Source organism: Coregonus clupeaformis, chromosome 16, assembly GCF_020615455.1.
Source record: "Coregonus clupeaformis isolate EN_2021a chromosome 16, ASM2061545v1, whole genome shotgun sequence".
In the NCBI taxonomy this organism is placed as follows: domain Eukaryota; kingdom Metazoa; phylum Chordata; class Actinopteri; order Salmoniformes; family Salmonidae; genus Coregonus; species Coregonus clupeaformis.
In genome coordinates, this window is record NC_059207.1 from 28352328 (window position 1) to 28493474 (window position 141147).

The 141147-nt window shown below is 42.6% G+C and overlaps 10 protein-coding genes across 16 annotated transcripts; 6 read left to right on the forward strand and 4 right to left on the reverse strand.

Annotated features, from left to right (window-relative positions):
- Positions 1 to 8497: 8497 nt before the first annotated feature.
- Positions 8498 to 10623, forward strand: LOC121584103 (T-cell acute lymphocytic leukemia protein 2-like). Its single transcript, XM_041899934.2, has 2 exons — positions 8498 to 8684; positions 9293 to 10623. The coding sequence occupies exon 2, from the start codon at positions 9305 to 9307 to the stop codon at positions 9641 to 9643; it is 339 nt and encodes a 112-aa protein (XP_041755868.1). The 5' UTR covers positions 8498 to 8684; positions 9293 to 9304; the 3' UTR covers positions 9644 to 10623.
- A 5462-nt stretch (positions 10624 to 16085) lies between these two features.
- On the forward strand, positions 16086 to 20465 carry LOC121584308 (UDP-glucuronosyltransferase 2A1). Its single transcript, XM_041900126.1, has 6 exons — positions 16086 to 16806; positions 16954 to 17102; positions 19011 to 19142; positions 19331 to 19418; positions 19582 to 19801; positions 19940 to 20465. Exons 1-6 carry the CDS (start codon positions 16086 to 16088, stop codon positions 20220 to 20222), a joined length of 1593 nt encoding a protein of 530 aa, XP_041756060.1. The 3' UTR covers positions 20223 to 20465.
- Positions 20466 to 21102: 637 nt separating this feature from the next.
- zgc:152968 (uncharacterized protein LOC564848 homolog) lies at positions 21103 to 38898 on the reverse strand. 2 transcript variants are annotated; one of them, XM_041900665.1, is made up of 17 exons: positions 38849 to 38898; positions 27985 to 28088; positions 25965 to 27595; positions 25766 to 25864; positions 25394 to 25667; positions 24926 to 25119; positions 24597 to 24737; positions 24351 to 24465; positions 24047 to 24118; positions 23762 to 23905; positions 23139 to 23252; positions 22986 to 23059; positions 22784 to 22888; positions 22500 to 22615; positions 22248 to 22386; positions 21888 to 22008; positions 21103 to 21493 (listed from the first exon to the last, which is right to left on the reverse strand). In XM_041900665.1, the coding sequence occupies exons 1-17, from the start codon at positions 38896 to 38898 to the stop codon at positions 21402 to 21404; spliced, it is 3585 nt and encodes a 1194-aa protein (XP_041756599.1). In that variant the 3' UTR covers positions 21103 to 21401. The 2 variants fall into 2 exon arrangements, with proteins under 2 accessions (XP_041756599.1, XP_041756600.1); XM_041900666.1 differs by lacking the exon at positions 38849 to 38898 and adding an exon at positions 32168 to 32199.
- On the forward strand, positions 31559 to 42146 carry poli (polymerase (DNA directed) iota). The gene is made up of 10 exons (XM_041900668.1): positions 31559 to 31759; positions 38247 to 38381; positions 38520 to 38684; positions 38875 to 39021; positions 39280 to 39516; positions 39699 to 39877; positions 39989 to 40080; positions 40175 to 40308; positions 40554 to 40762; positions 40896 to 42146. Exons 1-10 carry the CDS (start codon positions 31666 to 31668, stop codon positions 41793 to 41795), a joined length of 2292 nt encoding a protein of 763 aa, XP_041756602.1. The 5' UTR covers positions 31559 to 31665; the 3' UTR covers positions 41796 to 42146.
- A 37-nt stretch (positions 42147 to 42183) lies between these two features.
- On the forward strand, positions 42184 to 51059 carry LOC121584653 (ras-related protein Rab-27B-like). The gene is made up of 6 exons (XM_041900669.1): positions 42184 to 42676; positions 46427 to 46610; positions 47632 to 47717; positions 47841 to 47944; positions 49783 to 49906; positions 50341 to 51059. Exons 2-6 carry the CDS (start codon positions 46452 to 46454, stop codon positions 50525 to 50527), a joined length of 660 nt encoding a protein of 219 aa, XP_041756603.1. The 5' UTR covers positions 42184 to 42676; positions 46427 to 46451; the 3' UTR covers positions 50528 to 51059.
- Positions 51060 to 58132: 7073 nt separating this feature from the next.
- Positions 58133 to 74187, reverse strand: LOC121584654 (sia-alpha-2,3-Gal-beta-1,4-GlcNAc-R:alpha 2,8-sialyltransferase-like). Its single transcript, XM_041900670.2, has 4 exons — positions 73661 to 74187; positions 71171 to 71293; positions 70420 to 70977; positions 58133 to 59476 (listed from the first exon to the last, which is right to left on the reverse strand). Exons 1-4 carry the CDS (start codon positions 73822 to 73824, stop codon positions 59194 to 59196), a joined length of 1128 nt encoding a protein of 375 aa, XP_041756604.1. The 5' UTR covers positions 73825 to 74187; the 3' UTR covers positions 58133 to 59193.
- A 3441-nt stretch (positions 74188 to 77628) lies between these two features.
- On the reverse strand, positions 77629 to 82876 carry LOC121584657 (cyclin-G2). The gene is made up of 8 exons (XM_041900678.2): positions 82620 to 82876; positions 81848 to 81977; positions 81615 to 81746; positions 79604 to 79854; positions 79387 to 79463; positions 79195 to 79295; positions 78543 to 78739; positions 77629 to 78291 (listed from the first exon to the last, which is right to left on the reverse strand). Exons 2-8 carry the CDS (start codon positions 81974 to 81976, stop codon positions 78177 to 78179), a joined length of 1002 nt encoding a protein of 333 aa, XP_041756612.1. The 5' UTR covers position 81977; positions 82620 to 82876; the 3' UTR covers positions 77629 to 78176.
- A 311-nt stretch (positions 82877 to 83187) lies between these two features.
- LOC121584655 (coiled-coil domain-containing protein 158) lies at positions 83188 to 93866 on the forward strand. 3 transcript variants are annotated; one of them, XM_045225645.1, is made up of 23 exons: positions 83196 to 83659; positions 85611 to 85665; positions 85829 to 85971; positions 86164 to 86351; positions 86511 to 86620; positions 86841 to 87147; positions 87352 to 87428; positions 87667 to 87777; positions 87958 to 88072; positions 88212 to 88331; positions 88707 to 89171; positions 89441 to 89609; positions 89965 to 90117; positions 90497 to 90609; positions 90808 to 90966; positions 91075 to 91167; positions 91429 to 91545; positions 91891 to 92045; positions 92335 to 92394; positions 92553 to 92623; positions 92831 to 93001; positions 93188 to 93292; positions 93718 to 93866. In XM_045225645.1, exons 1-23 carry the CDS (start codon positions 83554 to 83556, stop codon positions 93783 to 93785), a joined length of 3231 nt encoding a protein of 1076 aa, XP_045081580.1. In that variant the 5' UTR covers positions 83196 to 83553; the 3' UTR covers positions 93786 to 93866. The 3 variants fall into 3 exon arrangements, with proteins under 3 accessions (XP_045081582.1, XP_045081580.1, XP_045081581.1); XM_045225646.1 differs by having other exon boundaries at positions 83198 to 83659; positions 92574 to 92623; XM_045225647.1 differs by lacking the exons at positions 92553 to 92623; positions 93188 to 93292; positions 93718 to 93866 and having other exon boundaries at positions 83188 to 83659; positions 92831 to 92921.
- A 20-nt stretch (positions 93867 to 93886) lies between these two features.
- On the reverse strand, positions 93887 to 103359 carry zgc:158260 (uncharacterized protein LOC571389 homolog). Of its 2 annotated transcripts, none has more exons than XM_041900675.1 (8): positions 103150 to 103359; positions 98323 to 98698; positions 97817 to 97983; positions 97541 to 97703; positions 97164 to 97361; positions 94752 to 94895; positions 94532 to 94609; positions 93887 to 94374 (listed from the first exon to the last, which is right to left on the reverse strand). In XM_041900675.1, exons 1-8 carry the CDS (start codon positions 103212 to 103214, stop codon positions 94264 to 94266), a joined length of 1302 nt encoding a protein of 433 aa, XP_041756609.1. In that variant the 5' UTR covers positions 103215 to 103359; the 3' UTR covers positions 93887 to 94263. The 2 variants fall into 2 exon arrangements, with proteins under 2 accessions (XP_041756609.1, XP_041756608.1); XM_041900674.1 differs by having other exon boundaries at positions 97817 to 97995.
- Positions 103360 to 116993: 13634 nt separating this feature from the next.
- scarb2a (scavenger receptor class B, member 2a) lies at positions 116994 to 136826 on the forward strand. 3 transcript variants are annotated; one of them, XM_041900680.2, is made up of 14 exons: positions 116994 to 117068; positions 118024 to 118166; positions 125596 to 125753; positions 126135 to 126282; positions 126885 to 127079; positions 127932 to 128023; positions 128376 to 128495; positions 128994 to 129172; positions 130080 to 130198; positions 130458 to 130531; positions 130964 to 131015; positions 131237 to 131389; positions 132448 to 132495; positions 132821 to 136826. In XM_041900680.2, the coding sequence occupies exons 2-14, from the start codon at positions 118044 to 118046 to the stop codon at positions 132956 to 132958; spliced, it is 1599 nt and encodes a 532-aa protein (XP_041756614.1). In that variant the 5' UTR covers positions 116994 to 117068; positions 118024 to 118043; the 3' UTR covers positions 132959 to 136826. The 3 variants fall into 3 exon arrangements, with proteins under 3 accessions (XP_041756614.1, XP_041756615.1, XP_041756616.1); XM_041900681.2 differs by having other exon boundaries at positions 117034 to 117049; XM_041900682.2 differs by lacking the exon at positions 116994 to 117068 and adding an exon at positions 117103 to 117995 and having other exon boundaries at positions 118105 to 118166.
- The last annotated feature ends 4321 nt before the right edge of the window (positions 136827 to 141147 follow it).

Sequence of the window (141147 nt, forward strand, 5' to 3'; positions counted from 1 at the left end):
TGAGGCCAAGCTTCCTGCCATCCAGGACCTCTATACCAGGCAGTGTCAGAGGAAGGCCCTAAGAATTGTCAAAGACTCTAGCCACCCTCGTCATCGACTGTTCTCTCTGCTACCGCACAGCAAGCGGTACCGGAGCGCCAAGTCTAGGTCCAAAAGGCTTCTTAACAGCTTCTACCCCCAAGCAATAAGACTCCTGAACAGCTAATCATGGCTACCCGGACTATTTGCACTGCCCCCCACCCCACCCCATCCCCCTCTTTTACGCTGCTGCTACTCTGTTTATTATTTATGCATAGTCACTTTAACTCTACCCACATGTACATATTACCTAAATTACCTCGACTAACCGGTGCCCCCGCACATTGACTCTGTACCGGTACCCCCCTGTATATAGCCTCCCTACTGTTATTTTATTTTACTGCTGCTCTTTAGTTATGTGCTTTTATTTTTTTACTTTATTTTACTTTTTATTTATTTTTAAACTGCATTGTTGGTTAAGGGCTTGTAAGTAAGCATTTCACTGTAATGTCTACACCTGTTGTGATTTGATTTGAATATCTACATAGGCGTACAGAGGCCAATTATCAGCAAACATCAGTCCTGTGTTCCAATGGCACGTTGTGTTTGCTAATCCAAGTTTATCATTTTAAAAGGTGGTTCCCACTCCGTGGCCTCCCACTCCTCTTTCTATTCTGGTTAGAGCCAGTTTGCGCTGTTCTGTGAAGGGACTAGTACACAGCGTTGTACGAGATCTTCAGTTTCTTGGCAATTTCTCACATGGAATAGGCTTCATTTCTCAGAACAAGAATAGACTGACGAGTTTCATAAGAAAGTTATTTGTTTCTGGCCATTTTGATCCTGTAATCGAACCCACAATTGCTGATGCTCCAGATACTCAACTAGTCTCAAGAAGGCCAGTTTTATTGCTTCTTTAATCAGCACAACAGTTTTCAGCTGTGCTAACATAATTGCAAAAGGGTTTTCTAATGATCAATTAGCCTTTTAAAATGATAAACTTAGATAAGCAAACACAATGTGCCATTGGAACACAGGATTGATGGTTGCTGATAATTGGCCTCTGTACACCTATGTAGATATTCCATAAAAAATCAGCCGTTTCCAGCTACAATAGCCATTTACAATATTAACAATGTCTACACTGTATTTCTGATCAATTTTATGTTATTTTAATGGACAAAAAATTTGCTTTTCTTTAGAAAACAAGGACATTTCTAAGTGACCCCAAACTTTTGAACGGTAGTGTGTATGTATATATATATATACATATACAGTGGGGGGAAAAAAGTATTTAGTCAGCCACCAATTGTGCAAGTTCTCCCACTTAAAAAGATGAGAGAGGCCTGTAATTTTCATCATAGGTACACGTCAACTATGACAGACAAAATGAGAAAAAAAAATCCAGAAAATCACATTGTACGATTTTTAATGAATTTATTTGCAAATTATGGTGGAAAATAAGTATTTGGTTAATAACAAAAGTTTCTCAATACTTTGTTATATACCCTTTCTTGGCAATGACACAGGTCAAACGTTTTCTGTAAGTCTTCACAAGGTTTTCACACACTGTTGCTGGTATTTTGGCCCATTCCTCCATGCAGATCTCCTCTAGAGCAGTGATGTTTTGGGGCTGTCGCTGGGCAACACGGACTTTCAACTCCCTCCAAAGATTTTCTATGGGGTTGAGATCTGGAGACAGGCTAGGCCACTCCAGGACCTTGAAATGCTTCTTACGAAGCCACTCCTTCGTTGCCCGGGCGGTGTGTTTGGGATCATTGTCATGCTGAAAGACCCAGCCACGTTTCATCTTCAATGCCCTTGCTGATGGAAGGAGGTTTTCACTCAAAATCTCACGATACATGGCCCCATTCATTCTTTCCTTTACACGGATCAGTCGTCCTGGTCCCTTTGCAGAACAACAGCCCCAAAGCATGATGTTTCCACCCCCATGCTTCACAGTAGGTATGGTGTTCTTTGGATGCAACTCAGCATTCTTTGTCCTCCAAACACGACGAGTTGAGTTTTTACCAAAAAGTTATATTTTGGTTTCATCTGACCATATGACATTCTCCCAATCCTCTTCTGGATCATCCAAATGCACTCTAGCAAACTTCAGACGGGCCTGGACATGTACTGGCTTAAGCAGGGGGACACGTCTTGCACTGCAGGATTTGAGTCCCTGGCGGCGTAGTGTGTTACTGATGGTAGGCTTTGTTTTTGCTCACCGTTCTTGTGATCATTTTGACCCCACGGGGTGAGATCTTGCGTGGAGCCCCAGATCGAGGGAGATTATCAGTGGTCTTGTATGTCTTCCATTTCCTAATAATTGCTCCCATAGTTGATTTCTTCAAACCAAGCTGCTTACCTATTGCAGATTCAGTCTTCCCAGCCTGGTGCAGGTCTACAATTTTGTTTCTGGTGTCCTTTGACAGCTCTTTGGTCTTGGCCATAGTGGAGTTTGGAGTGTGACTGTTTGAGGTTGTGGACAGGTGTCTTTTATACTGATAACAAGTTCAAACAGGTGCCATTAATACAGGTAACGAGTGGAGGACAGAGGAGCCTCTTAAAGAAGAAGTTACAGGTCTGTGAGAGCCAGAAATCTTGCTTGTTTGTAGGTGACCAAATACTTATTTTCCACCATAATTTGCAAATCAATTCATAAAAAATCCTACAATGTGATTTTCTGGATTTCTTTTCCTCAATTTGTCTGTCATAGTTGACGTGTACCTATGATGAAAATTACAGGCCTCTCTCATTGTCACGCCCTGGCTCTGGGGACTCTGTTATGTTGAGCCAGGGTGTGTAGAGTCTATGTTTTGTGTTTCTATGTTCAGGATCTAGTTGATGGGTTTCTATGTTGGCCGGGGTGGTTCTCAATCAGAGGCAACGTTAATCAGCTGTTGCTTGTTGTCTCTGATTGGGAAACAAACTTAGGTAGTCGTTTGGCATTTGTGTGGTGTGGTATCTTGTTCCGTGTAGGTTTGTGTTGGGGAACCTGTGGACTTCACGTATCGTTTGTTGTTTTTGTTCGTGTGGTGAAATATAAATAAAAGATGTTCGCATTCCACGCTGCGCATTGGCCCGTTTCTTCAAATGACGATCGTGACAGAAGATACCACCTCGACTGGGTCAAGCAGCGTGAAGAGGAGAGAGGTTGGACTTGGGAGCAGAGGATGGAGAGTCTGGCGAGAGCCATGGAGGCCATAGCCACGGGGGAGAGACAAGCCCAATAAATTTTTAGGGGGGGGCTCACACCGTGGACGACGGGGCTGCTGGAGGCAGATAAGGGGCGGGTTTGTGGACAAGGAGAGAAGGCCACCGGGTTACGGGAGCCATTGGTGATTAGAGGGAAGGAAAGTGTAGAGGCACGGTGAGAGGTACTGAAGTGTGTTGCCAGTCCGGTCCGGCCCGTTCCTGATCCCCGTATAAGGCCAGTGGTGTGTGTTCCCAGTGCGGTCCGGCCTGTTCCTGTCCCTCGCACCAAGCCTGTGATGCACGTCGCCAGCCCGGCCTGTTCCTGCCCCTCGCACCAAGCCAATGGTGCACGTCGCCAGCCCGGCCCGGCCTGTTCCTGCCCCTCGCGCCAAGCCTATGGTGCGCGTCGCCAGCCCGGATCGGCCTGTTCCTGCTCCCCGCACCAAGTCAATGGTGCGCGTCGCCAGCCCGGCCCGGCCTGTTCCTGCTCCCCGCACCAAGCCTGTGGGGCGCATCGTCAGTCCGGTCCGGCCTGTTCCTGCTCCCCGCACCAAGCCTGTGGTGCGCGTCGCCAGCCCGGTCCGGCCCGTTCCTGCTCCCCGCACCAAGTCTATGGTGCGCGTCGTCAGCCCGGCCCGGCCCGTTCCTGCTCCCCGCACCAAGCCAATGGTGCGCGTCGCCAGCCCGGTCCGGCCCATTCCTGCTCCCCGCACCAAGCCAATGGTGCGCGTCGTCAGTCCGGTCCGGCCCGTCCCTGCTCCCCGCACCAAGCCTGTGGTGCGTGTCGTCAGTCCGGCACAGCCCGTGCCCGTTTCACCAGTGCCTGGTCAGGTACCGGTCAGCTGCTCCACACCGGAGCCTAAGCAATCCGCTCCACCGATGTCCAGTCCAGCTCGAGCCAGCGGGACCAGACCAGGGGCGCTACGGGGGGGTTGTTAGAGGGTGGTGGTCAAGCCCGGAGCCGGATCCGCCTCCGAGGAGGAATGCCCACCCGGCCCTCCCCTGTTCGGTTTATGTTTGGCGCGGTCGCAGTCCGCGCCTTTGGGGGGGGGTACTGTCACGCCCTGGCTCTGGGGACTCTGTTATGTTGAGCCAGGGTGTGTAGAGTCTATGTTTTGTGTTTCTATGTTCAGGATCTAGTTGATGGGTTTCTATGTTGGCCGGGGTGGTTCTCAATCAGAGGCAACGTTAATCAGCTGTTGCTTGTTGTCTCTGATTGGGAACCATCCTTAGGTAGTCGTTTGGCATTTGTGTGGTGTGGTATCTTGTTCCGTGTAGGTTTGTGTTGGGGAACCTGTGGACTTCACGTATCGTTTGTTGTTTTTGTTCGTATGGTGAAATATAAATAAAAGATGTTCGCATTCCACGCTGCGCACTGGCCCGTTTCTTCAAATGACGATCGTGACACTCATCTTTTTAAGTGGGAGAACTTGCACAATTGATGGCTGACTAAATACTTTTTTCCCCCACTGTATATATAAAATTGTAAATATATATTTCAAAAAATGTTTTAAATACAGTAGCTTTGCGAAAGTAGAGTGGAGGAAAAGCAGCCAACAAGTGCTCAGCATATGTGTGAACTCCTTCAAGACTGTTGGAAAAGCATTCCATGTGAGGCTGGTTGAGAGAATGCCAAGAGTGTGCAAAGCTGTCATCAAGGCAAAGGGTGGCTATTTGAAGAATCTCAAATATAAAATAGATTTTGATTTGTTTAACACTTTTTTGGTTACTACATGATTCTATATGTGTTATTTCATCAAAATAAAGAAGAACCCTGGAATGAGTCGGTGTGTCCAAACTTTTTACCTGTACTGTATATATATATTTTTTAACTCAAACCTCCCGCGGGCCGGATTGGACCCTGGCCGTATGTTTGACACCCCCTGCTCTAGTCTAATGCTGTCATCCCGTGACTTTTCTGTAGCAGTCCTGTTTCTCAATGGTTAGCGTTTCTAGCTGTGCTGCAGTGAGAAACAGCAGGTGGACTGGACATCAGAACTGCAGTAAAAGCTCCATTCACAATCATGGCAACCGTGTTTACCAACAATGAGAGACATTTCACTAAGACTATACTGGTCCCAAATACCTCAGTAACAACTTGTAAAAAGGCTCTATTATGTAGTCCGACAGACACTGCATTCCAATGTTGAATGGGTGCTGAGAGAAATGTTTTGCAGGGTTAGATGGAGAATGCCAAAATAAATACTACATACAAAGAAATGTTTAGATTAGAAAAATAACATTTGGTTTTGATATCTTAAACATTTGGAAATATGTGAGTGAAATAACCAATGGTAAAGTAAAACATGCTTTGTATTTGTTTTTGCTGGGAGTTCAGGTTGATATGGATTGTCCCTGCAATTAAAATAAGTATACTTTTTACTCTGTAATTGACCTGCAATTTAGTCCTTGTCATTCCGACTTGATACATAAATAATTTTACAGTCTAAAATGTGTCTGTTTACGAGCAAGGGTAGATGGAAAAACCTATGTACATTATTATTACGAATACAATATTTGACATGGAACACTCTCAATATTTCATAATCAAAATGCAATTTTTTTATGGAGGTTTTATTTTTCCAGCTAAAACGGATAGTCTCCCTCCCTCCATTTCGGAGCTCAAAAGGTCGTTTTTCATTTAGCGCAGCAATCCCCTTATCACCGTCTCTCAGAGTGTGGAGAGAGTGCTTATCTTCACGAGCCAGCAGACTGAAGCCTGCTCCCGCAGGAATTAGCCTCAGACAAGGAGCCCCCCAGGGCATTGATTCCTGCCAGCAGCAAACCTCCTATGTCCATAAGCTAACACACTCTCACACACACACACGCACACACACCATAAATAACCACCTAGCTAACCTTTAGTTTCGGTTATATGTCTCTGGCCACATTGCCTTAACAACAAGCCTAACAAAAGAGCCAAAAGGGGGTATTTTTAATGGCAGGCGAAACAAAAGCTGAGTGAGAAAATTGTTTAAAAGTCCAACACGTGGAGGCTAAATCAACATCAGTGTAATGGTCCAGTAATTGGTCCTGCCTGCCACACTTTGGCCCTGGAGTGAATAGCAGACATATTGTGAGAATTAACAGGCTGTTCAAACCTAACCTTTTAGAGTAGAATTCTTTCCTGACCACTGCTTCAAAGGTCAGGCTCCTACTGTTATTTTTTATATCACTCTTTACTTTGATTGGACAGGCTCTCAATGAGGACATCAGTTGAAAAGAGACGTTAAAATGTACCTTTGTAATTGTAGCATCTGCATAGTTGTTTCTTTAGCTACACTGATGTTTTTATTCTGTTGACAGCACTACAGTATGGCTCTCTTACTTCATTTGCTGTACTGACTAATGTATTGTTCCTCACTTCCCCATAGGTTGTTGTTGTTTTCCTCAGGGTTGACAAGCTGCTCAGCTCTATACCCCCCACACACTACCCTCCGTGACAGGAAAAACAAAGTTCAAGATGACCTGGCCCTGCTGAATGCGGCCGTGGTGTGTGTATGGGATGGGGATGGAGGGGCAGGCTGGCTGGCTGAATGGGCCTGCTGCCTGCTGTGAGTGTGTCTGCAGACCTGAGGCCGAGTAGAGTGGAGAGAGCAGGGGAGTGAGGACCCACCACTGCAGGTGCAGCCCCTTGGAAGTGCAGCAAGGCCCATGAATGGCAGCAATTCAGGGCCAGCCCCATTGGGCCTGTTCTCCAGGACCCAGCGCTAATCCCAGGCCCTAATCGGATTATGTACATTTCTACTCCACACAGAGAGACTTTTATGGAACGCTGCGTCTTTGAAACAACACTTGAAGGATGTAAAAAGAAAAGTAGCAATTGGTTAAATTAGACGTCGTTAAAATAAAACCCATCTGAAATGGAGGTTGAAAGTGGGAGGCAGAGAGAGGGGATATAGAAGAGGAGCGGCGAGGAGCGGTTTTAGAGAGATGGCTTGGTTTACGCTCGTGCTTGTGACTCAGGGAAGGACTCTGCTTGCACCCGCCTGGCTCGCTCCCCTTGCTCCCCCTGGAATGGCTCAACAAGATTACCATAGTCATAACAAAACCCACATTGTTAAACTGTCAATCTGGATATGGTATTTCTGGCCCAATCAGGGTGTATTGAATGGCAGCAGGACTGGCGATATCAAAGTTTTACTGAACCAGCTACCCATGGTTGATGTTTGACCATAGAAGGTAATAAGTTTCCAGAATTTTAAGGGAAGGATCAGGCAGGGAAACTTCTCAGTTTCATCTCAATAGGAATTTATTTGTAAGCGTAATGTAAACTTTAATAGTCACTTTACGTGTTAAACTTAATTAATAATTTAATGAAATTACTAGGGTTGCAAAGGGAGGGTATATTACTGGAAACGTTTTAAGTTTACCAGTTAACTACCAGAATGTTGGTATCTTTCAATGATTTGATGTAATCTATCACAAGATATCTAGTGGCCCTTTCCGGTACTTCAGATCATCACAGGTGTCTGTAATTATCTCTTGCCCTCTGTGTGGCCTTATCACATGTAAAATATATTTAATAATTTAATAAAATAGAATGACAAAGCTGTGAACATCCTAAATATAGACCATCAATTTAGTGAATGCCATTGGTGTTTAATATGAAGGTTTCAACATGAAAATGCCTTCCAATTCTTTTTTACACGCTTTTATTAATTTTACTATATCAATATGTGTTTGTTGTCAATGTTTTGGCATCAGACTGGTGGCAGTTGTGAATAAAGTCAATCATTGGAAGAGTTGCCATTGCTGATTAGATGCTTTTTTCATGAATTAGGCTATTTTCTCTTGAACCATATGGTCTATCTACCTCATAGACAATATTATGGATACAGTTATAAAAAATGAATACTATATATCGATATATTTTTTACAAAAGTTATTCAAGTACAAATTAGCAAAGTTACAATAGATTGCCATAGATTTTCTGTTGATTACCAAAATGACTGAAGACATCCGGTAGCTTTGGTAAATTACCGGTAGCTTTGCAACCCTAGACCCTGACTAAACAAAAAGTAATGGATGATATGAAAGCAAAGTTTCCAAATACTCTGAAATTATTAAACATTATTGTATGATATTACATCAGTATTTTCTATGTTTACCCTTAACCTCATTTGTCTAACCCATTGGTCATTTATTTGTTTACAGACAGAATAGAACACCCAATGGGAGACACAGTGGTCTGTGACTGGAAACATCTCTCTTGAGTTGAACACCTCACACAATGCAGCAGACTGAAGGAGAGGCTCAACGTCACACAATAGGGGCTCACCCTGCTATAAAATGTGAGAAGCGTGCGCTAGCCTTTCCCCTCTCTCCATCCCTCCCTCTCACACACAGTCATCAGAGAGAGTATGAGAAGGCTGGACTGCCTGGACTGACTATACACAGGACTGGGATACTGCAGCAGGAGTACACACTTCTACCTGATACCTCTGTCTGCACGCTACAGCACTTAACAGGTGAGATCACGGACAATAAGTGGATTCGTTTTTTCCTTTATTGAATTTCATGTTGTGGAATTGATGAAGTAAAGAATTGATGGAATTAAAGAATTTGGAAATCTTGTTGTTAAGATAGAATAAATGATTATCAGTTTGTATTTATGAGTGTACCATATTAGAAATAGATAGTTCTTCAAAACAGCCAATGTGTAATTATTTGTAGGTACGCTAATCATGCTGAAACACAGTAGCACAAGCATCATCTATGCATTGACTGAAGGTCAGATGTTTTCCACAAACATCTATTTTCATCATGGTATTTTTCATCTTCTAAAGATGAAACTGAATTCCAATATCAAATGCATTCTATTAGTCATACTTAAACTATATTTTACATCTATTTCTTACCATTACGGTGTTAATGCGTTATATTTCAGTTATCGTTGAGATTTAGATTCTCTGGTGCCATTTACATTTTATTACACCATATAGTGTTTCTGTCTGGGGTCTGCGCCAGAAACGGCGCCCTGCTGAACAGCACCTGCCTTGCATTAGAACAGCACCATGGGAGTTTGAATTGTGTGTACATTTCTCTCTAAAACGCTCCCCTCTCCTCCTCTCTCCAGGAGAGCAGCACCATGACCAGGAAGGTGTTCACCAACACACGGGAGCGCTGGCGGCAGCACAACGTCAACACTGCCTTTGCTGAGCTCCGCAAACTCATCCCCACCCACCCACCAGAGAAGAAGCTGAGCAAGAACGAGATCCTGCGGCTGGCCATGCGCTACATCAACTTCCTGGTGCAGCTGCTGGAGAGCCAGAGTGGTGAGCCGGCCTCGCACTCCCCCACAGCCCTGCTCACCTTCCTCAGGGGCAACGTGGAATGTCTCCACTCCTCCTCCCAGACCTGGGGCCTGGCCAGCGATACTGACGCCCTCTCCCCTGGATCAAGCTGTGACAGCACCGAGGCCTGGTAGTGTGCCTGCTGCAGTTTCCTCTGATGGGTGATCATCCACCACTCCCTTGGGTGAAACTGTCTGTCACAATGCCCCCATCCATAGACTCCATTTTGGCTCTGTTACACTTGAGGAGTACAGTGTTGGTGGTGATGGCAAGCGGAAGATGATTGTGGATGATGCCGTGCCTGCTGAATTAAATACATTGAGATGGATTTATTTAGCTACACTTTGATGTTGAAATTATGACAGGGGTGGATGGGAGCCTTGTGAAATGTCATCTGTAATCTGCATGGATGTAGCTTGGATGTATTCCCCCCTTCATGTCTGACATGTATTTTCATCTTGTCGGTGGGGAAAGATGTCCACATCAAAAAAGTTTAGTTTGGAAATAAGAAATAAGGATGCATTAAGGCCATGAAGCATAATTTAATGGAATTTATTTGGGAAAGACATTTCAGGAAAGATAAAGTCTTGTCCAATTCACCAAGGACTGCAATCTAATTACAAAAAGCTAAGGGCACTTTTTTTTGTTGAAATTACGATTTTATGATGAGACTGATTATGACCTTGCAAATCGATTTTATTATCAAAATCCTGCAATATGACCACATTCATTGATTGACACATTGCTGTTATATGCATTGATTGATTATTTATTGGGATGACAGGGATAGAGCTGTATGATAACACAATTGACAATCCTCTTTGAAATATGTGCCTATTGTAGGACTGTATTGTATGAACAGATAACAGGAATAGTTTTTGTTGTCTGTCCATTCAAGTATTTATTCATCTTTTTGTACAATAAGCATGTCATGTAACCAAAGATTATTATTTAACCATCTTTTGTCAAGGCTATTGTGATTATTTCCTTATGATGCTTTTTTGTAAATTATGTTGGTTAATATTAAGTTGTGAATATGTTATTTATTGGAACTATTTATTTAAAAATGATTGTTTGAATTTATCAAAAGTAATAAAGTACACATTAAGTACCATCCTCTTATTGTAATTAACCCTGGTATTCCATTGACACCATGCAACCATTTGTACTAATGTAACAAAAACCACAAAGTGCCGAGCCAGTAAGTCAACAGTACAGCTGCTCCCTGTGTGTTTGTACTGGTCCATTCTGGACCCCCTAGTCTAGTAATGCCCTTGTTTCCTCTCAATGGGGCCAGTGATGGCCGCCCCTCTGATTGTCCACTACAAACCCTCTGACCACTGTGTGGACACAGAGACGACCCCTGACCTCTGAACCCTTATCTAGTGTCCGAGTGCAGAGAGAGGGGAAGAGTAAAAGGACAACTTAACTTGTGCCCTGCAGTCACACAGGTCACCATGCAGTCAAACCCTGACCACTGACCCAACGGGCAGATGCAGCGCTGCTAGTCCTGAGGGGCTCCTATGGTGGGTTTTTATCCCCTTACTGAAGTCAGATGCCAGTGTAGTTTACACAGGCTTGGCCATTTCTCTGTCCAATAACTTTTGAATTGGAATCAGTCGTTATTTGGATATTTGCCCTTGGTATGGATACGCACATATTAGATTTGATAGACTTGAATTACTGAATTTCCCTCTAGGCTCTAATCATGGATTATTATGTAAGAACTGTGAAATTAGATTTAAAGACATACATAACCTTACAACACATTAAAAATATGTTTTTGAGAAAAAAGGCCATCTGTTAAATACACAAATTAACAGATCTATTTTGTCAAGTAAGTACCAGTAAGTACCCATTGTTACCCCCACATAATTTCCCAAAAATATATTTACGAAGAAAATACCAGTGGAAACAGTAATGTAAATGAAAGTGCCACCGATTTGTGAACAAACGTAAACAAAAAGAAAACAGTTTCCTTGTTTCACCCTTGTGTTGGCCATGATGTCATCAACTAAGAAGACGATTATACCCCAAGGTCACACATCTACAGCCCAAATCACTTAGCCTGGTTAAACCAGCCTGAATGCGGAGATCACCATTGTTTAACATTTAACCAGGCTACTAATCACCTATTGTCACTGTTTAAATCTGCCCCATGTCCTGCCAGTGCCAACAGGCTGCAACTACTGAGCTGAAGAGTAAACAGTGAGTTGGTTTAAGGCCTTTTCTCCACCACAATTAAACCTGCTAATGGTGTGTAAATGGAGCAATGTGCAGCTGCTGAACACAGGCATACAGCCCGTGGGAATGGACAGGTGACTGCTCTTAAAGGGATAGTTCACCCAAATGACAACATTATATTGGTTTCCTACCCTGTAAGAAGTCTATGGACAATGTATGACAGCAATCCATGCTTTGGTTTAGTTTCCCTGACACTGTCTACAAATGCTAACGTTTTAGCATTTGTGGTACAAATCCCATTCCCAAGGTACCGATATGAGCATTTTTCACGTATTATGTTCAAATCAGCTGTAAGTGATTTTATTTAGCTTCACAATCAATATGAGATACTTTTGGATGATTTAGAAATTATGTTTAAAAAAATGCATATATCAGTACCATGACTTGAATGGGATTTGTGCCACAAATTCTAAAATGTTAGCATTTGGAAACAGTGCCAGGGAAATAAAACCAAGGTATGGATTGCTGTCATAACTTGTCCATAGACTGCTTACAGGTTAAGGACACCAATGTGCCATTTTGTAATTTGGGTGATCTATCCCTTTAATCCATTGGGGATACACTAGACTAGAGTCATACTGCATTGGGACGATTGTACTACAGTACCAACAGGTTCTCTATACAGTTATCTCCCCATTAATCCATCCTCAATTACAATACAGTATTCAGGTTATTTACCATGTATCTACGTCCGTGCCTTTTTGTTGTGCTAGTATTAATATACTGAATGTACAAAACATTAGGAACACCTGCTCTTTCCATGACATAGACTGACCAGATGAATCCAGGTGAAAGTTATGATCCCTTATTGATGTGACTTGTTAAATCCACTTCAATCAGTGTATATGAAGGGGAGGAGACAGGTTAAAGAAGGATGTTTAAGCCTTGAGACAATTGAGACGTGGATTGTGTATGTGTGCCATTCAGAGGGTGAAGGGGCAATTCAAAAGTGCCTTTGAACAGGGTGTGGTAGTAGGTGCTTGTTTTTTTAAGCTCAACAGTTTCCTGTGAGTATCAAGAATGATCCACCACCCAAAGGACATCCAGCCAACTTGACACAACTGTGGGAAGCATTGGAGTCAACATGGGCCAGCATCCCTGTGCAATGCTTTCTTGTAGAGTCCATGCCCTGACAAATTGAGGGTGTTCTGAGGGCAAAAGGGGGTGCAACTCAATGTTAGGAAGGTGTTCCTAATGTTTTGTACGCTCAGTGTACATGGTAGGAAAATGCAGACATGATGCAGTACATGGATTTGTTGTTGCTCAGCAAACTATAGCACTCTTTTAAGGCCAAACAAATTAACATTTTAAACACAACACATAGGCCTTCAGTGTAATCATATTGAATCATTGTGTCATTTACAGTCATTTATGCACGTTATTGGCAGAAAACATCCAAACAAAGTAGATTTTTCTCGGACAACTTTTTAGCAGGATAATGTCAAACTCACTAGCTACTGAAAATCAAATCTGTATTCTGCTCATCTCCTCATCCAAGTATATTTGCCTGATTGACTATTCTCTCCCAAGTACGGAGGTAATGGTCTATTGAGAGCACATTTCCTTATCTACGTCTAGCACACTGCGTGAATCTGTTATCACAATGGACCAGATCAGTGCAGGCAAGCCCTCTCTCTCCTGGCTGAGGCGCCATGAAAATAATTTCTGGAGCTGGGTGCCAACCGATAGGCCCTGAGCTCTTTATCCCCTTAAACCAATTCACACTGCATGTTTAAATATTTCAGCCCCACCCCTCCTCCTTCCCCATCCCCTCCTTTCCTCACCCTCTTTTCTTCCTCTCCATTGCTCTGGTCTTCCCCCAGCGCGGACAGGGAGAGGAAGGCAGCCCAATGAGGGATGGATGCAGGTGCAGGCTCATCGGGGGAAGGGGCACCCCATTGTTGGCTGGACAGCACCCTCTCCTCTGGAGCACTTTCTTACATGGCCCGCCATTGACAATCCCACATTCTAATCAGATTATGCAAATGTAAACTTCAAAAAGCAACATGCTGTAACCCAAACCCAGACACTGAGAGAGAGAGAGAGAGAGAGAGAGAGAGAGAGAGAGAGAGAGAGAGAGAGAGAGAGAGAGAGAGAGGAAGGAGGGAGGGAGGGAGGGAGGGAGGGAGCGAGCGAGAGGGAGAGAGAGAGTTGGGAGGGAAGTACCAGGGATGGTTAGAGAGGAAGGACAGCAGAGGCAGCCGTTTAGAGAAGAACAACTTCCAGTAAATCTTGTTCACAAGTATATATCAAACACTCCGCGCTTGGTTAAGGAAAACTGTGATAAATAAAAAAGTATATCAGTTTCACTTAAGGACCAAAGGATTGACAGCCGTCCCATATAGATTGCAAAATAGTTGGGAAGAGATTTTTGACGTACCGATCCCATTGCATTGTGTTTATGAACTGACACGCAAAACGACACCGGATTCAAAAATTAGAATCTTTCAATTTAAATTATTATATAAAATTCTTGCTACCAAAAGAATGTTATTTATATGGGGGATACAATCTTCCCAGCTCTGCAGATTTTGCTGTGAAGAGACAGAATCATTAGATAATTTGTTTTGGTTCTGTCCATTTGTAGCTTGTTTTTGGACACAGGTCCAGGAATGGCTAAAGGATTGCAATATTTACCTGGAGCTAACCTTGCAGATAGCATTACTGTGTGATCTGAAAAGTCATAGTCAATCGATCAATAATATAATAATACTTTTAGCAAAAATGTTTATTTTTAATTCACAATCTGTAGAAGCCATGAGAATAGAAAGGTTTAGAACTTTTGTAAAACATCACAGTACGGTTGAAATATATATGGTGTCACGCCCTGGCTCTGGGGACACTTGTATGTTGAGCCAGGGTGTGAGTTTCCTTTGTCGATTCTAGTTGTTGTGTTTCTAGGTTGGCCAAAGTGGTTCTCAATCAGAGGCAACTAGTGTCAGCTGTTGCTGGTTGTCTCTGATTGGGAACCATATTTATTCAGTCTGTTTGCCACAGTGGGGTGTGGGATCTTGTTCCAATTAGGTTTGTGGTTAAACCGAGGACGTCACGTTATTGTTTGTTGTTTTGTTCGTGTGAGTAATCATTAAATAAAAAATATGTTCACCTTCCACGCTGCGCCTTGGTCCTCTGTTCCCGACGATCGTGACATATGGCAAATAGAAATCCTAAATGGATGGTGTTAAGAGATAGATGGGAGGTATTGAATAGAGTTGAAGGATGGGACTAATAACAAATAACAACAAATAATAACAAAGATAGCTAATAATGTAAGCATACTGTGTCCATAATAAGTATATAGGTTGTATGTTGGGATCTTTTGGAAAAGAGCACAGTTAGAAAGATATGGCATATAGAAGCAAACCGGATAGACATCATGCAAATGATCGGAGAGGTTGAGAGTAGAAGAAGTTCAGGAGCAAAAAAATAAATAAAATACATACATATATATATATAATAGAATTATTGTAAAATTAACTGTGTCCATAAGGTGTAGATAGTAAGTATAGGCCGGAAGTAGAGGCGTGGGCATTGTTGTTCACTAATTTACTCCAAGTAGGGAAAGGATGGCGGGGTTGAAAAGTAATAAAGGGGAGTATATGTAAAAAAAACATGGGGGATTGGAAATGATGCAGACAATTACATTGATACAATCTATCTGCAATATTAAGCTGATCCATCCCCCAGAAGAAGAAAAAATAAACAAAAATAATAATAAACACTGCGCTAAAAGCTCTGCAGACCACATGTACTGTATATAATACCTACATCCTTCACAACAACAGTAGCCGAGGACCATTATTTCCCAGAGAAAAACAGCCACAATACCACAGCTTCCTAAAGGCTGGTATACCCTGTCTATTCACCCAACCCTGACCCTGGGAGAACCCTGTGGCCCCACACTCAAACCAGCTGCCTAATTCACCTGACACTATGCTGCTACATCTCACTTGCTAAACAGAGATAGGGTCATATAAAATAAACTATACTGTAGTTAGTGAGGAAGTTAACCTAGTTTAGAAATATATATTCCCAATTATAATAGTTTGTCACTCACATAATAGTAACACATACATTTCAAATGATGACTTCTATACACTTTTATATTTGTTTTACTCTGTTGACTTTCTCTGTTTGTTAACTCTGTTTAGATTTACAATGTAGGCTTTTACCTTCCACCCCCAAAGTCCAGCGGTTTGCTCTTCTACCTAGTGGCATGACATAAGACGAGTACTACTATGATTCAGAGTTCAAGTTCTTCAGTTAATGATTGCTTGACTTGAATGACTAGTTTAAAAAGAATTGATTATAGACACTGTCTACACACTCACCATGAAGTTGGCAGAGTGCATACCGGTTTGTATAATCATACAGTTATGTATCATAGGGAGTATAGACTGTGGAAACATATTAGTTTGGCACACTGAAGGCAGTCACTGGATCAACCTCAAGCCTGTATTGGAGACTCTGACAGACAGAGGACACAATGTTACAGTACTGGTGCACAGTGCTTCTCTGTACATGGACCCCACCGAACGCTCTCGCTTCAGCTACCAACTCTTCAATGTCTCAGTCTCTGTGGAGGCCTTGGAGGATTGCCTTGAGGAGTTCATACACTTTTCCATGTACGAGATGGACCACCTGTACTACTGGCAGGTCCACTGGAGACTTTATGAACTTATACAAAGACAAATTCAGTTAAACATGCAGGTTTTGGATGGACTGTTAAAGTCGGAGAGCATCATGGGGAGACTGAGAGAGGCCAAGTATGACCTTCTGTTAGCTGATCCCATTTGGCCCGGCAGTGAGCTGGTGGCAGAGATGCTGGGACTTCCTCTGGTGTACACCCTGCGTTTCTCTATCGCCCACACCTGGGAGCGGCTCTGTGGGCAGCTTCCCGCCCCACCATCCTACGTCCCCGGTGCCATGGTAAAATTAACGGACAAAATGAGCCTTGCTGAGAGACTGCTGAATTTCCTGTTCTATGCGTCCCAGGACATGACAATATACAGTCTGTGGCGTGATATAGATGACTACTACAGTGAGGCTATGGGTGAGCTGTTACAATATCATTGGATGAGGTAGCCACAATTGATGATAACCACAGAATAACATAGCATAGTGTATTCATTTACATTTAAATTCCAATACTACTTACATTCTACTGATTTGTAGTCATTTGTAATGTCTGATTTTAAAGGAAAGCCAACAACAGCTTGTGAGATGATAGGCAACGCTGATCTCTGGCTGATCCGTACATACTGGGACTTTGAGTACCCCCGACCTTTCCTCCCAAACTTCAAGTTTGTTGGAGGAATCCACTGTAAGCCCGCCAAGCTCTTACCAGAGGTAGGCTATGGCAAAAGCACACTTACCTTAAATCAGTATCACTACAAAACACACTAAGTGTGTTTTTATATGTAGCATCCGTAACATTCACAATGTAATTCTAAGGCTACATAGTACATTATGGTCATGTTTTAGCCATGTCATGTCATAGTCATGTTAATGTCATTATGCTCGGGATAAGAGCGTCTGCTAAATTATTAACATGTACATGTTTGAAACAGAGCAATATAAAGAGCTAGATATACAGTAGGGTTCTATACAGTGAGGGAAAAAAGGATTTGATCCCCTGCTGATTTTATACGTTTGCCCACTGACAAAGAAATGATCAGTCTATAATTTTAATGGTAGGTTTATTTGAACAGTGAGCGACAGAATAACAACAACAAAATCCAGAAAAACGCATGTCAAAAATGTTATAAATTGATTTGCATTTTAATGAGGGAAATAAGTATTTGACCCCCTCTCAATCAGAAAGATTTCTGGCTCCCAGGTGTCTTTTATACAGGTAACGAGCTGAGATTAGGAGCACACTCTTAAAGGGAGTGCTCCTAATCTCAGTTTGTTAGCTGTATAAAAGACATCTGTCCACAGAAGCAATCAATCAATCAGATTCCAAACTCTCCACCATGGCCAAGACCAAAGAGCTCTCCAAGGATGTCAGGGACAAGATTGTAGACCTACACAAGGCTGGAATGGGCTACAAGACCATCGCCAAGCAGCTTGGTGAGAAGGTGACAACAGTTGGTGCGATTATTCGCAAATGGAAGAAACACAAAATAACTGTCAATCTCCCTCTGCCTGGGGCTCCATGCAAGATCTCACCTTGTGGAGTTGCAATGATCATGAGAATGGTGAGGAATCAGCCCAGAACTACACAGGAGGATCTTGTCAATGATCTCAAGGCAGCTGGGACCATAGTCACCAAGAAAACAATTGGTAACACACTACGCCGTGAAGGACTGAAATCCTGCAGCGCCCGCAAGGTCCCCCTGCTCAAGAAAGCACATATACAGGCCCGTCTGAAGTTTGCCAATGAACATCTGTATGATTCAGAGGAGAACTGGGTGAAAGTGTTGTGGTCAGATGAGACCAAAATCGAGCTCTTTGGCATCAACTCAACTCGCCGTGTTTGGAGGAGGAGGAATGCTGCCTATGATCCCAAGAACACTATCCCCACTGTCAAACATGGAGGTGGAAACATAATGCTTTGGGGGTGTTTTTCTGCTAAGGGGACAGGACAACTTCACCGCATCAAAGGGACGATGCACGGGGCCATGTACCATCAAATCTTGGGTGAGAACCTCCTTCCCTCAGCCAGGGCATTGCAAATGGGTCGTGGATGGGTATTCCAGCATGACAATGACCCAAAACACATGGCCAAGGCAACAAAGGAATGGCTCAAGAATAAGCACATTAAGGTCCTGGAGTGGCCTAGCCAGTCTCCAGACCTTAATCCCATAGAAAATCTGTGGAGGGAGCTGAAGGTTCGAGTTGCCAAACGTCAGCCTCGAAACCTTAATGACTTGGAGAAGATCTGCAAAGAGGAGTGGGACATAATCCCTCCTGAGATGTGTGCAAACCTGGTGGCCAACTACAAGAAACGTCTGACCTCTGTGATTGCCAACAAGGGTTTTGCCACCAAGTACTAAGTCATGTTTTGCAGAGGGGTCAAATACTTATTTCCCTCATTAAAATGCAAATCAATTTATAATATTTTTAACATGCGTTTTTCTGGATTTTGTTGTTGTTATTCTGTCTCTCACTGTTCAAATAAACCTACCATTAAAATTATAGACTGATCATGTCTTTGTCAGTGGGCAAACGTACAAAATCAGCAGGGGATCAAATACTTTTTTCCCACACTGTATATGGCCATGTGGTGAAGTGAGAGGACTATTGTTCCATCAGGACCTGCAGGAGTTTGTGCAGAGCTCTGGAGATCACGGCGTTGTTGTGTTCACTCTGGGGTCCATGATCAGGAACATGACCACAGAGAAGGCGAATATGATCGCCTCAGCCCTGGGACAGATACCACAGAAGGTCAGAGAGAACCTATAGACCTACTGTAGAACATTCCCTAACCATATTTGTTGAATTACTGGTTCTTATTTAGGGCAAACCAAGTAGACGTGTTGCATCTCTCTTGTGCAGCTTGTGTAACATACTTAAACAGTTCAATATAATAAAGTATCAATAATAACGTATAAATATGTCACTGTCATGGCCAGATTTTGTGGAGGCACAGTGGGGAGAAACCTGAGACTCTGGCTCCCAACACCAGAGTGTACAACTGGATCCCACAGAATGACCTGCTGGGTAGCTATAGGTTTTTTCTAACAAAAACAAGATTTCATAATTGTTCCTGTTTGGTATAGTGCATAAACCAATCCATTCACCAGTGTGATGTTGAACATCATTATTTGAGACTATCTTTGGAATGTCTAAATTTGGGATAACTTATCTATTTCTGTTCTATAAGGCCACCCAAAAACTAGAGCATTCATCACCCATGGTGGAACCAATGGAATCTATGAGGCTATTTACCACGGGGTCCCCATGGTGGGAATTCCTATGTTTGCTGACCAGCCAGACAATATGATCCATATGGAGGCCAAGGGAGCTGCTGTCATCATGGACTTCAACTCCATGCAAACCCAGGACCTTGTGGATGGACTCAATGCTGTGATCAATAACCCATCGTAAGTTGTCCTCATTTTCACAAACATTCATTTTGCTACAGAGTAAATGAGCACATGAATATTCACATGAATACTCTTCATTTATTAAATACATAGAAGGATCTATGTATTCTATGTAATCTAAGAATTGCTCAACAGGTACAAGGAGAACGCCATGAGGCTGTCCAGAATCCATCATGACAGACCGATCAGTCCTAAGGATGAGGCAGTGTTCTGGCTGGAGTTCACCATGAGAAACAGAGGGGCCAGGCACCTGAGGGTCCAGGCCCACCAGCTCACCTGGTACCAGTACCACAGCCTGGACGTGCTGGCACTGCTTCTGGCTGTCCTGCTGCTCCTCACCCTCCTCTTCATCAAAACAGGCCTCTTCTGCATCAGGAGTTGCTGTTATGGAACCAAGTCCAAAACGAAGGCAGAGTGACAGGTTCAGCCATAGAAATAGAATGAATAGAACGGTCATCTCTATTGAAGTTATTGATGGCATAATGGGTGGACTGGCAGCCATTGCGAGTGTACACATAGGAGCAAGAAATAAAAGCAGGAAGTAAAAACATCAACATGTGTTGTGATTTGTTGAATCAACTCAATTGACATTACAAAAAATAGTCCATTGCATGAGCCACATCAGTTAGCATCATTTGAATGAATATTCTACATTACCATGGAAATTAGGCAGCCATTGCGAGTGCACCCATGAGTTTATTAGTCAAATTGCCAGGGTTAGAGGTTCCATGCCCATTCTGTTCATTCTACTTTTATGGGTTCAGCACCAGGTAATATTATTTCAATACTGTGTTACTTGACTTTCTTCCTCATCAGGGAGAAGTGATGGCCACCAAACAGCATCATACTTTTTTTGTCTCATATTGTACATTTCTGTAGGATAGTTCTGTTTATTTTAGTTCAAGTTTGTGTTCATTCCCTGGTTGTAGAGGAAATGACACACTTCACACAATTTGAACCTATTCCTTCAAGAGAACAGTGTTCATAAATAATTATGGAAATAGTTTATCCTCAGTGACATTACGTGGTTTTATGTTGTCCATTTTGATGTATCATCACATATAACATCTGAAAGTGTTGAGGATTGTAGATATACTGGGGAGGGGACTGTTTCTTGTTCACGTAGAGTTAATTTGATGTTGGACTTGTTGACCCGAATCTCCTCAGTTGAAAATGTAAATAGTCTTCAGGTGTTTTTTTTTTCCCCCTTCTCAAATCTCACACATGGCTATGAAAGCATAATGCTGCAGTTCCCATCAACCATGATCATAATAATATTAATAAAACCCCACAACAGATTTCTTTACTGTGCTTTTACTTTCAATATATTATTATTTCCCAGTGTTCAGAGTGCATCCCCAAATAATAATTACATTGGCATAAGAGACTAAGAGAAGCATAACATAGTTAAAGATGAATTCCACCTAAATCAACACAAATTGACATAACAAATATAATTTCAGTCCCTCTCCAAGCCTACCCACACCATTTAAAGAAATGAGCCAACACTTCACCTTAATACAAATAAGTGACATTTTAACATACATCTCTGTGATTTCATGAATAACGAAGGTGGGCGATGCCAGTTTTATTCAGATCACCATCGTTTAGTTTTGCCATCTTCTTTGACCTTCCACAGCATGAGCTCCATACAGGCAGCAGCATCTTCTGCCGAGTCATGGCCACCCACTGGAAGAGACAGGAACAATGCCATACACACTGTTACTGCAAGACTAATGTAGGCCTGTATATCTTACATGTATCTGAAAGCCTTGGATTAGGAATGATTCTCACATTAGTGGATACACGTTTTATGACTGTAGCCTACTACACAACACAACATATGATCTCTCAGATTTTCCATCTCTACTGCAATGTTCCTTTTTTGATTAGTGTTCTAAGAACACATTTAAGTGTAAGCAGTGACTGGACAGAGTTGGGATTGTGAAATACATTTCATTAAAAACATTCATGCAACATCTTTCCCTGATTTCACCATGATCAGTTTGACGGTACAAAACTTTAATGACACAGTAGATGGACATCCTCCCCATTGCCAGAGACTTGTTTGTGTTTGACCCACCACTCTCCTGGATGATCCTCCTCAGGTAGTCTGCTGTCAGGTTGTGAAGGGTCATCTTATGAGGCAGGCCCAGGCGGTGGGGGAACGACACAGAGGTGTCCACCACGGTGCCGTGGAGCAGCTGAGACAGGCAGGGGACAAACTTTATGGGCCAGTTTCCCCAGACACAGATTAGGCCTAGTCCTGGACTAAAACGCATGCTCAAAGGAGATTGTCATTGGCAGTAGTAATATCGTTTTATTCTACAGTAGTTTTATTTGTTGTACTGATATTGTTTCGAAAAAGAAATTCTACTGATATAGACATTCCATAGTGTCCATTCACTAATAAATAGTTATCAAATAATGCAGCTCAACTCACCTTCAGTGCACAGAGGTCAGTTTCCAAGCCGTAGCCGATCAGTATAGTCTCTGCACTGACAAAGCTCAGTAGAGTCTCCTGAACATCACGTAGGGACGAGCTTGTTCCTTTCACATCAGCTTCATTGATGCCTGAAAACCTGGAGGAGCAGAGAGCATTAATGACTTCCTTGCATCCTCGTCTAAAATACTGGATTAAATAAAGCAGTCTGTCGAGATTCAATATTAATTCTGGAGTGTTGTGTGGCCTTACCTGGTGTTGTAGTCAATGACTTCATTATCAGGTTTCACAAAGGTGTCATAGATGACCTGCAAACTGGAGTTGACAACAGTCACTCTGGCCAGCTCCAGACCTTGAGTGGTGTAGCACTGAAAAAAAAAAAAAAACTCAATTTATTAGCCATACAATAAAACCTTTACCAGATCACTAGTGTGGCAGTGTGGACATTGATATCCAAAACACACTGGCCCAACCTTAATTGGCATGTCATGCAAAATGTTGCCTATGAATTCCATAATGTTACTGTTGAATCTCACCATTTCACAGTCGATTGAGAACACACCCGGGCAGATCTTGTCAGAGGCAGGCCTAGGAAGGGTACTGACAAAACCATCCAAGCGAACTGCATCATGGACATGCAACTGAGGGGGAAAACATATGTGAGCGATACAAAATGTTTCATGACATCTTTGAAGGGTATTATGGAAAATAAGTGTAATGCTCCATTCATCTTCTTACCTTGAAAACTTGGCATCCAGGGCATCCAGCCACACCCTCACAGCAGCTATAGCGTGTTTCCACTCCACCTGGAACTGTACAGTAATAGCAAGTTACGGAAACATAATTAAATATGTTTTGAGACATGTAGAACATACCATAATGTCCTCTCACCCTTCTTCTCAACTCCTTTCCCATAGTGGTAGTTGCACTCCTCCTTGCGAGTGTGCTTTCCCGCTTGGTTCACAGAGTAAGTTGCCCCACAACGACAGCAAATCCTCTTCAAAGCTTTTTTCCCCCAGAAACAAAACAAACACAAGTTGCCAATTCAGGAGTTAAACAGAGCCCTGAATGCAAAGACCTGATAAAAGCTGAAGTACGCCCTCTTCTGGAATGGGGAATGAAAAATAGAGCATGAACAGGCCCATGTTGACTACAATACCCGAGGTAGACCAGTCCTAGGAAAATGACATACCACAGCCAATTGCCCTCAAATTAAAATATGGACCATCGAAGCCAGTGCCACTGCTTTCTTTCAATGTTCCCCTCTAATCAGGGACTGATTTAGACCTGGGACACCAGGTGGGCGCAATTAATTATCAGGTACAACAGAAAACCAACAGTATTATGGACCTCCAGGGTAGGATTTGAATTACCCTGGCATATTGGATGTATTGCTTATGCCAAGCACGTAAAATACATGCTTATGACTAAATATGTCACATTCCAAGAGGTCAATTTTTGCAGTCGGTCAGCAATATACACCTGAACAATGCAGTTCTTCATACTGTACTCACGATCAGTGATTCCCTTCTTATAGTCTTCACGGTACAGTATGGCACTGCCTGATTTTTCTGGGTGCTGAAGAGGATAGTTGTTCTCCGTCAATATCTCCTCTGACAGAATGTGCTCCTTCAAACTGTCATACAATGCAGCATCTCCTTCAGCAGAAAATGAATAGGAAAGCTAAATTAGTCATGGAAGTGTCAGAAAAGCAGTAAAGATGATATGACGCATAGCATAAGAACTTGGGAAAAAATCGTATCCCTTAATAAAAATGTGTGTTGAGGGACGCATGATACCATTTGCCCAAAGTGCTTTTTCATTGAGTGGAATATTTCCTCTAGACATCTGGACATTGGTTTCATTTCCAGCTGCAAAAGAGCAGACAAATTTCAGCTAATAAAGACAACCATTACCTTGTCAAGACAAGAAACAATTAAACTTGAGTTGCAAAGCCCAAAATGTCAACATGTCCTTTGTTCACATCTTTGTCCTACCACTTTATATAGACTACAGAAGATATTTAACAATATAATATCATACTATTGCAAGTAATCAAAAAGCAATTTAGGATACAGTCACTCAGTCGCTGTAGATTCCCACCTTTGACAAAGACTGTGCTCTGGTTCTTCAGCCTCTTCAGTGCGTTCACGGCAACACTCAGATACTTGAGTTTGTTGATGCTGCGATCATACACAGTCTTCTCCTCAGCAAGTGCCTAAAGTTTAATCACACCGTCACAGCTTCCAACATAAAACACTGAAACAATAAGTAATGGAAACAACATGTATGACAATTCACATTTAATATAATCATGGATAAAATAATGTTGACTGCTCTGGTACATACCTTTTCAAAAGCATCTTGTACAGTGACAGATGTTTTGAGGAATTCCTCTACAAACAGGTTTACATAGCGCTGCCGTACGTCATGTGGGACTTTGGCGCCGACCTCAGGACGCGTCTTGGCTTTACGTTTGGTAGGAATGGGCTGGGAGGACAAAATCAAAATAATGATTGTTTTTTACTTGAGGAGAAACACAATACAAATTACCTTGCCATGCAGTTTTTTAGAAAACCAATATGAAAATAATCTGCTCAGTAAAGTCCTACTGTGTCAATATAAAGAAAAATCACTAAAGCCATTTCATTCCACCTCTACATTATGTTGGTCCTCACCTTAGCAGGGATATAGGCAGTAGGCTGAGGTTGTACAGGAACAGGGGTAACTGGGGTATGGACTGGGGTTTGGACTGGGGTGACTGGACAATTAGCTGAAGTGATGGGCAGAGTGTAGCTTCCCTCTGGGAGGATGAAGTGCAGGTTGTTGCCCACCTGGATGGCTGTTCCCACAGGTATGATGTTCACATAGGCTAGCAGGGAAAATATTTAACCAATGACTTGGTATCATGTACGGATGGAAATTAGATGCATTTAATATAGATGAAATCTTTTGATGCATAACACAGACAAAAAATATGTACAACAGGATATACATGCCAACTGACTGGAAGTGTGTGTTTTCATCCCAAGAGAAACATCACCCTGTTGTACTTTATCATTTCCAACTCAAATTGCAGTGATTGGTACATTCCTCACACATACAAAAGCATTGTTTACACATTACAGTTATGGACTCTTACTTACAATTTTGCATAGTAGTATGGTGATGAGTTGGCTGGTGAATGAGGTATTGAACTGGATGATGGGTGGCATGATGACTGGCCTGATGAGCAGGAGAAGCCAGCGTCACCATTTTTCTCTGTGAGTTGGAGGAGATGAACGCCTGGCCTCCTTTTAGAGCAGCGGACAACACGGAGGCCCTCTGCTGCAGCTGCTGGATCTTAGAGGGGTTGGACAACTGGGGGACTCCTCCTCGGAAAGGAACTATCACCTGGGCTTTGCTTTTGCCCACTGGCGGCTATAGGACAGGAAGGCAGTCAATTACAATAAGAACAGTTTCATGAATCACAGTAAAAAGTATATAATGTGCTTGAGTTGGAGTCTTCATTAGTGTACCTCAGTATATCTGGACACATGGGCCACCCTCTTCCTGGGTCCTGGCAACGGTTTGGGTTTCACTGCTAACCCTGGTGTCTCCACGTCCACAGCTCCTACCTAAAACACACAACGACAACATTTTCCTATCTCCATTGAACTGTCCAACTATCCCACCCAGTGTGTGTGTGTGTGTGTGTGTGTGTGTGTGTGCACTTACAGGTGTACTAGCCTGGTCTGTGGATCCCTCGTCACCCTTGTTGGCTTCCTCCATGAAGATGCGATAGCATTCCTCCATTGTGTCACTATCAGATAACTCAGAATACTCAAGCTCCTCAGAACTTGAATCAATAACAACTTGTTCATTCATTGCTTCCACGGTAGGCTGTTCAAAAGAAGCAGATTGTAATTCTACTCCATTAGTACCTGACGTAGTTGGCCCATATAACAGCTGGCATTGGGTGATACCCGCGGTAGTGGCCGCTTGCTCTACAAAGTTTGCTACCGGAACTGGACTAGGAAGGGCAAAATCAAGCCCTGGCCCTGGAGTTTGGCCTGGGATTTTCTGAAGACATGGCACTGATGATACACTTTGTACAGGTGACCAGTAACTCTGAGCAGAGCTCTGTGCTGCTGGCTGCTCACTTCTCTGGGTCTCAATGGGGTGTTTATGGGGGGAGGAGACAGAGGGAGGGACTAAAACATGATGAGGTAGTGAAGATACATGTTCATATAAGACTTCATTGGGTTGAAGATGGTTACTGTTCTCAACACAGTTGGAAGCAAGCTCACGTTCAAGCAATCCAGGCTCTGCCATCAGTAAGTTGACATCAGTCTTAACAACTGGATCATTATGGTAAAGTGTCTGTAAAGATGATACAGGTTCTGTGCCACCGTTGCTTTCCGCAGTGGCCTCAGCCTCTTGGTAACAAACTATTCTCTCACTTTCACTCCTCAGGTTTTCCAAGCATTTGGACAAGTCATCGAATACACTCACAGCACTGGGTTCACCTTCATTTTCCTGACTAGCAGAAACACTAGATAGGCCATAAGTGTTGAGGTTATCATCTTTCACAATCTCAGACACTGCAGGTGGGGATATGACTTTGACTACTTCAGGACCAGGAGTGGACACAGGAAGTGGAATAGTAAGTGGCGCATGAGCCACAGTAGGAACAGGAACAGGGTGGACTTCCTCTTTGATTTCCTGTGATTGGTTTGTGGTGGTCTTACAGGGCTTCTGAGCCCGACTCTTCTTTCTGTCGCTCTCCAGAGGTGGAATATCAATGATGAGGACCCCTTCTTCTTCTTCAGAGTCATCAACTAGCTTGTTACTACTAGCCGGTGAGGCAGTGAGCTCTTGAGAAGGTGGCTTAGTTTGGTCCTCCTTACAAACATTCTCTCTAGTCCTCTTCGCACCTTGCCTACCTCTCACTTTCTGCTCATTACCTTGTTTGTACTCAGAACAACCACTAGATCGCAAAGAAGCTGAGAAGTTGGACAAGGGGTCGTATTCCAAATCAGTCCTCGGTTTGGAGTTGTCAACCACATACTTCCTCCGGGCAGGAGAATAGACTGTAGTGGACTGCCGGTGTAAAGATTTTACGCTATTTCCATTCAGATCTTTACCTGGTGTTTCAGATTTGGCAATCAAGACTTTCTTGGACCCTGTTCTTTCACTGTCCACCTGCACAGTTTGGTAACGGGATAATCTCCTTTGCTCCTTCTCAACCTCATTCTTCACAGTCTCGATTTCTTTGTTGATCCTCTCCAACTCCAAAAGGCAAGGGTCTTTGGCTTCATTGACCTTTGGGGCTCCATTGATGGAAGTGGAATGAGTTTTCCAAACACCTGTTTATGGAGAAAAAGTCAATAGAAAACTGATTTGTCATTAAGAAGATCAAACAATCGAATAATGTAAATTGCTACACTTATACTACATACTATTTTAACAAAGTCAAAAAAATGCAGCCAACTAATTTGTCTTACATAATTCTTTACAACATGGTCTGGGCAGGTTGATGCACTTTACTGCAATTAGGTTATAGGCCGAATTGAAAATAAGTAATCAGGTTGCAAATTGATTTTATAAATTGATGACGGGCTACTGCCAATTTCCACTTGTGAATGGCATGTGGCAATTAAGTAGTATACCTACTATGGCAAAACTAAAGGCAAGCTGAAGAAGAGACACTTTGGGGAAATTGTATGTAAAGAAATTACAATAAAAGCAGACTGACCTGCTGCTGCTGTTACCGGTGATCCATACAGGGTGTTGTCAAACATTCCTCGCTCGTCTTTGACATGCTTGTACAGACAGTGGGGTCGCTTACAGAGGTCACGTCTGAAAAATGGACAGTCTATTTCAGCGAAGAACCCAATGGAAGGCAACATCGGCTAGTTATAATTTATCTGTACTCCGGCTATTTTTGATCAAATTCATTCACGTGTGAAAGCTTTCCATCAGTTGCCCACTCACAACACCATGTAACTGTCATGACGTCAGTGTTACGTGGGGTTTTATAGCATCCGTCGTGGCGGGACATGCTGTCAAAAAAAGTCTAGTGGCCTGCCATGCGCAATTATTTTAATTCATGATGATGATGATGATGATGATCATGTGAAATAAGTTCGCTTTGGTAAAGAGTCTAGCTAGCACATTTCAAATGAATTGACAGGGAATTCACCTGTAATTGATTAAACTTTCTTCAGGCATAAAATACAAATATGCCTAGCGGCTGGTGCCACCCAGTGGCCGTGCCTGTCTGCTACTCTGGAAGTACTTCAAAACTGTAGGTGGTGCTAATGCGCTTGTTATAGCTAAGAGTTCAGGGAGGAGGAGGAGGAAAGCAGTCCCGTGGTGGACAGAGGAGTGTGGGGCAATGGTGAGGAGTAGGCACAGGGCATTTAGAGTACTGAAAAGGACGCATAACTTCCAACATCTGATTCAGTATAAGCAGGCCCAGGCCATGGTGAGGAGAACTATCCGTCAGGCAAAGAGGTCATGTTGGCATCGGTTCTGTGACACCATTGGAAGGGCGACACCTGTGGGAGAAGTGTGGGGGATGATTAAGAGGATGAGTGGGGTCAGAAGAGAGTGGGATTATCCAGTGTTGACGAGTGGGGAGGATGTGGCAGTAACAGATGAGGACAAAGCAGAGATGATGGCCAAAGCATTTCTCCAAGTGCATAGCTCCGAAAATCTGTCAGAGGAGGGGTAGAGGGGGAGAGAGAACACGAGAGATGAGCATCCTGGAGTGGTGGATAGGAGGGAGGATGTAAATGATGCATTGAGTGCACCATTTATCAGGGCAGAGGTGAAAAGAGCAATAGGTAAGGGTGGGTTAACTTCACCTGGGAAAGATGAGGTGTGCTATGTTATGTTGGCCCATCTTAGTGATGAGGCACTGGATAAGGTATTGGTGTTGTACAACAGAGTGTGGGAGGAGAGGAAACTACCAGGCAGTTGGAAGGAGGCAGTAGTGGTACCAATCCGGATGCCCGGGAAGGATCCAACGAAGCCAACAAGCTATCGGCCAATAGCTTTAACATCACATGTATGTAAAATTATGGAACGTATGATTATGGAGAGGCTAACTTACTTCCTGGAGAGCAGAGGGCTATGTAGGGGAACTATGGATCCAGTGCTCTGCTTAGAAGCAGAGGTCAGGAAGGCTCAGGTGAACAAGGAGCCTGTTGTAGCTGTCTTTTTTGATGTGGAGAAGGCATATGATATGATGTGGAAGGAGGGGTTGTTAATCAAGCTTGATATTATGGGGGTAGGAGGAAGAATGTACAACTGGATAAAGGATTTCCTGTTTGGAAGGTCTATCCAGGTGAGAGTGGGGAAGTCTTTATCAGGCAGCTACTTGGTGGATAACGGTACACCACAGGGGAGCGTGATTAGTCCTCTGTTGTTCTCAATCATGATCAATGATGTTTACTCTCATGTACAGCCGGATATAGGGAGGTCGTTATTTGCAGATGATGGTGCCTTATGGAAGAGGGGAAGAAATGTGCCATACATAGTCAGGAAGGTACAGCAAGCAATTAATGAGGTAGAGTGTTTGGCATTAATGTGGGGATTCAGGTTCTCTGTAGAGAAAACTCAAACAGTGTTCTTTTCCAGGAGGAAGGTGGGAGATGAGGTATGCTTGAGGTTATATGGGAGAAACTTGGAGAGGGTGGGGGCCTTCAGGTTCCTTGGGGTATACTTTGACACTAGACTGACCTGGACAGAACACATTGAGAGTGGTGGGAAAGTGTAAGAAGGTGCTAAATGTGATGCGCTGTCTGATGGGGAAGGAATGGGGGGGCTGGGCGTTCCTCATTGAAGAACATGTATGTTGCATTGATCCGATCTGTAATAGACTATGGAAGTATAGCATATGGTTCAGCAGCCCGGACCTCACTGGAAAGGCTAGATGTCATACAGTGGCAAGGACTCAGAACATGTAGTGGGGAGTTTCGGATGTCCCCAGTGGCTGCATTACAGGTGGAGATGGGGGATATGCCATTGCAGATTAGGAGACAGCAGCTGGCAATGAATTATTGGGTCAACCTACAAGGACATGGGGTGTCTCATCCTGCGAAAGGGATTTTACAGGCATACTGGGAACATGAGCGAAGACCGAACACGAGCTTTGGGTGGGTGGGTAATACCCAGGCGAAGGAGATGGGACTGTATGGAAGGGAGTTTAGTCCAACGGTAGTTATTCCTGTAAATCCACCATGGCTACTCCCGTCTCCAGTAGTTGATCTAGAAGTGTTGGAGAGACTACAGAAAGATAGGGAGGGTGTTGATCCAGCTGATTTCTTTAACAGACGTCTGGAAACTGTGTATCAGGATTTTGTGGCCATTTACACAGATGGTTCAAAATATCCAAGGACAGGACGTACTGGGTCAGCTTTTGTAGTGCAGGAATGTGGGGTGGAAGTCAGGAAATGTATTACAGATCATCTGGCTGTATATACAGCGGAGCTGATGGCCATACTGTTGGCCTTGCAGTGGGTGGAGGAAGTCAAACAAGACAGAGTAGTTATTTGCTCTGATTCATGTGCAGTGTTAATGAGTCTCCAGTCCTTTAGCTCACATAGCAGACAAGACCTGCTTTATGAGGTGATACAAACCCATGGCAGGATTAAACAGATGGGTATTCAGATAAGATTTACTTGGGTCCCAGCCCATGTGGGGGTGGAGGGGAACGAGGCAGTAGATGAACAGGCTAAACAAGCACTTAGTAGTGGGGATGTTGATAATGAAGTTTCAATGAGCAAGGCAGAGGCAAAAATACTGATATAAACAGTGATGGTGTAGAGATGGCAGGAGCAGTGGAATAGAGATAATAAGGGAAGGCATTTATTTCAAGTACAGAGGAAAGTCGGGGAGGGGAGGACGGCATGAAGGGACAGAAGAGAGGAGGCTATTTTTACAAGATTAAGGGTGGGACACAGCCAGTTGAATAAGACATGAAATGTGATAGGAAAGCATCCAACAGGAAAGTGTGATTATTGTCAGGAAACAGAGACCGTGGAGCATGTATTGCTATAGTGTGGGCAGTATCAGAGGGAAAGAGAGAGGATGAGATCTAGTGTGAGGTAGAAGGGGATACAGGAAATTAGTTTAAAGAGTATATTGAGTAGAACGTCATTAGATATAGTCTCAAATATTTTGTTATCTTTTTTAAGAGAAACGGGGTAGGTTTTAGCTTCTCCCTGTCTCTGGCCCACACTCCAGTACAGTAGGTGGCGGTAATGCACCGTAACGTTGGATGCCAATCGCCGATAAACCCCACTGAAGAAGAAGAAGTAACGCGCTTGTTGGTGCTCAAAATAACGAACCCAGAATCAGAAGAAGACATCAAAGGGACGTTCATGTGTCGCATGGAAAATCGATATGAGAATTTTCTTGTTGTTTAGAAATGGACGTGGATGTTGAGGACATTGATGAGGATGAAACTGACTGGAACAACATTTGCTCGGACTTTGTTCAACCCCCCCAACACACCCCTGTTGGTAAGAAAACAAAGCAAGTGGCACCAAATGACGGAAGCAAATTACTTTCCATGTTAAATGTAGTGAATAATGAGTGTGCAATGCTATACTCTGTTTGTGTAATACAGTAGTTGCCAACCTTTTTCGGTCACTATACCACTCCTTGATCATTACTCTCAGTTCCATAATATTACTCATAAGAGTCATTGGACGAAGGCGTCTTCTGAAGGGGGAAGTTTTGTTAAGATCCCTGACGTTAGGTTTGAACATTAAATCAAATCAAATGTTATTTGCCACATACACGTGTTTAGCAGATGTTGTAGCGGGTGTAGCGAAATGCTTGCACTACGGTTTTGGAAGCATAAAGGACCTTACATTTCATATCAGCGATAAATAATTATCAAAAAACAAGGTTAAATTGATACACACCTTGTTAGGGTTAGTGTTCCCACACGGCAATATCTCCATGTTACAGCGCTTGTTTACGGAAGACATCTAGCATGCTCTGAACACCTGTGTGTAAGTCTATCTCGGGGAGTGTAGCGGAAGTGTAGTTTCCTCAGATGGATCTGTGCAAAACTGCTACAGTAAGTGTATTTTTTGTAAAAAAAAAAAAAAAAACATTGCTGATGAAAGATAAGGGCCATACGTTTCGAAAGCCATATTGCAAGCGATGATTATTGATGTTTCTAAACATTAAATCACAGCGTCTGGATTGTAATTCACATGAGACAGTTGTGGGTGAAGCTAATGGCTGAGAACTGTAGGGAGAAAGCAGAATGCCGCCTAGAGTTTTCGAGAGCTACTGTACGACTAACTTTGCTCTGCCCCGACTACCCTAGCCCAGTGGTTCCCAACCTTTTTAGTTTACTGTCCTAGCCCAGTGGTTCCCAACCTTTTTAGTTTACTGTACAACCAACTACATTTTGATCTGGCCTGAGTACCCTAGTCCAGTGGTTCTAGAAACATAAAGCCCTTTACTTTCATATAGCATCAAAAAGTGGTCAGATGAAGCAGATGCTAAGCTACAGGACTGTTTTGCTAGCACAGACTGGAATATGTTCCGGGATTCTTCCGATGGCATTGAGGAGTACACCACATCAGTCACAGGCTTCATCAATAAGTGCATCGATGACATCGGCCCCACAGTGACTGTACGTACATACCCCAACCAGAAGCCTAGAGCCGCCGCTTTCAAGGAGCGGGACACTAATCCGGACGCTTATACGAAATCCCATTACGCCCTCCGCCGAACCATCAAACAGGCAAAGCGTCAATACAGGACTAAGATCGAATCGTACAACACCGGCTCCGACGCTCGTCGGATGTGACAGGGCTTGCAAACTATTACAGACTACAAAGGGAAGCACAGCCGCGAGCTGCCCAGTGACACGAGCCTACCAGACGAGCTAAATTACTTATATGCTCGCTTTGAGGCAAGTAACATTGAAACATGCATGAGAGCATCAGCTGTTCCGGACGACTGTGTGATCACGCTCTCCATAGCCGATGTGAGTAAGACCTTTAAACAGTTCAACATTCACCAGGCCGCAAGGCCAGACGGATTACCAGGACATGTACTCCGAGCATGCGCTCACCAACTGGCAAGTGTCTTCATTGACATTTTCAACCTCTCCCTGTCTGAGTCTATAATACCAACATGTTTCAAGCAGACCACCATAGTCCCTGTGCCCAAGAACACTAAGGTAACCTGCCTAAATGACTACCGACCCGTAGCACTCACGTCTGTAGCCATGAAGTGCTTTGAAAGGCTGGTCATGGCTGACATCAACACCATTATCCCAGAAACCCTAGACCCACTCCAATTTGCGTACCGTCCCAACAGATCCACAGATGATGCAATGTCTACTGCGCTCCACACTGCCCTTTCACACCTGGACAAAAGGAACACCTATGTGAGAATGCTATTCATTAACTACAGCTCAGCATTCAACACCATAGTGCCCTCAAAGCTCATCACTAAGCTAAGGACCCTGGGACTAAACACCTCCCTCTGCAAGTGGATCCTGGACTTCCTGACGGCCGCCCCCAGGTGGTAAGGGTAGGTAACAACACATCCGCCACGTTGATCCTCAACACGGGGGCCCCTCAGGGGTGCGTGCTCAGTCTCCTCCTGTACTCCCTGTTCACCCATGACTGCATGGCCAGGCACGAATACCATCATTAAGTTTGCCGAAGACACAACAGTGGTAGGCCTGATCACCGACAACGACGAGACAGCCTATGGGGAGGAGGTCAGAGACCTGGCCGTGTGGTGCCAGGACAACAACCTCTCACTCAACGTGATCAAGACAAAGGAGATGATTGTGGACTACAGGAAAAATAAGAGGACCGAGCACACCCCCATTCTCAACGACGGGGCTGTAGTGGAGCAGGTTGAGAGCTTGAAGTTCCTTGGTGTCCACATCACCAACAAACTAACATGGTCCAAGCACACCAAGACAGTCGTGAAGAGGGCACAATAAAACCTATTCCCCCTAAGGAGACTGAAAAGATTTGGCATGGGTCCTCAGATCCTCAAAAGGTTCTACAGCTGCAACATCGAGAGCATCCTGACTGGTTGCATCACTGCCTGGTATGGCAACTGCTCGGCCTCAGACCGCCAGGCACTACAGAGGGTAGTGCGTACGGCCCAGTACTTCACTGGGGCCAAGCTTCCTGCCATCCAGGACCTCTATACCAGGCGGTGTCAGAGGAAGGCCCTAAAAATGGTCAAAGACTCCAGCCACCCTAGTCATAGACTGTTCTCTCTGCTACCGCACGGCAAGCAGTACCGGAGCGCCAAGTCTAGGTCCAAGAGGCTTCTAAACAGCTTCTACCCCCAAGCCATAAGACTCGTGAACATCTAATCAAATGGCTACCCAAACTCCCCTGCTGATTTTGTACGTTTGCCCACTGACAAAGAAATTATTAGTCTATAATTTTAATGATAGGTTTATTTGAACAGTGAAAGACAGAATAACAACAACAAAATCCAGAAAAACGCATGTCAAAAATGTTATAAATTGATTTGCATTTTAATGAGGGAAATAAGTATTTGACTCCTCTGCAAAACATGACTTAGTACTTGGTGGCAAAACCCTTGTTGGCAATCACAGAAGTCAGACTTTTCTTGTAGTTGGCCACCAGGTTTGCACACATCTCAGGAGGGATTTTGTCCCACTCCTCTTTGCAGATCTTCTCCAAGTCATTAAGGTTTCGAGGCTGATGTTTGGCAACTCGAACCTACAGCTCCCTCCACAGATTTTCTATGGGATTAAGGTCTGGAGACTGGCTAGGCCACTCCAGGAATTTAATGTGCTTCTTCTTGAGCCACTCCTTTGTTGCCTTGGCCGTGTGTTTTGGGTCATTGTCATGCTGGAATACCCATCCACGACCCATTTTCAGTGCCCTGGCTGAGGGAAGGAGGTTTTCACCCAAGATTTGACGGTACGTGGCCCCGTCCATCATCCCTTTGATGCGGTGAAGTTGTCCTGTCCCCTTAGCAGAAAAACACCCCCAAAGCATAATGTTTCCACCTCCATGTTTGACAGTGGGGATGGTGTTCTTGGGGTCAGAGGCAGCATTCCTCCTCCTCCAAACACGGCGAGTTGAGTTGATGCCAAAGAGCTCCATTTTGGTCTCATCTGACCACAACACTTTCACCCAGTTCTCCTCTGAATCATTCATATGTTAATTGGCAAACTTCAGACGGGTATATGTGCTTTCTTGAGCAGGGGGACCTTGCGGGCGCTGCAGGATTTCAGTCCTTCACGGCGTAGTGTGTTACCAATTGTTTTCTTGGTGACTATGGTCCCAGCTGCCTGACAAGATCCTCCCGTGTAGTTCTGGGCTGATTCCTCACCATTCTCATAATCATTGCAACTCCACGAGGTGAGATCTTGCATGGAGCCCCAGGCCGAGGGAGATTGACAGTTATTTTGTGTTTCTTCCATTTGCGAATAATCACACCAACTGTTGTCACCTTCTCGCCAAGCTGCTTGGCGATGGTCTTGTAGCCCATTCCAGCCTTTTGTAGGTCTACAATCTTGTCCCTGACATCCTTGGAGAGCTCTTTGGTCTTGGCCATGGTGGAGAGTTTGGAATCTGATTGATTGATTGCTTCTGTGGACAGGTGTCTTTGATACAGGTAACAAACTGAGATTAAGAGCACTCCCTTTAAGAGTGTGCTCCTAATCTCAGCTCGTTACCTGTATAAAAGACACCTGGGAGCCAGAAATCTTTGATTGAGAGGGGGTCAAATACTTATTTCCCTCATTAAAATGCAAATCAATTTCTAACGATTTTTTACATGTGTTTTTCTGGATTTTTTTGTTGTTATTCTGTCTCTCACTGTTCAAATAAACCTACCATTAAAATTATAGACTGATCATTTCTTTGTCAGTGGGCAAATGTACAAAATCAGCAGGGGATCAAATACTTTTTTCCCTCACTGTAAGTATATGTAAACTTCTGACTTGAACTGTATACCCCAACTGCACTTGAGTAGGGAGAGACTCCATATCAAAAAACAAAATAACAGATACTCTTCACTTTTTCACCATTCACCACACGATTCAGCCGACGTGCATCAATCACTCCAGGAATATTTTTCATCTCGTCAAAATCCGCTTCCCACGAGGTGCCAAATATAACCCCCTTAAGGGGTGCCCTGTTCCGAAGAGACACACGACACTTCAAACGTATCAAATCGGGTGAGACGCAACGCACGTTCCTTCTGATCCGCAGAAGCACAAAAAATCTAAACAAGCCCGCCTCTTGTGATCCTCACAGCCTTCACTTTACCCAGCACTCTCTCCACCAGTTTGGATATCTCAAATGGTTTCTTCAAGATTGGTGATCTGCTAAACTGCTCCTCATTAACAAACTGTACCCCAACTTGATACGAAGGGACATTCTCATCACTGTACACTAGTTTGCTCCGATTTCCATTATTTTGGACAATACTCCAATTCGCCTTGATAGCCCGTGTATCTGATGCTGTCTGGCCCAAAAATAGTATGACGTGCCATACTCTTTTTGTCCAGACAGCATCAGATACATGGACTACACATACATGTCCTCTGCCTCGACGACAATGGCAGTGTTATCAGCAGCACCTGTCTTTGTACTAAAGACATGCATATTGTATCCCCCTAGAATCTAAGGGCCCAAGGCTGGGTTTCTACTAAACTAGCCTCGTCTAGAACCAGGCTTCCCTAATACGGGTAAGCCTGCGGAAGTTCATGGTAGAAAAATTGCTAAATAGGGGTGGAGACCCGGTGTAAATCAGTGACGCCTCGCTACACGTCAAACCAATCAAATGCCTTGCTTGGGTGGAGCTCCAATAGTGCTCACTAGATTAGTATCGTAGGTGCAACAGTGTGTGACGATTCTTTTTACAGTCTATGGTGAGGCTGGCCAGGAAATCGCTGATTAAAACCCCATCAAAATATGTTGATGTATGTCAATTTTATGTATAGAGCACACTTATGACAAAACAGAAATACATTTTTTCTTCCAGGCTTTCTTCCATTTTCTGAAATGTTGCAAACTAGCATACAGAACAACTGTCTGAAAACAGTGGCGAACAGAACACGTAGCACCAACGGGCATGTGGGGGGAGCCAGCGAACCATTCAAACCGTTTTTGCAATAAAAAATATTAAATTTGGCCTTACTGCTATTAGCCCATAGAAACGCATTGAATAACAGATTCATACGTAGAAAAACAGTCAAAAATTGAAGTAAAAGGAAGTAGGTTTTGAAGTGTCTGTCCTATATCTGTTGCGTGGAATTACCTGTGTACCGTGGAAATGTACTATTCACTTTAGACGAGTCCCGTGACACTTGTGAGGGTCGTAGCGCGTGTTCGTGAGAGTCTCATCTTTCAATAGTCATGTTAATTTGTAGGCCAAACCGTTCGGACACTACAGACGTTTTTGTGGGAATACCAATTTTGTTGGAAGACTCCTGGTCTGACAAACACCGCTGTAGCTCTGCCACCTTCCACCGCAGATGCGGAAGGCCGACATCGGCGATATCTAGATTTGGATGGGGATTTTTTAACTATTTTTTTATTATGTCTCAAGTGGATAATTATTATTATTATTATATATTTGATGTGTATCAATAAAAAAAAATTAAGTTGTTTCTCCCTGATATGAAAGATAAGGTTCTTATGCTTCCAAAACTGTACCGCAAGCAGTGCGTATTAATGTTCAGACAGAGCAGCTGGGCTCTTAACAAAACTTCCCCGTAGAGAAGACGCCTTCGTCCAATGACTCTTATGTGTAATGTAATAGAACTGAGAGTCATGATCAAGGGCTAGGAGTGCCCCTGAAGTACCCCCTCATGTGCATTTTACCAGTAGGCGTATGGTCTCATGAGTCTTCTCAAGTACTCCCTATGGATAGGCCAAGGACCCCCAGGGGTCCTAGTACCCCTGGTTGGGAACCACTGGTGTAATAGCTCTTTCACCTGTATGAAACTGCGCTTCTCTCTTTCAGGGATCCATGGGGGCAAATACTGCAGTAAGGTACCTGTACCACCAGTACAGAGAGTCATCCTGCACTTTGACCTGGACTGTTTCTATGCCCAGGTTGAAATGATCCGCAACCCAGCACTGCGAAATGTGCCTTTAGGTGATTTATTTTACATACTATTTCTAGTTTGTCTCCTTTTTTGTGAATTTTGTGTGTCTAAGCGTATTACTGTATCATTTTTCAACATGTCAATGGAAGCACTAGTTGCGTAACAACTTCTCTCTGGACTCCTTGTAGGTATTCAGCAAAAGTACATCATCGTCACCTGTAACTACGTGGCCAGGGACCTTGGTTTGACAAAGCTGATGTTAGTGACAGATGCCAAAGAGAAGTGTCCTCAGCTCGTGCTGGTCAAGGGAGAGGACCTGACACACTACAGAGAGACATCTTACAAAGTCACAGGTAATCAACTCAGTAACTCTTGAAATGAGTTAACCACCACAAACAGCTAGAACAGTGATGATCTCACAAACATCAGATAAATCATTTTTTATAGCCACAGTGTTACGCTCTAATGAATTCTACCTTACTATCAGTTTTTTTATTTCTTATGGAAAAACTCTCACCTGTCTCTGTGCTGTCCCCCATTCAGAGTTGCTGATGTCGTTCTGTCCATTAGTAGAGCGGCTGGGGTTTGATGAGAACTTCATGGACATCACAGAGATGGTGGAGAGGAGGATGGAACAGACCCCAGAGTCTGCTCACTATTCATACAAAGGCCACGTTTACAATCATGACAGTGAGTAGCATAAGGTCTAGCAGCATTCCGCCTGGGGACTTATGAAACCAGGATATGGGTTGTGAAACAACCTGTGACGCTAAATGTATAAACATTTGCATTGCACTTTCAGTTTCCTACATTTAGAGCCACTGTGGGTTTGGATTCTTAACCTTAGCCTTTAGTTATAAGAAATTAAATGTCTACATACTAACAATCAGGTTGAGATTATGTGAAATTTTACCATGGATTGTGTATCTTTTTGTTTTGTCTACTCAGCCTCAGATGCCAAAGTCATGGACCACCCTAGACTAGCGGTGGGCTCACACATTGCAGCTGAACTGAGAGCAGACATCCACAGCAAGCTGGGCCTCACTGGCTGTGCGGGTGTTGCTACCAGTAAACTGCTGGCCAAACTGGTGTCAGGCACCTTCAAACCAAATCAACAAACCACACTTTTGCCAGAGAGTGTCAAAGACATCATGGGCAGTCTAAGTGGTTTACGTAAAGTACCAGGTATAGATCTACGTTTTATTTCTAATTTGACTCTCAGCAAGTTATCCAAATCACTACATGAAGTAGAGGATAGTGGTAGAGTATCCAGCCTGTTGATCCATGTAGCCCACAGCCGTAATCACCTCTGTAGCTGTTGTCATGCCATTCAGTGTTTTACCTTTACCCATTATGGCCCATTTCAGGAGTAGGCCACCAGACTGCTAAGAGGCTTCAGGCCCTGGGATTGGTTAGTGTACAGGACCTGCAGCTCTTCCCATTGGCTGACCTGGTGAGGGAGTTTGGAGCCTCCACTGCTCAGCGTCTCCAGAATCTGGCCTTGGGCATCGATGACACTGCAGTCACCCCCACTGGTGCTCCACAGGTGTGAGATGAAAACTGATCAATGAAATTACCAGTTTTCAGCTAATACTGTTACAGTGCACATATTGATATGTCTTTCTGTATTTTTCTCCCTATCTTCATAATATCCCAGTCTCTTAGCGATGAAGACTCCTTCAAGAAAATGTCCTCAACCAATGAAGTTAGGCAAAAGGTTGAGGATCTGTTGAGTAGCCTTTTAGACAGGTAATCATAAGGTTTGAATTGCAAGGTGCAGAAACGGTTGAATCTCCAAGTAGTGTTTCTGCTCTTGAGTTGAACTAAGCTGTCTTGGTTTTAGGATGCATAAAGATGGCAGGCAGCCTTTGACCCTTCGACTGACCATCAGGCGTTACTCTGCAACCAACAAGTGGTTCAGCCGGGAGAGCAGGCAGTGTCCCATCCCCAACCACATTGGGCAAAAGATAACCTCTGGTACCTGTTAAATAATTCTCATACAAATATGGAGTATATTTTGTCTGCAAGTCATTAGAAATTTAAAATGTACTGCCAATGGCATTGGCAAATATGCAGTAGCTATTGTTTAGTACCTAGTGTACTATGTATCTACATTTTAACAGTACATTAATTTCTAAGGATGGATTTCACAGATCTTGAATGGTAGATCAGTTACTGTGCATTTAGCAGCTAACCGTACTTAAATCTGCTGTGTTTATCAGGCAACAGTGATGCCTTGGCCCAGCTGGTCACCATGGCCATGAAGCTCTTCCACAAGATGGTGGACACCAGCACAGCCTTCCACCTCACCCTCCTCAACATGTGCTTCAGTAACCTGCAGGCCAGGTGTGCTGCTGTCAGCAAGGGATCCATCGCCTCCTTCTTCACACACAGATCTCCTGAGAAAACACAGGCCTCCTCTCGTTGTCAGGTAAGAAGACATGTGGATGCATTAGAAATCAACTAGTATCGCTGTCTAAGGCTTTACCCAGCCATGTGCACTCTGTATGTGCCATCTTTAGAATTCTGAAAATGTGCATCCTTGCTCTCTCCTTCCCCTCTAGGATGATCTGTCTCAAAGTGTGCTTGGTAACCTCACGGGACAGGCTGGATCTGATGTTGAAGGTAAGACTGAGGAGTTGACTGGTCAGGATGCATCACACTGGATACCAGACATACCTACCAGTCTTAAGATCAAGCCTTACACACAGTCAACATTGCATAGCCCTGAGGCCTCCCAGCAACAGCAGATGGTGGGTGAGTGCTGCATAGGTGGAAGAACAGTAGATGATAAAAGGACCAACAGTCCTGGGATGACAGATTTTCCTCGATTGCCACCCAACATTGACCCTGAGGTGTTTAGACTCCTGCCTGAGGACATCCAGAAGGAACTGTTATCACCTGCCTACCCAGAGACCGCCCATGGCCCCCTCAGCCATAGCACTCAGTCCGTCAGACCCACAGCATCTGAACCAGCAGACAGAGCCCACTCATCTCACCACAACTTTTCAGAACAGCCTGCCTCTCTCTCTCAGCCTGCTCCATGCAAACTTAATGACTCATTTCACAGCACTCCCATAGACCGAAAAGAAACTGTGAAGGGCTTTGACAGACAGCTCAATACACTGACAACCAACAACCAACAAGAACACTCAATCACCTCCCTGCAGTATTCACTCACAGACCTCTTGGAGGAGGGAAACTCCTCTACAGGCCTCGTGTCACAGAGGCATTCGGCTGACTGTGGTTTCCCAGGAAACGTGGACCCCAAGGTGTTCTCAGAACTACCTCCAGAGGTTCAGAGAGAGCTACTGTCTGAGTGGAGACAACAGAGACCTGTCCTTAAGATTTCCTCCTCTTCTAAAAAACAGGGCAAAAGCCCCCTGGCCAGAGAGGGGAAGGCTCCAGCTAAAAGCAGTCAGGCTAATAACTTATTGAAGTATTTCAAACCCAGCTCAGGTTAGAATGTGTCCGTTATATCAAAGGTCACTATGTGGTGATTTAGTATTTGGACAAATAATCAAATAACTCTCTTTTTATTTTTAGGATGTTCAGCAAGTGAGATTCATACAGCTATTTTAGTCAATGCAAATATAAGGAATTGAATGTTAAAATAGAAAATGTTTTAAATGTTTCAAACAGTGTTTTACGTTTTGTAAACATATGGTAATGTTCCAGGATATGTAAATAAAGATAATTTCCTTATTTTATTATACAGTTTTAAATTGATAAACATGGGAGTTAGTTTGCATTACATGTGATGTTTGCTGTTTAAGCCAGAGCCTTAAAACGTGGAACATTTCTGCTCCCAGGTGCACAATTCTCTGTGTCATATGATTATGATTAATATACAGTATATCTAGTGTAGACCTGGTATGAAAATGATTTACATACGGTGGATGACACAATACATGTTACCCCCACATGCCCCCAACAAGTTGACTTCATAATTATGTCCTAATACATACTTTTTAGACAGGAAAAACTCAGTTTAGAGTATTAGCCTACTTGTTGAGCTTCCAGAAGAATAAGTGGGAGAAGAGGCCTTTTAAGGGGTTTACGAAGCTTCCAGTTGGCTGAGTTCCACTGAAATCCACAGAAGCACATTATTTGTGGACAGGGCCACAATCCTTTTTCAAATACCTTTTTTTCTCATGAGAAATACCAGAAAGCACAAGGTCTGTGAACACTGCACTGTGTGGTTTTTTTGTAGCTGGAAACTCCTCCCTTATAGCATGTGAGAGGGGGAAATGTTCAAGCAATAGCATGTCTCCCCCCACTATTTGTTTACCAAGCACGGGTTGAGCTCCCTGAATGGAAGTTGGCAGTACCTCCGGCTAAATCGGTAAGACTGAATTTATTTCTTTTTTTTTGTCAAATCTTGGTAAAGTTCATCTAATTATCCAGCGGCATCAGTGTGTGACATATTGGCTTAATCATATTCAGGCATTTCATCAGGCATTGTGTTGTCTGTCACACTGTATTGTTGGAGGCTATATCATTGGCCTACATTTTCTGAAAAGGCTATGTGAGACTTTCCTTAAGTGCATAATGGCCATTTATCATCATTAGAATTTGCATACTGATTGATTTGTTCTAATTAATATTGTCCAATGTCTCTCAAATATTTCTGGCATCACAAACACATGCCACTGACAGAACTCAGGGTTTTTTTCTGGATCAAAAAGAGGCTGTGGTGGTGGGCGAGACAGGGGGTGTGGTAATAGCAACAGTTGGCTGCATTTAGTAGAACATTTTAGAGGCCCCCATCTTGGTGGGTTTTTTTTGTTGCATTTTCAAGCCAATTTCCTGCAATTCTCAGAATTCCTCCATGGAGCCGAGATGATACATTTTTGCACTTTTAACGTTAATTTCCTGCAGTTATACATATTTTGCCATGGAGCTGAGAGAAAATGTTGCAGTTTTAAGGATAATTTCCTGCAATTATATGCATTTTGCCATGGCTAATGCTGTGTTCTTTTGCTCAAACTCAATAACTAAATCAATACTGTTAAATTGTTGTTTTAGTCATTTTCAATTCCCCTGACTGTTTAGCTTTTATTTTGGTGATTGTTAGTTCTCAAAGATTATATTATAAAACAATATACAGTGCATTCGGAAAGTATTCAGATCCCTTGACTTTTCCACATTTTGTTACGTTACAGCTTTATTCTAAAATTGATTACATTGTTTTTTTCACCATCAATCTACAAACAATACCCCATAATGACAAAAAAATAACAGGTTTGTAGAAATATCACATTTACATAAGTATACAGACCCTTTATTCAGTACTTTGTTGAAGCACATTTTGCAGCGATTACAGCCTCAAGTCTTAAAAAAAAAAAAATTGGGGGTAGCCTCGAGTCTTGGGTATGACCCTACAAGCTTGGCACACCTGTATTTGGGGAGTTTCTCCCATTCTTCTCTGCAGATCCTCTCAAGCTCTGTCAGGTTGGATGGGGAGCGTCGCTGCACAACTATTTTCAGGTCTCTCCAGAGATGTTCAATTGGGTTCAAGTCTGGGCTCTGGCTGGGCCACTCAAGGACATTGAGACTTGTCCCGAAGCCAATCCTGCGTTGCCTTGTCTGTGTGCTTAGGGTTGTTGTCCTGTTGGAAGGTGAACCTTCGCCCCAGTCTGAGGTCCTGAGCGCTCTGGAGCAGGTTTTCATCAAGTATCTCTCTGTACTTTGCTCCGTTCATCTTTCCCTAGATCCTGACTAGTTTCCCAGCCCCTGCCACTGAAAAACATCCCCATAGCATGATTCTGCCACCACCACGCTTCACCATAGGGATGGTGCCAGGTTTCCTCCAGCTTGGCATTCAGGCCAAATAGTTCAATCTTGGTTTCATCAGACCAGAGAATCTTGTTTCTCATGGTTTGAGAGTCCTTTAGGTACCTTTCAGCAAACTCCAAGCGGGCTGTCATTTTACTGAGGAGTGGCTTCCGTCTGGTCACTCTACCATAAAGGCCTGATTGGTGGACTGCTGCAGAGATGGTTGTCCCTCTGTCAGAGTGACCATCGGGTTCTTGGTCACCTCCCTGACCAAGGCCCTTCTCCCCCGATTGCTTAGTTTGGCCGGGCGGCCAGCTCTAGGAGGACTCTCGGTGGTTCCAAACTTCATCAATTTTAGCATGATGGAGACCACTGTGTTCTTGGGGACTTTCAATACTGCAGAAATGTTTTGGTACGCTTCCCCAGATCTGTGCCTCGACACAATCCTGTCTCGGAGCTCTACGGACAATTGCTTCGACCTCATGGCTTGGTTTTTGCTCTGACATAAACTGTCAACTGTGGGACCTTATATAGACAGGTGTGTGCCTTTCCAAATCATGTCCAATCAATTGAATTTACCACAGGTGGACTCTAATCAAGTTGTAGAAACATCTCAAGGATTATCAATGGAAACATGAGGCTTCCTGAGCTCAATTTCGAGTGTCATAGCAAAGGGTCTGAATACTTATGTACAGTGCATTCGGAAAGTAATCAGACCCCTTCCCTTTTTCCACATTTTGTTACTTTACAGCCTTATTCTAAAATGGATTAAATAAATAAAAAGTCCTCATCAATCTACACACAATACACCATAATGACAAAGCGAAAACTGGTTTTTAGAAATCTTTGCAAATTTACAAAAAAAAAATTAAAAACATATCTTATTTACGTAAGTATTGGAGTCCACATGTGGTAAACAAAAAAAAAACATCTAAAAACCTGTTTATGCTTTGTCATTATGGGGTATTGTGTGTAGATTGAGGGGAAAAATACAATTTCATCTATTTTAGAATAAGGCTGTAACGTAACAAAATGTGGAAAAAGTCAAGGGGTCTGAATACTTTCCGAATGCACTGGTAGGTCCATTATCTTTTCTACATATTTTATATTTGGTTTTAGTCATTAAGTTTACACTGAAAGCGTTAATTAATAATAATAAAAAATAATAATATACATACAGTTTGGACTTCGGCATCCCGAAAAAACACTTAGGCGGCCCGCCCAAAGGTTTCTATGGCACAAAGATCCCTCATCTTGAAATGAGGATGAGACAACTGAGGAGAAATGTACTGTACATGTATACAGTAGGAACCTATACACAGTTGGGTGCCCTCTGTCTCCTAGCTGTGCTGACTATATAATCCCATACCTTTTTATAATCCACACGGGAAATGAGTCAGTATTTAATGAGGGCATCTCATTCCTTTTTCAGTGTTTAAGGAATCTGAGGCTCATGACAGGCCTCTTTCAAGTATGACCCAGATTGGAAATATACAAAACATTTGAAATAAACAAGAAGGTTGTCCTTTTAGACTGTTCTCAACTCAATAATGGATCAATTGATGTCCATGACAGTAATGATGTAAAAATTTAAATATCCTTTTAGATATTTTCTTCCACTTGATCTTTCTATCCATAGACTACAGTACACGATGCTTTGTCATGTCATTTCTCAAATAGAGAATTACCAGTGTAACTGAATAAGTTAGATGAGCACAAAGTCTTTGTGCTCCTTCTTATTGTCTCAGAACTATTTGAGAGCATACTGTATGTAGACAATGAAATAATTTCATTGCATCAATAGAAGCCACAGTTGAGTTTTCCTGCAGCTCACACAGGACAGCCACTTGACTGCTCATGTGAAAGCTGGGTCAAGTCATGTGCTAGCTCCTCTCTGATCAGCTTTTAATGACTCCAGTTATGACTGCCTACTAGGCCCCTGTGATCATGATGCCACTGACTGGGAATTTCAGCTATGTGTTCTGTTAGACCTGTGTTTGCCTGTTTCTAAATGTTAGGGCAATTTGCAGTATATTGGCTATATTAACAGTACTGTAATTACAATGTATATTTATGACAGTTTCCAAGTATATAATTAGTTAAGGGCACAAATCAAGCCAGCAATGTCCTCTGGGAGACCTGTGTAGAATCTTCTGAAGTCCTGGCAATGAAATAGTGACTCAACTTTATTTACTGTACTGTAATAATGGTGAATGTACCACTATTTACAGTAATTTAGTTGTGTTCTCTATGCAAAAGCATGTGACATGCAAGTAAGAATATGACCATAATACAGTACTTTTGTTTCATATTTTAGGGCAGGTTCAGCACAAGGCTGCACAATGACAACGACTGATTGGGATTATGACTATCTGATCAAGCTCCTGTCGTTAGGGGACTCTGGAGTAGGGAAGACCACATTCCTCTACAGGTACACAGACAACAAATTCAACCAGAAGTTCACCACCACATTGGGAATAGACTTCAGGGAAAAGAGAGTGGTGAGTTGTGATGCTTTACTTCAGTGTGTAGCCTATGACATTCATTTCAAAGATACAATTCATTTTCAGTCATCCTCGCTCCACAGCTTCCAATTCATGATAATTTGGTTATGCAAATCCAAAGGTTGAACAGTCGATTGTTTTTTGGAAGTAATAGTAGGGTATCAACTCAAATATAGCTGCAAGCAGCGATGACCCGGGGTCCAAGCCTTTTTCGCCTTGTCAAATATGATGCCTTATTTTACAAGTCATAAAATTCAGTTCAGGTACAACACCAACAATCCCTCACTGTCTAGGGATGTCTATCTGAAACCGGCAGTGGTGGGATTTGAACCATGTGGACAAGTGCGCACTTGAGGAAACATTGTAGAGTATTGAGATGAATGGCCAGCAGGGGGCTCTGTTCCCTCCAAGAGTGACTTGAATTGTCAGGCCCGACCTCACTGAACTTCATTGGCTCACAGCGGCCATGACGTTTAAGATATCAACTTCATTTATGGAGCATATAAAGATATTGGCCTATAGATGCTGTACACAAAGTTTAGGAGAAATCGGTTAAGCCGTGTCTGAGGAGATGTTGAAAGATTTGGGAAAATTTACATTTTCAAAATGTCAGATGATCCATCATGGTGACGTCATTGGTCCCAGAGGCAAATTTGTTTCTTGGGTAAAGACAAACCTTTGTACCAAATTCCGTGACTCTAGGTCAAACGAGGAGGCGGGGCTGACCTTTTTGAAGTCAAAGGTTGTTTATAGCGCCACCATTTGGCCGAATTGCACCTGTATTAACCAGATGAATTTTGGTCTCTGTAGATCTTACCATTTTTAAGAGCTATAGCGCTCCAAAAATGGGATAATAATAATAATCCTACCAATTATAAGGTTTACAGTCCCTTCGGGGCTTGGATCCCTAATTAAAACAGTACGTTGGATTGGTAAAACAAATTCCAGAGCCAAAGAGTATGCCTTCGGTCCTAGCTCTTAAGATGACACTTATTTGACAACTTTCTTGTGTCTTCAGATGTATTTGGGGATTGGCTCTGATGGAACGACAGAGAAGACTTTTAAAGTGCACCTACAGCTCTGGGACACAGCAGGGCAGGAGAGGTAGGCAACCTAAACAAGCAGACAGTACATTTTGTATCATTTGTAAGATGAGGATTTTCAATGATAGTCCACATCCATAGCTTTACCAGTGTTTGAACATTGTTGTAATTGTATAAATTCCAGGTTCAGAAGTCTCACCACAGCCTTCTTCAGAGACGCCATGGGCTTCCTGCTCATGTTTGATCTGACCAATCAGCAGAGTTTTTTGAATGTCAGGAACTGGATGAGTATGTCTCAGCACACTGATCTGCCAAAGCAGTTACAGTGAGGGAAAAAAGTATTTGATCCCCTGCTGATTTTGTACGTTTGCCCACTGACAAAGACATGATCAGTCTATAATGTTAATGGTAGGTTTATTTGAAAAGTGAGAGACAGAATAACAACAAAGAAATCCAGAAAAACGCATGTGAAAAATATTATAAATTGATTTGCATTTTAATGAGGGAAATAAGTATTTGACCCCTCTGCAAAACATGACTTAGTACTTGGTGGCAAAACACTTTTTGGCAATCACAGAGGTCAGACGTTTCTTGTAGTTGGCCACCAGGTTTGCACATATCTCAGGAGCGATTTTGTTCCACTCCTCTTTGCAGATCTTCTCCAAGTCATTAAGGTTTTGAGGCTGACGTTTGGCAACTCGAACTTTCAGCTCCCTCCACAGATTTTCTATGGGATTAAGGTCTGGAGACTGGCTAGGCCACTCCAGGACCTTAATGTGCTTCTTCTTGAGCCACTCCTTTGTTGCCTTGACCGTGTGTTTTGGGTCATTGTCATGCTGGAATACCCATCCACGACCCATTTTCAATGCCCTGGCTGAGGGAAGGAGGTTCTCACCCAAGATTTGACGGTATATGGCCCCGTCCATCGTCCCTTTGATGCAGTGAAGTTATCCTGTCCCCTTAGCAGAAAAACGCCCCCAAAGCATAATGTTTCCACCTCCATGTTTGACGGTGGGGATGGTGTTCTTGGGGTCATAGGCAGCATTCCTCCTCCTCCAAACACGGCGAGTTGAATTGATGCCAAGAGCTCGATTTCGGTCTCATCTGACCACAACACTTTCACCCAGTTCTCCTCTGAATCATTCAGATGTTCATTGGCAAACTTCAGACGGCCCTGTATATGTGCTTTCTTGAGCAGGGGGACCTTGCGGGCGCTGCAGGATTTCAGTCCTTCACGGCATAGTGTGTCACCAATTGTTTTCTTGGTGACTATGGTCCCAGCTGCCTTGAGATCATTGACAAGATCCTCCCGTGTAGTTCTGGGCTGATTCCTCACCGTTCTCATGATCATTGCAACTCCACGAGGTGAGATCTTGCATGGAGCCCCAGGCCGAGGGAGATTGACAGTTATTTTTTGTTTCTTCCATTTGCGAATAATCGCACCAACTGTTGTCACCTTCTCACCAAGCTGCTTGGCGATGGTCTTGTAGCCCATTCCAGCCTTGTGTAGGTCTACAATCTTGTCCCTGACATCCTTGGAGAGCTCTTTGGTCTTGGCCATGGTGGAGAGTTTGGAATGTGATTGATTGATTGCTTCTGTGAACAGGTGTCTTTTATACAGGTAACAAGCTGAGATTAGGAGCACTCCCTTTAAGAGTGTGTTCCTAATCTCAGCTCGTTATCTGTATAAAAGACACCTGGGAGCCAGAAATCTTTCTGATTGAGAGGGGTCAAATACTTATTTCCCTCATTAAAATGCAAATCAATTTATAACATTTTTTACATGCGTTTTTCTGGATTTCTTTGTTGTTATTCTGTCTCTCACTGTTCAAATAAACCTACCATTAAAATTATAGACTGATCATTTCTTTGTCAGTGGGCAAACGTGCAAAATCAGCAGGGGATGAAATACTTTTTTCCCTCACTGTAGATCAATATCTCTCAGCCTGTGAATCATCCATTTAGTACATCCTCTAAGAACCAGACCACATTGACCGGGTATTTCACTTTGTATTTGGCATTATAGTAAATTATCTCAGTAGCAGGGTAGCTTGCTGTGATTCAAATACGAATGTATATATCCATAAATAACTGACATTTTATTATGTCTTGTTATGATTGTTCAGTTCAGCTGCAGGCGAATGCCTATTGTGACAGTCCAGACATAGTCTTAGTTGGCACCAAAGCAGACCTCAAAGACCTGAGAGATGTACAAGGAAAACAAGCCAGAGACCTGGCGGACAGATATGGGTAAGCGAGATCAATACCTGCTTGCTCAGGACAAAATTCAGCTGCCTCTATGAAATCTGATCTGACAGTACAATGCAATAAAATGGCTGGCTAGTCCTCTTACCATTGGCACGGCTCACTTCTCCAGTGCCTTACCATGAACCGAGGTTGTTTGAGTTCATACCTTCAGCACCACTGTAAAGCATTTGAACCAATCCAGATCCAATGCTGGAAACAGGCTCACTATTTTAATACCTCTGTTAATTCACCAGGAAGGAATCAGTGAGCTACTACCAGCCAAGGTCTATGGATCCTCTTAAGCGTCTTTAAACTAGAAATGACCCTATTAGAAATAAACTGACCTTAATAATACATAAACCACAAGTTAACTGGCCTTTATTCATGCATTATTCAGTATAGTGTTCAGTATAATAAGTTCCTCCCTTCCTCCTTAGTATCCCCTACTTTGAGACGAGTAGTGCCACAGGGGCTGAGGTGGACCAGGCAGTGACCACTCTGCTGGACCTAGTGATGAGACGCATGGAGCAGAGCACAGAGGGGCCTGTGTCAGAGGCTGCCAATGGGAGCGCTGCCACTAATGACGAGGCTGAAACCTCCACCAGCAGGAAGTGTGCCTGTTAGGATGTAGGGATGTCAGACACATTTCATGGACATGTGGTTGGCTGCATTCAGAATGAAGGTCCATCCATTCAAATGTGTAACTATTGCATCAGGGGAGTTTTATTACATTGGAAAGTTCAATTATCCCATACAGTATTTAAAGGATGTGTAATATCCGCTTATGCATTGTGTGTTTATGTCTGGATTGATAACTGTCGCACTGTCAAGCTTTTTATTTCCAACCTGGTCATCATTACCTGCTGAGTCTGTACATGTGCTGTACTGTATGTTAATGACATGAGACGAGCAAAAGAACACACAATTCAGTTTTCTAATATTGTAAAATGATTCAAAGTAAATGAAAGCACCATGTGTATGTACATCTCAAACCGATATGTGTAATATGACTATGCTTTGCGTGATTCTAAATAGGTAAATACTATTTGGAAGTGTTAGAAGAAAGGTATGTCAGATTGACATATTGGCAGATTGATGCATTGATTGAAGGAAAATGCAGGCACATTTATCATTGACAATACAGTGGGGAAAAAAAGTATTTAGTCAGCCACCAATTGTGCAAGTTCTCCCACTTAAAAAGATGAGAGAGGCCTGTAATTTTCATCATAGGTACACGTCAACTATGACAGACAAATTGAGGGAAAAAAATCCAGAAAATCACATTGTAGGATTTTTAATGAATTTATTTGCAAATTATGGTGGAAAATAAGTATTTGGTCACCTACAAACAAGCAAGATTTCTGGCTCTCACAGACCTGTAACTTCTTCTTTAAGAGGCTCCTCTGTCCTCCACTCGTTACCTGTATTAATGGCACCTGTTTGAACTTGTTATCAGTATAAAAGACACCTGTCCACAACCTCAAACAGTCACACTCCAAACTCCACTATGGCCAAGACCAAAGAGCTGTCAAAGGACACCAGAAACAAAATTGTAGACCTGCACCAGGCTGGGAAGACTGAATCTGCAATAGGTAAGCAGCTTGGTTTGAAGAAATCAACTGTGGGCGCAATTATTAGGAAATGGAAGACATACAAGACCACTGATAATCTCCCTCGATCTGGGACTCCACGCAAGATCTCACCCCGTGGGGTCAAAATGATCACAAGAACGGTGAGCAAAAATCCCAGAACCACACGGGGGGACCTAGTGAATGACCTGCAGAGAGCTGGGACCAAAGTAACAAAGCCTACCATCAGTAACACACTACGCCGCCAGGGACTCAAATCCTGCAGTGCCAGACGTGTCCCCCCTGCTTAAGCCAGTACATGTCCAGGCCCGTCTGAAGTTTGCTAGAGTGCATTTGGATGATCCAGAAGAGGATTGGGAGAATGTCATATGGTCAGATGAAACCAAAATAGAACTTTTTGGTAAAAACTCAACTCGGTCGTGTTTGGAGGACAAAGAATGCTGAGTTGCATCCAAAGAACACCATACCTACTGTGAAGCATGGGGGTGGAAACATCATGCTTTGGGGCTGTTTTTCTGCAAAGGGACCAGGACGACTGATCCGTGTAAAGGAAAGAATGAATGGGGCCATGTATCGTGAGATTTTGAGTAAAAACCTCCTTCCATCAGCAAGGGCATTGAAGATGAAACGTGGCTGGGTCTTTCAGCATGACAATGATCCCAAACACACTGCCCGGCAACGAAGGAGTGGCTTCGTAAGAAGCATTTCAAGGTCCTGGAGTGGCCTAGCCAGTCTCCAGATCTCAACCCCATAGAAAATCTTTGGAGGGAGTTGAAAGTCCGTGTTGCCCAGCGACAGCCCCAAAACATCACTGCTCTAGAGGAGATCTGCATGGAGGAATGGGCCAAAATACCAGCAACAGTGTGTGAAAACCTTGTGAAGACTTACAGAAAACGTTTGACCTGTGTCATTGCCAACAAAGGGTATATAACAAAGTATTGAGAAACTTTTGTTATTGACCAAATACTTATTTTCCACCATAATTTGCAAATAAATTCATTAAAAATCCTACAATGTGATTTTCTGGATTTTTTTTTCTCATTTTGTCTGTCATAGTTGACGTGTACCTATGATGAAAATTACAGGCCTCTCTCATATTTTTAAGTGGGAGAACTTGCACAATTGGTGGCTGACTAAATACTTTTTTTCCCCACTGTATATAATCCTAACCAATTATGCAACATCTCATTAACATGCACATTCATGCACATTGAATAAAGTATAGAAAATGTTTAGAGCCCATAAATACTGTTAACCCAGACAAAAATGATTGAATATGTTTTAATACAAAGTCTTCAGAGTAAATGCTGTCATTTTAAATAAAGTTAATATCCGTTTTACCAATGATTGCCTTTTGACATGAAAATGGCTGGTTGCTTTGTCCTTATCAAATAAATACATACAAGCACAAACTTTGGATGATTTGCAATCCTATAGGAATTCAGGGGTTCTATTACTGGAATAGCCCACACCCCTGCAGCACACACCCCTGGGGGTGTCGGGCCACGCAGATGGTATTGAAAACATCATAAGCCATTAATTATAATTGTATTATTACAGGTAAATAGCTTTAATATGGCTAAATTCTCTCTCCGCCTCATGGCAGAATGTGTAGAATAGCAGGAAATTAGCTCAGGGATTCTTGAAAGTCGGGACAATCCTTGTCCGGCAGGGAAAGTTTTTTTTTTTTTTATAGTTGAAAAATACATGATTTGTTGCATTATTTGATATTAACATTTAGGTGAATTTTATACAGAAAAATACTTGTTTTGGGAATTTTCTAAATACTTTCAATATTATTTGTTTCCATGTCGGCTCTATGCCTGGAAATTCCCTTGTCCAGAGCAAAGGATCCCAATTTCAAACAACAAAAATAAGTGTTTAAAAAATAATGGATATTAACTGAAAACCTATCATGTTTCTTTCAATAGCCCTCTGTGACTTTAAATAATATTTATCTCAAAACTTTGATTCCTAAAAGATGTGTCTGGAGATTTGGTCAACTTTGTCAGATTTGTCTAAAATCCTGAATTAATTAGGAATGAGCAGGGTCAGCTATACCATAAGGACCCCTTGTTATAAGATGGTCATACCAAGGATCATTTAGCTATTTGATTTTGAATTTTAGGACCCCTTAAGGCACGTGTCAAACTCATTCCACGGCGGGCCGAGTGTCTGCGGGTTTTCGCTCCACCCTTGTACTTGATTGATGAATTAAGGCCTCCCCTCACCTGGTTATCTAGGTCTTAATTGAAAGGAAAAAACAAACACCTGCAGACACTCAGACCTCCGTGGAATGAGTTTGACACCTCTGCCTTAAGGTATCAAAATATACATACAGTCATGGCCAAAATTGTTGGCACCCCTGAAATTTTTCCAGAAAATGAAGTATTTCTCACAGAAAAGTATTGAAATTACACATGTTTTGCTATGCACATGTTTATTTCCTTTGTGTGTATTGGAATAACACAAAAAAAAACAGGAAAAAAGCAAATTTGACATAATTTCACACAAAACTAAAAAAATGGGCCGGACAAAGTTATTGGCACCCTTTCAAAATTGTGGATAAATAAGTTTGTTCCAAGCATGTGATGCTCCTTTAAACTCACCTGGGGCAAGTAACAGGTGTGGGCAATCTAAAAATCACACCTGAAAGCAGATAAAAAGGAGAGAAGTTGACTCAGTCTTTGCATTGTGTTTCTGTGTGTGCCACACTAAGCATGGAGAACAGAAAGAGGAAAAGAGAACTGTCTGAGGACTTGAGAACCAAAATTGTGGAAAAATATCAACAATCTCAAGGTTACAAGTCCATCTCCAGAGATCTAGATGTTCCTTTGTCCACAGTGCGCAACATGATCAAGAAGTTTGCAACCCATGGCACTGTAGCTAATCTCCCTGGACGTGGACGGAAGAGAAAAATTGATGAAAGGTTGCAACGCAGGATAGTCCGGATGGTGGATAAGCAGCCCCAAACAAGTTCCAAAGAAATTCAAGCTGTCCTGCAGGCTCAGGGTGCATCAGTGTCAGCGCGAACTATACGTCGAAATTTGAATGAAATGAAACGCTATGGCAGGAGACCCAGGAGGACCCCACTGCTGACACAGAGACATAAAAAAGCAAGACTACAGTTTGCCAAAATGTACATGAGTAAGCCAAATTCCTTCTGGGAGAACGTCTTATGGACAGATGAGACCAAGATAGAGCTTTTGGTAAAGCACATCGTTCTACTGTTTACCGAAAATGTAATGAAGCCTTCAAAGAAAAGAACACAGTACCTACAGTCAAATATGGTGGAGGTTCAAAGATGTTTTGGGGTTGTTTTGCTGCCTCTGGCACTGGGTGCCTTGACTGTGTGCAAGGCATCATGAAATCTGAGGATTACCAAAGGATTTTGGGTCGCAATGTAGGGCCCAGTGTCAGAAAGCTGGGTTTGCGTCCGAGATCATGGGTCTTCCAGCAGGACAATGACCCCAAACATACTTCAAAAAGCACCCAGAAATGGATGGCAACAAAGCGCTGGAGAGTTCTGAAGTGGCCAGCAATGAGTCCAGATCTTAATCCCATTGAACACCTGTGGAGAGATCTTAAAATTGCTGTTGGGAAAAGGCACCCATCCAATATGAGAGACCTGGAGCAGTTTGCAAAAGAAGAGTGGTCCAAAATTCCGGGTGAGAGGTGTAAGAAGCTTATTGATGGTTATAGGAAGCGACTGATTTCAGTAATTTTTTCCAAAGGGTGTGCAACTAAATATTAAGTTAAGGGTGCCAATCATTTTGTCCGGCCCATTTTTTGAGTTTTGTGTGAAATTATGTCAAATTTGCTTTTTTCCTGTTTTTTTTGTGTTATTCCAATACACACAAAGGAAATAAACATGTGCATAGCAAAACATGTGTAATTTCAATACTTTTCTGTGAGAAATACTTCATTTTCTGGAAAAATTTCAGGGGTGCCAACAATTTTGGCCATGACTGTATATATATTTGATGAAACATGGATAAACACATAATTTAAAAAAATTAAAAGGAAGATTGTTCTGAAGTGTCTCTCCTATATCTGAGAGATAGATAGATATAAGAAAGCTCAGGAAACTATTATTATTTAACCCCTTATTTTAGGCACTAAACTATCTCCATATATACACAGTACTTCCATTCATTTTTTAAACTGGTACCTGCTACCTTCAGACTAGTCTTGTGAGGCATGTGGGCATCCTACAGCCTCAACCAACAGGTATGTGTTCGTGAGAGACTCACCTTTCCATAGAGGGATCATATTAGTGTGTAGCCCAAACTGTTCCGACGCTACAGACAGAAGTTGGCAGATCGGCTGTACCGACTTCAGAGGACTCCTGTGATGCTTGTCGGGGTCAGAGCAAAACGGAGAACACCATTGTGTTTGTGACTCATCTTTCCATTGAGGGGTCATAATAATAGCCAAGACGTTTTTGTGAGAATAACGATTTTCGGGATATCTCTTGGTCTGACAAACACTGCTCTAGTTCTGCCACCTTTCACCGCAGATGTGGGAGGGCGACATCGGCCGATGCGGTGGATTGAGAAGCAGCCCATGTAAGAAAAAACATCAACTCTAGGGTTAAACACTTGTTGGACAATAATTGTGAAAATGAAATTCCTTTTATTGTGTCAGACGTAGTTAAATCCAGTTAGTTGTATTTTATGAAAAAATCTAAATTAGGTTGTTCCTTTATATGGTGTGCTAGCTGCTACTTTGTTCTATCAAAATATATATTTCAAATGTTAATATTAAGACAAATAATTGTGGGAAAAAGTTGAGATTTTCCCATCTTTCAAGAATCCCTGAGCTCTAAAACAGCAAAGTTTTCTCTCAGCCTCATGGAATAATGTGTAAAATAGCATGAAATTGGCTATAAAACTTACTCGAACCTTGTGGAGGGCCCGCAAAACTGCGCTATGGCACTGGGTTCTGTTGGTACCTTTCCTTTTGAATATAAAAGCGTGGGCACACACTAGCACACACATTGGACATTTTTCTCTAAGGAAATGTGGGGGAGAATATATTCCCTTCATTCATGTGAGCAGTACTATAGTCTTCTTTGGTGATGATCACTACATGGAAGCAGTCAAAGGAGGGCATTCATAGAGGTACAAACAGTATAATTCACCAACAGAACCTATTAGACGAGACTGAAAAGGCAAATATACCACACAACTATCCAAGTGTTTTCTATGTCAGGAAATTATTTGTCAACACATCATTAAAAAAACACCATCGAATTAAATATATTGTTGTACATTGGTTGCCATACTTAAGCCAACATTTCAAATCACGTCACATTCAGAAAAATTAGCATGTCTAGTTTTAATGGGCATTCTTTGGTATATTTACTTATATGAAATAAACATTCTAAAAGTGAAAAATCCATCAGGGTATGGACTAAGAGTAAAGTACTACCTAACAAACTAATGGCACATTTCTATCATATATTTGCATCATAATAATGATGACAGACAGACCTACGATGGGAAAACAAATTAGTATGTTCTAAAATACCTCTGTGGGCATACATCATCCATTTAGAACTGAAGAACTTGAAAAGAACCAATGATATGGTTCATGAGCATAGTAAATCTGAACTCATAAGCAGGGTCACTTCCTTCCCAATGAGTGCATGTGCTGTGAGTCATGTGGCTATCATGTGGTATCGCTTGAGCAAAGTAATTGTACAGACATCAATGGTTAAATAATGAAAATGACCAATCCATACCCAATCCTCTAACATAGTGGAGCTTGACTTTATATATTTTTCATATAACATTTATTTGAGAAGAGTAAAGATAATGTAGAGATATAAAAAATAAAGTTACATTAGTTATTTCAATTGTCAGTAAGGTAAACCTAATCATTTTGGTCCAAGTGGTTTGAAAGGAATTTCTGCCTTAAAACAACTTTCATACAAAGTTTCTGGTGATATTTCAATTAAAATATCAGCTCAAATACAAATAATAACAAAAAACACCCTTATCCCCTCTAAATGGAATCTTCTTCAAAAAGGCTGTATAAAACTAGCCTTGAACATTTGTTAGTCTCTTACATGCAATGCCATTCAACAGTGTATCATGCTCTTTGTACAAGATGCTATAATTATTCATCAAAACATTAATATCTGGTTTATGTCTCAAAAGTCAAAGTAATGTATATGTGGTAGAATGCAAAATGTTTCCCTGTGTTATTGACTAAAGATAGGAAGTAGTGTTCATTTGAGGTGGTTCAATAATAAAGAAAGAAAGAAATGCTATTACAGTATGCATCCCACTGATTCCCACAATGTGAAAAGTGATTGGTGAAATGCCTTTTACTGTTATCACCATGATGTTCTATGGTATTTTGAAAATAGATAAGGTTTGAAGTCATTTGAAACTAAAACAGAACTCAGACACTTTAAAAGACAAGCTGCGATATGTAACTTTTTGGGGACCCGACCAAATTCACATTGAAAAGCAAGTCTAAAAAGCTATTCTATGTGCTTCCCGTTCTTAAGTTTAGTTTTTGCGTCTTTTACTTTCGGTTTTGTACACCAGCTTCAAACAGCTGAAAATACAAAATGTTTGGTTATGGAAAATATATTTCACAGAGGTTTAGATGGTACAATGATTCTCTACACTATACTTGCTTGTTTTGTCACAAACTGAAATTAGGCGAACTATTATAATTTTTTGCAACCAGGAAATGATGGAGCCATTTCTCCACAGTGCCTCTTTAATTCTTAATGGTAATGATAACAACAATATACATGTAACTAAATTCACTCTATGGCTTGGTGTTGGAATGTAGATTATTCATCCTCAAGTTTAAATATTACCAGAGCTATCACCAGAATCCCAATAAAATAGTGGAACTAGGGCTATCAATGCAATATCTTTATCTATATAGGGCAGCAATTTACATACATAAAGAGGCATTGTAAACCGATCTCATACCAGTGCAGTGTGCTGGCTGGGCCCATTGTCTGTCTACTAGCACCTGTGGCGGTTCACTGTATGCTCAAAAGGGCTGGAAAATAGACAGTGTGTCTGTTTGCACCTCAGTGGAGGCATTTGAATCTGATTAGAAAAAAACACTGATCTCAACTCCTTCCCTGAGACTAAGCAGTGATATCAAAAGAACAATCAAATCCCTTTAAAATAAGGCTACAGCCTAATAACAATTACAGTATGCCCCCCACCCCACCCCTACACTAAACTATGAAAAACACTGTTTGGAAATAGTGATTATTTTTCATAAAATGTATTCCCTTGTGTGTTCTTGTTGAAATAGGTTATGTGTGTTTTATTGATCTATTTATCCACACAATTATGGTATCAATGCAAATTAAGTGATGTGAAATATTGTATGATAAGTACTATGATAGTGTGATATATTCAGCATAACATACATTGTAACGTCATCGTCAACCAGTAATCCACATCTGGAATATTCTGCCATATTCCTCGTAACCCAAAGTGTTAGTGTGAATTACATACATTGGACAAAGCTGAGGCAAGATGCAGTGGTGATATGATAGTGTGTTTCTAGAGTGAAGGCGTAATATAAAAGTTTTAATTCTAAATCATGCATTGTCTGCTTTGAGTCGCAAAATGTATTACGTGAGCGCAAGGTCAGCTGCTGTATTGGAGCGCCACCAAATGAATCTCTTAAGCCCGGTCACCCAGGATGGAATGTCTAAGAGCAGTGTGAAAGGCTCAGCTTGGTCACACCTTCTCCATGCATCTTGTAGAGCAGCTTAAACTCACTGGGCAGCTGGTGGGTCTCCTGCCACTTGGTGGTGAACTTGGTTCCTTTCTTGTCGAAGTAGTGGTAGGGCAGCTCCTTGCCTGTGTTGGGATCCCAGCCGAAGGGCCAGAAGCCATACAGATGGATCTCCTCACACATGGCCGAGGCCAGAGTGTACATGAGGATACCAGTGCTCAGTCGCTTTAGAGACAGGTTCTTGGTCTTCCAATATCTGTGGGAAAAGAGTAAACACAATAAAAACTATTATGTTTAAGCTATGGACAATTAATTGTTCATTTACACTCAAAAAAAAGTGGGGTTAAAAACAACCCAATTTATTAATTTTTTTGGTAACCCAGCGCTGGGTAAATATTGGACAGAACACATGCTGGGTTATTTTGACCCAGACAGTTGGGTTGCATAAATAACCCAACATGTTGGGTTGTTGGGATTAACTAAAACATGGGTTAATGTAACCATCAGATGGGTTTTATTCACTTTCATGCTGGGTCTTTTTTAATGTAATCCTTAGGTTAGTTTCAGGAGGTGTGGCTGTTACAGGTGTTGGTTTTTCCACGTATATTTCATTAGTCAGTATGTGTTACACCTGTGCTGGTTATTCATCTCGTTAGTGGGAAGGTGTTTCACCTGTGCTGGCCCAGGAGATATTTTAGAGTGGCTGGCCCAGTGCTCCAGCTGTCTTGAGAGATGTAGGTAGTTTATCTAGGTAGTTATCGTAGGTTATTGTAGGTAAGTATTGTATTCGGCTGAGCCCGGTGAAGCACGAGGCTAGCTAACCCACTACCTGGACTAGCTAGCGGGTAGCTACTGGTAACTATTAGCAACTGTGGATAGTTGTTTCCAATGTTATTTCACGCTTAAGAGTACCTGTAATTATGCCAGCTAGCTGCCTACCATTCAGCTGTTTTTCTAACCTCATTATCTGAAGCGTTAACGTTAGGTAGTTAGTAGCTACTGTACTCGAAATGTAGCTAGCTTGTTGCTACCTGGATAGCTAACTAGACAATAGCTGGAACGACCTAGCGAACAGACGCAAACTGGCTGAATCGATTCAGTGGCTAGCTTTGCACTTAACTGGCTAACAGTAGCTACTAAGGGTAAGTTATAACCTACATTTGTGTTTCGTTTTTACATACTGGTAACCAGAGTCGTTCAAGGGAATTCGGGACATGGGTGACTAGTTAACGTTAGCTTGGCTCTCTCTGTGTGTTCGTGCCGTGGGAGGAGGGTTTTTTTTGTTGGCAGAGAGCAATGGCTAGCTAGTATGCTAACTATTCTAGCTAACTAACTGGCTGAATAAGTTGACGATGGACTCACTCAAACTGTCAAAACTAACCCAAAACTTTACACAACGTTAGACACGGACACGAATGATCTGCTTTGCGTGGTAACACACTGGTGGTTTGTTGTAACCGAGTATTGGTGCTAAAGCTCTCTCTCTCCCGCTACTCTCTCCTCTTCCATCCTTTCTGCATCCTTTGACTCTCTATGTCCCCTATCCTCCCGGCCGGCTCGGTCCTCCCCTCCTGCTCCGTGGCTTGACGACTCATTGCGACCTCACAGAACAGGGCTCCGGGCAGCCGAGTGGAAATGGAGGAAAACTAGACTCCCTGCGGACCTGGCATCTTTTCACTCCCTCCTCTCTACATTTTCTTCCTCTGTTTCTGCTGGTAAAGCCACTTTCTACCACTCTAAATTCCAAGCATCTGCCTCTAACCCTAGGAAGCTCTTTGCCACCTTCTCTCTCCTCCCTGCTGAATCCTCCTCCCCCTCCCCCCCTCCTCCCTCTCTGTGGATGACTACGTCAACCATTTTGAAAAGAAGGTTGACGACATCCGATCCTCGTTTGTTAAGTCAAATGACACCGCTGGTCCTGCTCACACTGCCCTACCCTATGCTTTGACTTATTTCTCCCCTCTCTTGCGACTTGTGACGGCCGGCCGCCCAACAACTTGCCCGCTTGACCCTATCCCCTCCTCTCTTCTCCAGACAATTTCCGGAGACCTTCTCCCTTACCTCACCTCGCTCATCAACTCATCCTTGACCGCTGGCTATGTCCCTTCCGTCTTCAAGAGAGCGAGAGTTGCACCCCTTCTCAAAAAACCTACACTCGATCCCTCCGATGTCAACAACTACAGACCAGTATCCCTTCTTTCTTTTCTCTCCAAAACTCTTGAGCGTGCCGTCTTTAGCCAACTCTCTTGCTATCTCTCTCAGAATGACCTTCTTGATCCAAACCAGTCAGGTTTCAAGACTGGTCATTCAACTGAGACTGCTCATCTCTGTGTCACGGAGGCTCTCCGCACTGCTAAAGCTAACTCTCTCTCCTCTGCTCTCGTCCTTCTAGACCTATCTGCTGCCTTTGATACTGTGAACCATCAGATCCTCCTCTCCACCCTCTCCGAGTTGGGCATCTCCGGCGCGGCTCACTCTTGGATTGCGTCCTACCTGACAGGTCGCTCCTACCAGGTGGTGTGGCGAGAATCTGTCTCCGCATCACGTACTCTCACCACTGGTGTCCCCCAGGGCTCAGTTCTAGGCCCTCTCCTATTCTCGCTATACACCAAGTCACTTGGCTCTGTCATTTCCTCACATGGCCTCTCCTATCATTGCTACGCAGACGACACACAATTAATTTCTCCTTTCCCCCTTCTGATAACCAGGTGGCAAATCGCATCTCTGCATGTCTGGCAGACATATCAGTGTGGATGACGGATCACCACCTCAAGCTGAACCTCGGCAAGACGGAGCTGCTCTTCCTCCCGGGGAAGGACTGCCCGTTCCATGATCTCGCCATCACGGTTGACAACTCTGTTTCCTCCTCCCAGAGTGCAAAGAGCTTTGGCGTGACCCTGGACAACACCCTGTCGTTCTCCGCTAACATCAAGGCGGTGACCCGATCCTGTAGGTTCATGCTCTACAACATTCGCAGAGTACGACCCTGCCTTACACAGGAAGTGGCACAGGTCCTAATCCAGGCACTTGTCATCTCCCGTCTGGATTACTGCAACTCACTGTTGGCTGGGCTCCCTGCCTGTGCCATTAAACCCCTACAACTCATCCAGAACGCTGCAGCCCATCTGGTGTTCAACCTTCCCAAGTTCTCTCACGTCACCCCGCTCCTCCGCACACTCCACTGGCTTCCAGTTGAAGCTCGCATCTGCTACAAGACCATGGTGCTTGCCTACGGAGCTGTGAGGGGAACGGCACCTCCGTACCTTCAGGCTCTGATCAGTCCCTACACCCAAACGAGGGCATTGCGTTCATCCACCTCTGGCCTGCTGGCCCCCCTACCTCTGCGGAAGCACAGTTCCCGCTCAGCCCAGTCAAAACTGTTCGCTGCTCTGGCACCCCAATGGTGGAACAAGCTCTCTCACGATGCCAGGACAGCGGTGTCACTCACCACCTTCCAGAGACACTTGAAACCCCACCTCTTTAAGGAATACCTGGGATAGGATAAAGTAATCCTTCTACCCCCCCCTTACCCCACCCCAAAAAATATACATATATTGTAAAGTGGTTGTCCCACTGGCTATCATAAGGTGAATGCACCAATTTGTAAGTCGCTCTGGATAATAGCGTCTGCTAAATGACGAAAATGTAAAAATGTAAATGTAGAGAGTTCTCCCTGTTTGATTTCTAGAAAAACAATCCTTTATCTGATGTTCCCTGTTTTTGTCTTGCTCCACTTCCTGTCTTTAAGTTTGGTGTGGATTTTTATTTTGTTTGCCTGTTCTTGGGCAAATGTAGTGGGTGCTCATGGTGGGTGTCTTTTAGGTCCCAGTTGTTGTTGCTAGTCAACTTTCAGTGGACACCCCTATGAGTGTCTTTCAGAACCCCTCCTAAAACCCCACCTGTTTTGTTTTGGTTGTGGTCAGCGACTCTGGTAGTTCCCCCTTCTGTTTGGGCGACATTATTTGGTTTTCTAGCTGGGGAACATAACAAAATGGGGGCTTGTCCGGGATCTTCTTTCCCATGAGTATGGTAGTCGCTCTAACCACCTACTCTGAAGCTCTGCTGTGCCCAGATATTTGAGTGTTCAAAATACACTTTTGTGGCAGAATTTCTGTCACTGCCATCTGCCCTGCGGGGTTATAAGATTGGTGGAATCCTTTTGAAAGTTGCATAAACACACAGGCGAATAAAATAAAAATAAAAGCCATGGACTTTAATTTGGAAGCGTTTGTGGAAAACCCTACATGGGAGAAGCTAGATAAATGTACGAAGGTGAATCTGCTCATCAATGCAAAGCATTATGACATCAAAGTTGCACATGCCGATTCAAAAGCAGTGTTCAAAGAGTTAGTTGATGGAGGAGGAAATCTTTCCGGAGAGGGAGGATGATGAAAAGGGTCCTACGGGTGGTAGAGTACACCCCATAGAGATAGATATGGTAGAGTACACCCCATAGACATGCAACTGCGAGAGGTAGAACTAAAGGCAAAATGGGAACAACAGAAATTAGAGCACGAGCACAAGGAAAGGGAAAGGGAATGAGAATATGAAGCCAGACTAGAACAAGAACAAGAAGAACGTGCGCATGCCATTCGATTAAGAGAGATGGATCTGGAAGCGCTCCGAATCCAATCAGGCCATCCTGCACCCTCAACAGAGTTTGATCTTGGTCGGAACAGCCGACTTGTACCACCTTTCAATGAAAAGGAGGTGGATGTATATTTTACTCTGTTTGAGCAGATTGCCACATCCCTAAAATGGCCGCGAGAGATTTGGTCACTGCTCCTACAAAGTGTTCTTGTGGGAAAAGTCAGAAAGTGTACATCGCTTTATCTCTTGACCAGAGTTCAGATTATGAAACTTTTAAAGCTGCTATCCTTCGGGTTTACGAGTTGGTCCCAGAGGCATACAGACAACAGTTCTGTAAATTATGAAAGATAGAATCACAAAGCCATGTTGATTTAGCAAGTGAACAAGCAGGTCTTTTTGATCAGTGTTGTGGTTCTCAAGAGGTAAAGAACCTTGAGGATTTAAAGACACTCATTCTTCTCGAGCAGTTCAAAAATAGCCTTCACGAAAGGGTTGCTACCTACATTTATGAGTACAAGGATCTCACTCTTAAGAAGGCTGCAGTTCTGGCAGATGAGTTTGTGTTGACACATAAAACTACCTTCACAAATAAAGCACCCAGTACTTATCCTTACGCAAAAAGCAATCCAGAGAAGTCCCCTCCTACTGCGAGGTTTCAGTCCTTTTCTACAGTGCCCAAAGATAAAGATCAGCAGAAAACTATTTTTTTGTATCCGCCAGTTTTGTCATTACTGCCGTGAGAAAGGACACATTGTCTCTCAGTGTCCTAAGTTGAAGCAGAAGAATGAGAGAGAGGTTGGGACTGGTGTATCTCCTAAACAAGATTTTGTATCAGATGTGTATGAACCCTTTGTTTCAGACAGGTTTGTGTCTCTGCAGAGTGGCGATGCTGTTAAGCAGCCGGTGAAGATACTGCGAGACACTGCGGCAGCCCAGTTCTTCATTTTGGAGGGTGTTTTGCCTTTGTCTGACACTTCAGCAACTGGTTACAGTATGTTAGTACAAGCTGTTGAGATGGGTTGCATGGAAGTTCATTTGTATAATGTGGAACTCGAGTGTGATCTTATTTCTGGTTCCGTTGTCATTGGAGTGAGGCCTAGCCTACCGGGGAACGGGGTCTCATTCATTTTTGAAAACGATTTGGCTAGAGGGAAGGTAATGCCAAATCCTGTCGTTTGTAAGTAACCTAGAGTAGAGGAACCTGATGGGTTATCAGAAAAGTACCCTAGAATGTTCCCAGCATATGCCGTTACACGTGCTATGTCTAAGAAAGTCGCCGGGAGCAAGTCTAGTGTTGAGGAGGATGTCAGCAATCCCACCATGGTCAATCTGTCTGAAACGTTTGTGTGATCCTGATTTCTGTAAAACTCCTGAGTTGACCTCTCCTTTGAAAACCCCAAAGGTGGGCGAGTTTGTAGGACCGCTGAAGGAAGAGAGGGTCCCTACAGTTGATACTTTGATGTCTAGGAAGCAGCTGATTGCTGAACAGAGTAAAGCTGTTTCCCTCTCCCCTTTTTTTGCTGAGATACGTCCAGAGGAGGAGTTTGATTAAGTTTGTGAGGGTTACTTTGACAGAGGTGTTCTAATGAGGAAATGGCGTTCTCGCGCCACTTCTGGGCAAGACGATTGGCCCAGTGTATCTCAAATTGTCGTTCCAGTTATGCTTCGACAAGAGATACTGAGGTTGGCTCACAATGGTAGCGTGGCAGGCCATCTTGGAGTCAACAAGACGTATGACCGTATCTTACGTAACTTCTTCTGGCCTGGTCTGAAACAGGATGTTGTGTCTTACTGTAAATCCTGTCACGTTTGCCGGGTAAACTGAACCAAGCTGTGCCGGTTGCACCTTTGCAGCCTATTCCTGCTTTTGATGAACCTTTCAGCAGGGTTCTGTTGGATTGTGTTGGTCCTTTGCCCAAAGCAAAGAGTAGTAACCAGTTTCTCTTGACCAACATGTGCGCTGCCACTCGTTTCCCTGAGGCCATTCCACTGAGGAAAATCATGAGAGGAAAGTTACTACGGATATTGCAGGAGTTTCCCCTTGAAATCAGACATGTCCGTGGGAAGGAGAACTTGGTTGCTGATTGTCTTTCAAGGGTGGGCAGTCAATAGGTTTTGTGTTTTGTGTTTGGCCAGTGTGTAGCCCTAGCTCACAATTTATTTTGACTGCACGTTTTGCCGTTTTGGTGATTCGTTTTGTTTGGGATCGTTCCAAGGGGATGAGAGTTATAGAAACGTACTTGACTTTTCCTATGTCTCTCAAAAACTTCGGAGTTTTAGGCAATAAATAAATATATATATATATATATATATATATATATATATATATATATATATATACAGTGAGGGAAAAAAAGTATTTGATCCCCTGCTGATTTTGTACATTTGCCCACTGACAAAGAAATGATCAGTCTATAATTTTAATGGTAGGTTTATTTGAACAGTGAGAGACAGAATAACAACAAAAAAATCCAGAATAACGCATGTCAAAAATGTTATAAATTGATTTGCATTTTAATTAGGGAAATAAGTATTTGACCCCCTCTCAATCAGAAAGATTTCTGGCTCCCAGGTGTCTTTTATACAGGTAACGAGCTGAGATTAGGAGCACACTCTTAAAGGGAGTGCTCCTAATCTCCGTTTGTTACCTGTATAAAAGACACCTGTCCACAGAAGCAATCAATCAATCAGATTCCAAACTCTCCACCATGGCCAAGACCAAAGAGCTCTCCAAGGATGTCAGGGACAAGATTGTAGACCTACACAAGGCTGGAATGGGCTACAAGACCATCGCCAAGCAGCTTGGTGGAAGGTGACAACAGTTGGTGCGATTATTCACAAATGGAAGAAACACAAAATAAATGAAAATCTCCCTCGGCCTGGGGCTCCATGCAAGATCTCACCTCGTGGAGTTGCAATGATCATGAGAACGGTGAGGAATCAGCCCAGAACTACACGGGAGGATCTTGTCAATGATCTCAAGGCAGCTGGGACCATAGTCACCAAGAAAACAATTGGTAACACACTACGCCGTGAAGGACTGAAATCCTGCAGCGCCCGCAAGGTCCCCCTGCTCAAGAAAGCACATATACAGGACCGTCTGAAGTTTGCCAATGAACATCTGAATGATTCAGAGGAGAACTGGGTGAAAGTGTTGTGGTCAGATGAGACCAAAATGGAGCTCTTTGGCATCAACTCAACTCGCCGTGTTTGGAGGAGGAGGAATGCTGCCTATAACCCCAAGAACCCACCGTCAAAAATGGAGGTGGAAACATTATGCTTTGGGGGTGTTTTTCTGCTAAGGGGACAGGACAACTTCACCACATCAAAGGGACGATGGACGGGGCCATGTACCTCCTTCCCTCAGCCAGGGCATTGAAAATGGGTCGTGGATGGGTATTCCAGCATGACAATGACCCAAAACACACGGCCAAGGCAACAAAGGAGTGGCTCAAGAATAAGCACATTAAGGTCCTGGAGTGGCCTAGCCAGTCTCCAGACCTTAATCCCATAGAAAATCTGTGGAGGGAGTTGAAGGTTAGAGTTGCCAAACGTCAGCCTCGAAACCTTAATGACTTGGAGAAGATCTGCAAAGAGGAGTGGGAGAAAATCCCTCCTGAGATGTGTGCAAACCTGGTGGCCAACTACAAGAAACGTCTGACCTCTGTGATTGCCAACAAGGGTTTTGCCACCAAGTACTAAGTCATGTTTTGCAGAGGGGTCAAATACTCATTTCCCTCATTAAAATGCAAATCAATTTATAACATTTTTGACATGCGTTTTTCTGGATTTTTTTGTTGTCATTCTGTCTCTCACTGTTCAAATAAACATACCATTAAAATTATAGACTGATCATTTCTTTGTCAGTGGGCAAACATACAAAATCAGCAGGGGATCAAATACTTTTTTCCCTCACTGTATATATACTCTACCAGTCAAAGGTTTGGACACACCTACTCATTCAAGGGTTTATTTTTATTTTTACTATTTTTTACATTGTAGAATAATAGTGAAGACATCACAACTATGAAATAACACATATGGAATCATGTAGTAACCAAAAAAGTGTTAAACAAAACAAAATACCCACATATGCTGAGCACTTGTTGGCTGCTTTTCCTTCACTCTGCCGTCCGACTCATCCCAAACCATCTCAATTGGGTTGAGGTTGGGGTATTGTGGAGGCCAGGTCATCTGATGCAGCACTCCATCACTCTCCTTCTTGGTCAAATAGCCCTTACACAGCCTGGAGGTGTGTTGGGTCATTGTCCTGTTGAAAAACAAATGATAGTCCCACTAAGCCCAAACCAGATGGGATGGCGTATTGCTGCAGAATGCTGTGGTAGCCATGCTAGTTAAGTGTGCCTTGAATTCTAAATAAATCACAGACAGTGTCACCAGCAAAGCACCCCCACACCATAACACCTCCTCTTCCATGCTTTACGGTGGGAACTACACATGTGGAGATCATCCGTTCACCCACACCGCGTCTCACAAAGACAGGGCAGTTTGAACCAAAAATCTCCAATTTGGACTCCAGACCAAAGGACAAATTTCCACCGGTCTAATGTCCATTGCTCGTGTTTCTTGGCCCAAGCAGGTCTCTTCTTCTTATTGGTGTCCTTTAGTAGTGGTTTCTTTGCAGCAATTCGACCATGAAGGCCTGATTCAAACAGTCCCCTCTGAACAGTTGATGTTGAGATGTTTTATTTGGGCTGCAATTTCTGAGGCTGGTAACTCTAATGAACTTATTCTCTGCAGCAGAGGTAACTCCGGGTCTTCCATTGCTGTGGCGGTCCTCATGAGAGCCAGTTTCATCATAGCCCTTGATGATTTTTGCGACTGCACTTGAAGAAACTTTCAAAGTTCTTGAAATGTTCAGTATTGACTGACATTCATGTCTTAAAGAAATGATGGACTGTCATTTCTCTTTGCTTATTTGAGCTGTTCTTGTCATAATATGGACTTGGTCTTTTACCAAATAGGGCCATCTTCTGTACACTACCCCTACCTTGTCACAACACAACTGATTGGCTCAAACGCATTCAGAAGGAAATAAAGTCCACAAACTAACTTTTAAGAAGCCACACCTGTTAATTGAAATTCATTCCAGGTGACTACCTCATGAAGCTGGTTGAGAGAATGCCAAGAGTGTGCAAAGCTGTCATCAAAGCAAAGGGTGGCTACTTTGAAGTATCTCAAATATAAAATACATTTTGATTTGTTTAACACTTTTTTGGTTACTACATGATTCCATATGTGTTATTTCATAGTTTTGATGTCTTCACTATTATTCTACAATGTAAGAAAAACCCTTGTATGAGTAGGTGTGTCCAAACTTTTGACCAGTAGTGTATATATATATTTTTAAGTACATATATATATATAAAAAAAAAAAGTGGCTGTTATTGACAGCCAGTAGACACCATATTTATATTGGAGAAGGTGACGCATTTAAGTAGCGACGCATTTAAGTTGATCATGTTGTGAGATGGAAGTTATTTTCTGTTGGTTGTGAGCAAACTTGTCCAACAAACATATGGGTTATATTTGTTGTCTTAAGGAGGAAGGTGTTACAGGCTTTGGTTTTTCCATGTATATTTTGAGGATAAACATTAGCACGTTAGCACGTGGGGCGCACCGATTGGTGTCACCTCGTTGTCATCTCGTTAGTGGGAAGGTGTTTCACCTGTGCTGACCCAGGTGATATTTGAGAGTGGCTGGCCCAGTGCTCCAGTTGTCTTGAGAGATGTAGAGAGTTAACACTTTTTGTTGGCACTCCCTATTTGATTTCTAGAAATACAATCCTTTATCTGATCTTCCCTGTTTTTGTCTTGCTCCACTTTTTATTTTGTTTGCCTGTTCTTGGGCACATTTAGTGGGCGCTCATTGGTGGGTGTCTTTTAGGTCCCAGCTGTTGTTGCTAGTCAACTTTCAGTGGACACCCCCATGAGTGTCTTTCAGAACCCCTCCTAAAACCCCACCTGTTTCATTTTGGTTGTGGTCAGTGACTCTGTTTGAGCGACATTATTTGGTTTTCTTGCTGGGGAACGCAACAGTGGCTTATTAGGGGCGTAGCATCATATGATGCAAAATGAATCATACCGGCTGTATTTCTATATTTTGAAAGTTATATATCTTAACTTGATTGCTGACATGCAAAACATTTTGAAACAAATACCAAAATATGGTTTTTGGGTGGAGTTTTCCTTTTAGGAACACATCAACTTCTGTAGGCCTTCTGTAAGCCTCATAAACGCTTCAAAACTGTCAGTGTTCAACCTTAACATGCTGTAATAATACAATAGAACAGATGAACAGAAATTACATTTACCATCACAAGTGGCCAAAAATAACTATCTGAAAGCCATGCCCCTATTAAGCCATGCCTCTGTTGGTTTATATCTCAATAACCCAGCATCAACAACCCAACCTCACTCTTTTTAAAGAACACAACCCAACTAAGTGACCCAATGCCTGCAACCCAGCATTTTTTTTGACTGTACAGCTTGTAGTAACAAGGGTGTCAAAGTGAGAACAAAACCACTCATGACTGCTCTGATGCTCAGAACTCTGGCACAATAAACTCAGTCCCTCCATACTCCATACTTGTTGACATCCTGCATGATGTTTCCCGGCCAGGCCAGCTCGATCTTCAGCTGCCCCTTGTGCTCAACAAAGAAGTCCACCAGGGTCCGTGTGACGGTGGCCGAGGTGTGGAGGAAAAACGCAGGGATCCACAAAATGGCCCCCTCCAGCTTCTTCAGGTTGAGAAAGAAGTTGTTCCGGTCCTGGATGGTCAGCAGGTTGTTGTAGTACCTCTCCAGGATGCTGGGGTTAAAGGTGGTGAGGTTGGTCTTCCGGCCCACATCCTTGTAGTAGGAGTCGGTAGGGGCGAAGTTGCAGCGGAAGATAAAGTCGGCGCTGTCGATCTCTGGCCCACAGTGACTGCCTGTCAGGATCCCACTGTTACCCACCACGGCACACACGTTGTAGTGCTTGTTCTGGATGGGCGAAGCATCAGGAAGCAGTGACTTCAGGTTGTTGTTTATGGAGAAGACATACTTGTGACTGGAGAAGTCGAAGTGCATCAGCTGGCCGACGCGCACACCGTTCTTGGTGAGGGAGAAGTTGTTGGCCACATCGATGTAATGGAAGATCTCTTTCCTGAAAGGTAGTAAACAGATCAAAATATCAGCTCACAGCTGCTGTTTCAACAAAATGCAGTTATGTAGCCAACTGCAAATGGCAAATAAACTGTAATGTTTTACTAAACACAAACAGTATTCTGTTAAACTGCTTTACAAACAATAGAAATGTTTCTACAGATTATTACAGATATCCCACATAATCATAATACCTTTGCTGATAAAAAGCTGTCCTATTGAATTTCCATTTGGAGGGTTTCCCTTGCAGCTCCTCGTTCAGAGCATGGGTTAATGGGATGAAGGATGGGTCCAGGAAATTCAGGGCAAACTGTGACCTGAGAGGAATAGGGTTTCCCTTAGTAAAGACACTGTTGATATTGTCAGCATGTACTGTAAGCATTACAGTGGGTATCATAAGTATTCACCCCCTTGGATTTCTTCACATTTTATTGTGTAACAAAGTGGAATTAAAGTGGATTTAATTTCCATTTTTTGTCAACGATCTACACAAAATACTCTGTAATATCAAAATGTCAAAAAAAGTAACATTTCTAATGAAAAATGAAACACTAGTATACCTTGATTAGAAAAGTATTCACCCCCTGAACCAATATATGTTAGAAACACCTTGGGCAGTGATTACAGCTGTGTGTCTTCTTGTGTAGGTCTCTAAGAGCTTTGTACACCTGGATTGTGCAATATTTGCCTATTATTCTTCTACATTCTTCAAGCTCTTTCAATGTGTTGGAGGTCATGGCTAAACAGCAAGTTTCAAGTCTTGCCATAGATTTTCAAGCAGATTTCAGTCAAAACTTTAACTTGGCCACTCAGGAACAGTCACTGGCTTCTTGGTAAGCAACTCCAGTGTAGATTTGGCCTGGTCAATGTCCTGCTGAAAGGGTCATTCATCTCCCAGTGTCTGGTGTAAAGCAGACTGAAGCAGGTTTTCCAATAGGATTTTTGCATGTGCTTTGCGCAATCCCGTTTCTTTTTATGAAACTAAGGAGGCAGATTTGCCCTAAACATAACAATTTGCATTTAGGCCAAAAAGTGTATTCCTTTGCCGTGTTTTCTTGCAGTATAACTTTAGTGCCTTGTTGCATACAGGATGCATGTTTTTAAAATATTTATATTCTTCATATTTACTCTGTATTGTTATTTTCACTCATTCAGTCATTTAGGTCATTATTTGGAGTTGCTACAATGTTGTTGATCCATCCTCAGTTTTCTCCCATCAGTCTGTAGCTCTGTAGCTGTTCTTCATGGTGACATCCCTGAGCAGTTCCTTCCTGTCCTGCAGCTCAATTCAGAATGATGACTGTATCTTTGTTGTGTCTTTGTGGCTTAATACATCATACACAGCATAATTATTAACTTGACCATGCTTAAAGAGATATTCAATGTCTGATTAGTTATTGTTACCCATCTACCAATCACTGCCCTTCTTTATGAGGCTTTCGGAAAAGCTCCCTGGTCTTTGTAGTTGAATCTGTGCTCAAAATTCAATACCTGACTGAGGGACCTTAGAGAGGTTGCATGTATGGGGGACAGAGGAAGGGGTAGTCATTCAAACATCATATCAATCCCTATTATTTCACACAGAGTGAGTCCATGTAACTTATTATGTGATTTGTTAAGCCAAATTTTACTCCTAAACTAATTTAGGCTTACCTAAACAAAGGGGGTGAATACTTATGCAAAGACTAACGTTAGCCTATATTTTAGTTAATGAATTTGTATTCATTTGGAAACATTTGTAGAATTTTCTTTTCGCTTTGACATTATGGAGTATTTTGTGTAGATCAATGACAAACAATACACATTAAATCCATTTCAATCTCACTTTGTAAGGCAATAAAATGTAAAGAAAAACAATCCAAGGGGGGTGAATACTTATGGACATTCTTATGGACATTCAATGATTCTACAGTTGAATTTTCATAAATGTAAGTGATGCAGGGATTTGCATTAGATTAGGCTACTGCTGCGTGCAGAGTAATATTATTTATTTCGATTATTTATTACGTATCCAAACCCATTCAGTCCGTGCTATCCGGGATCCGTGGGACATCCCTACCACATTGAAGTTGACATTTAAAATGGTTAAGTTAAGGGTTAAGGTTAGGGTTAGGTAAGGGTTAAGGTTAGGGTAGGGGTTAAGGGTTTAAGGTATGGACGTCCCAAGGATTCCAGACAGCACTGACCAAAGCCATTCATAGCATGCATTCAGGCGTGGTCTTGTCACAATAGGCACGATTCGATCATTCAGCACCTTGGACAGTTCTCTTGTTTGAAATCGGGCTCCTAGTGGAGCAACGATTTTTTGTCACATATGGACATTTTAAAAAAACATTTAAACACTAACCTCCTGTCAATGATTCTACAGTTGAATTTTCATAAAAAAATGAAATGTAATTGATGCAGGGATTTGCATTAGATTAGGCTACTGCCGCGTGCAGAGGAATATTCTTTATTTTGATTATTTATTAAGGCCCTGACTCCTCTGATGCAGTTAGCCATATAATGCCATAGCCTACAGAACAATGTGGACATAATCGATCATAAAGATTGTTGGGGGAAAAATTGTCACGCGTGCGCCTTGTCAGTGACATAAATCACATCTTCTCTGACAATTTCAGGGGTTTTGAGTCATATCAAAAGAAACAAGTATGAGCTTCAAGGTCTTGGTTTAGCCTACTCACCGAAATCCTGCGTGGAACATTATCCGTGGTGGTCCTCCCATGTTGTCATATTTTGTGGAAGAGAAGATGCTGTCCTTTCTAATGGACACATAACTTATTAAGGATAAAATGAGAAGAGCAACAATCAATATGACCAAACCCAGGGCGTTTGAGATGCGGACCATCTTGGAGCGTTTTCATTCCTTGAAGAAAAGCGATGAAAATGTGCGAGCCTTCATCACCTCGAATCGAGATGTTGATTTTGGCTATAAGTATTGGTATTATGATAAAAAATAAACATGCTTTCTCATGTAAAACGGACGGCAAATGTGCACTGCGGTTGAGATGGCAGGATAGTCATTGGATGGCAGTCGGCTGCCTTGGCGATGCGTCTTCGTGCACTCTCATCATCCCTGCAGCCTTGGCTTCGCGCTAAACTGCAATTTCTCTCCAGCCAGCTTAATACCATTAGGGCGATGCGTCTGAAATTTACCTCAACGCATCAATCCAGCAAACATCTCACTGCTCTGTTACGCACCCTGTCACCAGGAAATAATTTCACATACACTACCGGTCAAAAGTTTTAGAACACCTACTCGTTCAAGGGTTTTTCTTTATTTGTACTATTTTCTACATTGTAGAATAACAGTGAAGACATCAACACTATGAAATAACACATATGGAATCATGTAGTAAACAAAAAAGTGTTAAACAAATCAAAATATATTTTATATTTGAGATTCTTCAAATAGCCACCCTTTGCCTTGATGATATTTCGCAAATGTGGAAGCCTGATCAGCATCGCAATAAGGGATTTCCCTACAAACTTGTACATCTCATGAAGAGTAACATATACACTACATGACCAAAAGTATTTGGACACCTGCTCATCGAACATCTCATTCCAAAATCATGGGCATTAATATGGAATTGGTCCCCCCTTTGCTGCTATAACAGCCTCCACTCTTCTGGGAAGGCTTTCCACTAGATGTTGGAACATTGCTGCGGGGACTTGCTTCCATTCAGCCACAAGAGCATTAGTGAGGTCAGGCACTGATGTTGGGCGATTAGGCCTGGCTCGTAGTCAGCGTTCCAATTCATCCGAAAGGTGTTCGATGGGGTTGAGGTCAGGGCTCTGTGCAGGCCAGTCAAGTTCTTCCACACCGATCTCGACAAGCCATTTCTGTATTGACCTCGCTTTGCGCACGGGAGCATTGTCATGCTGAAATAGGAAAGGGCCTTCCCCAAACTGTTGCCACAAAGTTGGAAGCACAGAATCGTCTAGAATGTCATTGTATGCTGTCAAACCCAGATTCGTCTGTCGGACTGCCAGATGGTGAAGCATCACTCCAGAGAATGCGTTTCCACTGCTCCAGAGTCCAATGGCGGCGAGCTTTACACCACTCCAGCCGACGCTTGGCATTGCTCATGGTGATCTTAGGCTTGCTTTCATGAAGTTCCAGATGAACAGTTCTTGTGCTGACGTTGCTTCCAGAGGCAGTTTGGAACTCGGTAGTGAGTGTTGCAACCGAGGACAGACGATTTTTACACCCTACGCGCTTCAGCACTCGGCAGGCCCGTTCTGTGAGCTTGTGTGACCTACCACTGAGCCGTTGTTGCTCCTAGACATTTCCACTTCACAATAACAGCACTTACAGTTGACCGGGGCAGCTCTAGCAGGGCAGAAATTTGACAAACTGAATTGTTTGAAAGGTGGCATTCGATGACAGTGCCACGTTGAAAGTCACTGAGCTCTTCAGTAAGGCCATTCTACTGCCAATGTTATGGCGATTGCATGGCTGTGTGCTTGATTTTATACACCTGTAAGCAACGGGTGTGGCTGAAATAGCCAAATCCACTAATTTGAAGGCGTGTCCACATACTTTTGTGTATATAGTGGATGATTCATATGGGATTTGTTAAACAAAATTAACAATAATAGGGAATACACAACAAGGTTTAAAAATACTACTCTTATTTGTAGGGTTCTTTTTTCAAGTAAACATGGTTCGTTTATAACAATATGTTGATATACAGTAACATAAGATGGCCTATTCACAAAGCATGATACAACTTTTTCTTCATTTTATTTTTTACAAGTTATGTACTTTTTTACTTGTTTAAATATAAATATTTTGCACATGTACTGAATCTCAATAGACAACAATCACCATCATTCTCTAACACAAATAACATTTACATACAAGTCACCGTTCATAGAATACAGTATCATCCTGCATATTATCTCACAAACACATTACAATAACATGGTGTATAGGAAACTTTTACTGAATATTATCCTATTTAACTGGTAGAAACTTGCACAAACGTACCAATATGTTGGGTATTTCCCATTGATTGAAACAGTCAGCGCACGGGTTTGACATCCTAGGAAGAAAATCATTTCACCATTGTGCTTAATGTCACCTGGAATGTGTCAAGTTTGGACATACAGTGGGGAGAACAAGTATTTGATACACTGCCGATTTTGCAGGTTTTCCTACTTACAAAGCATGTAGAGGTCTGTAATTTTTATCATAGGTACACTTCAACTGTGAGAGACGGAATCTAAAACAAAAATCCAGAAAATCACATTGTATGATTTTTAAGTTATTAATTTGCATTTTATTGCATGACATAAGTATTTGATACATCAGAAAAGCAGAACTTAATATTTGGTACAGAAACCTTTGTTTGCAATTACAGAGATCATACGTTTCCTGTAGGTCTTGACCAGGTTTGCACACACTGCAGCAGGGATTTTGGCCCACTCCTCCATACAGACCTTCTCCAGATCCTTCAGGTTTCGGGGCTGTCGCTGGGCAATACGGACTTTCAGCTCCAAAGATGTTCTATTGGCTTCAGGTCTGGAGACTGGCTAGGCCATTCCAGGACCTTGAGATGCTTCTTACGGAGCCACTCCTTAGTTGCCCTGGCTGTGTGTTTAGGGTCGTTGTCATGCTGGAAGACCCAGCCACGACCCATCTTCAATGCTCTTACTGAGGGAATGAGGTTGTTGGCCAAGATCTCGCGATACATGGCCCCATCCATCCTCCCCTCAATACGGCGCAGTCGTCCTGTCCCCTTTGCAGAAAAGCATCCCCAAAGAATGATATTTCCACCTCCATGCTTCACGGTTGGGATGGTGTTCTTGGGGTTGTACTCATCCTTCTTCTTCCTCCAAACACGGCGAGTGGAGTTTAGACCAAAAAGCTCTATTTTTGTCTCATCAGACCACATGACCTTCTCCCATTCCTCCTCTGGATCATCCTGATGGTCATTGGCAAACTTCAGAGGGGCCTGGACATGCGCTGGCTTGAGCAGGGGGACCTTGCGTGCGCTGCAGGATTTTAATCCATGACGGCGTAGTGTGTTACTAATGGTTTTCTTTGAGACTGTGGTCCAAGCTCTCTTCAGGTCATTGACCAGGTCCTGCCGTGTAGTTCTGGGCTGATCCCTCACCTTCCTCATGATCATTGATGCCCCACGAGGTGAGATCTTGCATGGAGCCCCAGACCGAGGGTGATTGACCGTCATCTTGAACTTCTTCCATTTTCTAATAATTGCGCCAACAGTTGTTGCCTTCTCACCAAGCTGCTTGCCTATTGTCCTGTAGCCCATCCCAGCCTTGTGCAGGTCTACAATTTTATTCCTGATGTCCTTACACAGCTCTCTGGTCTTGGCCATTGTGGAGAGGTTGGAGTCTGTTTGATTGAGTGTGTGGACAGGTGTCTTTTATACAGGTAACGAGTTCAAACATGTGCAGTTAATACAGGTAATGAGTGGAGAACAGGAGGGCTTCTTAAAGAAAAACTAACAGGTCTGTGAGAGCCGGAATTCTTACTGGTTGGTAGGTGATCAAATACTTATGTCATGCAATAAAATGCAAATTAATTACTTTAAAATCATACAATGTGATTTTCTGGATTTTTGTTTTAGATTCCGTCTCTCACAGTTGAAGTGTACCTATGATAAAAATTACAGACCTCTACATGCTTTGTAAGTAGGAAAACATGCAAAATCGGCAGTGTATCAAATACTTGTTCTCCCCACTGTAGATTGACACCAGCAACATCTTTAAAAAGGCTTTCAAAGATCTTATTGCCAGTCAGCTGCCAAGATATTGCAATTTAAATCTCACTCAGATCTAAAATCATAACAAAAGTTTAAAAACAGCACATGGATTAATACAGGCACTTGATTGGGCCTGCCGTTCAGTATTTCCAGAATACATACGTATGTAGCAGAGGTGGTTTGTTGGACTACGTTCCCGTGATCAGTAACCTGTCTTTGGACAGGAAGACTTATGTTAGCTTCCACACCTAGGCTTTAGCTAAGAGGGCTAACCAGGCGCACAGGCAACCCGAGTTCGATACCAGTCTGCCACACATACAGTATGGTAAGTAACATAAACTATTTTGTTCTGAATCATGACTACTAAGGAAGGGGAAACATTACATTTAGGGAAAAGTTACAGTTAGCACCCTGGTTACACAATCTCAATCACAAGTTTGAGCTCATCAAAAAGAGAGGAGTATCATTTTCTGCCATGGTTGCGAAACTCTGAGGGGAAGAAGGCTCCCTCTTCGTCGCTGCCAGGAGAGCTGCACGGGTTGTCCTCTTCACAGCTCATGCCCTCAAAGGAATCCTCACTAAATATACACAGGGGAGAACAGATATCATCATTACTGTCTTGAAGCCACTGTTCCACTGACCTAATGTTAGTGAGTTCACTTTTTTCTTCTTCCCTGAAACATCATAGCAATGCTGTACAATGTAGAAGTAATGTGGTGCATTATGTTGCAGTTCAATAATGAGCCTTTATGTACACACAGTAGCTCTAGTGATATAAAATATTAATATTATTATACAGTAAAGTGCATTAAAGGGGCTGTTTGTTTACCTCTCACTTTCACCCCAGCTCCCCTCTGGAATAGTTGGCAGTTCAGGGACACTGAAGTGATTAGCGTGCAAATTTGGGGCGGTTTGTCTGGACACGATCCACACCAGTTTGTCTGGTTTGTTACATTCACTTGAGCTGTACTCAGTCATGCATTTGGCCACAAGTCCCCTCCAGTAGAGTAACTCACTGTCAACAATCTGTGAAAGAAATAGGAAATATCTGAGGAGGCTGATACATTTTAAATTTTTTGTCATTTAGCAGACGCCCTTATCCAGAGCGACTTACAGGAGCAATTAGGGTTAAGTGCCTTGCTCAAGGGCACATCGACAGATTTTTCACCTAGTCGGCTCGGGGATTAGAACCAGCGACCTTTCGGTTACTGGCACAACGCTCTTACCCACTAAGCTACCTTCTATGATAGATGATAGAAGACATAAATAGAGTAGTCTTGGAAAATGTTGTCTCAGCCAAGTCAGAAGGTGCTAGTTTCCATGTAGCATGTTTTCAGATGATTTCACTTGTTTAGGGTAAAGCTACTGTATAAATGTCAGTGTCAGCCTCAGTGGGTCTTTGTATTATAAAAATATAATAACTGTCATTGGTCATGACACCATCATGTCATACTAAGGTCTGTAATTAAACTGTATAATACCTTTAGGTGCCTTTGGACTTCTTGGACAATTTCCAACATGGCAAGAGACTGGAGGGCTTCAAACTCCTGATTAATGACAGACAGTGCCAGCACCGATGGCTGAAAAAATAAAAATACCTTAGCGGTCCTGCAACTCAAAGTATACATTCTTATAATTTAACTATTGTGTTGGCCTGAGAATAATTCTTCCTTTTGCTTTAGAGAAAACAAGCCGACATAAGCAAGCTTTTAGCTGGGCTTCCAGTCTCCCAATGCTTGGGATCTCCTCCCTTAAAATAAAGGCAACCCTCATGTGATCCTCATGTCAATTGATCATCAGCAGATCAACTTTACAACTTCTAGCAATTGGAAAAATACATCACTGATGACATAATGCAAAAAGAGATCAATTAAGAAACAAAGCGCTCACCTTTCTGATGTAAGTGATATGATGACAGCATGGGATAAGTGTAAAAAGGTTAAGGCTGTGACGGCTTTGAGCTCCAAGTTGAGTTTTCCAGAGATGATGATCTCCATGCGGCTGAGGTCAGAAACAGTGAACTTGCTTTGGCTGATGCGGATGAGTTCATGGGTGGGTGAGATGTTGCACTCATCCTCAACCATTTTGGCAGCAATATGGAGACAGGAGACTCCAACGCAAGGCATATGCTTAGGTTGGACCTGTGAACATACCATTATAGTGATACATAAGTTAGCATAAATGGGCTACTTCTGCCGAGTTCTATTATATACTGAACAAAAATATAAAAAGCAACATGTAAAGTGTTGGTCCCATGTTTCATGAGCTGAAATAAAAGATCCAAGAAAAAATAACCATATGCATAAAAAGCTTATTTCACTCAAATGTGGTGCACAAATTTGTTTACATCCCTGTTAGTGAGCATTTCTCCTTTGCCAAGATAATCCATCCACCTGACAGGTGTGGCATATCAAGAAGCTGATCAAACACCATGATAATTACACAGATGCACCTTGTGCTGGGGACAATAAAAGGCCACTAAAATGTGCAGTTTTGTCACTCAACACAATGCCACAGATGTCTCAAGTTGAGGGAGTGTGCAATTGTCATGCTGACTGCAGGAATGTCCACCAGAGCTGTTGCCAGATAATTTAATGTTCATTTCTCTACCATAAGCCATCTCCAACATTGTTTTAGAGAATTTGGCAGTACATCCAACCAGCCTCACAACTGCAGACCACATGTATGGCGTCATGTGGGCGAGCGGTTTAATGATGTCAACGTTGTGAACAGAGTGCCCCATGGTGGCGGTGGGGTTATGGTAGGGCAGGCATAAGCTACGGACAACGAACACAATTGCATTTTATCGACGGCAATTTGAATGCACAGAGATACCGTGACGAGATCCTGAGGCCCATTGTCGTGCCATTCATCAGACATGTCACACATTGAGCATGTTTGGGATGCTCTGGATCGATGTGTACAACAGCGTGTTCCAGTTCCCGCCAAAATCCAGCAACTTCGCGCCGCCATTGAAGAGGATTGGGACAACATTCCACAATCAACAGCCTGATCAACTCTATGCGAAGGAGATGTGTCACGGTGCATGAGGCAAATGGTGGTCACACCAGTTACTGACTGGTTTTATGATCCACGCCCCTACCTTTTTTAAAGGTATCTGTGACCAACAGATGCATATCTGTATTCCCAGTCATGTGAAATCCATAGATTCGGGCCTAAAGTATTAATTTCAAGTGACTGCTTTCCTTATATGAACTGTAACTCAGTAAAATCTTTGAAATTGTTGAATATTGCGTTTATATTTTTGTTCAGTATAATTAAACTCAATAAAAAGGCATGCAAATTGACATAAGTTAAACAACAACACAGGTATCAAACAATAAACAAAAATGCATACAAAACGCTAATTATGTAGAATATCCAGAATGACAGGGTGACCATATCACAACACAACAAGCATATCTTTTAAAAAACTTAGAGTTGATTTCCACGCCACCCGCGAAATGTAATTAGCATAATACAAAGATCCCCATAAAAATCTGTCAGTTTAAGCTAGAGATACGTCTCAATCCACCACATCCACTGGTACCAGTTGAAAAAAATGAATGGAAGTATACATGGAGACTGTTTAGTGCCAAAAATAAGGGGTTAAATACATCTAAAAAAAAAATATCAATCAAATCAATCAAATCAAATCCTGATCTTTCTTATATCTCTCAGATATAGTTCAGACACTTCAGAACAAACTTCCTTTAGATTTTTTTGGGGGGGGACTATCTGTTGTACCATGTAGAATCTGTTTTTTGGGGGATACTTCAAGGGGTCTTAAAATTCTAAATCAAATAACTACATAGTCCTTGGTATGACCTTCTTAAAACAATTCCATATAGCTTAGTAGAACAACCCCCCCCCCTAGATTGTAATGGGTTAAAATACACACCTTCATAATGGCTAAGAACCTATCCAGTAGATTTACAGCCATGACAAATGTCTGGGTGCTGAAACCAAAGAAACTGGTCAGGCTCCACAGGTCTTCAACTTTGGCATTTCTGCATTTTGCAGAGACTCCATTCTGAAAATGAATGGTAAATAGCACAACAAAAAACTCCATGGGGTTAAAAATACTGAAAGGTAAGTACAGTGAGTATATGGAACTGGGTCAGCAATACCTACCTCTGCTGCAGACTCCATTATATTCAAGCCAGTTTCCCTCGGTAAAAAGCATGATTCTTGAGCAATGTTTGACTTCAGCTCTTTGACAAGCCAACATGTTTCATTGTCAAGGTCTTGAAGATCCTGCATCCTGAAAAAACATGTTTTATGTGATTAGCTAGATCCAAAAGAAATAAAATATTTCCCCTCCGAGAAAGAGAGACTATAAATTTAGACTGTCTACCCCACCCACAGGGTGTCAAGTATCAATGGTAACCACCAATAATAGCTAGATAGCTAGCTATGACATAACAATATACTGTATGCCCAATACAGTCATAACAATATACTGTATGCCCAATACAGTCATCTTAAAAACAAAAAAGGCTAGCATTATCAATAATTTTCATTATTTCTTATTTAAAGAGTCCAGCAAAATATTCGATAGTAGAATGGATGGACTGAACCATGTTGAAAAGCAACCAGTCTATTCTAATGTTTTACTTGAAGGGAGCGGAGTTGAAGCTAGCTAGGTAAATCTAAAAATGTTGAATATGGGTCACGTTATTTAGCTAGCTAGCTAACTTATCAAGCTCATATTGTAGCCGTATGTGGAACATTATTTCTGACGCAATTCATTCACATGATTCATCTTAGCTATCCCATGTATCTCAAATTACATGCGAAGAGTATATTATAGCTAGCTACCAACTGCAAAACACAGGGTCAACAAGCTAGGCTAGCTACCAGCTAGTTAACGTTAGTTAGCTAACGAGACAGATACATTTCTTACTTTGCCAAACGCTTGACACAAGACGATTTTGTGAAAATATAGCAATTCACTATTCAAATTTCCATTTCGTTTACAACAAATCGATTAGCTGGCTATATTAGCTATAGCGTAAATTAACAAGATAGTTCCTAAATTGACATCTCCTAATGTTGGTGTTGATAATTTCCATCTGAACTGCGGATGGATCAAACGGTCGTTGTCGAAACAAACTGCGAGAGCTACAACATCCATCTTGCACCGGTGGATGACGACACGTTGTAGGCTAACGACGGACAGGGTTCCCACCATATGCCGCGTTCAAAACAACTGGGAAGTCGGAGAAATACGTAATGACATCAGGAATCTTCAGGTCGCAGCTCTAGAAAGATCGATTTATCCCAGCCGTAGCTCGTTTTTTCCGAGTTCCCAGTTGTTTGGAACGCACTGAAGTTGGAAGTCGGAGATTTCCGACTTCAGTCTGTTTAAAAAGACGGGTAACTCGGAAAGCTCCGATTGCGAAACAATCGATTTGAACGGTCATCCAACTCGGAATTCCAACTCGGGAACGCGGGCCTCTTTCTAGAGCGCCGACTTTCCGACCTGAAGATCACTGAAGTCATGATTTGTTGTATTTTTCAGAGTTCTCAGATGTTTTGAACGCGATATATGGCTTTGTGGCTGTGGTAACTAGTCTGACTTTTTGTACTACTACCCTTTAATATTTTGTTTTAACGGAAAGTAACCATATTTCTGTTAGTTCTTGAGATAGTATATACAAACGTCCATATTTAGTAACAACTTTCGGGAGTTAATTTTTCTAAAATCCACCAACTCGGAAGAAAGCGCGAAATCAACAGTTTCCATGGCGACGAAGCTTCGCTACTACTTGTTGCTTGCAGGCGCTGGTTGATTTTCACATGCTATCCCACACGGCTAGCTAGCTAACCAAGTGATAATGTCATCTGGATCCCAAAATTCCATATCCAAAGATAGTCATTTATCTATTTACAAAGCCTCTGAATTGTTTGATGATGGATTATTGCACGAGATTCCAACAACAAGTAAGTAAATTAACCTGACTAGTAAGCTACACTACGGTATGTGGACATCTGCTCGTCGAATATCTCATTCCAAAATCATGGGCATTAATATGGAGTTGGTCCCCCCTTTGCTACTATAACAGCCTCCACTCTTCTGGGAAGGCTTTTGTTGGTGGAACCATAAGGAGAGGAAGTACAAACCAACGACGCTAGACAGAGAGGAATATGCTTAAGCAAAAGGCAGTTTATTAAACAACAGAGATAGCTGGTACTGCTCAAGCTACATGCATGGACCCATTCAGTTGCCTCTTATGGAGACAGTTGAAAAGGGATAAAAAACAGAGTTTACAGCATTACTTTATACAATGTAACACAAAGGAAGGGGTCCTTCTTCTAGTCCCTTGATTGGTTCCCGAGGCGTAGGAGGCGGGTCTGCTCTGTCCAGAGTAGAAGCCCCTTTGGTGCACGGCAGAGTCCTCTGCCCTTGGCACCCGACCAGTAGAAAGAAGTGCAGTTTGTGTGTGTGCGTAACTCGTGAGGCATGAGGATGAGTGTGCGTATGCATGGAGATGTGTGTGTGAATGTGTGTATGTTCTCAAAGGAAAGACTCGTGGGGAGCAACCAGATTGTGGCCTGTGGCGTGGGTGTTGTCCTTGAGAAGATATTGGCTCTGTCCATTGTTCTTGCATAGGAACAGCATTGATTGAAAACAAGCTCCTAACATTAAAATGGGTCATATTTACTACGACACTTTCCACTAGATGTTGGAACATTGCAGTGGGTACTTGCTCCATTCAGCCACAAGAGCGTTAGTGAGGTCGGGCACTGATGTTGGGGGATTAGGCCTGGCTCGCAGTCGGTGTTCCAATTCATCCCAAAGGTGTTAGATGGAGTTGAGGTCAGGGCTCTGTGCAGGCCAGTCAAGTTCTTCCACACCGATCTCGACAAACCATTTCTGTATGGACCTTGCTTTGTGCACAGGGGCAGTATCATGCTGAAACAGGAAAGGGCCTTCCCCAGACTGTTGCCACAAAGTTGGATGCACATAATTGTCTAGAATGTCATTGAATGCTGTAGCGTTAAGATTTCCCTTCACTGGAACTAAGGAGCCTGAACCATGAAAAACAGCCCCAGACCATTATTCCTCCTTCACCAAACTTTACAGTTGGCACAATGCATTGGGGCAGGTAGCATTCTCCTTTCATCCACCAAACCCAGATTTGTCCGTCGGACTGCCAGATGGTGAAGCGTGATTCAGCACTCCAGTGAATGTGTTTCCACTGCTCCAGAGTCCAACGGCGGCGAGCTTTACACCACTCCAGCCAACGCTTGGCATTGCGCATGGTGATCTTAGCCTTGTGTGCGGCTGCTCGGCCATGGAAACCCATTTCATGGAGCTCCTGACGAACAGTTATTGTGCTGACGTTGCTTCCAGAGGCAGTTTGGAACTCGGTAGTGAGTGTTGCAACCGAGGACAGACGATTTATATGCGCTTCAGCACTCGGCGGGCCCGTTCTGTGAGCTTGTGTGGCCTACCACTTCGCGGCTAAGCCGTTGTTGTTTCTAGACGTTTCCACTTCACAGTAACATCACTTACAGTTGAACGGGGCAGCTCTAGCAGGGCAGAAATTTAACGAACTGACTTGTTGGAAAGGTGGCATCCTATGACGGTGCCACGTTGAAAGTCACTGAGCTCTTCAGTAAGGCCATTCTACTGCCAATGTTTCCATTGGAGATTGCATGGCTGTGTGCTCGATTTTTATACACCTGTCAGCAACGGGTGTAGCTGAAATAGCCAAATCCACTCATTTAAAGGGATGTCTACATACTTTTGTATATACATTGCTAGCTACTAACCTACTAGCAAAGTTCAGTGTCTTATCACATAACTGTGCTGATTCCTGGCATCAGGGGCAGCACTGAGCCCTCCCCATTTGGCTATCTAATTTAGCTAGCTACCTCTATCTTACAGGTACAAATGACACCAGTACTGTCACTAGAAGGTACAACAATCTGGAAGAGTTGAGGTAATTTTGCCCTTTTCTTTAAATTACTCTAGTTAGTTAACTTCCCCACATCCTTTTCAAAACACTAGCCACCTGTATTTGAAAACAGATTGTCTGCCTTTTGCACCATGAACCATCATCCATTTGGAAGCGAGTTTGTTACGTTGTCTTTCTTTCTTTACAGTGAGGAGCTCGACAGACGAACCAAGGAGACCCAAATGCTGCAAGAAGAGGTGGAACATGCAACTAAAATTACTATGGAGAAAATGGGCCGCACATGTCCCAGCAGCTCACCCTCACAAATTAATTACTTTCCTATGTTTATGGGTGAGTATGAGGTTTTCTTGTGTGTCATGAAGAAAATATAGCCAGTACTAGCTATACAGTTACACATCGGAGCTATTGTCACAACCAAATATGTCACTAACCTATTTTGAATTATGAAATTACCTGTAGTAGTTTGCTGTGATAAGTTTTCCTTATTGCCACTATTTTTTATATATTTTTATTTTTATACAGATGGTTCATCGGAGGAGAACTCAGAAGTGCTGTCACCGTACCGACAGTCTGTGATCCAGCCTCTTACATATGGCCTGGATGTGGAACTGGTCAGAAGTGGCATAACTTTCCCTGGGAAAGATGTTTTGGACAATGCAATAGGGGACTACTCTCAACAGGTGTCAGAGCTCCATAAGCAGCTGAGTGAGGTTAGTGTGAGATACAGTCCTATTTTTCCTCCTTTCCTGGTGAGAGTTACATATTATTGTGGAAGGCCTCTTGAACTCAATGATTCTAATATCAAAAGCCATGAAATTCTTTGCCACATGAGGTGCCATTGATTGCAACCTTTGCTAATACTTTTTCAGACACATGAGCTTCATGAACAGCAGAAGTTCTACTTCCGCCAGTCCATCATCAAGCTGCAGACAAAGTTGCAGGAGGTCCAGATTGAGAAAGATGCCCTGACTGATCTAAGGTAATTGATGCTGAAACTGTTGCACTGTAGGCCATTTGTACTGTATACCTTTGGACAGATACAGGCTCTCTGCAACGGGAGTATAGGACATGTTTTACAGTCCACTCAATGCCCACTGGGCACAGACGTCAATTCAACATCTATTTCACGTTGGTGCCACGTAATTTAATTGAAATCAACCAGTGAGTGTCCAGTGGGTGTTAATTGTTTTGTCCCTCAGAATGAAAGAGAGCAGAAAACAGGCAGATGTAATTGGGAAAATGCAAGCAATGATCAGGGAGCTGCAAGTCACTAAACAGACCTGGGACCAGAGGCTACTGGAGGCTGAGGATGAAGCAAAGTCACAAAGCAGGAGAGCAGAGTCAATGGAGCGGACACTACAGGAGGTGTACTCCACGCTGTTGGCTTATGAAAAACGCTGTGGAAACAATTCGTACACCAGCCAGGACGCACTGGGTGTTGCGGTGGAGAAAGTATTACAGGACTTGGAGCATGCAAATCACAATCTGAGAGAAAGCCTTCTGCTGGTAAGGATGTGTGTGTTATGTTTTATTTCACACTGAACAATTTTATAATAATATAATAATAATAATAATAATATGCCATTTATCAGACGCTTTTATCCAAAGCGACTTACAGTCATGCGTGCATATTTTTTTTTTTTTTTTGTGTAAGGGTTTGAAATGCTGTTCTTGATATTGTATCTTTCCATTCATAACTCATTGTGCCAGCTGAAGGAGCAGATGGAGACTCAAGAACAGAAATGCCAAGGGAAAGCAGAGATAATGTTGAAGGAGCAAAGGGAAAGGTGCATTTTCATTAACTTTCCACAATTCTTGTCTGTCACTTTGGTGATTTGGGATTACAGTCATTCATTCACTAATCTGATAGCCCACACATTTCCTGCATGTAAGGCTGTATGGTATAGAATTTACCTTCACCCACTGAGAATTTGTTGTAACCCTAAAACTGCAAGTATGTTCGAGGCAAGTTCCTAGAGGTGACATGTAAAGTTGCCTTGGTTGGGTTGCTTTGCTCTTTTCCAGAATGGAGCAGTTTATTACCAGTCATGACCAGGAGGTGGCGATATTGACTGAGAAATTGAGCAGCTCCAGAAGCAGTGCCTCCAGCTTGTGTGTCCAGGTGGAGTTGTTACAGTGAGCGACATGAATTAACTAGCAATACTATATCTACACATTTTCTGAGTTTAATTAAATTGAAAGCTCTCTATTTTCCCCCAAAATGTATAAAGTCACTCATCTTTTCATTCAGTTGTAAGACACAAGTCGAATCTTTCAGAAAGTGTCCAAATTAATGCGTTATTTCCTTCTCACCAGAAAAAAAGGTGAAAGCCAGGCTTCAGTGCACCAGTGTCAGGTCAATGACTTGGAGTCAGCTCTCTCCATCCTGCGCTCCGATCTACTGGATGCCCAGCGGGGCCATGAAGACAAGGTCACAGCTAACACACACGCCTATTGTGTTGTAGAATAGTAGAGTGGTCTTGGTCTTTTCAAACAAAGGTTTAGGAGGGAGACATTGTAATATTCTACGTGAAAGTTCTGAAGGTTTGGGTTGTCATGATGTGTGCCAGGTGGGTGCTCTGGAGATGCAGTTGGCCGAGGCCCAGTCACAGGTGGGGGAGGCCCAGAGAGGGAGAGACAGATCTCTCCAGCAGGCAGAGGAGCTGGACTCTCGGCTCTGCCAGCTCACGGTAATACAGCCCAGCCTCAGACACAAACAGGAAGGATACTGTACATCCATGGCTCCCTGCTGCTGTGGAAAGAGATCCGGTATCTTTGCACATTCTTTGATTCCAGCAACCCAACGTCTGTCTATCATTGTGTTTGATATATAAATATTAATCTGACTTTTTTATCAAATCAGTTCAAACCTGTGAACTCAAACAGAGATGTTTGAATAAGAGTCAGTACTGTATTACGTGTGTGGTGTCAGTCAGCGCTGTGGCAGGCCCGTGAGCAGCTGGCCATGGAGAAGGAGCAGACCAAGCAGCGCATTTTCTTTGAATGGAAGATGACACCAAGGCCTTAGTTGTCAAACACTCATTATTTCTAGTCTCCTTTACCAGTTGTTGGGCGAGAAGCATCAGCGGGAGCAGCAGGAGGAGCTGGCTGTGCTGCGAGGGGAGCTGGAACTGACCACAGACCAGCTGAACAGGGCCAGGGACGAGGAGCTGCGGCTGCAAGCCCTGAAGGGTAACCAGGACAAGGAGCTGAAGAGGGTCCAGGCGCTGCTGGAGGAGAGGGACAGGGAGCTGCAGCTGAGGCAGCAGGAGGCGCAGCAGGAGGCGCAGCAGGGACGGGCCAGGCTGGAGGAGTTCCAGGGCCGTTGCCAGGCCCTCAGGGCAGAGACTGAGGTGCTGAGGCTCAAGCTGGAGGACAGGGAGAAAATGGTGGACCTGCTGCGGCTGCAGATGGAGAGCACCACCCAGATGACGGTGCAACATGGACGTAGCATCGACTCCCTGCACAAAGAGAAGAGCTGCCTCAGCAACCAGCTCAATGAGCACAAGCTGGAGATCCAACAGCTAAGGGTTAGTTAGTTAGAGTTAGTCTGCTAGTTAGTTAGTTTTGATCATCTACTTTAGTTTCAAGGTTGGTTGTCTACTACCCCTCTGGGGGGAAAACTTGGCATACTTCTAAATCAAGACCAGATTTTGAGCTCATTCAGGCTGCTAAGGGGAATCATCAGGCTTGTTCATTGTCTTGGATTGTATAATACTCCATATTTTTCTTTTTGGGTGTGTTTTCAAAGCTATCCTACTAATACCGTTCCAACCCTGCTGTGTCCCTCCCTTTACAGACATGCTTGGAGCAGCGTGAGGAGTGTTTGGCGGTGCTGGAGCAGGAGAGGCGAGTGCAGCAGGCTGGCCTGTCCAAACAGAGCTGCTGTGTCAAGGAGCTGACGCTGGAGAAACAGCAGCTCACCGCTGAGCTAGAGGTGCAACGCATGCAACTGGTCCGCCTCACAGGTACACTGGCTGTCATAGATGGCTTTCATATGAGAATATTCCCCTCTCACAGATAAAATGATGTATCCACTCTGTCTGTTCATTCAAACAGTTATTTGCTTACGTTTTCTATTAATTATGATCTTTATTAATTCTGCAATAATAAAGACCGTTCAGTGATTAGATATAATGGCCTCCATTTCACCAGTCTTTAGGGAAAAATATAGGTATTCAGTGGCAAACGGCAAGAACAATGATCAAGTTGCTACACTGTGTTGGAAAACCACTACAGCATGTAGTGTATGTTTTTCTTGTTCACCAAGCCCTTGTGCTTTGTGTGCATGCGGTGGTGTGTGTCTGTATGTCTGTCCCCCAGAGGAGCATGAGGAGTTGAAGAGGCTCCACAGCAGTAAGAGTGAAGAGCAGGAGGGTGTGGTGGTGGGTCTGAAGGCCCAGCTGAAGACCACCCGGGCTGAGCTGGACCAGGCCAGGAGCACCCTGAGGACCCTGGAGGGAGCGGACGGACACGGTCAGCACTGCACATCAGAGAGAACATTATATTATAGCAGAGATCTATGTTTATATGGTTATGGGAAATCTGAGAGAGGACTGACTAGGGACACTGATGAGTAAATAGCTCTGGAAGTAATGAGAATTTATGCTCTTTTGACCTGATGAAGATCCGTGTTGGATCGAAATGTTGTCAATAAATGTGGTAATTGGGAGCATATTCAGTGTGCAGCATTTCTGTTATTTTCCATGTTCTTTATGTCACTCATTGTGACATTATTCACCTTGGATTTGGTTGATTAATTTCCCTACTCCATTGAGTCAACAGAAAGAGATGAGATTAGATAGACCTTGATTGACTCGATTCTCTCTGCCCTGGCTCCCCTTTCTCTGTCCAGGCCTGAAGGTTGCCATGGGGATGCAGAAGCAGATAACAGCCAAGCGGGAACAGATCGACTCTCTCCAGGGCCGAATTCAGCTCCTGGAGGAGACCATGGACAAACTGACCGAGGTAGGAACATCTCAACGTCTACTTTAGTGCTCCAAATTCTGAGTTACTCCATTGTGTCTATCATTATTACACATGCCCTGGCTTCCACACAGATAAAAGCCATGTGTCCTTAAGTAAGTGGGAATTTAAAACAGCAAGATAGTCTGGTTTTCACTTAAATGTATAATAATCTGCCTTCAATATGGTCTCCCCTCTCAGGAGAAGCGTTACCAGAGTCTAGAGAGTAAGCGTCAGGTCCAGCTGCTGGCTTCAGTCACTGAGGAGAAGAGACAGGTGGCAGCAGAGGTAGAGACCGTCCGCTCCCTGGAGAGACGGCTCAGGGAGAAAGTCGCCAAACTGGAGACGGCCCTACACAAGGTGGTGTGGCACTACCTTGTATTTACACTCACTTTATCACACACCGTATGAAGACAAGTGTACATCTCGCTCTGACTGACCCCCATTTTCACCTACTATGTTCTTCAGATGTCTGAGAGCTTTGTCCACTGTCAAGACTTCATCCAGTTGCAAGAGCAGGAGATTGTAGGTCTGAAGCTGCAGCATGCTCTGGATGTGAAGGTACAGCTCACTACATTTTTACATTTTAGTCATTTTAGCAGACGCTCTTATCTCTTTATGAGTGCATACATTTTTTTTAAAAATTATACTGGCCCCCCGTGGGAACTAGGATGGGTGTCCATCTGCCTCTATAGAAGTCTAATGCATATGGTGTTTTGTTGTTTGATTTGCATTGTACTCAGAATATCCTTTCTCCTCTAAACTGTCTATAACCTTCTATGCTGTATGTATGCTTTTTCAAGTGCTGTGTCTTTTCTGCAGGAGCTGCAGGGCCAAAACCTGCGAGCCACAGGTAATGCTCAGCGTGCTTCCCTCTCCAGCCCAACAGCCCCGACTGCACTACCCTCCACCCAGCACGGCTCGAAGTGCCTGCTAGAGGTAGATCAATACAGAAACCTCCTACAAAATGCCTTGTGGCTCCAATCCTTCCAGGGCCTGGCTTTGTTGCTGTTTTTTCAGCTGTGGAAAAGAAAGACACAAGCTCAGCACATGACTTCCCCAAAATTAAAAGCACGCCCTGATTGCATTCCTGTGGCAGCATGACAGACTCGTTCATCAACCGTTTGACTTGACTCCGCAACAGCCAGATTTAAGCCAATTTACTCAAAGCATGGAAGGATCCCAGATAGTCAACAATAGATTTCTGTGTTGAATATACTGTAACCCATAATGGGTATTAGCCATAATGGTATTTTACTCAGCATCTCTTCACCCCTCTTGCAGTTGAAGCCTCAGCGGCTGCTGGAAAGCCCCACCATGGAGCTGCGGTCCCTAGTCAAAGAGCTGCGAGGTGTGATTTCTGAGAACCCCGGACCACACACCAACAGAAGCACCCTCAGAAGGAGCTCTGCTCCAGAGAGGGATCACAGGACCACACTGTAAGTCTGACCTCAGTCACTCTGAGTGTGACATCTAAGGTCACGATGCTACTAGTTTTTTCCCAACATTTTTTTGTTGTGCGTCATTCACTTGGTTTCTGAAACCACAGTGGTTTATTTCACAAACATGTTTCACAACCATGTGACATGTTTCTCAAAACAGCACCTAGTGACATGTTTCTCAATGAATACAAGCTTGTGTCCTCTTTGGTTCTCAATCAACCCATAAACTACAATCATGTGGAGCTTCTTTCATTCAAATTTCATGCAATAAAAATGTCTCTTACAGCAACGAAGTGACAAAGAATGTTACAAGCAATGCCAATATGACAAAGGGGACCAACAGCAGGTAAGAGCATGTATCCTGAACCTCATGTTTCTGACTGCCTGAGCATGGCTGTTGGCAACCGGTCCCTACCTCTGTATAATGGCTTCACTAATCCTCAGGCCACATGAATGTGCATTCTGTATGTGGCTTCGTTCTGTTTGTGTATGCTATATGTGCAGTGGTGTGCCTCACCCCCTTAGGACAACTGATCTGGATGAGCGGAATTTAAACAGCACCTTCTCAAGCGCGAGTGAGTTTGTCTCTGTTGGTACAACCGACCACTTTAACCCACTCAACAAATCATGTGCTTTATTTTCCTAATTTCATATGTGTCATATCACTCTACTAGACCCATTATCATCCCTGTGGTCCCCCTTCAAACATGATATGATCAAGGTATACAGTTTTAAGCAGTTAACCGTTCCTCCACTTCAGACATTGTTTGCTATTTCTACAGGCCATGACTTATCTTTTGCTGTATCTCTGCCTTGCTACACTTCGTCCCCTCGAGCCATGGCACTGGGCCGCAGGTCCCCTGTACATTCACTTCTGACCTCTGACCCCAACCCCACACCTCCACCACAGAGCAGGCCTCAGGCAGAAAGCCCTCTCACAGACACGCACACCTGTAAGTCCCACTGCCTTCTGTATTATTACAACTCTGTTGTGTAACCAATGTGGGAGACAACTGCCCCAATTAAATGGCCTTGGAGAACCTCCGTTACTTTACAGTACCGGTATGTCATCATAATAACGTTTGAATTTCAGAACTCTAATTTGATTACTTGTGGTTCCACTTGAAATGTTTGTCCAGTGGCCAATCTGCAGGCTGAGTTGACAGGAGACACATGCAAGCACTTGCAAGGAAAACTGGACAGCCTCCAAAACATAGTGGAGGACTTGCAGATGAAGAACCAAGGTTTGTTGAACAGAGACAGTGTTTTTGTGTTCATATGACTGCTGTGCAGCGCAGTGGTCGGTGACTGACATCAGTGCTAAAGAACCAAATCTGTATTCTGAGTTTTGAATTAGCCCAATGTTGTCCAAATGTAACAGTTGTGAGAATCCGGACTTCCATGTTATATCTGCCCCTCCCTGCCTCACGTAGCAGACTAAATTGTTTAATAGGAATGTAATCAGGACATAGAGAATCAGGATGTTGATTATATTGGTTTGGAGATAGGTCAATTTCATGAAAACAAATTCCTGATTAATCCAGAAAAATTCCATTGCTGTTTATGTCCGATAAGATAAACTGTATTGGCCCAAAGGTGAAATTTGTCTTGAAAACACTGTTTCTGTGAAGAAAAATACATTTAAAGTAATGATTGTTGTTTTTTGCAGAAATGTCCTCTATGATAAAGGGTCAAGAGAAGAGGATGAGAAATGTCAAAGACAAAAGGAAGCTTTAGAAAAATCAAGGCTCTGAGTGAATGAGTACTTGTGTAACAAAAATAAACTTGTATTTAAAAAATAAAGGCACTCTATGATCATTATGGTGAATTGTCTTTTATTATGAATTCAATTTGCCCATGGCATGTTACTTTCAACATGGAAAAATTGGCACCAAATATATAGGATTGGCACCAAATATGACAGTAGGGGATTGGCACCAAATATGACCGTAGGGGATTGGCACCAAATATGATGACAGGAGGATAAACAACAGGCTAGCAGGTTATTCTTGTTATTCACGAAAGATGTCATTATTCAAGGTAACTGAGGATGATCTTTGATGTACATGCATTGACAGTCAGTCAATGATTTGGAAACATGAAAACTCGTGAAAAATTAGGAGAACCTTTGTACCAGCTTAGCATAAAACATTTTTATCTCTTAGTTTGTTTTGACAAATTGAGTGTAGTATTGTGTAACTGCCCTACATATTGCCTATTGAAACCTGCCTAAAGGAACACTCCCTTTCCGTGTTGAAGCCGAGCCTGCTGCATCTGGCCTTGATCGGTTGTCTTGCTCCTCTTCTTCAAAGAGAGTACTCAGAAACTGCAAAATATAAGAAAATAAACCCAAGTTTAAAAGCCAACTAATTTATTGAAGAAAAAAATATATATATATATATATATATTAACTGACATTGAAATTCAAACACCTGTGCTGTGAAGCACGACCTGCGTAAACATGTGAAGCAATGTTGTCTTACCCTAGGCACCCTCAGCCCTTTGCTGATGATGAACTGCTTGAACGCTTGAGTCCCATGCATCTGTTTCAGTTCATCATCCTATTGAGAAGACAAATTATATCAGATAATTTCGCCTGAACCGTCAATGGGGATTGATATTCTGATTGATAGTCAAAGCCAGTTGTCTAATTTTTACCCACAAAGAACAAGGACAAGTGTAAGAGTTATACCAAAGACCCACCATTTCACTTGGTTGTGCTGGAAACTCAAAGTCCTCAGGGATGACATTGGGATCTCGTAATGGTTCATCAGCATCTCTTTTCTTCCATGTTTTAGTATCCAGGTACCATGCTCCATATTTGGTCCTTTTAGTTCTTGGTTTGCTCTGTTGAACATGTGCATTATATATTTTTTTCCGTAGGCAGGAAACAAATAAAACATGTCATCACTGATGTGGTGTCACGCCCTGGCTCTGGGGACTCTTGTATGTTGAGCCAGGGTGTTAGTTTCTTTGTGTAGTGTCTATGTTTCGTTTTCTATGTTCTGTTCTAGGTTATGTGTTTCTATGTTGGCCGGGGTGGTTCTCAATCAGAGGCAACGAGAATCAGCTGTTGCTTGTTGTCTCTGATTGGGAACCATACTTAGACAGCCTTTTGTGCACTTGTGATTCGTGGGATCTTGTTCCGTGTTGGTTTGTGTTGTTAACCGAGGACTTCACGTTTCGTTTGTTGTTTTGTATCGTGTTGCTAGTACACTATTAAAGAAGATGTACGCATATCACGCTGCGCCTTGGTCCAATCATTTCGACGTACGTGACAGAAGATCCCACCAAAACAGGACCAAGCAGCGTGTCCAGGAGCAGACAGCCTGGACTTGGGAGGAGATCTTGGACGGGCAGGGGTCCTGGACTTGGGAGGAAATCCAGACCGGAATGGATCGCCGTCCGTGGGAGGAGACGGTGGAGGTGCGCCATAGAGAGGAGCAGCGGCGCCAACCGGGCCGACGTCGGACACACGAGGCAACCCCAATAAATGTTTTTTGGGGGGCACACGGCATGGACGACGGGGCTGCTGGAGGTAGCTACTGGGCGAGGTTGTGGATTAGGAGAGGAGGCCACCGGGTTTGGGGGGCTGGAAGGGAGGTTGGCGGAGCCTAGATGTAGAGCAGAGCCAACTCCCCGTACTCAGGCTAGGCAGCGTGAGACTGGGCAGGTTCCGGGGTATGCGGAGCTGCGTACTGTGCCGCGAGTGGTCCGGCACAGTCCGGTACGTCCTGTGCGAGCACCACGCACGTGTCGTGCTAAGGTGGGCATGCAGCCAGGACGGAGTGTGCCGGCTCAACGCTCGTGGCCTCCAGTACCCCTCCTCGGTCCCGGATATCCTGCGCCAGTGTCACGTGCTGTAGTGCCAGTACGAGTACACAGCCCTGTACGTCCTGTGCTGATGCCTCACACAGAGTGTGTAAAAATAGGCATTCAGCCAGGACGGGTTGTGTCAGCTCTTCGCTCCAGACCTCCAGTCCGTCTCCACAGCCCGGTCCGGCCTGTTCCTGCTCCCCTCATACCAAGCCTATGGTGCGCCTCGCCAGCCCGGGCCGGCCTGTTCCTGCCCCTCGCACCAAGCCAATGGTGCGCGTCGCCAGCCCGGCCCAGCCTGTTCCTGCACCCCGCACCAAGCCAGTGGTGCGCTTCGTCAGCCCGGTCCGGCCCATTCCTGCTCCCCGCACCAAGCCAATGGTGCGCGTCGTCAGCCCGGCCTGTTCCTGCTCCCCGCACCAAGCCTGTGGTGCGCGTCGCCAGCCCGGTCCGGCCTGTTCCTGCTCCCCGCACCAAGCCTGTGGTGCGCGTCGCCAGCCTGGTCCGGCCCGTCCCTGCTCCCCGCACCAAGCCTGTGGTGCGCATCGTCAGTCCGGCACAGCCCGTGCCTGTTTCACCGGTGCCTGGTCAGGTACCGGTCAGCTGCTCCACACCGGAGCCTAAGCAATCCGCTCCACCGATGTCCAGTCCACCTCCAGCCACCGGGGCCAGACCAGACCAGGGGCGCTACGGGGGGGTTGTTAGAGGGTGGTGGTCACGCCCGGAGCCGGATCCGCCTCCGAGGTGGAATGCCCACCCGGCCCCTCCCCTGTTGGGTTTATGCTGGTGCGGTTGCAGTCCGCGCCTTTGGGGGGGGGTACTGTCACGCCCTGGCTCTGGGGACTCTTGTATGTTGAGCCAGGGTGTTAGTTTCTTTGTGTAGTGTCTATGTTTCGTTTTCTATGTTCTGTTCTAGGTTATGTGTTTCTATGTTGGCCGGGGTGGTTCTCAATCAGAGGCAACGAGAATCAGCTGTTGCTTGTTGTCTCTGATTGGGAACCATACTTAGGCAGCCTTTTGTGCACTTGTGATTCGTGGGATCTTGTTCCGTGTTGGTTTGTGTTGTTAACCGAGGACTTCACGTTTCGTTTGTTGTTTTGTATCGCGTTGCTAGTACACTATTAAAGAAGATGTACGCATATCACGCTGCGCCTTGGTCCAATCATTATGATGACCGTGACATGTGGACATAGTTGTGGATACTGCCTTTTAGAAAGTGAAGAACTGTACAAGCAATTTAAGCATTTTCTTTCATCTGTGTTGTGAGTTCCGTGGGCCTCAAGCTGAGACACTCAATACCTTGTATGGTTCTGAGTCCTTTAAGGGGTCCTCACAGGTATGGGCTCTGCGCAGGTCCTCCACAGAGTTACGTAGGTCCTCTGGCACGTTCTTAGGCTCAACCACCTGGATAGGGAAGGTCAGGGATGGCTTCTTCTCATACCCACTGACAAACAGGCCCAGTAGGGTGGATTCAGTCAGGTTGTTCTTCTCTCCTCCCTGTGAGAGTCAATCATTCATTTACCAGGGAGGTTAGATTTTAAGATCATAAAGCCTCTGTTCCTGCTTCTACAAGGTCATTTAGAATATGATGATAATCAATCATTATGATCTTTACTTGACCTTTAATTAGGGTGTGTAGTCCTCACCTTCTTGGCCGGTTAGTTCGCTGTGCTTACCAATGAGGTGACCCAGTCACAGAAAAGCTTTGTGACTTTCTTGATGTCCTCGTCTTGAGATGGGGAGCGCAGTCGTTTGAAGTTTACTATCTGGTCTTCCTTGGCACTGCTCTGCTTTCTTTGCAGCCCTTTGTAAGGGTTCTTTGCACAGAAATCGTCCGTCCTTCAACCAAATAATAAAGGGGTAACAACAGTAGTTATACCACTTGATGAACAGTTTATACCCTAGTAATGAAGAGTTTGCCCCAAAACAAACTTCTCTAGAAATCTACTTACATTATTGCACTGACAGGTGGTCCCTCTCTCACTTCCTCCTCTGACTCCGATTGCTGCATGATGGTTTCACACGGCTCAGTGCAGTCGTCCGCCTGCTCCTCTTTTTCTGGTGAAGTCACTGCAGAAGCTCTGCTCACACACATATCCGGATCCAGGACACATATCACCTGATCAAACAACTATGGGATGAATGACAATCAGTAGGACATTATATTGTGTTGTTACAAGTAAGCAAAACAAAGTCCTGCTGTAAGAACAGCGTAAGACTTGATTACTGTAATACTTTAGGGGCTGGTTTACCAGACACAGATTAAGCCTTGTCCTGGACTAAAGCCTTTTCAATGGAGGATCTCCATTCAACATGCTTTTAAATTTTAGTCCAGGACTAGGCTTATTCTGTGTCTGAGAAAACAGCCCTTTATGCCTTATTGCAAAAAGGATCGAGAGGCAACTTTTATCTGCAATGTGATGACATCGCTGATTAGTCTTATCTACCTGCCACTCACCTCTGGGGGCATGCCATGCTCTAAATGTGGGTACAGAGCCAGAGGATGCTGTTTGAGTTTGTGCTCCACTGCAGCCACATGCTCCCGGTGTGCCTGCTGCTGAGGATTCTTCTTAGAGAAGCAAGCCTGCTCTTTCGAGAAGCGCTTCCATTGTGTTTTATCAGAAAGAGATGTAGGACTTGGCATCCCAAAAATGGAAGGGGACGTGCCCCTCTGGGCCTGAGAGAAAACCTTTGTGCCAGCAGTAGGATATCCATCTCTGAAGTCATCAAGTCCCACATTTAGAAAACGCCAACGACGGCCATCCAAAGCACCTGAGAGATGATGTTTGTTCTTTGCATCTTTCAAACATTTGGTCATCAACTTTTCCTTGTACCTGTGGGTTAAATCTAAATTAAAGCCTTCACTACTTTCACATTGCCCACAACAACATTTAGAAGCTCCAGTCCAGAGAGACTGGATTGGAAGGTTATGTGTCAATGTTACAGTGGGGGAAAAAAGTATTTAGTCTGCCACCAATTGTGCAAGTTCTCCCACTTAAAAAGATGAGAGAGGCCTGTAATTTTCATCATAGGTACACGTCAACTATGACAGACAAATTGAGAAGAAAAAAATCCAGAAAATCACATTGTAGGATTTTTAATGAATTTATTTGCAAATTATGGTGGAAAATAAGTATTTGGTCACCTACAAACAAGCAAGATTTCTGGCTCTCACAGACCTGTAACTTCTTCTTTAAGAGGCTCCTCTGTCCTCCACTCGTTACCTGTATTAATGGCACCTGTTTGAACTTGTTATCAGTATAAAAGACACCTGTCCACAACCTCAAACAGTCACACTCCAAACTCCACTATGGCCAAGACCAAAGAGCTGTCAAAGGACACCAGAAACAAAATTGTAGACCTGCACCAGGCTGGGAAGACTGAATCTGCAATAGGTAAGCAGCTTGGTTTGAAGAAATCAACTGTGGGAGCAATTATTAGGAAATGGAAGACATACAAGACCACTGATAATCTCCCTCGATCTGGGACTCCACGCAAGATCTCACCCCGTGGGGTCAAAATGATCACAAGAACGGTGAGCAAAAATCCCAGAACCACACGGGGACCTAGTGAATGACCTGCAGAGAGCTGGGACCAAAGTAACAAAGCCTACCATCAGTAACACACTACGCCGCCAGGGACTCAAATCCTGCAGTGCCAGACGTGTCCCCCTGCTTAAGCCAGTACATGTCCAGGCCCGTCTGAAGTTTGCTAGAGTGCATTTGGATGATCCAGAAGAGGATTGGGAGAATGTCATATGGTCAGATGAAACTTTTTGGTAAAAACTAAACTCGTTGTGTTTGGAGGACAAAGAATGCTGAGTTGCATCCAAAGAACACCATACCTACTGTGAAGCATGGGGGTGGAAACATCATGCTTTGGGGCTGTTTTTCTGCAAAGGGACCAGGACGACTGATCTGTGTAAAGGAAAGAATGAATGGGGCCATGTATCGTGAGATTTTGAGTGAAAACCTCCTTCCATCAGCAAGGGCATTGAAGATGAAACGTGGCTGGGTCTTTCAGCATGACAATGATCCCAAACACACCGCCCGGGCAACGAAGGAGTGGCTTCAGTAAGAAGCATTTCAAGGTCCTGGAGTGGCCTAGCCAGTCTCCAGATCTCAACCCTATAGAAAATCTTTGGAGGGAGTTGAAAGTCCGTGTTGCCCAGCGACAGCCCCAAAACATCACTGCTCTAGAGGAGATCTGCATGGAGGAATGGGCCAAAATACCAGCAACAGTGTGTGAAAACCTTGTGAAGACTTACAGAAAAAAGTTTGACCTGTGTCATTGCCAACAAAGGGTATATAACAAAGTATTGAGAAACTTTTGTTATTGACCAAATACTTATTTTCCACCATAATTTGCAAATAAATTCATTAAAAATCCTACAATGTGATTTTCTGGATTTCTTTTTCTCAATTTGTCTGTCATAGTTGACGTGTACCTATGATGAAAATTACAGGCCTCTCTCATCTTTTTAAGTGGGAGAACTTGCACAATTGGTGGCTGACTAAATACTTTTTTCCCCCACTGTATGTATACTGAACAAAAATATGAACACAACATGTAAAGTGTTGGCCCCATGTTTCATGAGCTGAAATATGCACAAAAAGCTTATTTCTCCCAGATTTTGTGCAACTTTGTTCACATCCCTGTTAGTGAGCATTTCTCCTTTGCCAAGATAATCCATCCACCTAACAGGTGTGGCATATCAAGAAGCTGATTAAACAGCATGATCATTACACAGGTGCACCTTGTGCTGGGGACAATAAAAGGCCACTCTAAAATGTGCAGTTTTGTCACACAACACAGTGCCACAGATGTCTCAAATTGAGGGAGTGTGCAATTGTCATGCTGACTGCAGGAATGTCCACCAGAACTGTTGCCAGAGAATTGAATGTTCATTTCTCTACCATAAGCCCCCTCCAACATTGTTTTAGAGAATTTGGCAGTACGTCCAACCGGCCTCAACCGCAGACCACGTGTAACCACACCAGCCCAGGACCTCCACATCCGGCTTCTTCACCTGCGGGATCGTCTGACACCAGCCACCTGGACAGCTGATGAAACTGTTGGTTTGCACAACAAGAATTTCTGCCCAAACTATCAGAAACCATCTCAGGGAAGCTCATCTGCGTGCTCGGCGTCCTCACCAGGGTCTTGACCTGACTGCAGTTCGGCATCGTAACCAACTTCAGTGGGCAAATGCTCACCTTCGATGGCCACTGGCACGCTGGAGAAGTGTGCTATTCATGGATGAATCCCGGTTTCAACTGTACCGGACAGATGGCAGACAGTGTGTATGCCGTCGTGTGGGCGAGCATTTTGCTGATGTCAACGTTGTGAACAGAGTGCCTCATGGTGTCAGTGGGGTTATGGTATGGGCAGGCATAAGCTACGGACAACGAACACAATTGCATTTTATCAATGGCAATTTGAATGCACAGAGATACCGTGACGAGATCCTGAGGCCCATTGTCATGCCATTCATCCGCTGCCATCACCTCATGTTTCAGCATGATTATGCATGGCCCCACGTCGCAAGGATCTGTACACAATTCCTGGAAGTTGAAAATGTCCCAGTTCTTCCATGGCCTGCATACTCACTACACATGTCACCAATTGAGCATGTTTGGGATGCTCTGGATCAAAGTGTATTACAGCGTGTTCCAGTTCCCACCAATGTCCAGCAACTTCACACAGCCATTGAAGAGGAATGGGACAACATTCCACAGGCCACAATCAACAGCCTATGGGAAAGATATGTGTCGCGCTACATGAGGCAAATGGTGGTCACACCAGATACTGACTGGTTTTCTGATCCACGCCCCTACTTTTTTTTTTTTAAAGGTACACTACATGACCAAATGTATACGGACACCTGCTCATCGAACATCTCATTCCAAAATCATGGGCATTAATATGGGGTTGGTCCCCCCTTTGCTGCTATAACAGCCTCCACTCTTCTAGGAAGGCTTTCCACTAGATGTTGGAACATTGCTGCAGGGACATGCTTCCATTCAGCCACAAGAGCATTAGTGAGGTCGTGCACTGATGTTGGGCGATTAGGCCTGGCTCGCAGTCTGCGTTCCAATTCATCCCAAAGGTGTTCGATGGGGTTGAGGTCAGGGCTCTGTGCAGGCCAGTCAAGTTCTTCCACACCGATCTCAACAAACCATTTCTGTATGGGCCTCGCTTTGTGCATGGGGGCATTGTCATGCTGAAAAAGGAAAGGGCCTACCCCAAACTGTTGCCGCAAAGTTGGAAGCACAGAATCGTCTAGAATGTCATTGTATGCTGTAGTGTTAATATTTCCCTTCACTGGAACTAAGGGACCTAGCCCGAACCATGAAAAACAGCCCCAGACCATTATTCCTCCTCCACTAAACTTTACAGTTGGCACAATGCATTAGGGCAGGTAGTATTCTCCTGGTATCTACCAAACCCAGATTCATCCATCCAATGGCGGCGAGCTTTACACCACTCCAGCCGACGCTTGGCATTGCGCATGATGATCTTAGGCTTGTGTGCGGCTGCTCGGCCATGGAAACCCATTTCATGAAGCTCCTAACAGTTATTGTGCTGACGTTGCTTCCAGAGGCAGTTTGGAACTCAGTAGTGAGTGTTGCAACCAAGGACAGACGATTTTTACGCGCTTCGTGCTTCAGCACTTGTCGGTCCCATTCTGTGAGCTTGTGTGGCCTACCACTTCGCTGCTGAGCCGTTGTTGCTCCTAGACGTTTCCACTTCACAATAACAGCACTTACAGCTGACCAGGGCAGCTTTAGCAGGGCAGAAATTTGACGAACTGACTTGTTTGAAAGGTGGCATCCTATTACGGTGCCACATTGAAAGTCACTGAGCTCTTCAGTAAGGCCATTCTACTGCCAATGTTTGTCTATGGAGATCGCATGGCTGTGTGCTCGATTCTATACAGCTGTCAGCAACAGGTGTGGCTGAAATAGCCGAATCCACTAATTTGAAGTGGTATAAACATACTTTTGTATATATAGATGCATATCTGTATTCCCAGTTATGTGAAATCCATAGATTAGGGCCTAATGAATTTATTTCAATCGACTGATTTCCTTATATGAACTGTAACTCAGTAAAATCTTGAAATTGTTGCGTTTATCTTTTGTTCAGTGTACATATAATTATTTGGTCAACCAGATATAAAGTTATTACTATATTGTTACAAAAGAGGGAACAATGTTGTCTTTAGCTTGTGTGGGATATATAACGTTAGCCAGCTAACTGTTAGCTAGCACATCCACATTACCAAGGGTAGGCAGGAAGCGTCGTTCTAGTCTCCAGTGGTCCAATTTGAAACTTTTTATCAGTCATTATGTGTCCACTTGTTTTCTCATCAATTTCAATGTAATAAAAGTCCAACGAGTGTTGCCCTCGGGGCACGTCAAAAGGCGATCGACAATTTCGTAATGACGGTATTATTTAAAGCTATCTGGCTAGCTCCATGGTCCTAATACAAAGTTTGTTACATGGTTACTATGGTAACAGTGTTTCTCGATAAATTGTAGTTGTTATGGGATGTCACAAAATATAAATGTAGTTTGAGTTCCAGAGGACCTTTGCTGTAATTACGATTATGAATTTACTTGACAGTCACAAATCAACACGTAAAAAAATGTATAAGAGCAATATCATCAATGCAGTTTTCACTGAAGACTAATACAGCCTTGCTATGGTTTTGACCACTAGATGGTGGTATGTGATCAGAGGGAACTGATGAGTTCCTCTTTCGGGTGATCCTAAAAATTGTTACTCCCAAATGTAAAAAAGAAATACTCAGAAAAATCTCAAAACTATAGCTGAAAGTACAGAGCAGTGCCCTTTTGGTGTCAGATTGTTTGCTCTTGTTTTTCTGGTCATCATGCAGAAGCAGACTAGTTCTTGTGTAATTTTAATCAATATTTATCTAATTCAACATGTATTGGGATTATTGTATGATTCTGTTTACATCATTTGAATGTAAAATGCATGTGTATGTTGACCATGCGCCCCTCTACATGCGATTCTGGTCAGGGCTCATGAATTAGCTAATAAGTCTCAGTTCAGGTCTATAGGCCCTCATGTCTTGTTTAAACACACCAGGGAAAAAACAGTGAAAATGAGACAGAGTTCCTACTGTTCCCCTGTTTATGCATCGTCAAACTAAATTTATAGCAACAAATGAACTAAAACCTGCTACTTTTTATTACTACCACTACTAATAAGGATAAATAAGAAATAAATACTACTTCTAGTGGTAGAAGTGGTTATTATAACAACAGATTATCACAGATCATAGAGTCATACATTATCCCACAGTAAGTTAAGTTAAACTGATTTCCAGCCTGTGGTTGTGTAGACAGAGAAAGGAGTGCTAACCGAAATGATTGTAATGTACGGCTCCTTTGAGGTCTTCAGAGCTTGCATTCCTTCTTGCCCTATGTATTCCTCGTGCTGTCACAGGACTGAGGTCAGTCAACACTGTTGAACAACAGCACAGCCTCTTAAATGACAAATCATTATCCTCATCGTCATCATCATCCGATTCCATCAACATGGCACCATTTGTTAGGCCTGGGAAATTCCACTTCATGGATTTGTGGACTGTGGAAATCCCAGCCTTTAGTGCCTCTGACAGCTTTCACTCACATGCCTTAGCTTGACTAGGCACCATATTGTGACCTGCTTGGCTGGGTGACTGGCTGACCGCCACTTTGTTCCTCGTCGGCACACTGTGAAACAGCCTGGGCCTGTTGGAGCTGGACACAGAAAGGCCATGACTAGGGTTGAAAAGCTACCGATAATTTACCAAAGTTACTGGAATCTTCAGTAATTTTGGTAATTAACAGAAAATCTATGGCAATCTATCGTATCTTTGGTAATTTATACTTTTTTAATTCTGTATCCATATTGTCTATGAGTTTCTAGTAGATAGACCATATGGTTAAAGAGAAAATAGCCCAATTAATGAAAAAAGCATCTAATCAACAATGGCATTATTTTTCAATTATCTCTGCAACTCCAACTATTGACTTTTTTCACAACTGCCACCAGTTTGATGCCAAAACATTGACAACAAATACATATTGACATAGTAAAATCAATAAGTGTGTAAAAAATATATCAAGAATAATTCATGCTAAAACCACTCATATTAAACACCAATGGTATTCACTAAGTTGATGGTTTATGTTTAGGATAATGTTTTACAACTTAGTCATATTTTTAAAAAATTTTTAAATCATTTTATTGAATTACACTGAGTGTACAAAACATTATGAGCACCTGCTCTTTCCATGACATAGACTGACCTGGTGAATCCAGGTGAAAGCTATGATCCCTTATTGATGTCACTTGTTAAATCCACTTCAATCAGTGTAGATGAAGGGGAGGAGGCAGGTTAATGAAGGATTTTAAGCCTTGAGACAATTTGAGACATGGATTGTGTATGTGTGCCATTCAGAGGGTGAGTGGGAGAGACAAAAGATTTAAGTGCCTTTGAAGGGGGTATGGTAGTAGGTGCCAGGCGCACCGGTTTGTGTCAAGAACTGCAAGGCTGCTGGGTTTTTCACACTCAACAGTTTCCCGTGTGTATTAAGAATGGTCCACCTCCCAAAGGATATCCAGCCAACTTGACACAACTGTGGGAAGCATTTGTGTCCCCTAAGTTCTCTCTGGCCTTATCATGTAAAATATACACTGAGTGTACAAAACATTAAAAATACCGTCCTAATATTGAGTTGCATCCCTGTGGAACGCTTTCAACACCTTGTAGAATCCATGCCCCGACTAACTGAGGCTGTTCTGAGGGCAAAAGAGGGGGTGCAACTCAATATTAGGAAGGTATTTTTAATGTTTTGTACACTCAGTGTATATTTTACATGATAAAGCCAGAGAGAGGCCCAGAGATAATTACAGACACCTGTGATCATCTGAAGTATCCAAAATGGCCACTAGATGTTTTGCGATAGATTACATAAAATTCTTGAACGATACCAAAATACTGGTAGTTTACTGCTAAACTTAGAAAGTTTCCAGTAATATACCCTCCCTTTGCAACCCTAGACATGACTTGTTTTAGCCAGACCACCAGAGCATTTTGGAACTTCTTTGGCAAATGTATCCTCTTAGTCCCCTGTAGCTCAGTTGGTAGAGCATGGCGCTTGCAACGCCAGGGTTGTGGGTTCGTTTCCCACGGGGGGCCAGTATGAAAATGTATGCACTCACTAACTGTAAGTCGCTCTGGATAAGAGCGTCTGCTAAATGACTAAAATGTAAATGTAAAATGGCTCCAGGACCACAGGGAATTGTTGTCAGTTTGACAGGTTAAGCCTGCTTTCATTGTCTAGTTTTGACATGTTTAGGTTACATTTTCCATCATACTTGTTACAGTCTTCTGGTTTATGGTTCAGAACACTTGATAAGAAACAGATCATACCAAGACAGTACTGTATACCGTATCTGAAAGAATTTGAAAACATTTACGAAAAGGTTTGTAAACCGTCACTGTAAGGTTTGAAGGATTTGAAGAGGTGCAAAATAAATTCTGCCTCTGTTCTAATTTCAAACATTTCTAGTTGGGAAACAATTCCATCACTTGTGTCATGGATTTGAATTGACTGAAATATGACACCCTTGACAGTTGTGATCACTTGGACAATGCTCTCAAATGGTTGTGTTGGCCCTGGTCCAACTCTCCCTGGAGCTGTGCCCTTGGCATATTCATAGGGGAGTAAATATTAGGATTCGAAAAGGATCTCAGGATTATTTGTCCGGCAAACTCCCAGAACACAAACACTATTGACATGTACAAACTTTAAGACATTGTGACGCTTGACATACTTGGACTTCAAATTCTGATTGTCAAGGTGGAGTTGTCAGTGTAATTTAGTATTCTTTGTGTGATGGAAACGTTCTAACTGATTTAAGTGGATGTGGGTGGGAACTATTATTCTATTGCTAATCATATTTTGTAATCATACATTCCATTGTTTATTTTGTTCCATATGATGTTGTATTGACAATCAAGTGCACAAAAATGTACAAACAGCTAGGGAACCAAAGCAACAGGACAACATCATTCTTTCTCTAAATGATTTTTACCTGTCATTGACAGCGCAGGTAGCTTAGTGGGTAAGAGCGTTGTGCCAGTAACCGAAAGGTCGCTGGTTCTAATCCCCGAGCCGACTAGGTGAAAAATCTGTCGATGTGCCCTTAAGCAAGGCACTTAACCCTAATTGCTCCTGTAAGTCGCTCTGGATAAGAGCGTCTGCTAAATGACGTAAATGTAAATGTAAACCAGCCTAATATACAGGAATTGTTTTTGTTTACAAAAATCAGAGGCTGGTTTGGCTGCACTCTACTTTTCAGTAGCCAGGGAGTTACTGCCAACTTTTAGCAACCTTTTACAGCCAAAAGGATGTTGTGGTATTATCTGTAGAAAACAATCAACCCTAGAGGATGTTCTCACAGGGTGAGGAATCTGCATAGAAAGTAAAAAGGGTGGGGCACTGTCAAGCTTTTCCTCAGATTGTGTTCCATAAGATGAATGGGTAAAGGTGTGAAATATGTACAGTTGAAGTCAGAAGTTTACATACACCTTAGCCAAATACATTTAAACTCTGTTTTTCACAATTCCTGACATGTAATTCTAGTAAAAATTCCCTGTCTTAGGTCAGTTAGGATCACCACTTTATTTTAAGAATGTGAAATGTCAGAATAATTATAGAGAGAATGATTTATTTCAGCTTTTATTTATTTCATCACATTCCCAGTGGGTCAGAAGTTTATATACACTCAATTAGTATTTGGTAGCATTGCCTTTAAATGGTTTAACTTGGGTCAAACGTTTCGGGTAGCCTTCCACAAGCTTCCCACAATAAGTTGGGTGAATTTTGGGCCATTCCTCCTGACAGAGCTGGTGTAACTGAGTCAGGTTTGTATGCCTCCTTGCTCGCACACGCTTTTTCAGTTCTGCCCACACAATTTCTATAGGATTGAGGTCAGGGCTTAGTGATGGCCACTCCGATACCTTGACGTTGTTGTCCTTAAGCCATTTTTCCACAACTTTGGAAGTATGCTTGGGGTCATTGTCCATTTGGAAGACCCATTTGCGACCAAGCTTTAACTTCTTGACTGATGTCTTGAGATGTTGCTTCAATATATCCATATAATTTTCCTTCCTCATGATGCCATCTATTTTGTGAAGTGCACCAGTCCGTCCTGCAGCAAAGCACCCCCACAGCATGATGCTGCCACCCCCGTGCTTCACGGTTGGGATGGTGTTCTTGGGCTTGCAAGCCGCCCTTTTTTTCCTCCGAACACAACGATGGTCATTATGGCCAAACAGTTCTATTTTTGTTTCATCAGACCAGAGGAGATTTCTCCAAAAAGTACGATCTTTGTCCCCATGTGCAGTTGCAAACCGTAGTCTGGCTTTTTTATGGCGGTTTTGGAGCAGTGGCTTCTTCCTTGCTGAGCGGCCTTTCAGGTTATGTCGACATAGGACTCGTTTTACTGTGGATATAGATACTTTTGTACCTGTTTCCTCCAGCATCTTCACAAGGTCCTTTGCTGTTGTTCTGGGATTGATTTGCACTTTACGCACCAAAGTACGTTCATCTCTAGGAGACAGAACGCGTCTCCTTCCTGAGCGGTATGACGGCTGACTGGTCCCATGGTGTTTATACTTGCGTACTATTGTTTGTACAGATGAACGTGGTACCTTCAGGCATTTGGAAATTGCTCCCAAGGATCAACCAGACTTGTAGAGGTCTACCATTTTTTTTCTGAGGTCTTGGCTGATTTCTTTTTATTTTCCCATGATGTCAAGCAAAGAGGCACTGAGTTTGAAGGTAGGCCTTGAAATACATCCACAGGTACACCTCCAATTGACTCAAATGATGTCAATTAGCCTATCAGAAGCTTCTAAAGCCATGACATCATTTTCTGGAATTTTCCAAGCTGTTTAAAGGCACAGTCAACTTAGTGTATGTAAACTTCTGATACACTGGAATTGTGATACAGTGAATTATAAGTGAAATAATCTGTCTGTAAACAATTGATGGAAAAATTACTTGTGTCATGCACAAAGTAGATGTCCTAACCGACTTGCCAAAACTATAGTTTGTTAACAAGAAATGTGTGGAGTGGTGGAAAAACAAGTTTTAATGACTCCAATCTAAGTGTATGTAAACTTCCGACTTCAACTGTAAGCACACTTAAAAGACAAGCAGATTTCCCACCCAATGATAGGGTGTATTGTCTAGTCAACAAGTGCTTGAAATTCAGTGCTTGGCTGCCCATGCCCTCACAGTGGTGAGTGGTGGATGTGTTGTAAGGTCTAGTTGCAGCTCATCTGACCTAAGATAGTTTAACTTTCATTTTGAGTGAGTTTACAGAGAAGAATTCAACCCATCTCTAAATAACTTCCTAGATTATGTTCCTAGAATCACTCATCTATTACAATGCTTTACAGTAGATGTAAACTGATGTATTAGGTCGGAGATAACATCCTCTACTAGATCATTCACTGACCTATAGCCTTTAAAGAACAACTACAGTGGGGGGAAAAAGTATTTAGTCAGCCACCAATTGTGCAAGTTCTCCCACTTCAAAAGATGAGAGAGGCCTGTAATTTTCATCATAGGTACACGTCAACTATGACAGACAAATTGAGAAAAAAAAATCCAGAAAATCACATTGTAGGATTTTTTATGAATTTATTTGCAAATTATGGTGGAAAATAAGTATTTGGTCACCTACAAACAAGCAAGATTTCTGGCTCTCACAGACCTGTAACTTCTTCTTTAAGAGGCTCCTCTGTCCTCCACTCGTTACCTGTATTAATGGCACCTGTTTGAACTTGTTATCAGTATAAAAGACACCTGTCCACAACCTCAAACAGTCACACTCCAAACTCCACTATGGCCAAGACCAAAGAGCTGTCAAAGGACACCAGAAACAAAATTGTAGACCTGCACCAGGCTGGGAAGACTGAATCTGCAATAGGTAAGCAGCTTGGTTTGATAAAATCAACTGTGGGAGCAATTATTAAGAAATGGAAGACATACAAGACCACTGATAATCTCCCTCGATCTGGGGCTCCACGCAAGATCTCACCCCGTGGGGTCAAAATGATCACAAGAACAGTGAGCAAAAATCCCAGAACCACACAGGGGGACCTAGTGAATGACCTGCAGAGAGCTGGGACCAAAGTAACAAAGCCTACCATCAGTAACACACTACGCCGCCAGGGACTCAAATCCTGCAGTGCCAGACGTGTCCCCCTGCTTAAGCCAGTACATGTCCAGGCCCATCTGAAGTTTGCTAGAGTGCATTTGGATGATCCAGAAGAGGATTGGGAGAATGTCATATGGTCAGATGAAACCAAAATAGAACTTTTTGGTAAAAACTCAACTCGTCGTGTTTGGAGGACAAAGAATGCTGAGTTGCATTCAAAGAACACCATACCTACTGTGAAGCATGGGGGTGGAAACATCATGCTTTGGGGCTGTTTTTCTTCAAAGGGACCAGGACGACTGATCCGTGTAAAGGAAAGAATGAATGGGGCCATGTATCGTGAGATTTTGAGTGAAAACCTCCTTCCATCAGCAAGAGCATTGAAGATGAAACGTTCAGCATGACAATGATCCCAAACACACCGCCTGGGCAACGAAGGAGTGGCTTCGTAAGAAGCATTTCAAGGTCCTGGAGTGGTCTAGCCAGTCTCCAGATCTCAACCCCATAGAAAATCTTTGGAGGGAGTTGAAAGTCCATGTTGCCCAGCGACAGCCCCAAAACATCACTGCTCTAGAGGAGATCTGCATGGAGGAATGGGCCAAAATACCAGCAACAGTGTGTGAAAACCTTGTGAAGACTTACAGAAAACGTTTGACCTGTGTCATTGCCAACAAAGGGTATATAACAAAGTATTGAGAAACTTTTGTTATTGACCAAATACTTATTTTCCACCATAATTTGCAAATAAATTCATTAAAAATCCTACAATGTGATTTTCTGGATTTTTTTTTCTCATTTAGTCTGTCATAGTTGACGTGTAGCTATGATGAAAATTACAGGCCTCTCTCATCTTTTTAAGTGGGAGAACTTGCACAATTGGTGGCTGACTAAATACATTTTTTCCCCACTGTACTTAATAAAAACCCATGTATTTGAATAGTAAATTAACTGTCAATGTAAAGCAGAAGAAAACAACAACATTAACATTACTATGGTCACTTTGTATCACTCCCTGACTTGCAGCAAATTCTGAATCATGCAAAAATCTGCCTTCAGGCCCAATCAAGCCCAACTTACAACACATTTAACATGTATTGTCATCTAACTCTTAGACAAGAGGAGAGAATTCCTCGACGGACATCCAATTCACCAAACACATTCTGACCTAAACTCCCTCATCCAAAATGCCTTCCTTAAATCAACACAATTGGAACAATATTAATACTTTCAGCAAACAGAGCTTAACATAAGGGAAGAGTTCATGGAGGCTAATCGCAGTGCACCCTGGTACTGCATGTTTGTCACGCCACTTTCAGGCACCAGACAGTCTTTGTAGACCAGAGACTGATATACAGGCATAGCTGTGGGAGTGGAGACTTGTGAGGAGTGCTAGACCTTTTCAGGAGACGTGATTGATGCAGCCAGAGCCATTAAGTACCATGGGAGGGTACACTATACTGAATTTATATTTCTGTTATTCCATTCCAAGCTCTCCTTGGAGATATTGTGGTGTTAAGAGAGAACTTGCTGTGCCAGGGTGAAAATAAAATAAAATAATTGTTAAGTAGTAGAAATTGTTGAGTGCTATAAGTAGAAATCTATTGCATAAAAAGTGTAACTAAATCTATTACGTTAAAATATTTAAAATACTATGTATTTGATGCATTGTTTAATTCATTCATTGGTCAAGGTAAAACAGCCCATCACACATTTTTCATGGTATTGAAGTTACGTACTTAACTATAAAGCTATGCACTGGCCATTCAAATGCCACTGGCCACCTAGGTGTGGTCCAGTTCCCACCATTGAGTGGGAAGTTTTGTAACTAGTTGTTTCAGGATGGAGCAGTGATTAGTGTAAGGGAGAAGGGCAAAGCCATCTCATGACAGAAAACAGAGTAATCTCTCTGTTATAGAAGATCCTAAAACATGTATTATAATACAAATGTTATAAACTTACAATATAGTTTTGCACTGGTCATTAAAAATTCCAGTGGTAACCTAGATGTGGTCCTCCTGTTCTCAACATTGAGTGGAAAACTTTGCTACAAGACTAAGAGGATGTAATGCTAATTTTTGAAGTGGAAGCAGAAGTGGAAATCCACTAATTGCAGGTTATATATTTAAAAAAAACAAGACACAAAACATAAATGTCTTACACTTTCATCTTATGGCACAACATTTTATTTTATTTTTTACTTCTGTGCATATTTCTGAAAGTGAACAGAAGCGGAAATCCACGAATTGCAGAGGATTGAAAAACAAGACACGAAAGATACAGTTGAAGTCGGAAGTTTACATACACTTAGGTTGGAGTCATTAAAACTCGTTTTTCAACCACTCCACAAATGTCTTGTTAAACTATAGTTTTGGCAAGTCGGTTAGGACATCTACTTTGTGCATGACACAAGTAATTTTTCCAACAATTGTTTACAGACAGATTATTTCACTTATAATTCACTGTATCACAATTCCAGTGGGTCAGAAGTTTACATACACTAAGTTGACTGTGCCTTTAAACAGCTTGGAAAATTCCAGAAAATGATGTCATGGCTTTAGAAGCTTCTGATAGGCTAATTGACATCATTTGAGTCAATTGGAGGTGTACCTGTGGATGTATTTCAAGGCCTACCTTCAAACTCAGTGCATCTTTGCTTGACATCATGGGAAAATCTAAATAAATCAGCCAAGACCTCAGAAAAAAATGGTAGAGCTATACAAGTCTGGTTCATCCTTGGGAGCAATTTCCAAATGCCTGAAGGTACCACGTTCATCTGTACAAACAATAGTACACAAGTATAAAAGAGGAAGGAGACGCGTTCTGTCTCCTAAAGATGAACGTACTTTGGTGCGTAAAGTGCAAATCAATCCCAGAACAACAGCAAAGGACCTTGTGAAGATGCTGGAGGAAACAGGTACAAAAGTATCTATATCCACAGTAAAACGAGTCCTATATCGACATAACCTGAAAGGCCGCTCAGCAAGGAAGAAGCCACTGCTCCAAAACCGCCATAAAAAAGCCAGGCTACGGTTTGCAACTGCACATGGGGACAAAGATCGTACTTTTTGGAGAAATCTCCTCTGGTCTGATGAAACAAAAATAGAACTGTTTGGCCATAATGACCATCGTTATGTTCGGAGGAAAAAAAGGGCAGCTTTAAAGCCCAACCGTGAAGCACGGGGGTGGCAGCATCATGCAGTGGGGGTGCTTTGCTGCAGGAGGGACTGTTGCACTTCACAAAATAGATGGCATCATGAGGAAGGAAAATTATATGGATATATTGAAGCAACATCTCAAGACATCAGTCAAGAAGTTAAAGCTTGGTCGCAAATGGGTCTTCCAAATGGACAATGACCCCAAGCATACTTCCAAAGTTGTGGAAAAATGGCTTAAGGACAACAATGTCAAGGTATTGGAGTGGCCATCACTAAGCCCTGACCTCAATCCTATAGAAAATGTGTGGGCAGAACTGAAAAAGCGTGTGCGAGCAAGGAGGCATACAAACCTGACTCAGTTACACCAGCTCTGTCAGGAGGAATGGCCCAAAATTCACCCAACTTATTGTGGGAAGCTTGTGGAAGGCTACCCGAAACGTTTGACCCAAGTTAAACCATTTAAAGGCAATGCTACCAAATACTAATTGAGTGTATATAAACTTCTGACCCACTGGGAATGTGATGAAATAAATAAAAGCTGAAATAAATCATTCTCTCTACAATTATTCTGACATTTCACATTCTTAAAATAAAGTGGTGATCCTAACTGACCTAAGACAGGGAATTTTTACTAGAATTAAATGTCAGGAATTGTGAAAAACAGAGTTTAAATGTATTTGGCTAAGGTGTATGTAAACTTCCGACTTCAACTGTACATGTGAGAGGCAAATACACATTGGCTCTTTGACTGAATCCATTTAGCACTGTTTCTGCTGCATTTACAGAAATTATGGGACATTATAATTTAATTGCATTTGACAATTCATGTTTTGTCCGACAAATGCCTCACTGTTGTGCTACAGGTCCTGCCTCCAAAGTAAAAACCAAACGCTATGGGAACAGTTTCTTGCTTATAGGACAGGAATGTGTGAGAAAACAATGAATGATCTGTTGGGACAACAGATACCCAGATGGGTTAGAAGAAAAAGTATTTACCCTCTAAAAAAATAAAAGTCTCCCTGTTCTGGGATGCATGAATGGTTGCCTTATTCACACACTGGACCCTTTTAGAATGCACCAAGGATATGTCTCTTGCACCCAAAAGTTTTTGTTCTCAATATGATCAAATATCATTGTGTAGGTCTTCAAAGTTAACCGTCTTAGGTGCAACTACCAAACAAATCAGTCTTCGCTTCACTGACCAAACTAAAAAAGAGATTACAAAGGGTGACCTGTTTTTTCTCTCTTTTTGTCTTTTTCTTTTTTTCCCAGAAACAATGTTAATGCATTACTTGACTGTTATCCTTCCCCCCCTGATGATTTGCTTCAGCATTTTTCACTTCTCTTGTTTGAACAGATGCCGCCCCCCTCCAGCATGACCCGTCCCCCGGGATTGTTATAGTACTTAGTACAATGAAGTAACACGCAATTATATTAATGTTAGAGCACACCCCAGTAAGTTCCCTTTCCAGCTAGCGACATCAAATGATATGATGTATGACATTTCCTATGGTTTATAAACCATGGGCAACTTTTGTCTGATTCCAGTGAATGACATGCAAAAGGTTGTCTGAGGTAAAAGTGTTGTTGCATGAACGCAATCAACATCTCACTCTGTAGCCTCCATTACTGTCCAAACAGCATTTTTAGCAGGATATCAAATCAAATGTTATTTGTCACATGCTTTGTAAACAACAGGTGTAGATTAACAGTAAAATGCTTACTTACGGGCCCTTCCCAACAATGCAGAGAGAATGAAAATAGAGAAATAATAGAAAAGTAACCTATTGGCCAACCAAACTACAATTAAGCGATGGTGATAATCAGTGGGAAACAGATTATATTGGATCTGATTCAGCAGTCATGATCCTAGGCCTACTTGTGAAATGTATATTAATTTGGTCCTGGATTAAACCTCAAGGTAAAGTAGAGAAGCTGACTGTTTTGTAAACAAGTGATTTCAGGGCGGATCTGTAGCCGATATGCACAGCATTGGCAGTCTTTAATGACTGTTCCTTATAAATATTTGCCTAATTTTCCAAGTCAGAACACAACAGACATTTCCCTATGCCTTTTATCTGACCACTAATTCACCCCACAGAAGTTATGTGTGTATACATGTCCTTGAATCAAGCAGAAGGTGTTGTCTGTAAATAAGGATGGTTGCTCTCAATGTGCTCTAAAAGCAGCTTTGAGGTGTCCTATTACACCCAACTGTCCATCTCAAGTTGTGAATGCCACAGAATCCAAAAGGCAAAAGGTCCTTTGAAAATAGGACCTGAAAAGGTCCTGAAACCCCCTTAATAGTAGCATAAAACAGGAAGACGTCTCATCCTGACATCCAGTTGGAACATGCCGTGATCCATCTCTGAAGATTAACTTGTGTGACTGTGAAACAAATTAAACAAAAAACTTGATAACTGTCCCCTGGCAATAGTCAGATTACAAAAGACTGGTTCTCAGCTATGTCAAGGCCCCATGCAGCAAGCATTGCTTCTGTAGTCTCATCCTCTATTTACATGCCGTTGATATCACAATTAGGCTATAAAATCTATTCATGAATTTTCCTATCCTTACAAACATCTTCTGTTTTGTGTGCAGAACTCTATAGCTTACTGTAAATAGCCTCTGGTCTAGAATGGCCTATACTGAAACAGTCCAATGTGCACATTGATAGAACTCTATCTTCCTGGTGCCATGAGAATGCTGCACACCCTTTATATACCCACACCTATTTTACTTCAGGGATGGGCAACTTCGAGGGGGGTGGGGCCGCAGTGGTTCGCAGATCTGTGTACCCACATCCATACCCACACATTAAGTATTTTTGGGGTTCTAAGCAAAAAGTGTTTGTTTTTTTGTCTTTGGAAATTGATCCGCGGGTGCGGGCCACCAGTTGCCCATCCCTGTTTTAGATCCTCTGTGTTCTTATCTTAAAGTGTTTTGACTTGCCTTATTTCATTTACTGCATTGATTTAAATAAGAGACACTATACAGTATAGACGTACTGTATATGTATCTAGGGCAATTCAGAAAGCTGATTGAGGACCTTATTACTGATGAATGTGTTTGTTTTTTATTACCGTGTTTTTCTTTCTTTCTGCTTGCATTTTGTATTTATATTGATGTGTGTATTTTCTTTAATTTATATAATTCAGATCTTATCTGTAAAAGAGACCTTGGTCTCAGTATGACTCCCTGATAAAATAAAGGTTAAATACAAAATAAATAAATTATTGGCACTAGTGTTTTTACAGGCAATAATCAGAGAAGCATTGCAATAGTAGCCTATCATTGTGCAAATTGAAGAAATGTAACAACATTTAAAAAGAAGGGAGAACCAGAGGAGAACTATTTGCTGAAGGTATAAATTATTTCAAGTATTGTGTCAGTACTTTCTCTATTTCCCTCGACCTTGGCTGGACTGGGTAGTCGGGGGAGATTTCCAGTCGGCTCTGTGAGTACATCTGATGCAGTGCGAACGAATCACCCTGACAGTCCCCCTTTAAACGAGCCCCGCCCCAAAATCAGTCGATCAAATTCTGCATCGCACTCAACCTCGTCCGTCCAATCATAACCCACTAGGGGTGGTCTTAGGATGGTGGTCCGGGAAGCTGTTAGCCAATCAAGTGTCCTGCTCAGTGAACAAAAGGTCCACGTCAACTATCGTTGGTTCTCTGAATAAGACATTATTCATGTTCATGCTGGTTATTTAAAGGAGAGATGACGACGATGATGAGGCGAGATAGCGGTATTTCATGTTGAGAAGTAACGGTCGGTGACTCCCAAACATGTATGAAGGCAGAATCATGTGTACATTCATTTAGCTAACTCATCACTTCAGATGCACTGTGTTTTTTAAAATGTTTTATAGTTATCCAATAGTATACCGCACACTGCTAAGAATAGGTGGCAGTAGTATAGCAGGGCTAGGCTACACGCCGCACTCTGTTTAGAAAGTTACTGTAACTTGCTAGCAGCAATCCTAGTGTGACATCACATTTGAATGAGCATGCGTTGCTAATTCATTCACAAGCCCTTTGTTAGCACATTCACGCGACGTTGTTAGCTCATTTTACGACACTGCTATCTCTTGAAATAATATTACTTGCACAGTTACATATGAAAGTGAATTGGTCTCGAATTACGTCAGAACCTCAAGTTTACTTTCAAATCTTTGCTTGGTTGAATGTATCCTAATATAAAACAGCGCTATGTAGCTAGATAAAATCAAGTGCAAATCGTAGTTATTTAGTTTGTGCCGTCTTTTGTTTATGGTGCTAAAAAGTGAAACAGTGACCTCAGCCACACTGAAAGCACGCTACACACCCACCGCCCAGCAAACACCAAAAGGACGCTTTTCGCATGACCGAGTTCATTTGAATCTGGTGAGGGAGGGAGTGGAGGTCTGCCGCCCGTCCTCTGCACTGCGAGCTGCTATTTCTTCCGCTGCCTTCGAACAACACAGTCGATTCGCATTAGGGCACCGGCTGTATAGACAGAAGAACATTGTTTGTTCTATGACAGCACTAAGGAAACTACCAGTATTTCTTATTGTCGAAGAAAGTTTGCAAGTAGATGCATATCAACGAGCAATTTTGAAATTCGTCTAGTGAGGTTCGCTGTAGTGTAGGAGGCAAGGTGATAAGTACCGGCTACCTTTTGAGGAAAATAAACCCTAAAAGATCAGAACCTACAGTATTATCGTTAGTGTTACTTGGTAAGTAATTTCACATTTGCCAAATTAGTTTGATAGCTGGCTGGCATCATGACTCGGAGATCCTGTGTAATTTACGCTACTGGAATTGTCTGCGCCCACCTACTGATAGTGGGGATCGCCTTGGTTGTGGCTCAAGTCTTCCAAACAATGATTCACAACCGGCTAAAAAAGGTGAGTTGCAACTTTTTCCCACTTCAAACATGCATTTTATTGTCTGGTGGCTTTAACTTGTTAGTTGTGTTTGCACTGAACAGCAGACGGTGAGTCACATTTTCTATCCCTTGTCATTAGGTGATGTTCGATAGATAACGTTACAGCATTTGAGTTCACTCATTCTGCATCTCCAGTCATTCGCCCACCCAACATGGGTCAGTGCAGCATGCCATCCAATGTCGACAATTTACATGTGTGTGTGTTCTTTACCACCAACCATTTATGTTTTTTTGTGGTAGGACCGCAACAATGTATCATGAATAAATCCGCAACATTGATTCAACCATCTTGAACAGTTCTGCAAGGCGTTCAGCATGTAAACTCAATGTATAGCCTGATTTGAATTTCACTGGCTGATTTACAATGCCAGGTATGTTCGTCACAGCGCGTGGAGGTAACATAATCATCACCACGGATTGGTGCACTCTAAGCAAGCAACCTGCTTTATTCCAACAATACAATTTACCCCACTCACTTCATTTGCTGAATTGTACTCAAAGCCAAGCTTTATTATACATAATGGTTGACAGATGAGTTGAAATACTGTGGACTGCTGCATCTTTATCTGCGGTGTATTAATCTTATTTACATATCTGTGTCACAATATCATTTATTGGGAATGGGATAAAAAAATTATTGGGTTTATCAGTCAGGGGTTGTAGTAGGGGTGGAATCTCGTCAGAGAAGGGTCTGGGGAGGTGCGTGCGCATGGCATGGATGGGGGAAGGGAGAGGGACGGTGAAGGCTGAGTCCTGCTCCCTTTTGAAATACTTGGCATTTCACTCTTCTCCCTCTTTGCTTACCAGGTTGAATACTACAATATTAATAATCCCCCCCCCCAAAGATGTCTCGGTATATGAACAGGTTCACTTTCTCTTTCTTAAAGTGCCATGCCCACCTCAGCAGAAATGTCACACTGACAGTCATAGGATACAGACACACAAACATTATTTTTATTAGTTATCTGCCACAGTTTCGTTGCTGCTGTTAAATTAATTTGGGTCTGGGTTTATTTGGGACATGGTGTCATCCTAGACCTAGAAAACATAACACCGTGAGAAAAAAATAATATATACAGTGAGGGAAAAAAGTATTTGATCCCCTGCTGATTTTGTATGTTTGCCCATTGACAAAGAAATGATCAGTCTATAATTATAATGGTAGGTTAATTTGAACAGTGAGAGACAGAATAACAACAAAAAAATCCAGAAAAACGCATGTCAAAAATGTTATAAATTGATTTGCATTTTAATGAGGGAAATAAGTATTTGACCCCCTCTCAATCAGAAAGATTTCTGGCTCCCAGGTGCCTTTTATACAGGTAACGAGCTGAGATTAGGAGCACACTCTTAAAGGGAGAGCTCCTAATATCAGTTTGTTACCTGTATAAAAGACACCTGTCCACAGAAGCAATCAATCAATCAGATTCCAAACTCTCCACCATGACCAAGACCAAAGAGCTCTCCAAGGATGTCAGGGACAAGATTGTAGACCTACACAAGGCTGGAATGGGCTACAAGACCATCGCCAAGCAGCTTGGTAAGAAGGTGACAACAGTTGGTGCGATTATTCGCAAATGGAAGAAACACAAAATACCTGTCAATCTCCCTCTGCCTGGGGCTCCATGCAAGATCTCACCTTGTGGAGTTGCAATGATCATGAGAACGGTGAGGAATCACCCAGAACTACACGGGAGGATCTTGTCAATGATCTCAAGGCAGCTGGGACCATAGTCACGAAGAAAACAATTGGTAACACACTACGCCGTGAAGGACTGAAATCCTGCAGCGCCCGCAAGGTCCCCCTGCTCAATAAAGCACATATACAGGGCCGTCTGAAGTTTGCCAATGAACATCTGAATGATTCAGAGGAGAACTGGGTGAAAGTGTTGTGGTCAGATGAGACCAAAATGGAGCTCTTTGGCATCAACTCAACTCGCCGTGTTTGGAGGAGGAGGAATGCTGCCTATGACCCCAAGAACACCATCCCCACCATCAAACATGGAGGTAGAAACATTATGCTTTGGGGGTGTTTTTCTGCTAAGGGGACAGGACAACTTCACCTCATCAAAGGGACGATGGACGGGGCCATGTACTGTCAAATCTTGGGTGAGAACCTCCTTCCCTCAGCCAGGGCATTGAAAATGGGTCGTGGATGGGTATTCCAGCATGACAATGACCCAAAACACACAGCCAAGGCAACAAAGGAGTGGCTCAAGAAGAAGCACATTAAGGTCCTGGAGTGGCCTAGCCAGTCTCCAGACCTTAATCCCATAGAAAATCTGTGGAGGGAGCTGAAGGTTCGAGTTGCCAAACGTCAGCCTCGAAACCTTAATGACTTGGAGAAGATCTGCAAAGAGGAGCGGAACAAAATCCCTCCTGAGATGTGTGCAAACCTGGTGGCCAACTACAAGAAACGTCTGACCTCTGTGATTGCCAACAAGGGTTTTGCCACCAAGTACTAAGTCATGTTTTGCAGAGAGGTCAAATACTTATTTCCCTCATTAAAATGCAAATCAATTTATAACATTTTAAAATGCGTTTTTCTGGATTTTTGTTGTTGTTATTCTGTCTCTCACTGTTCAAATAAACCTACCATTAAAATTATAGACTGATCATGTCTTTGTCAGTGGGAAAACGTACAAAATCAGCAGGGGATCAAACACTTTTTTCCCTCACTGTATATTGTTAATGATGTCATTCAGCGTACCTATACTTTAAGTTAAATATAGTGCAGGAGTCTTATGTGGACATATTGCCGGTGGCTGAAAAGATAAAAGATAAATTAAGAATTCATGTCCATCCACAACTGTACCACTTCTATATCTAAAACGGATCTTAGAACTACTTTCCAGTAGCATACCTAGAATCTGACGGACTCCTTGGCCTGGAGGCAGGATTGTTTTTGCTCTGTGAGCATTCATCTGTTTCATTGTGGTTTCAGCCCTGGCCTGATCTAGGTCTAGAGGACTGCTCTGCCTGGAAAACACCACTCTTTATTGTCATCATGTAGACTGGAAAACTGCTTAAAAACATGGCTCTGAATAACATTTATTATGGTATTGAGAGAGGTTATCAAACCACAACACCCACAGATGTTTCAGGTCAGGTTTTCATTTATTTTTGAGTGAACCTGATCGTTATGTTTTAATGGCCTTACCACTCTTCATGTGACCCACCCCCAACCACCAGCTACAAAAATAGTGAGTTTGATTTGAGATAAGATTGATAAACCCTCAACCCTTTGTCCCTGCTTGCTTGTGAGATCAAGGTTTGAAGCATTTCTAAGAGATAAATGATGTAGACATGATCTATGGAAGCCTTTGAGACCTTTCTTTTTCAAGGGTGTTAAACACAGGAATTCTTCTAATCTAGGCCTTGACTTTACCAAAAATTACAATGTTGCACAGAAACTGTCACTCTTGGGAATTGTATCCGTTTGAAAGGGGCTCCATTTGATTTAGAAAAACAAAACAGACATCACTGATTGTGAAACTTGGTACCATAATGCTGAAGATGAGTCTGAATCACATGTTGGTGGTGTTTTTCTCTCTCACATTTCCTGTATGTAGTCAGTGTTTGGCTTTAAAGCTAGAATCCTTAGTTGGTACATACATTTTGATTTAGATTATTAATATATAACCTACCCATTGAGTCTTAAAATATACAGTGCATTCAGAAAGTATTCAGACTCCTTCACTTTTCCCACATTTTGTTACGTCACAACCTTATTCTGAAATGGATTAAATACACAAGTTTACTCTTCAATCTACACACAATACCTCATAATGACAAAGTGAAAACAGGTTTTTAGAAATGTTTGCAAATTTATTAAAAATAAAAAAAAGAAATACCTTATTAACATAAGTATTCAGACAGGGAGGTGACCAAGAACCCAATGGTCACTCTGACGGAGCTCCAGAGTTCCTCTGTGGAGATGGGAGAACCTTCCAGAAGGACAACCATCTCTGCAGCACTCCACCAATCAGGCCTTTATGGTAGAGTGGCCAGACGGAAGCCGGCACTCAGTAAAAGGCACACGAAAGCCCGCTCGGAGTTTGCCAAAAGGCACCTAAAGGACTCTCAGACCAAGATTCTCTGGTCTGATGAAACCAAGATTGAACTCTTTGGCCTGAGTGCCAAGTGTCACGTCTGGAGGAAACCTGGCACCATCCCTACGGTGAAACATGGTGGTGGTAGCATCATGCTGTGGGGATGTTTTTCAGTGGCAGGGACTGGGAGACTAGTCAGGTTCGAGGGAAAGATGAACGGCGCAAAGTGCAGAGATCCTTGATGAAAACCTGCTCCAGAGCGCTCAGCACCTCCGACTGGGGCGACGGTTCACCTTCCAACAGGACAACGAACCTAAGCACACAGCCAGGACAACACAGGAGTGGCTTCGGGACAAGTCTCTGAATGTCCTTGAGTGGCCAAGCCAGAGCCCGGACTTGAACCCGATCTAACATCTCTGGAGAGACCCTTAAATAGCTGTGCAGCGACGCTGCCCATCCAACCTGACAGAGCTTGAGAGGATCTACAGAGAAGAATGGGAGAAACTCCCCAAATAGAGGTGTGCCAAGCTTGTAGCGTCATACCTGAGAAGACTCGAGGCTGTAATCGCTGCCAAAGGTGCTTCAACAAAGTACTGAGTAAAGTGTCTGAATACTTATGTAAATGTGATATTTCAGGGTTTTTTTGTTTTATAAATTAGCACAAAAAAAAGGTTTTTGCTTTGTCATTATGGGGTATTGTGTGTAGATTGAGGGGACTTTTTTAAATACATTTTAGAATAAGGCTGTAACGTAAAAAGTCAAGGGGTCTGAATACTTTCCGAATGCACTGTAACTTATAAATGCCTCATGAGTTTAGTTCAGCTGTCATACCCCATCATAACCCAAAAGATAAGTTTATTTTACTCCGATATTCGTAAACAAACACGGTATACCCTCAAAACATGGGTAAAAGTATAATTTTAATGTCAAGGATGGTCAGTCCTTGCATCCATAGCTCTGTCTATGATTTGAGAATGGTTACATTTCTCCAGGCCCATCCCTCAGCTTTTTACTAAAACAGGCGGAGTGACTGCTTTAATTGTTTCAACTGCGGATTCTGACTTTAAACGCAGCCAATACAACACACATGATTGGAATAGCTGGCTTAGTTTGGCTTGACTTTTTTCACAACTTTCAGGTGACTCAAATGATCTAGTAAAATAAAAGGGAAATGGCTTCTCAGCGATATCTTTATTCCATGCGAAGTGATATTTGACTCCACAGCATTCATACTTTGCTGTACAGAATGAAATGGGCTATTAAATTAGTTGATTCACATGTCTTGTGCTGGAAACAGCCTATTTCACTGCCTCAATATGACCACTCCAGTTATGTTGTTTAAAACTGACTAGAGTCTAAGTGAAGCAACATGCTTCTGTTTTGCCCCAGAGGAGCATGCCCCCAGTTCAATGCTCTAGCTAGTGAGTGGTGACCTTTGGCCAAGTTGTGTAGTGTGTTTGTCAGAATGTGTGTATGAGCCAAAATTATTGTCCGATCATTTAGGGCTTCGTAGGAAGTATGTACCCAGTTTCCCCTATATTCATTTAGTAGCGGTGGCTTAATTCTTGCTACCAAATATGATTTACTTTTTTTATACATATTTCTTCAGAGACTCGCTTTTGAAATGGGATAGTCCTTTGGCTCAATGACTGGAAAACACTGAAAAATCAAGTCTGGACGTGAAACAAGAGTTTGTGCATCCTTGTTGAGCCACACCTTAAAAGCAACAGCCTCTCTCAATCACTGAGTTTTGCTGAGCTTCTCTGAGACCTCAAGATGAGTGTGTGAGCTGTGTGAACGGTAAAGGCCTTTCTTTCATGTACACCTCACTTTACTCGGGGGACAGAGAAAGCAATCAGTAACCCCTTATGTAAAGGAGGGGGGGGGGGGTGGTGAGACATTTCTCACTTGAAGTTAGAAATACCCTCTTGAATGGATTTTTTGTTGTTGTAGTTACCGATTTCTCTATACAGTAGGCGTACATCACTTACCCGTATCTTATGGATCAACCGACATTCTCTTTTTAGATTTGACAACCATGTTCCAGCATGCCATGTTGAATGTCACATTACAGTTGAATTACTCAGGTCTCAGAGCATTTCGTGTTATCTGAGACACTCAATTTAGTATGAGATGTTACATTTCATATGGTATGTATTAATTTGTGGATGTCCATCATCCATTTCGTATGATATGTTAGAAATTACAATTCGTATGATATCTTCCGAATTGCAATTCTTACGTTACGAATTTGCAAAACATATGATATACTACGAATTCCAATTTGTTGTAGCTAATGTTAGCTAGCTGGCTAACGTTAGCTAGGCTAGGGCTTAGGGAGAAGGGTTAGCTAACATGCTAAGTAGTTGCAAAGTAGATAAAAAGTAGTAAGTAGTTGAAAAGTTGTTAATTAGCTAAAATGCTAAAGTTGTCCGTGATGAGATTCAAAAGCGCAACCTTTGGGTTGCTAGACATTTGCGTTATACGGCCACCCATCCTCCTGTCTTATGTAAACATACCAAACGTAACATATACTAATTTGAGTGTTTACTATGTTACGTCTAGTCTGAGACCAGGCCGTGTTGAAGCTATGGTCTTTCTAGTCAAGCATTTGTAATGTTGGCTAATGTTACACATGATTGACACTGATAGTGTTTAAAATGCTGTGGAATTGTGGTGGACTTTTTCTATCTGATCATTGCCACGTTTAAAAAAAACAGGACAAATTTAGTCCCACATGAATTTCTGTGGTCTGAGAGACTTATCTGAACACATTTAACCACTTTCCTGTATTCAAATGATGACCAATAGGACAGTGATACTACTCCATATTGTTTATTCAAACTGTCATGCTCCCATTTGGTGGGCAGTAATTTAGGCTTTTTGATGATTGTCCTGAGAAAAATGCAAACATCCCTTGAGCAGCCTGCTGTGGTTCGACCGAGCCTCCTCCTTTGCTCTTTTCACTCAGGTTTTCTGCTTGTTCTGATGGTTATTCACCTGCGAAGGAGTTTTCCCCTTTACCCTGTGGTTTTGGTGTGCTGGCATTGGGTCCTCGCTACATTAATTGCAGTTTGTGCTCTCTCCTGGTATAACCTGAAAAGGATTGTTGTTGGGTAATGCTGCCGGAATCAAAAATGAAATGGCTTTTGAAAGCCAAAATATCTTTAGTTTAGAGATTGAGAACTGTTTCAAATAGCTTTTTAGGCCAGCGCTCCTTCTATCCCTCAGAAATATACTACCCTAAACAGATTACACTTGGAGAGATCATTTGTTGTTTTGGACCGTCCTTAATCATTAACTGTAATTCTCTATTACAATTTATTTTATTTTTAGGAATTGACTTTGACAGAGGCAAGCCAAGTATTTGAGTCGTGGAAGAACCCGCCTCCTCCAGTCTACATGGAGTATTACTTCTTCAATGTGACCAACCCAGAAGTGTTCTTAGCAGGGGGCAAGGCGGTGGTCACCCAGATTGGACCTTACACTTACAGGTAGGTTGACAACACACTCACTGCTCTCCTTTGAAATTAGGAGGCATCAGTTCACACAGGGCTGACTCTTAGCTTGAGATCCACAATCATAACTTTGACTTAAGTGGAAATCATGTATCGATGCCAATGGAAGGTTTTTGCAAATGTTTGTGTTGCATGTGCGCATCTCAAGTTAAGATTCGGCCAACAATGTATTTGTTTTATGATCTGTTCTTTTGATCATGGGAAGCTGGTGATGCAGGTCTTGGGAAAGAAATATTGACTGAAAGCTGTTCCATGCTGCTGAACCTGCTGATGGACTTGTTTGAACTCGTTCACATGGGGATGAAAGACATCTGTGTGGACCAACTTAATCCTCCTACCCACATCTTTCCATAACAGGGAATACAGACCCAGGGAAAATGTGACTTTCCTTGAAAATGGAACCAAGGTTTATGCCCTGAATCCCAAAAGCTTTGTCTTCGTCCCAGAGAAGTCCAGGGGTAATCCAGAGGTTGACATTCTGAGGACAGTCAACATCCCAGCTGTGGTGAGTTAGTGTGTGTTTCTCTCAGCCTCTACTTGTTACATCTACATTTGGTATACTTGTACAGGCTTCGTTTACACACTGTATCTTAGCTGCCATGGACACGTTGTATCTGCAATATAGTGTGTTATAAACTGTGGTGCAACACAGTTCTTAGAGTACTTAGAAACATGAGGGTGTGAATTATTCCACAAGTGTATCCTCTTCTGTTTTGGTCAAGTTTAACCTTTTGAGAGTCGCCATTTTGGTCAAATGTAACCTTTCTTGAGTCACAGTATAACCACTGTAACCCTGTATTGGCATTCCTTTACTGCATCGTTCCAGTAGACTTTCCAAGCATTATGCTTAATGCTGTAGTATGACATCTTGGTGACTTGTTCCTACCAACTTGTTACTTTATAGCAGACGCTTTCATGGACGTAATCCAATTTCCATTGATGAGAACCAAACCAGATTCTAGACAACAACAAAAGCTATAGACTTAGAAACTTTGTTTATAATTGTGTTGCATAGTGCCATTTTGTTACTAGTAGAATTTGTGTGGTATGATGCAATGTGCGCTCTAACCCCTTCTCTCTCTGTTTCCTCTCCCTCTCCCTGGACAGGCGGTGATGAGCGAGCTGAACTCCTACTCCTTCCTGCTGCGCACCTTTGTCTCCATGTATATGAACTCCATCGGCGTGGAAATCTTCATGACCCGCACCGTCCACGAGGTGCTGTGGGGCTTCAAGGACCCTCTGCTTACCAAAATCCACAGCATTAGGCCAGAGGTGGACGAGATGTTTGGACTGATGTGGAAGGTAGGCACTGTTTGTTTAGTGAAAACCTTGAAATATGCTTAATCAGATTACACTTCTGAACTGGTCCTTGCTAATACACTCATTCACAAAAGTTATAACCTTAGCTAATGGCCATCTTGAAATTTGTGATTTAATCTAAAGTTGTGAAATTGCAATAGAAATCCTTTAGTCATCGAACCAGTAGGTGGTTGGTAGAGACTGGGAGGAGGTCTCGTGGTGTCATCACGTGATGAGTGAAAATGACAATATTCTGATGAAGCTGCTTACTTTCCGTTTTTCTGGGAGACTCGTGTCTGCTTTGGAGACTCACGTCTGCTATTCTGCCTCACGTAATAACAATGCGAACAGTTTGCTCAGGTTCAACAAACCAGTTAATGGTGCATTATTTGGAACCCCCCCCCCGAAAAAACTAGACGTTGGATAGAATTTTACCTAAATTGTAAAATCTCAACTGCCAAAGCATTTATGTGGAAGGGAGCATTTGTGTCAGCCGTTTTGGTCAACTACAGCCTCTTACTGCTGCCTATAAAACTGTGATGTGAGAAGGAAAAACAGAACAGGATAGGCAGGCTACAGTAATGCCGTGACATTTTTATTTGAGCCTCTATAGCACAATATCCCCCATCAGTACATTTCCAACAACAACAACCAGACACTTTAAACACTGAAATGCCTTCCCAAATGACTGTTTTTAACAGCATCGGGGGAAGATGTTCTAACTTTACCTCTGCTTATCAAGAGCCCATGTGGCTGTTTCTGATTCTGTACCTGTTCACTGTTCCCCTGGTCGTTGGATGTATTCCTTTTGATATGACAGTCTAACTGAACTATTGTCTCTCTCTCTTCTCCTAGAAAAATGGAACTCACGAAGGAGAGTTTGTGTTCCTGACTGGTGAACGGGACTACATGGAATATGGCAGAATAGACACATGGAAGGGGTTGACGTAAGGACCTTCTGTTTCCCACCTTCATGTTGTTGTAGTTAATGGCTCTCAAAAAACATTTCTCATGTCAGCATTTTGCTTTTTGGTCCTTGCCCTTCGACATTGGGTTTAGTCATTGAACGTGAATGAATTGGGATCTGTCCAAATCAAGTATTCAAAGTCCAAGGATAAACACATTTGATCCCTGTCATGACAGAGCAGATTGCAAAATCGTATATTTAAATATCAGAAATAGAAAACCGCTTCCAGGCATTTTAAATGGAATCAGTATTTGGCCTGCCACGTTATTTTGTAATAACCTTGTGTAAACGAAAGCTTCCTCTTGATGTGTAACATATCCTGTGCCTTTCAGTGAAATGTCATGGTGGTCCTCTAACCAGAGCAACATGATCAATGGGACGGACGGCAGTGTGTTCCACCCTCTGTTGTCCAGGAAGGAGCTGCTGTACATCTTTGCTGCTGACCTCTGCAGGTACGTCAGTCATATCTCCAAATCTGTATTGTCTGTAGTTTATTATTTGTTTACAGTCAAAGCAGCCAGTACAGAGTAGGGCGGCGGATTAGGTGACAGCCAAGAATTCTCGAAACAACTGACTCATATCCGTATCGGACTGATAAACCACTGTAGAAGACGCCACACCCTGGTCATGGTAAACAGGTGTGAGCTGAGCATGTTCCAACCAACACCATGATGCGTGAGGAGAAACTGGAGAAGAGGCACATAATATAAAAAGGAAGCTTTGACTCAATCAAGACCGTTGTACTTTGTCTTCTCATATTTACCCAATGTTCCACACAGTAGGTGACACATTTGTGACCACATACCTCACAATCTCCTCAGCAAAATTACATGTGTAGAACTGAATTAAGAATTCCAAAATCCTGCTGTAAGTTTTGTGAACTAATGAGAAACTCCTACTATACATCTTGTCTGTCCTTCTCCTTATTCCTACCTGCCTCTGTGGTTTAGGTCGATCCATCTGGGTTATGTTGAGGATGTGGAAGTGAAGGGCATCCCAGCCTACCGTTTCGCCCCGCCACACGACGTCCTGCAGAGTCCTGAGGAGAACCCCACTAACGCCGGCTTCTGTGTGCCAGCTGGGGACTGCCTTGGCACCGGGGTGTTAAAAGTCAGTGTTTGCCGAGAAGGTAAGAGATGGTTCATCACACTGTCGCAACCCTGGTTGGCATAACATTGCATGTGCCCCACATACCCAATGTTTGTTTTGACTAACCCCATAACCTATTTTTTTGATTGATTTAAAAATAATAACCCCAATCTAGTTCTAGCTGCAATCCAAGGTCCAATAGATATCAGAAATTCCCATGTTTGAGTGTCCAGATTTCACAGTAGTGTAGATGGTAAATGATTAACTCTGGATGAGGGCTATAAAACACTTGAATTCCCTGCAGTGCTGTGAACCTGAGGATAAGGCATATCTCTAAATGGTTTCCCCTCATAAAACAATCCATGTACAAACACATGGCATATAAATGCACTACTGTAACCCTTAAGTCTCGTGAGTGAAGTAGATGTATTTTTAAGTCCTATGTGTGTTAAGAAACATCCACTTTCGCAGTGGTGCAGAGAAAGTTCAACGATCTGGGCAAAGTTATTCCTCCAGTTATTAACTCACTCACTGGAACACATTACATTGTGTCTCTATGAGTAGTACCGTGTGGAACTTCATAATGGTCATTCTGACTTCAAAGGAATCGTTTTTGTCCTGGGTTGTAAAAACCGTCCATAATGTCACTGTCTGTTTATCAGAACATATCTGGTACAGGCAGCCTTTCCAATGGCAAGGAAGGAACTCGACAAATTTTTGCTATCTGTTCCGCTATCTCCATGCCTGGGTTATAATACCAGATAGCAAACGTTATCAATCTCTCGCTTTTGTCTTTGAGGTTTCCTTTTTAGAGCCCCAATATCCAAACATTTACTTTGTTTTGCCTAATCCTCTCTGATAGTAGTCCAGGATAAGAACATAGGTTACTTGTGGTGTTTTATCTCTTAAATCATTTTTCTTTCCCATCTCCTTCCTCTTGTCCATAGGTGCACCTATCGTGGTGTCGTTCCCCCACTTTTATCAGGCAGATGACAAGTACATTAATGCTGTTGAAGGACTGCACCCCAACAAGGAGGAGCATGAGACTTACCTTGACCTTAACCCGGTATGAACAAACATTTAACTACATTTATATAGTGATAATTCCAATATGCGGGATCAGTTATGGGCCCTATACTCTTACATAGTGTCATTCTGAGTATAAGTATACTGTATTTAATAGCTATATTACATTTTGTATGTGTTTATGCAGTACCAGTGGAATATAAACATTTGCTGCCTCCATATTATAAAGGGCAAGTTTTAACTGAATTAGTTTCTATTCCTTCATTTTAAAGCGTTTGATTTTTTTCGTTATTTTTTAGACCACTGGGGTTCCCATCCGTGCCTGCAAGAGAGCCCAGCTCAATATAATTTTGAACAGAATTCCAGGCTTCCCGTAAGTATAACAATCTGAACAGTTAGTGGTCTAAGGCACTGCATCACAATGCTAACTGTGCCACTAGAGATCCTGGTTCGAATCCAGGCTCTGTCGCAGCCGGCCGCGACCAGGAGACTCATGGGCGGCGCACAATTGGCCCAGCGTCGTCCAGGGTAGGGGAGGGAATGGCCGGCAGGGATGTAGCTCAGTTGATAGAGCATGGCGTTTGCAACGCCAGGGTTGTGGGTTCATTTCCCACGGGGGGCTAGTATAAAAAAAAATAAAAAATGTATTCACTAACTGTAAGTCGCTCTGGATAAGAGCGTCTGCTAAATGACTAAAATGTAAATGTAAAAGTTAGCCAAACTGACCTTTTTCACTCAATTGGTACTAGGGATGAGAAGGCCTATTGTTGAACCTCAAGTACGCACTTCATTTTCTCTTCCGCAGCAAAACCAAACATCTAAACGAGACCATTTTCCCCATCATGTTTGTCAATGAGGTAAGACTCATCTCCTCCCTTTCTCACTCTCAAATGTATTTTGTGAAATTCAATCAGCCTCACGTGCAGCCTAGAAATGTCAAATGAAGTTGTATTAGACAAAATCTAGATATTTAGCTAGAGAGAACCCTTTAGTGTATTATTAAGAAATGGTAATAACAACAGTTAATAACATAGTAAAGACAGGTTAATAACCTTAGTGACCCACCCAATTCCCCCAGACGGCCACTATCGACGATGACTCTGCTGCCCAGATGAGGACCCTGCTACTCATCGTGACTCTGGTGTCCAACTTCCCTCTGCTCATCGTGGGCATGGGCGCCATCCTGCTCATTGTCCTAGTCATCCTGGTCTGCAGGTCTCGCCAGAAGAAGGTAAGACCTGTCCTCTACCCCTGCACTTACTCCCAGGAGACGCAAACAATTTTTATTTGTTGCAAAAAATCAATAATATTCATAAGCTTCTCTAAAATAGTGTAAATTCTGCACTTCACTCACAATATGTCAGTTGTTGTCAAGGAGGTTATAAGTGATTAGTCTTTAATGGTGTAATGACACAACAAAGGTTTTATGTTAGCTTTGACAGTGTTCTTCGATGTTAGATCTGTTTATATACCATTTATTCTTCTGTATTAACATCACTGGTCTGGTGTCTTGAGTTATCCTCCAACTCCTTGCATGTTAAGTTAACACAGTGCATGATGAACCTCACATAGTCAACATGTGCTGCCTTCTGTAATCTCTGTATGAAATTATATTGCTTCTGGCCTTTCTAACAATTTGAAATCACTGAGGTCAAAACAGGAAATATATATCTTAATTTAGCAGTCCCCGTTGGCAGACAGACCGTCACAATGATGACAGTGTATAGTCTACAGTACCGTACAGGCCAGAGTCCTGTAGGATAGCCAGGGGACTTTCAAGACTTATCTGTGTTTGTCTAGGTTAGTCCCTCTGACCCCGTGTGCATGACCCCATTCCCCACCCATCAGTTGTGACTCAGATAGGGGTTATCAGAACTTTACATGTTACAGCTTGAAATATCAAATAAAGCTAGAATCCTTAATTCAAACAATAACAGCTGTCACCCCAAGCTGAGGGATTGGAAAAATGTAACCACTGACAGAACCACCAGACATGGATGCAAGGACTGACCATCCATGATATAAAAATAGTTTTAACCATGTTTTTAGGCTTTAGTGTTTGTTTACATTTACATTGTTTACAAACATTGGAGTAAAACAAGCTTGTATTTTGGGTTCTGATGGGGTAAGACTGTTGAAATAAGCTCATGAGTCATAAGTTACATTTTCCAAAATCAATGAGTTTATATCATTCATTTATAAGACCAGAATTCCAGCTTTGAAGAACTGTATAGTTACTGTGTTATGATTAAAGTGTTCTGTAACCCCCCTTTTTCCTTTCTGTTTTAGAATGAAGTAAAACGTATTGATTTTACTGAAGCTTTTCATTCTTTTACTGTAAGTCTTCATTTGCCTCGTTTGCTATTTTCGTTCAGTTATTTGCAATTCTTGCTTATTGCTTATCATTTTCAAATGTAATATCTTTAGGTATAATATATACATATTTATTTTAAATTCCTGCTTCATAGTGGTATTTCTTCATTAAGTTAAATAATTTTGAGTTAGGTGGTTTTGTGCACTGACATTAATGAATGATTTATCCACAATTAGTTTATTATATACCGTTGCATTTCCAATTTAGTTGTAAATATATAGAAATGTTGTTTTCATGGTAGAATTCTGCTTTGTCATTTACAAAATGTCCTCCCCTTTCCCTCTTCAGACTGCAAAAGATGAAACGGCCTACACTCAAGTCAGCGACAAACCAGAGGTTGAACCATCAGAAAACAACTATACCAGCCAGCCAATGAGGAACGGCTCCTACATTGCCATGTCTCCCGTGGAGGCTCAGAAGTGTTGATGCAGGCTGCATTGTGTGGAGAGGGTCAGGCGGAGCAGCTTGGGCGTGGTATTATAACCAAGGCGGGGTTTCGCAGTGCGGCCAGGGTCTTTCACTTTTGGGGAACAACCCCAATAAATGTCCATGTCTATCAAGATGTTGCTCCTCTTCTCAATGACGCTCTTGACTATCCTACTATCCTGCTGAGCATGGCCTTTCTGCCTGCCATAGTGCAAAACAACAACTCCTGTCTACTATTACTACTACTGTCACTTCTGTCTGTTCTGTTGGGCTCAGTGCTGGGTTCATGAAGGAACACCTGGACAACCAGGACATAAGCTGTTTTGAGTATTTTCTGCTCTTTGAGGGAATAAGTATCAAATTAGGCAGTATTTTCACTGATCAATAACAACCACTGAGCAGCCTCTATCAGCCTTACACTGACGGATGGGTAGTATTCACCTGATTAATGAAGACTAGAGGGTCCTGAAACATTTCTTTGTATCAGTGTTTGTGAGGTCACCTCCAAAACAAGCCAACAGATTAAAACATTTGGTCGTTTTCCCTCCCTCCCTGTGAATTTTCACTGACTCAGACTATAAGTGGTTTTGCTAATAAAACTGTACTTATTTAGCATATCCTTTTTGTAGAAAAAAGAAATGGACTATTTATAGCATATTTTGTCTTTTCCTGGGATGAATCCTTCAGTGCACACACCCAAGTTATCAAATAGAATATGTGACAGTTTGTGTGTGCATGTCTTACCATGCAGTATCCTGTTTTCATTGGGCTATGGGTGACTCATTTTTCTTGATGCATGCTCAGTGTAGTATGACAACTGAGATACAAGACATTTAGAAAAAAAAATCCTTTCCCTTCACCTTTTTCTCCAACACTAGTTTAAGACAGAATCTTTTGAAACCTTGACATTTCCTCAGATAAGGCATTAGTAAATAGCTGCTTTCCCATTAAGGATTGTTTGGGGATGTTACCTATAGCCAAATTAGATATGCCCTAAGCTTTCATCTCATATTCAAATTGTAAGAGAAAAAAAACATACCCACAAAACTTACAAAGGAGACCTTAACCTACTTTCTGTCTTACAATTTTCAGTGTGTTTCTTTGTTGATATGGTAAAAAGCTGCATATCTTAGTAGTTGTACATATGTAATGGGGAAATGTCTGGCTACCGCTGACCTAATCCAGCAAGTAGTCACAATCTTTTTAACATCAGTGTCGACCCACTTTGTGTGTCTGCATCGATACTTAGAAAGCACAATTTGGATTGCTAGTACAGTCCTTATAACAAGGTGACCAGGTTTTCACATAAAGACGAAACCCTGTTAGAAACACAGTCGGGTGTGCTGTAAAGAAACCACAGGTGAATTGTAGAATAAACAGTTGTGCCCTGCGCACCGCTTCTGTTGTGCATGTTATGTCGAACAGAGTCAACTGGCTTGCCAAGGAGCTGTAGGTATTCAGACAAATGTGGCACTTCAATCACTCTCTGTCTGATATTTTGATATTTTTTTGGGCTGTCATTGGTCACTAGTCTCTGTGTTGTGTCAAGCCTTTTGGCAGTTGCTTCTGGAAAAAATGAACTAAGGCCATAATACTGTCAACTTGAAAATTCCTGCACTTTCCCCAAAAAAAGAAAACGTGCCCTGTATTTTGGGGTTGTGTTATGTAAAATGCAAGGGTCCTTCTGTGCATTTCAGTAGTTTGCCCCAGGGGTGTTTTTCAATGTGGCTCCTGAGGTGTTATTCTAGTTGGACACTTTGCCTTTGTTACTTGCTTTTCAGTACATTGATATTATTATTTTTTTGTATCTATTATTGCTGCTAATAATTGCATTAACCTATGGACTTGTATTTTTCTATGGATGAGCCATCCATGCTCATATTCTGTTTAAGGTTGTTCCAACAGAAACCAGTATCATCTCTTTTGAATTGCTATGTCTGGTCTCTGAAGCAAGTCTTTAAATATTGAAGAATATTTGAGCAGGATTCAATGCCCAAAGCTTGCTGTCATTTACTGGAATTAACAGATAACTAAAGATCGCAACATTGTAACATCATATATCATGTTTTTTTAACCACTTCTGTTAACTGATGATGATTCGATCTGTTGTCATTGTGGCTGAGGAATTGTCCATATTAGGATGATTTAGATATTTGTAATACTTGTTTCTGTGGGTGATTTATAGATAGGGTTTGTAAAACTGGAAACTATGTCTGTGGAGTTCTAGATGGATGCCCTAGTAAACAACGTTTTTAATTTTTTTTTATTTCAAGCATGATTTTGGTTGTGCAATTAAGGACGTCTGTCAGACATGGCTTTGGGGATATACTCTGAAACTTTGGTCCTGGTTATATTATATATCAAGGACCTATAAACAGTAGGCCTTTTCGGCTCCATCTATATACAAGCAATCATGGCCGTGTGCAATTATTGCTGTACTTGTTTAATCATCACAGTATATCTTACCATCCTTATTGACTTGAATCTAGAAGACCTTAAACCTGAGAACCGTGTGTGTTGTGTGCGCTTAACGGTGCGCGCGCACACACACCTGAGCCAACACTTACCACTATCTGACTGACTAGTCCCATTCACCTTTTGTACCCAATCATTCAAGTCCATTCGCTCCCCTGTGCTTGACCAAAGATAACCTACATAGATCTGTTCCAGCTTGTGTTTACTATCCTCAGAGATAACGGTTGTGCCACCACCGCCTGCCTACCTTCTACACTATGGCTGCGTCTGTAATTGCACCCTATATCTTATACTGCACACTACTTTTGACCAGGGCCCACAGGCTCTGGTCAAAGGTAGTGCACTGTATAGGGAATAAGTTGCTGTTTTGGATGCACGCCATCTAAAACAGTGCCAGGAACCAAGTGCAGTATATTTACAACATTGTTTGAGTCGTGCTTCTCCCATCAAGGCCAAAACGTGGTTTTTACAATTCGATAAGGATGATTAATATCAAGCGAACGTCAAAGGGTTAGAATGCAGCTCTAATGTGCAAATAAAAAATGGAGTTATGTATTGACACAGCAATACAAGGTTATGTAAAAATAAATGTTTTTTAATCGGACACTTTATGTATCCATATGTTCTCTTTGTTTTCTGAATACGTTTTTTTTAAATGGTGGTCCTGTTTCATTTCTAAGTACAGTTTATTTTGTAATATTCAACTGGGGTCATCGCACACATTTCAGTTTGTATTATGACATTTTTCCGTCTCACAGAAAAATACATATTGTAAAGATGGTTCATAATGTGAGATATTGATCCGTCAGTGAGAGTAGCAAAGCCCCCAAATGTTCTGAGAGAATTCCTTGATGCTTGTGTGTGTGTGCGTAGGATGATAAGCTTATGTAGACCTATTTTTGTGGAGCTAATGCACAGTTTTGTCAAACTGGAGTGATTTAATTGGAAGGCTGACTATCTGTATACATGTGTAGGGAGATTGCCTTAGTGCCAGGACAGGCACAAGGGAAGTGTACATGCAATCTAACCCATAGATGAATGAAGCCCTCCTTCAGGGAAGAAGGCTAGTGCCATACATCCTTTATTTCATTAATTTACTTCAAGTTACCTATTTGTTTTAAGCAGTGTAGCAACTGTATAATGTTCACATGTCATTGCGTGTAAGTTTCTCAGTCACCAACTAACATGCATTTCAAGTTACTTCTGAGATATTTATCTTTTTTTGCTGCTGAAAATGACAATCGTCATGTTGGGTGCAAAACTATTTCAAAAGTAATATCCTTTTATTTTTAGTTTAATAATTTACACGGCACAAATGTTTATACAATGCTTTTTGTAAACATTTTTAGTGTATTTGCAAAAAAAAATAAAGTTGCAATGAATGCAAACAACAGTTGATTACTTTATTTTTTCAGTCTTGCTTGCTTTTAATATACCTATAAATACTACTTTTGAATACATTGAGACCGTAGTAGTTTAACATATATATTATTTTCTGCTTGTGGTATTTGTTGGTGCCTTCACATACACTACATGACCAAAAGTATGTGGACACCTGCTCGTCGAACATCTCATTCCAAAATCATGGGCATTAATATGGAGTTGGTCCCCCCTTTGCTGCTATAACCGTCTCCACTCTTCTGGGAAGGCTTTCCAGGAGATGTCTGAACATTGCTGCGGCGACTTGCTTCCATTCAGCCACACGCATTAGTGAGGTCGGGCACTGATGTTGGGCGAATAGGCCTGGCTCACAGTCTGCGTTCCAATTCATCCCGAAGGTGTTCGATGGGGTTGAGGTCAGGGCTCTGTGCAGGCCAGTCAAGTTCTTCCACACCGATCTCGACAAGCCATATCTGTATGGACAATGCTTTGTGCACGGGGGCATTGTCATGCTGAAACAGGAAAGGGCCTTCCCCAAACTGTTGCTACAAAGTTGGAAACACTGAATCGTCTAGAATGCCATTGTTTGCTGTGGCGTTAAGATTTCCCTTCACTGGAGCTAAGGGGCCTAAGCCGAACCATAAACAGCCCCAGACCCTTATTCCTCCTCCACCAAACTTTATAGATTACTATTGTAAATTATATTGTGTCTGTAAAATGTATATAGAATGTATAAGCTGGAAGTAGAAGCCTAAGTGGTGGTGTTGTTTAGTTTACTCCAAATAGGGGAGGGGTTAGTGGAAAATATATTTTAAAAAGATAGGCACTATATGTATATATACAGTGCCTAAGGAAAATATTCAGACCCCTTGACTTTTTCCACATTTTGTTAGGTTACAGCCTTATTCTAAAATTGATGAAATTGTTTTTTCCCCTCATCAAATGTTAGCAAATTTGATTTTTTTAAAGTATCACGTTTACATAAGTATTCAGACCCTTTACTCAGTATTTTGATGAAGCAACTTTGGCATCGATTACAGCCTTGAGTCTAACTGGGTATGACGCTACAAGCTTGGCACACCTGTATTTGGGGAGTTTCTCCCATTCTTCAACACAGATCCTCTCAACCTATGTCAGGATGGATGGGCAGCGTTGCTGCACAGCTATTTTCAGTTCTCTCCAGAGATGTTCGATCAGGTTCAAGTCCGGGCTCTGGCTGGGCCACTCAAGGACATTCAGACACTTGTCCTGAAGCCACTCCTGTGTTGTCTTGTCTGTGTGCTTAGGGTCGCTGTTCTGTTGGAAGGTGAACCTTCTCCACAGTCTGAGGTCCTGAGCACTCTGGAGCAGGTTTTCATCAAGGGTCTCTCTGTACTTTGCTCCGTTCATCTTTGCCTCGATCCTGACTAGTCTCCCAGTCCCTGCCACTGAAAAACATCCCCACAGCATGATGCTGCCACCACCATGCTTCACTGTAGGGATGGTGCCAGGTTTCCTCCAGACGTGACGCTTGGCATTCAGGCCGAAGAGTTCAATCTTGGTTTCATCAGACCAGAGAATCTTGTTTCTCATGGTTTGAGAGTCCTTCAGGTGCCTTTCGGCAAACTCCAAGCGGGCTGTTATTAGCCTTTAACTGAGGAGTGGCTTCCGTCTGGTCACTCTACCATAAAGGCATGATTGGTGGACTGCTGCAGAGATGGTTGTCCTTCTGGAAGGTTCTCCCATATCCACAGAGGAACTGTAGAGCTCTGTCAGAGCGACCATTGGGTTCTTGGTCACCTCCCTGACCAAGGCCCTTCTCCCCCGATTGCTCAGTTTGACCGGGCGGCCAGCTCTAGTAAGAGTCTCGGTGGTTCCAATCTTCATCCATTTAAGAATGATGGAGGCCACTGTGTTCTTGGGGACTTTCAATGCTGCAGAAATGTTTTGGTACCCTTCCCCAGATCTGTGCCTCAACACAATCCTGTCTCGGAGCTCTACAGACAATTCCTTCGACCTCATGGCTTGGTTTTTGCTCTGACATAAACTGTCAACTGTGGAACCTTATATAGACGGGTATGTGCCTTTCCAAATCATGTTCAATCAATTGAATTTAACACAGGTGGACTCCAATCAAGTTGTAGAAACATCTCAAGGATGATCAATGGAAACAGGATGCACCTGACCTCAATTTTGCAAAGGGTCTGAATACTTATGTAAATAAGGTATTTTTGTTTTTTACTTGTAATACATTTGTAAGAATTTCTTAAAACCAGTTCTCTCTGTCATTATGGGGTATTGTGTGTTGATTGTTGAGGATTACAATTTTTTAAAATCCATTTTAGAATAAGGCTGTAACGTAACAAAAGGGGTCTAAATACAGTGGGGGAAAAAAGTATTTAGTCAGCCACCAATTGTGCAAGTTCTCCCACTTAAAAAGATGAGAGAGGCCTGTAATTTTCATCATAGGTACACGTCAACTATGACAGACAAAATGAGAAAAAAAATCCAGAAAATCACATTGTAGGATTTTTAATGAATTTATTTGTAAATTATGGTGGAAAATAAGTATTTGGTCAATAACAAAAGTTTCTCAATACTTTGGTATATACCCTTTGTTGGCAATGACACAGGTCAAACGTTTTCTGTAAGTCTTCACAAGGTTTTCACACACTGTTGCTGGTATTTTGGCCCATTCCTCCATGCAGATCTCCTCTAGAGCAGTGATGTTTTGGGGCTGTCGCTGGGCAACACGGACTTTCAACCCCCTCCAAAGATTTTCTATGGGGTTGAGATCTGGAGACTGGCTAGGCCACTCCAGGACCTTGAAATGCTTCTTACGAAGCCACTCCTTCGTTGCCCGGGCGGTGTGTTTGGGATCATTGTCATGCTGAAAGACCCAGCCACGTTTCATCTTCAATGCCCTTGCTGGTGGAAGGAGGTTTTCACTCAAAATCTCACGATACATGGCCCCATTCATTCTTTCCTTTACACGGATCAGTCGTCCTGGTCCCTTTGCAGAAAAACAGCCCCAAAGCATGATGTTTCCACCCCCATGCTTCACAGTAGGTATGGTGTTCTTTGGATGCAACTCAGCATTCTTTGTCCTCCAAACACGACGAGTTGAGTTTTTACCAAAAAGTTCTATTTTGGTTTCATCTGACCATATGACATTCTCCCAATCCTCTTCTGGATCATCCAAATGCTCTCTAGCAAACTTCAGACGGGCCTGGACATGTACTGGCTTAAGCAGGGGGACACGTCTGGCACTACAGGATTTGAGTCCCTGGCGGCGTAGTGTGTTACTGTTGGTAGGCTTTGTTACTTTGGTCCCAGCTCTCTGCAGGTCATTCACTAGGTCCCCCCGTGTGGTTCTGGGATTTTTGCTCACCGTTCTTGTGATCATTTTGACCCCACGGGGTGAGATCTTGCGTGGAGCCCCAGATCGAGGGAGATTATCAGGGGTCTTGTATGTCTTCCATTTCCTAATAATTGCTCCCACAGTTGATTTCTTCAAACCAAGCTGCTTACCTATTGCAGATTCAGTCTTCCCAGCCTGGTGCAGGTCTACAATTTTGTTTCTGGTGTCCTTTGGCAGCTCTTTGGTCTTGGCCATAGTGGAGTTTGGAGTGTGACTGTTTGAGGTTGTGGACAGGTGTCTTTTATACTGATAACAAGTTCAAACAGGTGCCATTAATACAGGTAACGAGTGGAGGACAGAGGATCCTCTTAAAGAAGAAGTTACAGGTCTGTGAGAGCCAGAAATCTTGCTTGTTTGTAGGTGACCAAATACTTATTTTCCACCATAATTTGCAAATAAATTCATTAAAAATCCTACAATGTGATTTTCTTTACATAATTACAGGCCTCTCTCATCTTTTTAAGTGGGAGAACTTGCACAATTGGTGGCTGACTAAATACTTTTTTTCCCCACTGTACTTTCCGAAGGCACTGTACTTTCCCTCACTCATACAGTGAGGGAAAAAAGTATTTGATCCCCTGCTGATTTTGTACGTTTGCCCACTGACAAAGAAATGATCAGTCTATAATTTTAATGGTAGGTTTATTTGAACAGTGAGAGACAGAATAACAACAAAAGAATCCAGAAAAACGCATGTCAAAAATGTTATAAATTGATTTGCATTTTAATGAGGAAAATAAGTATTTGACCCCCTCTCAATCAGAAAGATTTCTGGCTCCCAGGTGTCTTTTATACAGGTAACGAGCTGAGATTAGACACCTGTCCACAGAAGCAATCAATCAATCACATTCCAAACTCTCCACCATGGCCAAGACCAAAGAGCTCTCCAAGGATGTCAGGGACAAGATTGTAGACCTACACAAGGCTGGAATGG

What these genes read in the sequence shown, in the direction of transcription:
- LOC121584655 (XM_045225645.1), top strand. Translation starts at nt 83,554, where the DNA reads ATGTCATCTGGATCCCAAAATTCCATATCCAAAGATAGTCATTTATCT. An exon ending in TGGAGATCCAACAGCTAAGG is followed by an intron (nt 89,172 to 89,440) that starts GTTAGTTAGTTA and finishes CTCCCTTTACAG; the next exon opens with ACATGCTTGGAGCAGCGTGA. An exon ending in ACAAAGGGGACCAACAGCAG is followed by an intron (nt 92,395 to 92,552) that starts GTAAGAGCATGT and finishes CTATATGTGCAG; the next exon opens with TGGTGTGCCTCACCCCCTTA.
- zgc:152968 (XM_041900665.1), bottom strand. Translation starts at nt 38,898, where the DNA reads ATGGACAGAACGACATCAGCAACTCTGAATGGGGGACAGCACAGAGAC. An exon ending in ACCGGTAACAGCAGCAGCAG is followed by an intron (nt 27,596 to 27,984) that starts GTCAGTCTGCTT and finishes CTCCATAAACAG; the next exon opens with GTGTTTGGAAAACTCATTCC. An exon ending in GTCATTGACTACAACACCAG is followed by an intron (nt 22,387 to 22,499) that starts GTAAGGCCACAC and finishes CTGCTCCTCCAG; the next exon opens with GTTTTCAGGCATCAATGAAG.
- LOC121584654 (XM_041900670.2), bottom strand. Translation starts at nt 73,824, where the DNA reads ATGGTCCGCATCTCAAACGCCCTGGGTTTGGTCATATTGATTGTTGCT. An exon ending in ATGTTCCACGCAGGATTTCG is followed by an intron (nt 71,294 to 73,660) that starts GTGAGTAGGCTA and finishes TATTCCTCTCAG; the next exon opens with GTCACAGTTTGCCCTGAATT. An exon ending in ACAGCTTTTTATCAGCAAAG is followed by an intron (nt 70,978 to 71,170) that starts GTATTATGATTA and finishes ACTACCTTTCAG; the next exon opens with GAAAGAGATCTTCCATTACA.
- LOC121584653 (XM_041900669.1), top strand. Translation starts at nt 46,452, where the DNA reads ATGACAACGACTGATTGGGATTATGACTATCTGATCAAGCTCCTGTCG. An exon ending in ACTTCAGGGAAAAGAGAGTG is followed by an intron (nt 46,611 to 47,631) that starts GTGAGTTGTGAT and finishes TTGTGTCTTCAG; the next exon opens with ATGTATTTGGGGATTGGCTC. An exon ending in GAATGTCAGGAACTGGATGA is followed by an intron (nt 47,945 to 49,782) that starts GTATGTCTCAGC and finishes ATGATTGTTCAG; the next exon opens with TTCAGCTGCAGGCGAATGCC.
- scarb2a (XM_041900680.2), top strand. Translation starts at nt 118,044, where the DNA reads ATGACTCGGAGATCCTGTGTAATTTACGCTACTGGAATTGTCTGCGCC. An exon ending in TTTGCTGCTGACCTCTGCAG is followed by an intron (nt 128,496 to 128,993) that starts GTACGTCAGTCA and finishes TCTGTGGTTTAG; the next exon opens with GTCGATCCATCTGGGTTATG. An exon ending in CTTACCTTGACCTTAACCCG is followed by an intron (nt 130,199 to 130,457) that starts GTATGAACAAAC and finishes GTTATTTTTTAG; the next exon opens with ACCACTGGGGTTCCCATCCG.
- poli (XM_041900668.1), top strand. Translation starts at nt 31,666, where the DNA reads ATGGACGTGGATGTTGAGGACATTGATGAGGATGAAACTGACTGGAAC. An exon ending in TTGAGTAGCCTTTTAGACAG is followed by an intron (nt 40,081 to 40,174) that starts GTAATCATAAGG and finishes TCTTGGTTTTAG; the next exon opens with GATGCATAAAGATGGCAGGC. An exon ending in AGGCCTCCTCTCGTTGTCAG is followed by an intron (nt 40,763 to 40,895) that starts GTAAGAAGACAT and finishes CTTCCCCTCTAG; the next exon opens with GATGATCTGTCTCAAAGTGT.
- LOC121584657 (XM_041900678.2), bottom strand. Translation starts at nt 81,976, where the DNA reads ATGCAGGATCTTCAAGACCTTGACAATGAAACATGTTGGCTTGTCAAA. An exon ending in GGTTCTTAGCCATTATGAAG is followed by an intron (nt 79,855 to 81,614) that starts GTGTGTATTTTA and finishes GTATGTTCACAG; the next exon opens with GTCCAACCTAAGCATATGCC. An exon ending in ATATCACTTACATCAGAAAG is followed by an intron (nt 79,464 to 79,603) that starts GTGAGCGCTTTG and finishes CTTTATTTTAAG; the next exon opens with GGAGGAGATCCCAAGCATTG.
- LOC121584308 (XM_041900126.1), top strand. Translation starts at nt 16,086, where the DNA reads ATGAAGTTGGCAGAGTGCATACCGGTTTGTATAATCATACAGTTATGT. An exon ending in CTACTACAGTGAGGCTATGG is followed by an intron (nt 16,807 to 16,953) that starts GTGAGCTGTTAC and finishes CTGATTTTAAAG; the next exon opens with GAAAGCCAACAACAGCTTGT. An exon ending in GCTGTGATCAATAACCCATC is followed by an intron (nt 19,802 to 19,939) that starts GTAAGTTGTCCT and finishes ATTGCTCAACAG; the next exon opens with GTACAAGGAGAACGCCATGA.
- zgc:158260 (XM_041900674.1), bottom strand. Translation starts at nt 103,214, where the DNA reads ATGACTGATAAAAAGTTTCAAATTGGACCACTGGAGACTAGAACGACG. An exon ending in CCACCTGTCAGTGCAATAAT is followed by an intron (nt 97,704 to 97,816) that starts GTAAGTAGATTT and finishes ATTTGGTTGAAG; the next exon opens with GACGGACGATTTCTGTGCAA. An exon ending in AGGACTCAGAACCATACAAG is followed by an intron (nt 94,896 to 97,163) that starts GTATTGAGTGTC and finishes CATGTTCAACAG; the next exon opens with AGCAAACCAAGAACTAAAAG.
- LOC121584103 (XM_041899934.2), top strand. Translation starts at nt 9,305, where the DNA reads ATGACCAGGAAGGTGTTCACCAACACACGGGAGCGCTGGCGGCAGCAC.